Source organism: Neoarius graeffei, chromosome 1 (genome assembly GCF_027579695.1).
Source record: "Neoarius graeffei isolate fNeoGra1 chromosome 1, fNeoGra1.pri, whole genome shotgun sequence".
Classification (NCBI taxonomy): Eukaryota; Metazoa; Chordata; class Actinopteri; order Siluriformes; family Ariidae; genus Neoarius; species Neoarius graeffei.
Genome location: NC_083569.1, coordinates 107,678,549 through 107,822,727, shown reverse-complemented (window position 1 = coordinate 107,822,727; position 144,179 = coordinate 107,678,549). Strand labels below are relative to the sequence as shown.

Sequence of the window (144,179 nt, the reverse complement as noted above, 5' to 3'; positions counted from 1 at the left end):
AATTTGTTGACTTTTTGTATTATATAAAAGAGAAATGTGTGCTAATGTACAAAAGATCATTGGCTGAAGTTAATAGTTAGTGAAATTGACAAATACAGCACATGGACTTGAGATGTACCCCTAATTATAGAATGACTCGTATAAACACCCATGGGTGCATGTCTGTTAATGTCCGACAGCTAGTGAAGCTGTCCCACTGTTTTAAAGTTAGCCAAAAAGCTGTAGCATACTTGTTTTTGTTAAAAAGTGCTTCAATAAAGGAGAAGAACTGTATTTTACAGGTTTCTTTCTTTTTTAATAAGAATACACGACAAGTTCAGTACCTGCACCCTCTTCTTCTGCAGCCATGCCTTTGTAATGTGTGCACACAGTGTTTATGCTTTATCACGTTTAATCTATTAGGAGGACTCTTGAGAACACTTCATTGCATTTTATCTCCAAGCCCAAATCAGAAAAGCACGGAAGGTACAAAAAATGGGGGGGAGGGGGGTGGGGGTTCTGTGATTTCTAAATGTACTTTCACTTGTATTTCATTGCAGACAGAATGAACCCGAGATATTTCATGTTTTGTTGGTCAAATTCATTTAATTTGTTAATATACATCCATTCCTGCGTTTCAGACCTGCGACACATTCCAAAAAAGTTGGGACGGGGGAAATTAAGGGCTATTAATAAGGTAAAACAATTAAATAATGATGTCATTTGAAACAGGTGATGTCAACAGGTGACTGTAATCTCCAAGAAATATTGAACTGAGGTGGGAAAAAGGGCATAAATAAATAAATGCTATGAGATTAACTAAAAAAACCCCAAACCCTTTCATAAAGTTCACATGCGATAAATTATATCTTTTTAATTAAAGGCAGATAAGTTTCAGGGAGTTTCCTGCCACAGTCTCTGTTGGTTAGTGCATTGCTATCACTAGCAATCATCCATGCTTCAGCAAGTTTTCTCTTTAACCAATGGGCTTGAGAAATGAGTATACTGCTGTTATCTCATGCTACATCATGGTCCAGGCTGTTGGCATGGTCAGCTAAAGCCAAGGTCTCACATTTCATCAACCTTACACTTGCCTTATGTTCTTTTATTCTTGTATCAAGTGAACATCCAGTCTCACCAATATACTTAGCTTTACAGTCTTTACCAGAGTGTCAGCGATGCAGTAGCTCACACAGCCATACCATGAGAAACCAGACTCATTTATAATTAGCTAAGTTGTTCTTCATGAAAACATTCTGATCTTCTAAAAATAAAAAAAACAATCAGAATCGAAATCCATTGAAAACTTAGGGAGGAGTAGCGATTTTCCTCAAAGTTCGTTAACCGGCCTAATTAGCAACTTGTTAATGAGAAATCACAAAACCAAGGAGTAACTTATATGCAGACTGATCAGATCTTCCAAACAAAACAATCAGAATCAAAATCCACTGAAAACTCTGGGAGGAGTAGCAATTTTTGTGAATTGTGGACAAGCGGATGATGGACTCCACGTGATGGCAATAGCTCACCAGCCTATGGCCGTGTGAGCTAACAATGAATCTGGTACACGATGCCCGTGTTTTTCTCTTTTGGAATGCGGTCTTTTGATTTTGATAAGATCTGCTTCAGTATTTGGACTGGTTTAATATTGGATCTGATGAATTGCTGATTAATATGCCTTGGATTCTCTCAGTCACATCTTTAACATAGGGTAAAGTGGCAAATCCTTTCCGCTCTTGTGTTGGTGGTACTTTCTTGTATGTTTCCTTGTTACCTCGCCCGGGATAGAGTCCACCAGGGGGTGAGGTATTGTTTTTGGCGGGGTTTCTTTGTTTGTTTTTTGTTTGTTTGCAACGTTACGGCTGGACCAATCTTCATGAAACTTTCAGGATAGATGGGCATTGGTCTCAAATAGAACCTCCAACATTTTGAGGGTCATCTGGTCAAGGTCAAAGTCACCAAAAAGGTCAAAATCATTTTTTTCATGATATCTTCCTTCTGGTTCTGATTCTGATTCTCTTTCTCAAAAACACATGTGATTCTGGTTCTGACTGTAATGCGCTCTTTCACAAACATACAATTCTGATTCAAAATCTAAATCTGAGAGATGAGAGAAATTAGATATAAAATCGTTATCAACATATAGGTATCAGTGGCGGCTGGTAGTCTTTCAAACAGGGGAGGCTGGTCAGTTACGATATTTCCAGATTTTAAAAGAAAAAAGAAAAAACACATCAATTTTGTCCATACTCTTGCCTCTGATCTGGCTGATTGTTGGCAGCGTCACAAACTGTGAAATAACAGGTTCTTTTGGCCCATTAGCCTACTGTCCAATTGGAGGGGGGGTATATTTTAACATTTTATATTTTAAAATTGTGGCATGTTGTTTAAAAATTGATCATTATTGAAAGCAGCTCTTTGTCAGGAACCTCAGCAGTAACAGCAGAGTGTTCTGGAATAGGCACAAGCACTGACCTTGGGGAGCCAAACATAGAGCTGGGTGCCACACATTTCATTCAATGACACTTTCCCTATATTTTACTTATTTTGACTGAGAAATGTTTTATTGACAATTTTGATAACCCTTCACTTTTAATCCAGGTCTGTAGTGTGAAATGTTCTCGGCTGTGTTTTTGTTTAAAAATGTTTTCCAAATTGTAGCTGTGTTTAATTCATATCCAGAAAAATATATATTGCAATATAATATACTCAGCATAAACATTTTAAATAGATTCTATATTTTTGGTCCATCCATGACATATTACTAAAGTAGCCTATTTACTGTTGTTGATGTGGGTCACTTGCTGTTAGCCAATTCACTTTCTCGTACCAGGAGAGCTGAAAGGAACAAGTATTATTCCCTACCTTTTTCACCAAGTCAGTTTGAGGCGTTGGTCTACCCTGCGCTTTAATTTAAATTTTTTCCTCGAAAGGAAGACTGGCAAATGGCTTCACCAAAATTAAATCAGCAATGCTTGGCATCCGTGCGCAGCTTTCTTGCTAGCTGACTAGGCCCCTCAAGTTCAAGTTCAGTCACTCAAATAAACGAAATTTCTGGAACTAAGATAGCAAACTTGACAACACTATATTTACACTTTATTTACAATGAAAATATATACAAACTAAAAAAGCTGGTAGAAACCGTATGTAATGAATGAAATCGAAATGTAAGCTGATCTCTTACAATAAATACACCACACCACTTGCAAATCCGCATGGGACTGAACTGAGATTCACTGCTGCCTGTCTATATTTGAAACGAGCTGTCAATCAAAGAAAATATCTGGCCGCTTTCATCAATCACCAGTCTCCTCGCGGAAAGCTTTGCCATGTCCCTCCCACTGTGAGGCTGGGAGTCCGTGGGGCGGGCGTTTTCGCAGTATTTGTCCAATAACCGTCTTGCATTTTGATATTGAAAAGCGCATAGCTCCCAAATGCCATTGAAGTCCACTGAGGCTGGGAGTCCGTGGGGCGGGCGTTTTTGCAGTATTTGTCCAATAATCTCTTGCATTTTGAGATTGAAAGCGCATAGCTCCCAAATGCCATTGAAGTCCACTGAGGCTGGGCTGCATCGCATTGTCACGAGGGGGAAAAACTCACGCACACATTAGGCGAACTGGGGAAAATTATAACGGAATGATTTCGCACTGTAGTGGGGTTGAGCACATATATTTCTATGATTCTGGATCTGAAATAGCAATGTTATAAGGTCGGCTATAACATAAGCCTAGCGCAATTCATCCTACACGATGTTCATCATTTTTAGAGGAGGCTGAGCCTCCCTCGTTGTCTTAGAGCAATCGCCCATGAGAGGTATAAAATAAGTGCTGCCAGGTGAGGTTTGTTTTGCCTGGCAACACTTGTTATACTTGTTAAGGCCTCCATGCTGGCTGACCAACCCCTACGCCTATACTGGGTTTCATCTATATCAGTGTTTCTGGCTTCTGGGCTGTTAACCATGTGCCCAATCTCCCCTCCGGTAGACTGGGTTTTCTTTCTGGGTTGTCCTTCCCGTAGATCATTACATTTACCCTGCTAACGAGTTGCATCTACCCGGATTTTCTTCTGGGTGTTCTCCCAGAAGCCTTTGGCTAACCAAAGCCATTCACAAGGCAGTGGAGCTATTTGACCCATAGCTGGGGACTAGGTTTGCAGGCATCAGGGCATATCCACATGCCAGTAGGCTATGAGTGTTGTGCATCTAGGAACCTAGTCACCTCTGAGACCTTGTGCTTCTGCCTGGGTCCACAGGGTACCCAGTTATCATCTACCACCTCGGGAGGATCCCATATCTGGGGCACATAGGTCTTACTGTATGAGAGGCTATAACTGGCAGTGAAGGCTTACACACTCGGCTCCACAGTTCACAGTGTTGCTGCTACCCAGTGGCGTGGCTGAAAGCAAGAGTCACAAGCACAGACACTACAACACACACACTGTACACATCATACAGCCATTTGGTAGACTTTGATTCTATTCTATACAGTGATAATTATATTATAGTCTTTTGATTCTAAACAGAATATGTATGTATTCTGTTGTATTCTATTTTATACCATCATAATGCTTTTATCCTGTTCTATTCCATTCTATTCTGTCCTATTCCATTCTTTTTTCCCCTATAATGTATTGTTAGATTGTCATAACTGTCTAGTCTATATAGAATTTTGTCATATTCTTTTCTACGTCTTCAAAATGCTTTCTATTCGATCATATTCCCTTCTGTTCTCTTATAAGTAGGACTTTATTATATTGTCCTAATGTCAATCCTATTCTATTTTATTATTTTTTGTCATGCTCTCTTCTGTCCTGTGACCATGCATTCTATTCTCTATGTTCTATCTTAATGCATACTATTCTATTTCTATTCTCTCCTATGTTATCCTACTCTATCCTATTCTATCCTCTATTTCTCTCCATAATGCATTATACTGTCATTCCTGGTCCTGAGTATGACTTTAAACTGCAACTGGTGGTGAGTCTCAGGTCCAGGAGGACTTGAGTATTGAGGAAAGTGGAGTTACCCCTTAATCACCATTGCTCCCAGGTCCGCTCTGAGCCAGAGTGGTAGCACCTTCCTGAGTTCCAGCTATGCATTAGATAGTACATCACCAATAAGGTGCTGGCAACAGGGTGCTTTTCGGTGCAATGTGGCAAATGAACCCAACAGGGTCAATGGCACACCACCAGATGGCATCCAGAAGAGCCACTCAAATGGCCAACACAGCATCACTCGGTAAGTCAGTTGTCACTACGGGGCAACTTCCATGCCCGTCAGGTCTGTGGCATTTTTTGTGCACCACTTGGCATCAGGTCTGGAGGTCCAGAGAGACAACACAATGGGGGCACAACATCACTTGTCTTACATTACTGTGCAAGGCGCTTCTTTAGGAGAGGAGAAGAAAGCCCTGTGGTGCAACGGCAGCAGGTCTGAGAAGCTGGAAGTTGCTAGCAGGAACTTTACACACAGGTGACTCACATTTGATGGTTGCAGCCTAGCAAGCTGAGGCAGCATTGCAGGTGCCCAGGCAGTCCTATTTAGGGAGAGCACTGCCTGTCCTGGAAAGGGAAGCCCCTAGGAAAGGTGGGGTAAAGAAAGCTTACCCAGTCCTTACCTGGCTGGTTCACCACGGCCAGTGAGTCTCCATAATAGTGGTAGAAAGATGAAGAATATGAATTTGATAGTTGGGACTTGGAATGTCCTCGTCACGTTGGACAATGATAAGAGACCTGAGCATAGAACAGCTCTGATCGTGAAGGAACTAGATCGCTACAGCATCAACATTGCTGCACTCCAAGAGACAAGGCTTGAAAGCCAAGGACAAGTGCAAGAGAGCGAATACACCTTCTTCTGGAGTGGGAATACGGACAGAAGAAAAAATGCAGGAGTTGCTTTTGCCATTTTAAATAAGATAGCTGGCAAACTGCCATCATTACCAGTGGGAATATCTGAGCGAATCATAAGTTTACATGTATCCACAGGGAATGATCGCTACCTAAACCTAATCAATGTGTATGCACCTACCATGATGTATCCTGATGAAGAAAAAGAAGCCTTCTATTATGAATTAACTGATGTGGTAGACAGGGTACCTCAAGTAGAGAAGCTTCTGCTCCTGGGAGATTTCAAAGCAAGAGTAGAGAATTATCACGTAACATACGAAGGTACTATTGGGAAATCTGGCAAGGGAAATAGGAACACAAATGGTGAACTCATGCTCAACTTTTGTACTCAATGTGAATTATGCATCACTAATGCCTACTTTTGCCAATCACACAAAAATTACTTCAGCTCATGTACGACTCGATTTTGTGGAATTATTATTATTATTATTATTATTATTATTATTATTATTATTATTATTATTAAGCACTTATCTGTTGTACACATAAAAATATCACACAAGAACTGATGAATAATAATTTTTATTCAAACGTTTTAAACATAGAAAAATCTTTGTTGAACCTCTTGGCTCATTCATTCGGTATGATAAAGCTGTATTTACATTTCTTTCTCCTGCTGCCACTGCACTCTCTCTCTCTCTCTCTAAACCCAAGGAGGTATGAACATGCTTTTCATTGCTGCTCTCTCTTTTTCCCAGGTCTCTCTTTCTTCCACCTCTCTTTATCTTTCTCCAAGAGCTCTATCCTAATCTCTGCTATCTTCTTCTCATTCCTCAGTTTGTGAGATGTAATCCTGGAGCTCTCTGATGTATTGCAGAAGTGCAGCGTTCCTCTCCTCCAACTCTCACACCTTCAGGGTGCTTTGCTCCTCCACCTTTCCAGCCTGCGTTTCTGCATCCATCTTAGCATCCGACAGACTTTCCCTCTCATCTCTCACCTCTGCCTCGCTCTGCCCAGATTACAGCAATTCACCATAGCATGAGCATGTTATTCATCGCCCTTTGAAACTTTTCATGTTTCACAAGTTTTAAGATGTACTCCTGGAGCGCTTCGATGTATTGCAGAAGCACAACGTTCTTCTCCTCCAACTCTTGCACCTTCAGGGTGCCTCTCTGCATTTCTTCAAGCAGATTATTCAGCTCTGTCTGTCTGACATCTTCTTGTGTCTCCTTTTTCTTCTCAAGCTCTTGGAGCTTCTTGGTAATCTGTTCCTTTTCCTCTTGGATTTTAATTGCTCTTTCTTTCTCTCGCAGCTGCTCTAGCCACATCCTGGACTGATGTCTCCAGGAGGCCTCCAGCTCTTGTTTTTCTCTCTCTATTTCAACACGTTTCGTCCTCTCATTTTTCAGAGCCACCTCCATTCTCTCCTGCTGCTCTCTATTGACAGCCAATATGGCGTCCACATGCGCCAACTTCATCGCCAACTTGTCCATGTCATCTGATGTCTTTCTCTCTTTTGTGTCTCTTTCTTCATTGATCTGAACCAGGGCTTGTTCCAGATCATTAATCCTTCTCATTAAATCAAAGTACATCTGTTGATCTCTATCTTTCTTCTCCTGTTCCTTCTTCAAATTTCTCACCTTGGGCATCTCTTCATGTTCCTCTTGCATTTTTTTCATCCTATGACAGATGCACCAGGCCCCCGTCTCTGTTTTTCCACCCTCTAGTTCAGTGCATGTCGTCCCCTCGTTCTCTGACTCGGCCTGCTGCTGTTCCTCCTGTGAATCCAGCTGCACTGCTTTCACCATCATCTCACACCTGGCTTCCATTCTCTTTTGCTCGGACGTGTCAACCTCTTTCGTACGTTCCTTTCTCCATCTTGCTACATCATCCTCTGTGCTTTCGTGCTCATGCTGTCCAATAAAAAAAGAGGGAAATCTGTCTCCGTTGTTTTGCGGGAACCCTTTACTTGGCTCTCCATTTCCAATCTCAGCCATTTCTTCACGTGAGTGGTATAGATACAGGATAAGTAAACAAAAAGCACTGTGTACACAGCTGATGAAGTTTGGTCTGAAAAGTTCAGCTTCACTGAGGCTTGTTCCTTTTTGGCGTCATCGAACATTATGACGGAATAAAAGGGGGCGGGGCAGGCGTGTGGGCGTCACACTGGTCACGTGATCGCAGGCTTCTCCACTGGACTACAAGAGCTGCAGCTCCGAGTCTCAGCCACTAGGGGGCATCAGAGACTTGCGGCAATTTCTGTTCCCGAACGATCTCCTGAAGCTGTGACGTCAGAGCAAGAGGTCTATACACCGCCCACTGATCTCTACGTAAAATATCTGGAGAGCTCATTGGCCAGTCAGGGTGACGCAATCTGGCCGCCATATTACCACACCCATCGGATTGGAACAATCATATTTCTGCCTAGGAAGCTCCACAAAACTGGACATGTTATTTATCCGTGTGTGTGTGTGTGTGTGTGTGTGTGTGTGTGTGTGTGTGTGTGTGGTTGATTTTACTTACTTCTGCAGAAACTGCTGCGTTATGGCATAAGAGGTGTTACATTAAATTGGATAAGAAGTTATTTAAATATGTAAAAATTAATAATACTGTGTCACATCTTAGAAAAGTGACTTGTGGTGTTCCACAAGGTTCTGTATTGGGACCTAAGTTATTTATACTTTATTTGAATGATATTTGTACAGTATTTAATAAGTTGAAGTTTATTGCATTTGCGGATGATACAAATTTATTTTGTTTAGGACCAGATATTAAAGAATTGTTGACAACAGTAGAAAAGGAGTTGATCAGGTTAAAAGAATGGTTTGATATCAATAAGTTAGCATTAAATGAAAATAAAACAAAATTTATGGTGTTTGGTGGGGTTAGGGTAAATTGTGAAATTCAATTAATCCTAAATGGAGTCGAAATTGAAAGAGTATATGAAACTAAATTCTTGGGAGTAATTTTAGATCATAAATTAAGTTGGAAGCCACATATAGAATATATAAAACAAAAATTATCTAAAACTATTGGTATTATTTACAAAACAAGCTATTTTTTGAACAAGAAATGTCTGCATATATTGTATTTCTCACTTATAATGCCATACACTACCGTTCAAAAGTTTGGGGTCACTCTGAAATTTCCTTATTTTTGAAAGAAAAGCACTGTTCTTTTCAATGAAGATCACTTTAAACTAATCAGAAATACACTCTATACATTGCTAATGTGGTAAATGACTATTCTAGCTGCAAATGTCTGGTTTTTGGTGCAATATCTCCATAGGTGTATAGAGGCCCATTTCCAGCAACTCTCACTCCAGTGTTCTAATGGTACAATGTGTTTGCTCATTGCCTCAGAAGGCTAATGGATGATTAGAAAACCCTTGTACAATCATGTTAGCACAGCTGAAAACAGTTTAGCTCTTTAGAGAAGCTATAAAACTGACCTTCCTTTGAGCAGATTGAGTTTCTGGAGCATCACATTTGTGGGGTCGATTAAATGCTCAAAATGGCCAGAAAAATGTCTCGACTATATTTTCTATTCATTTTACAACTTATGGTGGGAAATAAAAGTGTGACTTTTCATGGAAAACACAAAATTGTCTGGGTGACCCCAAACTTTTGAACGGTAGTGTATATGTCATATTGTGTTGAGGTTTGGGGAAATCTCATCTCATCTCATTATCTCTAGCCGCTTTATCCTGTTCTACAGGGTCGCAGGCAAGCTGGAGCCTATCCCAGCTGACTACGGGCGAAAGGCGGGGTACACCCTGGACAAGTTACCAGGTCATCACAGGGCTGACACATATACAGACAACCATTCACACTCACACCTACGGTCAATTTAGAGTCACCAGTTAACCTAACCTGCATGTCTTTGGACTGTGGGGGAAACCGGAGCACCCGGAGGAAACCCACGCAGACACAGGGAGAACATGCAAACTCCACACAGAAAGGCCCTCGCCGGCCATGGGGCTCGAACCCGGACCTTCTTGCTGTGAGGCGACAGCACTAACCACTACACCACCGTGCCGCCCGGGAAAATACATATAAAACATATATAGACCCTATAATTAAACTCCAGAAAAGAGTTATCAGAATAATAAATAAAGTTTCCTATCGTGAAACCACTAATAAACTATTTATAGAGTCTTGTACCTTAAAATTCTTAGATATTGTATACTTAAAAACATTAGAAATACTATTTCGAGTAAAGAATAAAAGTATTCCCACCTGTATTCAAATATTATAATTTAAGATGGTTGGGTGTCTTTGAAAGAGGTAATGTGAGAACTAATGTTAAATATAGATGTGTTTCATTTTTGGGAGTTATATTGTGGAATGGACTTAGTGATGATTTGAAATTGTGTAGATCGCTGTTGAGTTTAAAAAAAAAACATTGAAAGGTAAAATAATTAAGCATTACAATGTAAAATGATTGACGTGAAATGATTAAGAAGAATAATTTAGAGTAATTTTTGTTATGTTTTTTTCCCCCTTGTATTACTGATATTCTGGGTTATTTTATGGATTGTTCAGGATGGGCAAAAATAAGTCTTGGCTTCAGCCTATTCCTTTTTCAGTTACAGAGTTTGTTAAATTTTTTTGTGAGAAAATGTTTAGTGCAAGCATGTATAATAATTCTTTGTCAGTTGAGTGCACAAAATTTAAGTTTTGTACTGTAGATTGTAACCAAAATAAACCATTCATTCATTCATTCATTCATTCATTCATTTTTGTGGGGGTGTTTGTGTTTTAATCATAATGCACAGTATTCAATACATTTTATCATCATGGATACATTCAGGAAGATTATTATTATTATTATTATTATTATTATTATTATTATTATTATACCAAATAGAAAATACATACACAATACATGTATAACAGAGAAGAAAACAAAGTGTATTACAACCTGACAGAACAATTCTGGTTTCCACAGAGATGGTGATACCATATGGGTCAGGGTCCACACAAATAACGTCATTTCCTGTTGCTCGGAGGGCTGTGAACCCTCATATACTGTTCCAAATCAACAATAATAGTATGATCAGTCAATCATCGAATAATAATAAAATTAAACAAGTCCTGGAGAAGGCATTAAGCAGACACCCTTATCCAGAGCGATGTACAACAAGCACACACACACCCAGTGCCAGGGGAGCAGGTAGGGGTTAGGTACCGTGCTCTAGGGTACTTCAGCCATGGATTTTCCTGCCAGTCTAGGGAATCGAACCAGAGACCCTTTGGGCCCAAGGCTGCTTCTCTAACCTTTAGGCCATAATTGCTTTTAATGTTTGTCAGGTCCTGTCTATTTAATTCTCTGGCTATGTTTAATCATAGTGGAAATGAAACCCCTAATTATTTCAGTTAATTATGGGAGGAAAGCTGTGTGGAAGCGAGTTGGGGAGAGTGAAGACTTGGGGCACTGTTTTACCACACACCTGATGAACATGTAGCTGAACAAAGGTGGATTTATCGACAAAATCAACACTTACTTATACAGTGGTGCTTGAAAGTTTGTGAACCCTTTAGAATTTTCTATATTTCTGCATAAATATGACCTAAAACATCATCAGATTTTCACACAAGTCCTAAAAGTAGATAAAGAGAACCCAGTTAAACAAATGAGACAAAAAATATTATACTTGGTCATTTATTAATTGAGGGAAATTATCCAATATTACATATCTGTTAGTGGCAAAAGTATGTGAACCTCTAGGATTATCAGTTAATTTGAAGATGAAATTAGAGTCAGGTGTTTTCAATCAATGGGATGACAATCAGGTGTGAGTGGGCACCCTGTTTTATTTAAAGAACAGGGATCTATCAAAGTCTGATCTTCACAACACATGTTTGTGGAAGTGTATCATGGCACGAACAAAGGAGATTTCTGAGGACCTCAGAAAAAGCGTTGTTGAAGCTCATCAGGCTGAAAAAAGTTACAAAACCATCTCTAAAGAGTTTGGACTCCACCAATCCACAGTCAGACAGATTGTGTACAAATGGAGGAAATTCAAGACCATTGTTACCCTCCCCAGGAGTGGTTGACCAACAAAGATCACTCCAAGAGCAAGGCGTGTAATAGTCAGCGAGGTCACAAAGGACCCCAGGGTAACTTCTAAGCAACTGAAGGCCTCTCTCACATTGGCTAATGTTAATGTTCATGAGTCCACCATCAGGAGAACACTGAACAACAATGGTGTGCATGGGAGGGTCGCAAGGAGAAAGCCACTGCTCTCCAAAAGGAACATTGCTGCTCGTCTGCAGTTTGCTAAAGATCACGTGGATAAGCCAGAAGGCTATTGGAAAAATGTTTTGTGGATAGATGAGACTAAAATAGAACTTTTTGGTTTAAATGAGAAGCGTTATGTTTGGAGAAAGGAAAACACTGCATTCCAGCATAAGAACCTTATCCCACCTGTGAAACATGGTGGTGGTAGTATCATGGTTTGGGCCTGTTTTGCTGCATCTTGGCCAGGACAGCTTGCCATCATTGATGGAACAATGAATTCTGAATTATACCAGCGAATTCTAAAGGAGAATGTCAGGACATCTGTCCATGAACTGAATCTCAAGAGAAGGTGGGTCATGCAGCAAGACAACGAACCTAAGCACACAAGTCGTTCTACCAAAGAATGGTTAAAGAAGAATAAAGTTAATGTTTTGGAATGGCCAAGTCAAAGTCCTGACCTTAATCCAGTCCAAATGTTGTGGAAGGACCTGAAGTGAGCAGTTCATGTGAGGAAACCCACCAACATCCCAGAGTTGAAGCTGTTCTGTACGGAGGAACGGGCTAAAATTCCTCCAAGCCGGTGTGCAGGACTGATCAACAGTTACCGGAAACGTTTAGTTGCAGTTATTGCTGCACAAGGGGGTCACACCAGATACTGAAAGCAAAGGTTCACATACTTTTGCCAGATATGTAATATTGGATCATTTTCCTCAATAAATAAATGACCAAGTGTAATATTTTTGTCTCATTTGTTTAACTGGGTTCTGTTTATCTACTTTTAGGACTTGAGTGCAAATCTGATGATGTTTTAGGTCCTATTTATGCAGAAATATCGGAAATTCTAAAGGGTTCACAAACTTTCAAGCACCATTGTATATAGTTTCTAATAGATGAGATTAGATTAGTTTCAACTTTGTCATTGCACATGTCACAGGTACAAGGCAATGAAATGCAGGATAATAAATAAAGTAATAATAAAGTATTTAGTATCTTTGTAATAAAGTTGAGGATCGTTTGACCTTTTATGAACCTCATTACTGTACTGAACCTCATTATTATAGTGCAGTTTGATACTGAATAACAGTTTTGCACAGTTGGCTAATTGCACTATAATGGAGCAAACCTTTATGAAGTGGCGACACGTTGTGGTAATTGTGACACTTGCTGTATTAGTCATTGGGATTCAGGAAGGTTAACATGCAGACATGCAAACGTGTAGTATTAACATGACAAAAACACACTATTTATGATTTCAAAACATTTATTATCATGAAATATTAACAATAAGATTGACAGAGTGATGAGCCCCTCCCCATCTTTACTTCTGAGAGACTCCGCCTCTCTGGGATGCTCTTTTTTTACCCAATCATTTTACTGACATGTTGACAATTAACCAAATTAGATTTTTTTTAGCATTGCTGACATTCAAAATGAGCATATATTTTTCAAAAAACAAAATTTCTCAGTTTCAACATTTGATACATTGTCTTTGTACTATTTTCAACGAAATATAGGTTTTCCATGATTTGCAAATTATCACATTCTGTTTTTATTTACAGTTTATACAGCGTCCCAACTTTTTTGGAATTGGGGTTGGAGAAAAGGGTTGTTGGGTCTGATGAGACCAAAATTGGACCTTTTGGCTTGGGCACAAATGTTTGTCAGAAGAGCAACACTGCTCATTCATTTTGACAACACCATCCTTACAGTGAAGCATGGTGGTGGTAGCATCATGTTGTGGGGATGCTTTTCATCACTATGGATTGGGAGACTGGTCAGGGTTGAGGGAAATATGGATGATGACAAATATAGGGCAAGCTTAGAAGAATGGGGGGGGGTATCAGCAAAACGATCAGTTTCAGGATGTGCAAAACTGAGAAAGACATGTCCCTGAGACTGGAATCACATGTTCCATTTCACCTTTAGGTTGTAGTGAATGTGGAAAGCAACTTGCACAAGTGAGGACCTGTGGTGGCTTCAGGAAGCACGGTTTCACCATTTAGTTGTCATTTTGACTTAAGAAGAAGAAACCTTTATTCATCACATGCACACTTCAAGCACAGTGAAATTCATCCTCTGCATTTAACCCATCTGAAGCAGTGAACACACGCACACACTCAGAGCAGTGGGCAGCCACACCAGAGCGCCCGGGGAGCAGTCAGGGGTTCAGTACCTTGCTCAAGGGCACCTCAGCCCAAGGCCACCCCATGTTAACCTAACTGCATGTCTTTGGATTGTGGGGGAAAACCCACACACCTGGAGGAAACCCACACAGACACGGGGAGAACATGCAAACTCCACACAGAAAGGCCCTCGCTGGCCACTGGGTTCGAACCCAGAACCTTCTTGCTGTGAGACGACCATGCTAACCACTACACCACCGTGCCGCCGTTTGCTGCTGTTTGTGAGCTTTGCTTTTTATAGTGTTGTCTGGGCGTGGCTAAATGTTTCATGAACATGCCTGGAAGTTTATGACTGATAGGTATTCATCTAGGGCGGCACGGTGGTGTAGTGGTTAGCGCTGTCGCCTCACAGCAAGAAGGTCCTGGGTTCGAGCCCCGGGGCCGGCCTTTCTGTGTGGAGTTTGCATGTTCTCCCCGTGTCCGCGTGGGTTTCCTCCGGGTGCTCCGGTTTCCCCCACAGTCCAAAGACATGCAGGTTAGGTTAACTGGTGACTCTAAATTGACCGTAGGTGTGAGTGTGAATGGTTGTCTGTGTCTATGTGTCAGCCCTGTGATGACCTGGCGACTTGTCCAGGGTGTACCCCGCCTTTCGCCCGTAGTCAGCTGGGATAGGCTCCAGCTTGCCTGTGACCCTGTAGAAGGATAAAGCGGCTAGAGATAATGAGAAGAGATGAGATGAGATGAGGTATTCATCTACTTAGACACAAGACTATGAAGAAAATCAGTGTTAGTGAAACTAGACTGGCTATTACATCAGAATGAGCTTACACTTCAAGGCTTGTGTGTGTGTGTCTATGAGAAACCTTCTTTGTTCCAGGCCTGGACCATGCTTTGTGAGTCTAGTTAAAAGTAAAGATCCCCTTGATGAACTGTTTATCATTAGAGTAATGCCCGTGTGTTTCTCAGCCTCTCTGAGTGACATGTTTCCCCAGTGCTGCGATCAGGACATCCTGCAGCCTCTCCACGGACAGCCAGCAGGTCTCCACCACACTGTAGTGACAGGAGCCCATGGCCAGAGCCAGGACCACACCACTGATGTTGTGCTGGCCGAGTAGAACCTGCGTCAGAGCCAGCAGAACCGTCCAGAACAGCACTACAAACCGCATGGGGAAATTGGACAGCAGGCAAGCGTGCAGGAAACGGGCGCACATGGCAACCCGCGTAGTGTGGCCTGATGGGAAGGAGAGAGGATGAGGAAACAAAGTGGTGAACCACTCACTCCAAGTGATGATACCTCACAGCACACTTCACTATTCTCACCAGGGTGTGGTCTAACAATAACACTGGAGGAAAAATAGAAAGAGAGAGAACAAGAGAAGAACAAGTTCAAATATTTGGGAAAATCCACCCTGAATGACCTATCAATTTTTACAATTAATGTGTTCAATTACATCCTCATAGCGGTGCACTAAGATTAATCCCTGGCCCTAAAGAGAGCGATGCAGCAGCTTTGCAGAGTGCTTTGCTCAGGAAAAGGAAAATACTTGTATACTTAGCTCATACATACAACATATGTAAACACTTACAACATGTTGTGATATTGTCCACTGTAAGTACTGTACAAACTAAATGTGTTGAGTTACAAAATGTTTGTGTGTGTGCACGCGTGCATGTGTGTGTGTGAAAGTGTCACACTGATGGAACACATGACATAGATGAGGTGTAGTGCATGAGTGGTGTGTGTGTGAGAGAGAGGGAAAGTATGTGCACTGCAGATATAGATGAGCTGTGGTATACGAATTGTAAGTGTGTGTGTGTGTGTGTGTGTGTGTGTGTGTGTGTGTGTGTGTGTGTGTGTGTGTGTGTGTGAAGATATGTTACATGTACCGTAAATACAAAAATGAAGTGCATAAGTTGTGTGTGTGAGAGAGTGTATGTTCAGAGTGCATGAGTGTTGCGTGTGTTATATGTGAATATAGAAATGTGGTGTGTGGGTGAGTGTGTGTTGAGAGTGCACGAGTGTTGTGTACCAGTGAGTGTGTTACATGTACCGGTAAATATAGAAATGTAGTGCATCATGCAAGAGAGGGTGTGTGTTGAGAGTGCATGAGTTGTATCTTATAGTGAGTGAGAGAAAGACATAGTGTGTGTTAAGAGAGTGAAGTATGTGTTCATATATGAGAGAGAGAGAGAGAGAGAGAGAGAGTTAAGACAGTGCATGAGTGTTACATTTAAGTATAAAAATTTAGTGCATGAGCTGTGTGTCTGTGTTGAGAGTGTATGAATGTTACATGTAAATATAGAAATGTAGGGCACAAATTGTGTGCGTGTGTGTGAGAGTGAGATAGACAGTGTGTTAAGAGAGCGCATAAGTGTTGTGTATGAGTGAGTGTGTTACATGTAAATATAGAAATGTGGTGCATGAGAGGGGTAGGGGGAGAGCGTGTGTTGAGAGAATGCATGAGTGTTGTGTATATATGAGTGTGACAATTGTTAATCAATGTGTACTCCCACCAGTAACACACAACATCTCTATATTTTCGTGTAACAGACAAACATTAACTTTAAAAGTTGTATTCTGCGGTTAGAGTGAGCAAAGCGATTCACAGACAGCTAACTTGCTGACGTAATTTTCTCTTTTGAGTTGTACAATCGAAAACCACAGACGTTTTCCTTTCTATCTATCTAGTATCTATCTATGTGTGCACACAGCACAAATCCCACTGTAGCCGGATATCTATAAAGATGCATATTTATCTATACGGTTGCATTTACATGTAAACGAAGGTTTCAGTCACTGAAAATGGATACTTTCGAAAACCCCGGGCAAAGTGGAGATTTCTGGATGCTCGGGAGATTTCTGGAAACTCTGAATTGTCTGAGGACAGAATTGTAACTGTATGTCTACAAAGTGAGAAACTTGAAGAGAGTATAAGAGATGAATAACTTGCATCCCAAATCAATCGCACGTTCATGTAGTTCGTAGGTTGTTGTGTTGTCGGACTAGAGCATGACTATCTGATACCACCTGCTGCTTGAACACGCGAAATGTTTATGTGCTACGGTAATATGCATCCCTGCAGAAACCAAATAGGCGGAACAAAAATCCAGCGAGCAGAACTAACATTTCGTGGGACATATCGGTTTTATACATTTTATTGTCCGGCCCTGGGGTGGCCAGGGCGGGGCCAAGGCATGCCCTGGGGTGGCCACCCCTTAGCTCCACTCCCGATGAGTGGGCCAAAATTCCTCCACAGCATTGTAAAAGACTCATTGCCAGTTATCGCAAACGCTTGATTGCAGTTTTTGAAGAAGAAAGAAGAAACCTTTATCACATGCACAGTGAAATTCATCCTCTCCATTTAACCCATCTGAAGCAGTGAACACACACACCCAGAGTAGTGGGCAGCCACACCAAAGTGCCCAGGAAGCAGTCAGGGGTCAGGTACCTTGCTCAAGGGCACCTCAGCCCAAGGCTGCCCTATGTCAACCCATGCAGACATCATGCAAACTCCACACAGAAAGGCCCCCTCCGACCCCTAGGTTCAAACCCAGAACTTTCTTGCTGTGAGGCGACCGTGCTAACCACTACACCACCGTGCCGCCCTTATTGCTCCTAAGGGTGGCCCAACCAGTTGTTAGGTTTAGGGGGCAATTACTTTTTCACACAGGGTCATGTAGGTTTGGATTATTTTTCCTCCCTGAATAATAAAAACCTTCATTTAAAAACTGCATTTTGTGTTATCTTTGTCTTCTTCTTTTGGCTGCTCCCAATTAGGGGTCACCACAGCGGATCTTTCGTCTCCATTGCTCCCTGTCTTCCGCATCCGTCTCTACCACACCTGCCATTTTCATGTCTTCTCTCACCACATCCATGTATCTCCTCTTTGGCCTTCCTCATTTTCGTTTGCCTGGCAGCTCCATCCTCAACATTCTCCTTCCCACATGCTCTGCATCTCTTCTCAGGATGTGCCCGTACCATCTCAGTCTCATCTCTCTTAGCTTCATTCCCAAGCTCTCCACATGTGCTGTCCCTCTGATGTGCTCGTTCCTTATCCTGTCCAACCTTAACATCCTCAACTCCGCCACCTCCAACTTTGCCTCCTGTCTCTTCGTTAAGGGTACGGTCTCCAATCCATATATCACAGCTGGTCTCACACTTTTGCTGGGACTTTCCTATCACAAATGACTCCCGAAATCCTTCTCCACCCTGCCTGCACTCTCTTTCACTATCACAGCCCCCATTTTCCTGCACAGTTGACCCCAGGTACTTGAATTCACCAACTTTCTTTACTTGTGTTAGCATTGTCTAATATTTAAATTCTTTGATGATCTGAAACATGGGGCGGCACGGTGGTGTAGTGGTTAGCGCTGTCGCCTCACAGCAAGAAGGTCCGGGTTTGATCCCCGTGGCCGGCGAGGGCCTTTCTGTGCGGGGTTTGCATGTTGTCCGCGTGGGTTTCGTCCAAAGGTTAGGTTAACTGATGACTCTAAATTGACCGTAGGTGCGAATGGTTGTCTATGTGTCAGCATAGAAAAAACGTACAATAAGCTGGTTGCACGGGCAGCACGGTGGTGTAGTGGTTAGCGCTGAAGGTCCGGGTTCGAACCCTGCGCCCGGCGAGGGCCTTTCTGTGCGGAGTTTGCATGTTGTCTGCGTGGGTTTCCTCCGGGTGCTCCGGTTTCGTCCAAAGGTTAGGTTAACTGGTGACTCTAAATCAGGGGTGTCAAACCTGATCCATAAAGGGCCTTGTGGCTGCAGGTTTTCATTCCAGCCATGCAGCAGCACACCTGACTTGGCTCATTCAATCAACTGAACTGTCTTCACACAGTCAAATACTTGCAGCCACACCTACCCTTGATTAAAGGGTGGGTGTGTCAGTTGATTGAATAAGCCAAATCAGGGTGCTGCTGCATGGCTGGAATGAAAACTTGCAGCCACACGGCCCTTTATGGATCAGGTTTGACACCCCTGCTCTAAATTGACTGTAGGTGTGAATGGTTGTCTGTGTCTATGTGTCAGCACAGAAAAAAACGTACAATAAGCTGGTTGTGGGGGCGGCACGGTGGCATAGTGGTTAGCGCTGAAGGTCCGTCACAGCAAGAAGGTCCGGGTTCGAGCCCCGTGGCCGGCGAGGGCCTTTCTGTGTGGAGTTTGCATGTTCTCCCCGTGTCCGCGTGGGTTTCCTCCGGGTGCTCCGGTTTCCCCCACAGTCCAAAGACATGCAGGTTAGGTTAACTGGTGACTCTAAATTGACCGTAGGTGTGAATGTGAGTGTGAATGGTTGTCTGTGTCTATGTGTCAGCCCTGTGATGACCTGGCGACTTGTCCAGGGTGTACCCCGCCTTTCGCCCGTAGTCAGCTGGGATAGGCTCCAGCTTGCCTGCGACCCTGTAGAACAGGATAAAGCGGCTAGAGATAATGAGATGAGATGAGATCTGCATGCAAAAAGAAATCAGGAAGGCAGCAAACACTTTTTCACACCACTGTATATGGATATGATGGTCGGGGGTGCATAAACTTTTGCCTGCATAGTGTATAAACAAATTAGAACGCGCATAGCTGAGTCTGGCATTTAGAATTGTTGTTTGCCTGGTTTTATGGCGCACACGTCAACTCCCGTGACGCGGGCACGAGGAGGCGTCTGTGGTGCGCGCTCCCGCGCTGCATCTCTTCCTCCTCCTCCTCAGCAGCAGCAGCAGCATCATGCCGGCTCCTCTACTCGGAGATGTGTTCCCTAACTTTGAAGTCGAGACCTCCATCGGCAAACTCAGACTCCATGACTACCTGGGAGACTCGTGAGTATCGGATTGAGATTGGACACTATAGGTTATGGGATTCCTGTATCAGGCATAGAGAGCTCAGAGTGAAAAATCTGAAATAATAGCTACTCTTGTCTTGAATTTTAATCTAATAAAAATGAAAGGGAAGTCTTCAATCAGATTTTTAGCTGAAAAATCTCATGCCTGAATATTGCACTGCAAAAAAAAAAAAAAAAATCTTATTTGTCTATTTTCAAGTCAAAACATCTAGGTCTTTGGCCGCCCTAGGCGAGATTGAGTTTAGGCGCCCCGCCCCAGGAAAAAAACCCTCTAATAACATTTAAATCTAATCACTCTATTCTATTACTATTAAACAATGTACGGTGCATGGACAATAAACAAGAAGTCATTTTTATCTTTTTCATTATTGTTATTATTATTAACATAAAGTGTCACAAAGTAAAATGACCACACAAATTCAATACACATCTCCATATAATGGGCAAAAACTCTTCCGCACCCTGTTCAAAGTGTAGTGCATGGACAATAAACAAGAAATTATTTTTAGTTTCTTTTTTGCTATTAAAAGTTAAGTCATCTCTGAAGAATTAACAAATTAAATGAATAAAAAATTCTACAGGGCGGCACGGTGGTGTAGTGGTTAGCGCTGTCGCCTCACAGCAAGAAGGTCCTGGGTTCGAGCCCCGTGGCCGGCGAGGGCCTTTCTGTGTGGAGTTTGCATGTTCTCCCCGTGTCCGCGTGGGTTTCCTCCGGGTGCTCCGGTTTCCCCCACAGTCCAAAGACATGCAGGTTAGGTTAACTGGTGACTCTAAATTGAGCGTAGGTGTGAATGTGAGTGTGAATGGTTGTCTGTGTCTATGTGTCAGCCCTGTGATGACCTGGCGACTTGTCCAGGGTGTACCCTGCCTTTCGCCCGTAGTCAGCTGGGATAGGCTCCAGCTTGCCTGTGACCCTGTAGAAGGATAAAGCGGCTAGAGATAATGAGATGAGATGAAAAAATTCTACAATTCTAAATTGTGCAAACTTAAGCACCCTGTTAGGACATCAATGGGCTGTATTTTCAAACAAAAGTGCTATTATGGGTACTTTGTTATTGAAGTAACATTACAATGGGACTCGTCTGGTCTTCCTAATGGCAAATTCCTTGATAATATCATCAAATGATATTTCTCTTGAGATCTCTTGGTCGATGCTCATCAGAGCAAGCCCGTTCAGACGTTCTTGACTCATTGTTGACCTTAAACTGTCATTTTAATGAGAACACAGATCAACAAAGCAACTTTGTTTTATTAAAAAAAAAAAAAAACGTTCCAGGCACCATTGGAATATCTCGCTGCGAAACGTGTTCGGTGCATAAAAGACCTTTACTTCAGCCCAGACTGCTCAATGACACCGACAGACTGCTCCAAGTGCAGCCATATTCAAAACAAGCAACAGATCTATGTCAGTTATCTACGTTATGCAAAAACACTCTTTAGCCAACAACACTTATGGCCCTTTTCCACTACTCTTTTTCAGCTCACTTCAGCCCGACACGGCTCGCGTTTCGACTATCTAAGAACAGCACGACTCAGCTTGCTTCAGCCCTGCTCAGCCCCCAAAACTCGCACGGTTTTGGAGTGGGGCTGAAGCGAGCCAAACCGACCCGAGTGGGGCTAGGGGCGTGAGGAGACACTCCCCTGTGCACTGATTGGTGAGGAGGAGTGTCCTCACACGCCCACACACGCCCCGCGAGCACGCTGGGATCTGTAAACACCGTAAACCCAGAAGAAGAATAATTACGAATTACGAGAATTTCTGAAGCCTTATGCGCCTCGCCTCATCTATACGCTCTTGCCAGTATCTGTTGGCGTTGTTGGTGACAACAAGCCACAGCACCAAGACCAGCAACACTAAAGACACCATGTCCTCCATGGTTATTGTTTACTCTCCGGGTTGTGAGACTACTGCTTAAAAGCTCACTGATGTCACTGTTTGCGCCGCATAACGACATCACGTGACGTCCACCCACTTTCGCTAACTCCACCCAATGTGTCCACCCACTTCCAGCCAGCACGGTTCAGCGCGGTTGTAGTCGAAATGCAACTCCAACAGCCCCGCTCAGCTCGACTCAGCCCAACTCAGCACGGCACGGCTCAGCCCGACTCAGCCGCGTTGGTAGTGGAAAAGCGGCATTAGGCTATTACATGGCCAAAACAGAGAATAGCCGCGGATGCGCACCTGAGCGCTTATTGTTTCATGATTAACAACCACCACCACACCCCACCCCGCTTTTTTTGAGAAATCGCACCCTGACTACATGCTTTGCTGTACAATTAAATTAGGCTAAGACATTATAATGCTGACTCGTTTTCAGAATAGTGGAAGTCATAATTTTCTCCCCCCGTTTCTGCGCCCCTGGATGGACGCAGCGCCCTTAGCATTTGCCTATATTGCCTATGCCACGGGCCGGCTCTGCATCTAGCCACCCTTATTATAAGACATAATTGCCCAACAAGCAAAACCTCATTTAGCTAGAAAGGCTAGTTTTTAGACAGCCCATCTTGAAAATCTTGTATAGACAAAATGTCTTGAAAAAGTCTTATTTGGAGCACCTTTGAAAATAAAAAGTTAAAAAAAAAAAAAACAAGTAAGTACATTTTGGACATTTGTCAAATGCGGTTCATCTTGTTTCAAGAAAAAAAAAACAAAGTATGCTTGTTTTGGGAATAAATGAACTTTACTGAAATCTTTGAATCTTTCATTACAATTCAACTCCACCTTACAGATCCTAAGTTTACTGCGACTGTTTTCTCAGTCATTCAGAGTGAGCTCCTTCTAGATGCTGTACAGACTCTAGACCAGACAAGTGCCTTCAAAAAGGCTATGAGTGAGTGGAGGGCGTTTTAGTGAGGGCTTTTTGGAATGCTGCGAGTTAAGTTCAATGTTTTTTTGTTTGTTTGTGCCTGATCTTGTAAACCCCTCGTACACATGAATAGTCAGTGCCCCCAAAATGCACTGTTGCTTTGGCTTTGTGTAAGCACTGTAAGTCAAAATGCGTAGACTTTTTTTTATTATTATTTTCTTTTTTTTTGGTGCCTGAGGTCCTGGGGAAGTGGAATCTTAAGAGATGTTTTAATGTTTGAATGTTGAAATGGGAAAAAATAAACTTGTTGCAATGCTACACGTGTCATCAACTTGATTCAAGATAGTCTCTGGTCTCATATCTAGAGTATTTTACTAATTACAGGTCACAAAAGGAGAATCTTTTAAGCTGGCAATGCTTAGTTGTAGAATTTAACAATCCTAATATTAGTATATTTATCTTAAATTCAGTTTTTACTGCTAAGACTTTGTCATGAATTTAAGTGAAATACCCTTAAAATGAAATAAATAAAAATGACTTGAATGGCTAAATGTAAGAAGTACGATCTTGTTATAAGAACTATTTTGATTATTTTGAGTTAATCAGATCTCGCATAATAAGTTCCCCAATCTTATTTTGGAATTATTTCTATCTAAAAACAGGTTAGATTTTTCATCTTACTTTAAGAAATCTTACCAAGTCAAATTTGACTAGTTCCATTGGCAGATTTTTTTTCACCTGATTCAAGCAAATATGCTTTGTTTTAATCTTTTATTTCTTATTTTTGAAAGGCCATTTTTTGCAGTGTGTATACATACAGAGACCCACAGAAAATAACACAAGTGACGCTTTAGAAAAATGTTTATCATTTCACTTGTAAACTTTCAAACATAAATTCAAAATAGCACTAAGACACTCCCACACTATTCAAATACACTCACCAAACGAATTCTCTGTCATGCAGCATTCCACTGAACACTTTCGAAGTTGTACAGTTTGTTTCTGAAATGATATCACTTTTGGCATCATTTTTCCCACCATGGCTGATGCTAAAATTTCTGCGACACAACTGCAAAAAGAAATTCTCAAGAGTTAAAAACATTTCAATATGATAAATATATTCCGTTTATACAGAGGTGCAGATCCTACTCATCTCATCTCATTATCTGTAACCGCTTTATCCTGTTCTACAGGGTCGCAGGCAAGCTGGAGCCTATCCCAGCTGACTACGGGCGAAAGGCGGGGTACACCCTGGACAAGTCGCCAGGTCATCACAGGGCTGACACATAGACACAGACAACCATTCACACTCACATTCACACCTACGGTCAATTTAGAGTCACCAGTTAACCTAACCTGCATGTCTTTGGACTGTGGGGGAAACCGGAGCACCTGGAGGAAACCCACGCGGACACGGGGAGAACATGCAAACTCCACACAGAAAGGGCCTCGCCAGCCACGGGGCTCGAACCCAGACCTTCTTGCTGTGAGGCAACAGCGCTAACCACTACACCACCATGCCGCCCTTACAAATGATCAACTATTTTTAATTAAAAAATAAGAACATTAAGAATTTACATCAAAGGGTGTGAATGACCTATTGTAGTTTCGAAGAATATGTAATTTACCTGCTTTTACCCCACCATAAGATTGGGATAACTGAATTGCAATTGAATAATTGGGATAAATGAATCACTTTGTAGTCTTACCTTGCAAAATGCGTTGGTCTGGCTGGTCGAACATTTGCTTATCAATGGAAATTCATCCTCCCATGCAACCTGGTATTTGCATTCATATTTTTGCTGTTTGGTATTGGGTTTAGTGGCCATGATGAATGACTGCTTGTAAAAAATGTTGGACAGCCTGGGTGAATCCTACATTACGGAAGTTGATCAGCTGACGTCAGCAGTGTTTCTCATATGATTCTGATTGGACATAATCGGGAGTATTTTTAACTTGGTGGTAGGGATTCCCCCAAACCGGGAGATTATCCAGTTTTTAACAAATACGATCGGGAGACGGAGGCTAAAATTGGGAGCCTCCCGCCGAAATCGGGAGGGTTGACACTGTGACAGAACTATAGACTCTTTAGAAGACTCATCAGACTCAGACTCATGGCACAGACTCATGCCAACAGTGTGAGAAAAATGGGCATTAAACTGTACTTTGTATTGTGCTACCTTTAACTTTTCTAAATTGGAAATTTGGCTATAAATAGATTTAAAAGTTCACATGGAGCTTTCTGGATGTAAATCATACTGTAAATATATAGAGGAGACTTGGGATGGGGAGACCTGGTACAGTTTGTATTCTCATAAATTAATTTCAACTAATCAGGTTTTAGATTAGATTAGATTAGAATTTTATTGATCCCTTTGGGAGGGTTCCCTCAGGGAAATTAAGATTCTAGCAGCATCATTACAGGATAAACAGAGAAAAGAAATAGAGAAAAAACTTCTAGATAAATTAAATGAAATTATTTACATATACAAATATAAAAAGAATAAGATATGGGGAAGAGAGGAGGGGGGAAGGGGGCAGCAGGAGAGATATTGCACTTTATATTGCACATTAAATTGCACAGTATTGCTCATTGTCAGGCTAGGCTACTGTTCCTTCCCGTCCTCTGTCCTCCTGTTACCCCTTCCCCCCCAGAGAGGAGTTGTACAGTCTGATGGCATGACGGACAAAGGAGTTTTTAAGTCTGTTCGTCCTGCACTTGGGAAGGAGCATTCTGTCACTGAAAGATTACATCAGAAGTTCAACTGTGGGTGGTAAAAGAGAGCAACTGGACTTACTTGAAGATTCTTGAAGACGTTTCACCTCTCATCCGAAAGGCTTCTTCAGTTCTGTTTGACTAATAGGGAGTATCAGGTATTTATCCTCTAATGGATGAAAAGCAATCCTAAGGTGTCATTGAATCATCCTGTTGGTGTGGGTCACTGGGGGCTGGGTGTGAACGGCCTAGAGAGTCGTTGGGATGATCACTGGATTGTTGGTTCTCTCTGTCCTCCTGTGAGTCACTGAAAACAGCTGGGTTTTGGTGTGCATTCAGTTGTCTGGGAAGTGTGCCAAGGACTGCAATGTAGGTGGCTGATAAATGATGTCTTAGACCACCACCTCTGTTCAGTGATGGCCGTTCCAGGTTGACAAAAATGGCTTCTTTAACTCCTCGCTCATACCAACGATCCTCAAAAAACAACCAAACACTCAAATTTGGTGCACAAATTTTAGTTTTCTTTGGGTTTTCTGAAATCAAAGAAATTATACATACAGGGTCAAATATTTGCATATACTCAGATTATTAATTCAGAGGTGCTGAAACTTCCAAAATGTCTCTTATCTTGCCAAGCCCGAGGTCTCTTAACTTAAGTGATCATGACTGACTACAGCTGGTAGCTTCTCTGTGCCTTCATAAAAAGGGTTTGTTTACAGCACTTATTGGATTGACCAACACACAGTAAAATGGGAAAGTCCAAGAAGTTTAGTGCAGATCTGAGAAAGAGGATTGCAGATGTACACAACTCCAGAATGTCTCTTGGAGCCATTTCTAAACAACTGCAAATTCCAAGATCAGTTCAAACAATTGTATCCAAGTTACTGTGAGGTGTAGTCACTTTGCCAAACCACTTTGCTTCAAGAAAACCCAAACTGTCACCCTCAGCTGAAAGGAAATTGGTTTGGATGGTCAGGAACAACCTGGGAACCACCATGGCACAGCCCTGCCATGAACTGGAAGCTGATGGATCACTGTCTACAGTTCAGATCACCATGGACTAAGAGGCTGCTCTCCAAGAAATAACCCCCTGCTCCAAAACTGACACCTTCAAGCTTAACTAAAGTTTGAAGCTGACCACATGGACAAAGAAAAAGCCTTCTGGAGGAAAGCTGTATGGTTAGATGAGACAAAGATTGAGTTGTTTGGCCACAATGACCACCATGTACAGAGGAACACTGTACCAACTGGTGGTGGTGGTAGGATCATCATGCTCTGGGGCTGTTTTGCTGCCAGTGGAACTGGTTCATTTCACAAAGTGGATGGAATAATGAAGAAGGAGGGCTACCTCAGAATTCTTCAGCATAAACCATCAGAAACTTGAACACGACTTGGGACTTGGGAGTTACAACAGGACAATGAACCCAAACACGCATCAGAGCTGGTTGTGGAGGATGAACTTCTAGGATTAGCAGTTAATTTGTAGGTGAAAATAGAGTCAGGTGTTTTCAATCAATGGGATGACAATCAGGTGTGATTGGGCACCCTGTTTTATTTAAAGAACAGGGATCTATCAAAGTCTGATCTTTACAACACATGTTTGTGGAAGTGTATCATGGCACAAGCAAAGGAGATTTCTGAGGACCTCAGACAAAGTGTTGTTGATGCTCATCAGACTGGAAAAGGTGACAAAACCATCACTAAAGTGTTTGGACTCCACCAATCCACAGTCAGACAGATTGTGTACAAATGGAGGAAATTCAAGGCCATTGTTACTCTCCCCAGGAGTGGTCAACCAACAAAAATCACTCCAAGAGCAAGGCGTGTAATAGTCAGCGAGGTCACAAAGGACCCCAGGGTAACTTCTAAGCAACTGAAGGCCTCTCTCACATTGGCTAATGTTAATGTTCATGAGTCCACCATCAGGAGAACACTGAACAATAATGGTGTGCATGGGAGGGTTGCAAGGAGAAAGCCATTGCTCTCCAAAAAGAACATTGCTGCTCATCTGCAGTTTGTTAAAGATCACTTGGACAAGCCAGAAGGCTATTGGAAGAATGTTTTGTGGACGGATGAGACCAAAATAGAACTTTTTGATTTAAATGAGAAGCGTTATGTTTGGAGATAGGAAAACACTCCATTCCAGCATAAGAACCTTATCCCATCTGTGGAACATGGTGGTGGTAGTTTGGGCCTGTTTTGCTGCATCTGGGCCAGGACGGTTTGCCATCATTGATGGAACAATAAATTCTGAATTATACCAGCGAATTCTAAAGGAAAATGTCAGGACATTTGTCCATGAACTGAATCTCAAGAGAAGGTGGGTCATGCAGCAAGACAACGACCCTAAGCACACAAGTTGTTCTACCAAAGAATGGTTAAAGAAGAATAAAGTTAATGTTTTGGAATGGCCAAGTCAAAGTCCTGACTTTAATCCAATTGAAATGTTGTGGAAGGACCTGAAGCGAGCAGTTCATGTGAGGAAACCCACCAACATCCCAGAGTTGAAGCTGTTCTGTACGGAGGAATGGGCTAAAATTCCTCCAAGCTCGTGTGCAGGACTGATCAGCAGTTACTGCAAATGTTTAGTTGCAGTTATTGCTGCAGAAGGGGGTCACACCAGATACTGAAAGCAAACGTTCACATACTTTTCCCAGATATGTAATATTGGATGCACTAATGTGTCTTAAACTAATACATTGTTGAAGCACCTTTTGATTTAATTACAGCATTCGGTCTTTTTGGGTCGGAGTCTATCAGCCTGCCACATTTAGACTTGGCAATATTTACCTACTCTTCCTTGCAAAAGCACTCCAAATCTGTCAGATTGCGAGGGCGTCTCTTGTGCACAGCCCTCTTCAGGTCACCCCACAGATTTTCAATTGGGTTTAGGTCTGGGCTCTGGATGGGCCATTCCAAAACTTTTTTTGGGTCATTGTCATGCTGAAAGATGAAATTCCTCTTCATCTTCAGCTTTCTAGCAGACACCTGAAGGTTTTGGGCCAAAATTGACTGGTATTTAGAACTGTTCATAATTCCCTCCACCTTAACTAAAGACCCTGTTCCAGCTGAAGAAAAACAACACCAAGACATGATGCCGCCACCACCATGCTTCACCGTGGGTATGCTGTTCTTTTGGTGATGTGCAGTGTTGTTTTTGCACCAAATATACCTTTTGGAATTGTGGCCAAAAAGTTCAACCTTGGTTTCATCAGACCATAACACATTTTCCCACATGCTTTTGGGAGAGTTTATATATTTTTTTGTTGTTGCGAAATTTAGCCGGGCCGGATGTTTTTCTTTGTAAGAAAAGCCTTCTGTCTTGTGACCCTACCTCATAGTCCAGACATATGGAGAATACGGGAGATTGTTGTCACGTGTAGTACACAACCAGTACTTGCCAGAAATTCCTGCAGCTCCTTCAGTGTTGCTGTCGGCCTCTTGGCAGCCTCCCTGACCAGTTTTCGTCTTGTCTTTTCATCAGTTTTGGAGGGACATCCAGTTCTCCATGGGTAAGAACTGGGCATTCTTACTTCTCCACTTCTTGATGACTGTCTTCACTGTGCTCCATGGTATATCTAATGACGTGGAAATGTTTTTGTCCCCTTCTCCTGACTGATACCTTTCAACAATGAGATCCCTTTGACGCTTTGTAAGCTCTCTGTGAACCCTGGCTTTTGCTGGAGGATGCAACTGAGTAAATGTCTGAACTTTATTTGGGGTTAATCAGAGTCATTTTCATTTTTTATGTTTTTCCCCCAAACAGATTTGTTTGTTTTTCAATTGAATTATACAGGTTATAGGTCACATTAAAAGAACAGTCCACCGTACTTCCATAATGAAATATGCTCTTATCTGAATTGAGACGAGCTGCTCCGTACCTCTCCGAGCTTTGCGCGACCTCCCAGTCAGTCAGACGCAGTCAGACGCGCTGTCACTCCTGTTAGCAATGTAGCTAGGCTCAGTATGGCCAATGGTATTTTTTGGGGCTGTAGTTAGATGCGACCAAACTCTTCCGCGTTTTTCCTGTTTACATAGGTTTATATGACCAGTGACATGAAACAAGTTCAGTTACACAAATTGAAATGTAGCGATTTTCTATGCTATGGAAAGTCCGCACTATAATGACAGGCGTACTAACACCTTCTGCGCGCTTCGGCAGCGCATTGATACGGAGCTCAGATATCAATGCGCTGCCGAAGTGCGCAGAAGGTGTTAGTACGCCTGTCATTATAGTGCGGACTTTCCATAGCATAGAAAATCGCTACGTTTCAATTTGTGTAACTGAACTTGTTTCATGTCACTGGTCATATAAACCTATGTAAACAGGAAAAACGCGGAAGAGTTTGGTCGCATCTAACTACAGCCCCAAAAAATACCATTGGCCATACTGAGCCTAGCTACATTGCTAACAGGAGTGACAGCGCGTCTGACTGCGTCTGACTGACTGGGAGGTCGCGCAAAGCTCGGAGAGGTACGGAGCAGCTCGTCTCAATTCAGATAAGAGCATACTTCATTATGGAAGTACGGTGGACTGTTCCTTTAAAGGTGGGAAAAGTTTTGAAATTATTTATCGTGGTCTCATTTTTTTACATCAGAAAAAACGATCATTTTAACAGAGTGTGTAGACTTTTTATATCCACTGTATTTTATTTTTGCTCCATGTCTCCCTTCAGTGTCTCGCAATGACAAAAAGTGAAGCCTGAAGGTTGGTATATGTGACAAGCTGAGAAACTCATGTTGTGGTAAGAGGGTACAGTAAATACTCTCTCATGCAATATGAATGCGATGCTACCTGCAAAGAATTTCACACAACCTACAACAGCTGAAAACTCGCCCCAAGTCTCGCCACCGTCCCCTACTGTACAGTGTCCAGCACTCCAGCCAGAAAGGAAAGGTTCACTTTAGTTTAGTACCCTTTATTTCTGAAAAAGAACCAGTTATAGATTAACTGAACATGAACTTGTTTTACTTCTCAGAGGTATGTGAAGCTTTGCTATGAATAATAACACTAATCTACCTGCTGTCTGAAGTGGGTTTTCGAGTTGTACCAATGTAGGTCATGGTATGAGAGAGGAAATCCAGACAGTGCTGTAAAAGTGTTTGTTCTCACAGGAAGGTTGAGTTAAATTCAACTCCTGACCACATGACATTATATGAGTTTACTGTCTGTCAGTGGAAACTTTCAGAGTTACACTGCGATGACAAGTACAAAAACAATCGAGGTGAAATTTAGCTCAAATTTTGCCCGTTTTCAGGGAAATCTACCATGAAGGCATTTTATTATTAATTTGCGCTAGCACCGCTGGCACAAATTGTTACTCTCACTTAGGATATTTCTACTTTCTTCTTCTAACTTTTTTTAGGACACTATTTCTACCTCAGTTTTCAACCAATCACCACCAAATTTCACATGAAGGATACCTCTGGGCTGAATTACGTTGCTATGACTTTTGGTACTGATCTGGATCACTGAACCAGAATGAGCCATGAAAAATGTGATTTTTTCCTCACTCAGTGTCATTCTCTGTCTCTTACCATTCCGGATCTATAGGGGACGGTGACCAGATCTCAGACGTTAGTCACAGTATCTATCTAGTTCTATTTATTATTATTATTATTATCCTAACGTTTTTTAGGACGCTATTTCTCCTTCAGTTTTCAACCAGTCATCACCAAATTTCACATGAAGAATACCTCTGGGCTGAATTATGTTGCTATGACTTTTGGTGCTGATCTGGATCACTGATCCGGAATGATCCATGAAAACAGGCTTTTTTTTTCAAGAACTGAAGTCATTTTTAAACTTGCTTTATTTCTTAATTAGCGTGTTGTTCAATTACATTTTCGGTTTTAGTAACCTTATATCATGACTCGTATTGGCAACTAATCGGAATTAAATATTATACTTATCGGCCTATTTGGTTTTTAGCCACGTTGAATTTAGTTCGTTTGGTCCATGGCAGGCGTCGCTTATCCGCGCGATCTTCACGAGACTTGTGTGAGACTTTGAAACGTAAAGTGTCAGCCAGGTGTCAGTGCTGCCATTTGGAAAACTGTTTTCCAAATGAAGTATTGCACAAAAACGAGTTTAAATGACGATTACTGCATACTTTTTTCCAAACTTTCTTGATTGCTATCAAAACAAACAAAACTTCTGGCTTGATTACGTCAGCATTCGAAAGAGGGCGCACGGGTCTTTTGACAACGTTGGCAGATGTTGGTCACTTTGATTTCTGCTGTACGTTTTACTTCCGTCCTATGATGTCTCACACAGGTCTCAACGAATCTTGTTTACGGCCATTGCTTTGACATATGGACTGATATATTACATAGCATATTTCAAACACTGATAACTTGCTACAGGAGTGACAAAATAGCGATCAAAAATGCATTCCGATATTTAATAAAATGAGAAATAGAATTTTGATAATAAAAAATTTGCCTTCAGTTCTCCTTTAATCACTTATAACTCTATTGTCGGCATAGTGGTGTAGTGGTTAGTGCTGTCGCCTCACAGCAAGAAGGTTCTGGGTTTGAGCCCCGTGGCCAGTGGGGGTCTTTCTGTGTGGAGTTTACATGTCCTCCCCGTGTCTGTGTGGGTTTCCTCTGGGTGCTCTGGTTTCCCCCACAATCCAAAGACATGCAGGTTAGGTTAATTGGTGGCTCTAAATTGACTGTAGGTAAGTGTGAATGGTTGAGAGGAGAAAACCTCTATAATAATCTGGTAGAAGGCAACGGGAAACTACTACTGTAATGTTCCCAGAGACTTTGATGGCTGAAGCCGTGAGAGCGGCCATGTCACTGTAGTGATATGCCAAAATGGATGGATAACTCTATCAATTTTCATGATTTTTTCAATCAGTTTTTTTATTTTTGTTCAGGGTGGCAGGGCACAACTTTTCCACACTAAGCATCATTCTCTATCTCTTACCATTCCGGATCTATAGGGTATGGTGACCAGACGTCCTGGTTTGTAACAGCTAGCGCAAATTACTGCGAACTTGGTCACAGTCTCTATCTAGTCATTATATATTTTTTTCACCTACAGCACTGTGCAAAAGTCTTCGACACCCGATTTTTTAAATACAAACTTTATTATAGATTTCTATTTGATGACTTCTACATTATCGGGTCAAAACATTCCAAAAATATTTTAGAGTTCCAAACGTTCATTTTTTTCCAGCACAAAATTAAATGTTACAGGAAAAAAAGTTTGTATCTGAGCAGCGTATTCCATAAGAGAGCACTTTTCAGATGGAAAAAGAAAACATAATGAAGGCTACTGGGTTTTGGTGCAAAATAAAGAAGCGAGTGTGACAGTCAAAGTGTCCAGAAGAACTGTGGCTGGTTCTGTAAGATATTCAGTAAAACCTACAGCTCATTTTCGCATAAAACTGCACTCATTGGACCTGAGACTACTGTGTTTTTTTTTTTTTTAAAGCAAAGTGTCGTCTCACACCGAATATTGACTTTGTTTCATTTATTATGGCTTACTCTTTACTGTTTATCGTATTTTTTTTAATGTTGAAAATTTCATTTAATTATTTTTAAGCCATTCTTGGTCGAAAGCATTTTTTACATGTGCCTAAGACTTTTGTATACTGTACACTTAGAAATTGTTGCACATTTCTAACTGCACTACTTTACTTTGTACCTTTATACCTTTAAACAATGTTCAGGTACATAATTAGATCTTAATGATAACCTGTACGCCTTTAAAGCTAGACAGCCTTTCGATTTCATGAAATCGGTGAAATTTAGTTCCCTCTGAAATTTAGCAATTGTGATATATGTTTATTTCTGTAATATCTCACAAAATATCAGGCCGTTCTGTGGCTGGGAAATTATTAAATTTGAGGGGATTAAAGCAAATAATGTGCATGAAATTGCTCGCTTGGCGCAGTCAAGCAGATAGAGGAAGTCTGTGTGCAGATGCACAGGTAAACCTTCATATTCTTCTTTTGGGTTTTACGGCAGCTGGCATCCAGAGTGTTACATTACCGCCATCTACAGGTTTACCTTTGACCGCGCACTGACAGTTCCATCATTCTGTCGCTAAACAAACAGCTGATCACACCGAGGTGCTCGCTGAGCGCCGATATTTATTAGTTTGGTCCTGCGTTTCCTTTCCTTCGTACGGTATATAACATAACGTCTTTTCTTCTGGCTTTCTTTCCGTTACTGTAGTCGGTCTTTCACGTTTCATTCGCACACTCACGTCCTCCGTTTTTCTCTCCTGTTTCAAATTTGTATCCCACAATGCCTTGCGCAAACGCGGAAAGCCAACCACGTGATGTGATGCATGACATAGTATCTTGAATTGGGTTATGGTGAAGCAGGAAAAAATAGCGGAGAGTTTAGGGCCACGTGGCCTTAAATTCATTAATTGTTCAATTTAAAAAAACTAATAAAAGTGGAAGTCTGTGATTTGAATTCGGTAGCTTTCGGTCCACCAAACAAAAATAATTGAGTGTCGGGGAAAATTCTTTTTATGACCTACACATGAAAAATCTGAAAGGCAGTCTATCTTTAAATCTTTACATTACAGTCCATTCACCTGAATGTGATGTGGCAACGTACCAACAAGGGAAAGTACAGTTTGGTACCTTTAGGACGTCTTCGTCAGTGGAAATGCTGATATTGAGGCAAAATGAATAAAGATGCAAAGAAACATATTGAGAATTGTATCCTGTTAATTATAGTACTTCATTCTTTGAAAATTGAATAGTGAATGAATGAGAATATTAAAAAAAAACACACACACACATCCACAAATCATCAACAAACAAAAACCCACATTTCACATTCACTACTTAAATGCAAAATGAATTTTGCAAACGTTGCTTTATGACAGCGAGGTCCCTGTGTGATATAATTCCTAAACTGATGAGCAGTATGTAAAATATGAAACCTCAATCCTGATCCAGTGGGTTAAAGTATCACCAGGATCGTTAGAGCCTCAACAGTTTAGCTGAATAACTGGTTTGTTTTAATATCTATCTATCTATCTTTATTGGCCCTTACTGACATTGTAAATTTGATGAATAGGTTTTCTCTGGCACGGCTCTAGCAGCACTGATGAATCAACTCTCAAATAAGCAATACATGACATTATTTATATACAACATAATAATATTCAGGGCGGCACGGTGGTGTAGTGGTTAGTGCTGTCGCCTCACAGCAAGAAGGTCCGGGTTCGAGCCCCGTGGCCGGCGAGGGCCTTTCTGTGCGGAGTTTGAATGTTCTCCCTGTGTCCGTGTGGGTTTCCTCCGGGTGCTCCGGTTTCCCCCACAGTCCAAAGACATGCAGGTTAGGTTAACTGGTGACTCTAAATTGACCGTACGTGTAGGTGTGAGTGTGAATGGTTGTCTGTGTCTATATGTCAGCCCTGTGATGACCTGGCGACTTGTCCAGGGTGTACCCCGCCTTTCACCCGTAGTCAGCTGGGATAGGCTCCAACTTGCCTGCGACCCTGTAGAACAGGATAAAGCAGCTAGAGATAATGAGATGAGATAAATGAAAATGCAGGTTTCAGTATCTGATAGACATCACGTGCACTTACTGTAAGAGCTTCTTTTCAGGCTGGAGTGCTGCGAGTAAAATTTGCATACAGTCAAAAGTTTGCACACCTCACTCTACTCATTCATAGGTCTTTCTTTTCTGCATTTTGACAATTTTCTACATTGTAGAACAATATTGAAGATATCAAAACTATGAAATAACATCTGGAACATGTATGGAACAAGATCAACTGTGAGCTACTGCTCACTTATGTATCTATGGAAGAATGCCAGCAATCGAAGGAATAGGATGTTTATTATGAATGTTGACTTCAACAAATAATTAACCCTGAAACAAGTAAGTAAAGAGCAGTGTCTCTCCCCAGGGATTTCAAACAGCATCCTGCTAAACTGTCATTTTGAAATAGCATTTTGCTTCTTGAAATAGCGTCAAAATCCACCCTATATGTTTCGTAAATACATTCAGTCGGTAAACAGGAAATCGATGTGCGACAGACCTGAAAATGATAAACACGGTATAGAACCCCAAGCTGAAGCTCGGTACCAAATATCAAGCAGTTGTGATTTATAGTTGCTGAGAAAAATGTTAAGAAACTTTTGTAAATCCACGCTATATGTTTCATAAATACATTCAGTCGGTAAGCAGGAAGTCAATGTGCGACAGACCTGAAAACAGTATACATAGTATAGAACCCCAAGCTGAAGCTCAGTACCAAATATCAAGCAGTTGTGATTTATAGTTGCTGAGAAATGTTATGAAAAGTTTGTAAATCCACGCAATATGTTTCATAAATACATTCAGTCGGTAAACAGGAAGTCGATGTGCGACAGACCTGAAAATGATAAACTCGGTATAGAACCCCAGGCTGAAGCTTGGTACCAAATTTCAAGCAGTTGTGATTTGTAGTTGCTGAAAAAAATGTTATGAAACTTTTGTAAATCCACACTATACGTTTCATAAATACATTCAGTTGGTAAACAGGAAGTTGATGTGCGACAGACCTGAAAAATGGTAGACATGGGAAAGAACCCCAAGCTGAAGCTCGGTACCAAATATCAATCAGTTGTGATTTGTGGTTGCTGAGAAAAATGTTAAGAAAATTTTGTAAATCCACCCTATGTTTCATAAATACATTCAGTTGGTAAACAGGAAGTTGATGTGTGACAGACCTGTAAATGGTACACATGGTATAGAACCCCAAGCTGAAGGTCGCTACCAAATATCAAGCAGTGGTGATTTGTAGTTGCTGAGAAAAATGTTACGAAAATTTTGGAAATCCACGCTATACAGCGCCCTCCACAATTATTGGCGCCCCTGGTTAAGGTGTGTTAAAAGCCTTAAAATAAATTTAATTTTGACTGCAGAAGCATAATCTCACACTGAAAATTGTAGAAAAATGTAACCCTTAACTCAAGTGAATTAAAAAAAGAAGAAAAAATCCCCAAACCCTTATGGATAAAAAAAAAAATCAAGGACCGTGATGTCGCCTGGTATGGCGCAGCCGGGGCCCCACCCTGAAGCCAGGCCCGGGGTTGGGGCTCGTATGCAAGCGCTTGGTGGCCGGGCCTTTGCCCACGGGGCCCGGCCGGGCTCAACCCGAAGCGGTGACGTGGGCCCGACCTCCTGTGGGTTCACCACCCACAGAGGTAGCCGTAGGGGGCTGGTGCAGTGTGGATTAGGCGGCAGTCGAAGGCAGGGGCCTCGACGACCTGATCCCTGAACACAGCGGCTAGCTGTTGGGACATGGAATGTCACTTCGCTGGGGGGGAAAGAACCTGAGCTTGTGCAGGAGGTTGAAAGGTACTGGCTAGAGATAGTCGGGCTCACCTCCATGCACAGCTTGGGCTCCGGAACCCAGCTTCTTGAGAGGGGCTGGACTCCCACTTCTCTGGAGTTGTCCATGGTGAGCGGCGGTGGGCTGGTGTGGGCTTGCTTATAGCTCCCCAGCTCAGCCGCCATGTGTTGGAGTTTACCTCAGTGAACGAGAGGGTTGCCTCCCTGCGCCTTCGGGTCGGGGAGAGGGCTCTTGCTGTTGTTTGTGCCTACGGGCCGAATAGCAGTATAGAGTATCTGGCCTTCTTGGAGTCCCTGGGAGAGGTACTGAGAGGTGCTCAGACTGGGGACTCCATTGTTCTACTGGGGGACTTCAACGCTCATGTGGGCGATGACAGTGACACCTGGAGGGGCGTGATTGGGAGGAACGGTCTCCCCGATCTGAAACCGAGTGGTGTTTTGTTATTGGACTTCTGTGCTAGTCACGGTTTGTCCATAACAAACACCATGTTCGAGCATGGGGTGTCCATAAGTGCACGTGGCACCAGGACACCTTAGGTCGGAGGTCGATGATCGACTTTGTTGTCGTTTCATCTGATCTCCGGCCCTATGTCTTGGACACTCGGGTGAAGAGAGAGGCTGAGCTGTCAACTGATCACCACCTGGTGGTGAGTTGGATCCGCTGGCGGAGGAGGAAGCTGGACAGACCTGGCAGGCCCAAACATATGGTGAGGGTCTGCTGGAAATGTCTGGCCGAGCACTCTGTCGGGGAGGTCTTTAACTCCCACCTCCGGGAGAGCTTCTCCCAGCTTCTGAGGAAGGCGGGGGACATTGAGTCCGAGTGGCCCATGTTCTCTACCTCCATTGTAGATGCAGCTGTTCGGAGCTGTGGCCGCAAGGTCTCCGGTGCCTGCCGTGGCGGGAATCCCCGAACCCAGTGGTGGACACCGGAAGTAAGGGATGCCGTCAAGCTGAAGAAGGAGTCCTATCGGGCCATGGTGGCCTCTGGGACTCCGGAGGCAGCTGACGGGTATCGGCAGGCCAGGCGTGCTGCAGCTCGGGCAGTTGCAGAGGCAAAAACTCGGAACTGGGAGGAGTTCAGTGAGGTCATGGAGGAGGACTATCAGTCGGCCTTGAAGAAATTTTGGCAAACCGTCCGGCACCTCAGGGGGGGAAGCAGTACTCTGCCAGCACTGTTTACAGTGCGGGTGGGGAGCTGTTGACCTCGACTGGCGACATTGCCGGGCGGTGGAAGGAATACTTCGAGGATCTCCTCAATCCCACCGTCATGTCTTCCATTGAGGAAGCGGAGGTTGATGACTCAGAGGTGGACTCGTTCATTACACAAGCCAAAGTCACTGAGGTGGTTTTCAAGCTCCTCGGTGGCAAGGCACCGGGGGTGGATGAGATCCGCCCTGAGTATCTCAAGTCTCTGGATGTTGTGGGGCTGTCTTGGCTGACATGCCTCTGCAGCATCGCGTGGTGGTCGGGGACAGTGCCTCTGGAGTGACAGACTGGGGTGGTGGTCCCTCTTTTTAAGAAAGGGGACCGGAGAGTGTGCTCCAATTATAGGGGAATCACACTTCTCAGCCTTCCCGGGAAGGTTTGCTCCAGGGTACTGGAGAGGAGAATTCAGCCAATAGTCGAACCTCGGATCCAGGAGGAACAATGCGGTTTTTGTCCTGGTCGTGGAACACTGGACCAGCTCTATACCCTTCATAGGGTGCTCGAGGGTTCATGGGAGTTTGCCCAACCAGTCCACATGTGCTTTGTGGATCTGGAGAAGGCATTTGACCGTGTCCCTCATGGTATTCTGTGGGGGGTGCTTCGGGAGTATGGGGTTCAGGGCTCTTTGCTAAGGGCTGTCCGGGCCCTGTACGAATGGAGCAGGAGTCTGGTTCGCATTGCTGGCAGTAAGTCAGACCTGTTACCAGTGCATGTTGGACTCTGGCAGGGCTGCCCTTTGTCACCGGTTCTGTTCATAATTTTTATGGACAGAATTTCTAGACGCAGCCAAGGGCTGGAAGGAATCCTGTTTGGGAACCACAGGATTTCATCTCTGCTTTTTGCGGATGATGTTGTCCTGTTGGCTTCTTCAAACCAGGACCTTCAGCATGCACTGGGACGGTTTGCAGTCGAGTGTGAAGCGGCTGGGATGAGAATCAGCACCTCCAAGTCCGAGGCCATGGTTCTCGACGGGAAAAGGGTGGCTTGCCCTCTCCAGGTTGGTGGAGAAGTCCTGCCTCAAGTGGAGGAGTTTAAGTATCTCCGGATCTTGTTCATGAGTCAGGGAAGGTTAGAGCGTGAGATCGACAGGTGGATCGTGCAGCCTCCGCAGTGATGCGGTCGCTTTACCAGTCCATCGTGGTGGAGAAGGAGCTGAGCCAAAAGGCGAAGCTCTCAATTTACCGGTCGATCTACGTTCCAACTATCACCTCTGGTCATGAGCTTTGGGTAATGACCGAAAGAACAAGATCGCGGATACAAGCGGCCGAAATGAGTTTCCTTCGCAGGGTGGCTGGGTGCTCCCTTAGAGATAGGGTGAGAAGCACAGTCACTCGGGAGGAGCTCGGAGTAGAGCTGCTGCTCCTCCACATCGAGAGGAATCAGCTGAGGTGGCTTGGGCATCTCTTTCGGATGCCTCCTGGACGCCTCCTTGGGGAGGTGTTCCAGGCATGTCCCCCGGGAGGAGGCCCCGGGGAAGACCCAGGACACGCTGGAGGGACTATGTCTCTCGGCTGGCCTGGGAATGCCTCGGTGTTCTTCCTGAGGAGCTGGCCGAGGTGTCTGGGGAAAGGGAAGTTTGGGCTTCCATGCTCAGACTGCTGCCTCCGTGACCCGGCCCCGGATAAAGCGGATGAAGATGAGACGAGACGAGACGATAAAAAATCCCTGACTAACAAACAATTATTTTTCATAAAAATCACCTGTTCCACAATTATTGGCACCTATAACAATTCCTAGAAAATAAATGTAATTGAAGCATTTCTGTCATTTCTACTGTAGTTTATAAAGTTGATCAGAGTATCTAGGAACCTTTAATTAGTACTGTAATTCATCACATCCTGTTTCCCTGGGGTATAAATATGATGTGACACAGAGGCCTATTTCTCTTATCCACTCTTCAACATGGGAAAGACAAGCGAACACACCATTCAAGTAAAGCAGATGTGTGTCGACCTTCATAAGTCAGGCAATGGCTACAAGAAAATAGCCACTTGCCTACACCTGCCCATATCTACAGTCAGAGGAATCATCAAGAAGTTTAAAACAACTGGAACAGTGGCAAACAAGCCTGGACGAGGATGCAAGTTTATCTTGCCACCACGCACAGTGAGGAGGATGGTAAGAGAAGTAAAAAGCTCTCCAAAGCTCACTGCTAGAGAATTGCATCAAAGAGTAGCATCTTGGAGTCACAAAGTCTCCATAACAACCATCAGGCACTATCTACATGCCAACAAGCTGTTTGGGAGGCATGCACGGAAAAAGCCTTTTCTCACTTACAAGCATAAGCGTAAACGTCTGGAGTTTGCTAAGCGGTACTGGGACTTCAACTGGGACCGTGTGCTTTGGTCAGGTGAGACCAAGATAGAGCTTTTTGGCAACAAACACTCTAATACATCACAAAAGATGAGTATGCGGAAAAGCACCTCATGCCCACTGTGAAGTATGGGGGAGGATCGGTGATGCTGTGAGCCTGTTTCTCTTCCAAAGGCCCTGGGAACCTTGTTAGGGTGCATGGCATCATGAACTCTTTGAAATACCAGGACATTTTAAATCAAAATCTGGTGGCCTCTGCCAGAAAGCTGAAGATGGGTCGTCACTGGGTCTTTCAGCAAGATAATGACCCGAAACGTGTGGCCAAATCGACACAAAAATGGTTCACCAGACACAAAATCAAGCTCCTCCCATAGCCATCTCAGTCCCCAGACCTCAACCCAATTGAAAACCTGTGGGGTGAGCTGAAGAGGAGAGTGCATCGGAGAGGACCCAGGATTCTGGACGATTTAGAGAGATTGTGCAAAGAGGAATGGTCGAATATCCCTCCCTCTGTATTCTCCCATCTTGTGAAATGTTATAGGAGAAGATTAAGTGCCGTCTTGTTGGCAAAAGGGGGTTGTACAAAGTATTAACATCAGAAGTGCCAATAATTGTGGCACACATGATTTCATGTAAAAGAATTATTTCTTAATGTGGGATTTTTTCCCACTGAATAAATGCACTTGAATTAAAGGTTGGATTTTTCTCTTTTTTTGCATTGTTGTCCTATATTATTTAAAAAATAATAATTTATTAGAAACCTAAGAATATATTTTAATGAGGGGTGCCAATAATTGTGAAGGGCGCTGTATGTTTTGTAAATACATTCAGTTGGTAAACAGGAAGTCGATGTGCGACACACCTGAAAATGGTATACACGGTATAGAACCGCAAGCTGAAGCTCGGTACCAAGTGGCTATGATTTGTGGTTGCTGAGAAAAAAGGTGTTTTGGACAGACAGAGATACGGACGGACGGACAGAGGTAAACCAGTATCCCCCCTCCTCAGAGTGGGGGTATAATAATAATAATAATAATAATAATAATAATAATAATGTGCTCAACAAAAAAAAGTGTTAAAAACCAAAATGTTTGATATTTTCAACTTTCATATAAAAGTGTCCAGCGTTTACCTTGATGATGCATTGCACACTATTGGCATTATCTTAACCAGCTTCATGAGGTAGTCACTGAATTTGGATTGACAGTGTTTGGATGCCATTTCATGAATTTAAAAACACTGAATTTGAGAGAAGGTGTGTCAAAACTGTTACCTTGGACCATACACACTTACTGCGCTAAATATCTCGAGGACTTTCAGCTCAGCATTTCCAATTTTCCTGTCCATTGTCCAGCTTCCTGCCCATGTGTTTTCTTTCCGATGGGGTTGAAGTTTGAACAGAGAACAAACATGAGTATTGTGTCCGTTAAGCTCTTGCTAATCTTTCCCTCAATAGCTGGGGTATCCTGTTCTCGCACCCGCAGGACTACACTCCGGTGTGCACCACCGAGCTCGGACGAGCAGCCGCGCTGAGTCCACAGTTTGCCAAGCGCAACGTGAAGATGATCGGCCTGTCCATCGATAGTGTTGAGTCGCACCACGGATGGAGCAAGGTAGACACCATCCACCTCCTATCCATCCACCCATCCATTGTAAACCCAATGATTACCATTTTATATTTATCAATGAATGAAACATCATACTTTTTATCCATTCCTGGTTACATTGTTCACCAAACAAGCAACCAGCCTTGAAGATGTTATGAAAGCTGTAATAATAATTACTACAAAGTGCTGACACTGGAGACTCCTTCCATAAATGTTAAATAAACATCTTCTTACAGTAAACGTCATCATATCAACGACTGAGTGGAACCATCAGGGCCTTCTAGGCCTTCAGAGAAGGTCCAAACATCAGCATTTCAAATGTTATATCTAATTTCTTTCATTTTTTCATAACTTCATTATAATTATTCTCTTCTAATTCGGCCTCATTTTCTATCAAATGTGCTTCAGAAACGAAAGGACAGAAATTCCTGTCCTGAAAGCATTAAAATCGAGTTATCCTCCACTGAGATTGTTTTGTTTGTTGTGTCTAGGCTGAGAAAAGTTTACAGCTGGCTCACTCATTGGCTAGGACTTCATTGCCAGGACAGAAGGCCATGGCAGTGTATGCTTATGTAGGAAGCGACAGATGACTGATTAACCAATCAGATTTTGATTTATAGTGGGAGGGAATAAAAATTTAATCGCCCTAGACCTTCTTGAAGGCCAGCATGAGCTTAATCGCGAGTCTGCGCCGTCAGCGCAGCAGTGAAGTCACCTTCCAGCCGGTATAGCATTCATCAGTAGCGTTAGCGAAGGCTAATAAAGCAGTCAAGCCAGTGCTATCTATCAAGAGCAAGTAGCACAGGTTAACGACTGAGAAACTAATATTTCTGTCTCCAGACTCTTCTTCCACACTACAGTATTTTTCACTCAGACTTAAGTATTCATTTCCCTGTGTAATTTACCGAGTTACTTTTAAAATCAACATCAACCAGCGGCACGCAATGGAGCGACCTGGCAGCCTGCCGGTAATCCCTTACAAAATCCTTTGCTTTTGCTGTTGCTTTTTCGGTGTCTGGCTAAGGTTTGGCTGAGTTCAAGTCCCAGCTCTAATAGTAACTCTTCGCCACTGATCAATTTTCAGAACGAGCTGTTAGTCGAGAAACGCTAATGTACTAGAAGGAGCGTGTTAATATAAACCTGTCAGAGCTGCTGTTATTGAAAATCAAATCAATCAGCACCTTCTAACCAAACATCCATGACATTTGAGGTAAGAGGGAAATTCCACAAACTGGATCTTTTGACAAAATCTCCTGACACTCACGAGTTCAAGTCTCCTTTCATTGGCTGCTATGCTATATTCTTTGTCATACACTTGATTTTTTATTTTATTTTTTTTAGGACATCCTGGCCTACAATAATGACGAGACCGTCTCCAAGTTCCCGTTTCCCATCATAGCAGATCCTAAGCGTGAGGTGGCTGTAGAGCTGGGCATGCTGGACCCGAATGAGAAAGATCAGAGCGGGATGCCGCTCACTGCCCGATGCGTGAGTATGACTCGACTCGATCTACCTTTAATGAAAGTTTTGTACGAATAAAACGTGCATGCATGCTGTGTGGCAGATTAAAGGAATTACAGTATATGGGTGACGGTAAAAAAAAAAAGAGATTGTGTGCATAAGCAAATAATTTAAACAGAAAATTTCCTAAGATCATTTGTTCTAATCTCTCTCTCTCTCGTTGTTGAAGGTGTTTGTGATTGGTCCTGATAAGAAGTTAAAGCTCTCACTCCTCTACCCGGCCACTACGGGGCGAAACTTTGACGAGATTCTCCGAGTGATTGATTCCTTGCAGCTAACAGCGTATCAGCGGGTGGCCACGCCCGTCGACTGGAAGGTGAGAAGGACAGCCTGTGGTGGTTTATTTCTGTGGAGAGTGTATGACTAAAAAATGTAAAGTATTGATTGAATATGATACCACGGCGCTGCCAAATTCTGGATTCTGATTAGTCGAGGGTGTTGATTAGTTTTCTAGAAAAGCAGCTCTGACAGTAGCACAGCTACAAATCACAGGTTTATATTTAACAATTATTCACTAAACCTGAGGTGGATAATTTTTTAGTATACAGTGCTCAGCGTAAATGAGTCCACCCCCTTTGAAAAGTAACATTTTAAACAATATCTCAATGAACACAAACAATTTCCAAAATGTTGACAAGACAAAGTTTAATATAACATCTGTTTAACTTATAACGGGAAAGTAAGGTTAATAATATAACTTAGATTACACATTTTTCAGTTTTACTCAAATTAGGGTGGTGCAAAAATGAGTACACCCCACAACAAAAACTACTACATCTAGTACTTTGTATGGCCTCCATGATTTTTAATGACAGCACCAAGTCTTCTAGGCATGGAATGAACAAGTTGGTGACATTTTGCAACATCAATCTTTTTCCATTCTTCAACAATGACCTCTTTTAGTGACTGGATGCTGGATGGAGAGTGATGCTCAACTTGTCTCTTCAGAATTCCCCATAGGTGTTCGATTGGGTTCAGATCAGGAGACATACTTGGCCACTGAATCATTTTCACCCTGTTCTTCAGAAATCCAAGAGTGGCCTTAGATGTGTGTTTAGTCATGTTGGAAAAGTGCACGACGACCAAGGGCACGGAGTGATGGTAGCATCTTCTCTTTCAGTATAGAGCAATACATCTGTGAATTCATGAAGCCATCAATGAAATGCAGCTCCCCGACACCAGCAGCACTCATGCAGCCCCACATAAGGACACTGCCACCACCATTTCAAAACATTTCACTGTAGGCACCATGCATTTTTCTTTGTATTCCTCACCTTTGCAACGCCATACAGTTCTGAAGCCATCAGTTCCAAAAACATTTATCTTGGTCTCATCACTCCAGAGTATAGAGTCCCAGTAGTCTTCATCTTTGTCACCATGGGCCCTGGCAAACTCTAGGTGGGCTTTTTTGTGCCTGGGCTTTAGGAGAGGCTTCTTTCGTGGACAGCATCCATGCATGCCATTCCTCTGCAGTGTACGCCGTATTGTGTCACGGGAAATAGTCACCCCAGTTTGGTTTTCTACTTCTTTAGATAACTGCAGTGAACTTGCATGCCGATTTTCTTCAACCCTTCTCATCAGAAGACGCTCCTGTCGAGGTGTTAACTTCCGTGGACGACCTGGACGTCTCTGTGAGATGGTTGCAGTTCCATCTTTCTTAAATTTTTGTACCACTTTTGCTACAGTATTCTGACTGATAAGTAAAGCTTTGCTGATCTTCTTGTAGCCTTCACCTTTGTGGTGTAAAGAAATTATTTTCTTTGGGGAATTCTGAAGAGACAAGTTGAGCATCACTCTCCATCCAGCATCCAGTCACTAAAAGAGGTCATTGTTGAAGAATGGAAAAAGATTGATGTTGCAAAATGTCGCCAACTTGTTCATTCCATGCCTAGAAGACTTGGTGCTGTCATTAAAAATCATGGAGGCCATACAAAGTACTAGATGTAGTAGTTTTTGTTGTGGGGTGTACTCATTTTTGCACCACCCTAATTTGAGTAAAACTGAAAAAACGTGTATTCTAAGTTTATATTATTAACCTTACTTTCCAGTTATAAGTTAAACAGATGTTATATTAAACTTTGTCTTGTCAACATTTTGGAAATTGTGTTAATTGAGATATTGTTTAAAATGTTACTTTTCAAAGGGGGTGGACTCATTTACGCTGAGCACCATAAATACACAGGTGATTATTTTTTAAAAAATCGTATTAAAAAATAATTTATTGCAAACTTCAAAAGCAGCATGTAAATGTAATAATGGTGCGATGAAGACTTGTGTCACATAAAAGACTTTGTTTTGAAATCACAATTCCACCTTACCTTTGAATAGTTTGAGACCAAACTTCGTAGCGTCTTTAGTGCTTTTACGAACAGCATTTTCTTTCATCATTTGTAATTCTTCCTCACTTACGGTAAAGCCATCGGCCGCCATTTTGCCGAGTCGCTTGAGGTGACTGTCGAGAAATAGACTGGATTTCTCGACCAAGCAGCGCACACGATTTCCTATAACCACCTCCGTATTTATACTAATAATATTTATATTAACATTAATATTAATGCGTGTGCTTGGATACGTTATTGTTTCTATAGTAACAGCTCATTCACAGGGACGTGTTGCTTGTTAAATTTCTCTAAGGAGACGTTTATTTTGTATCGATAGAGCAAGTCTCGGGTGTCAGTGCTTTGTAATAATCAGTGGAAAAGTTTTCCGGATAAGAGTTTGAAAATCTTTTTTTACATGAGAGATAAAATCAGTTTTTGAGAACTTGTCTTGCAGCTGTCCCATGTAATTTTTGTAACTATAAATAGATACAAAAAAATATTTTTGTCAGTGAATAAGCAGTTTTATTCTATCCACATTCACTATATATGAGCAATCGTGCGCTCTGATTGGCTACTCTACTACTAGGATATCAGCTCATATACCTACCGTGAGTAGAGAAAAACAAAATGGCGGAGCGCGTTGCTGAACCAACCAAGGACGAAATAAAAACTCTACTTGAAAACAAAACCACAAAAAATACACACAGACCCACATGAAATGAAAGTATTTGAGGGTAAGAACATATCTTTTGTTTTTATTTTTCAAGAATTATTATTATCATGTTTTTCACAAATTGCTCCTGTCATTTCGCCGGTTTGTTTACATTCTAAGCGGAAATGAATTTGCCGGACGTTTTAAAGTTTTCGTTTATTGAATTTGCAAAAAATAAAAAATAAAATAAAAATGCTCCGTTTCTTAAAATCCAGTGAATGTGGATAGAATAAAACAGTTATTCCACTCAATCTGGTCGTACATGGCTTATAGCGCCATCAGCTCCTGTATGACTTGATTTCGTGGAATAACTGTTAAATAGTTGACCAGTCAGCGCATGCGATTTTCTATAATTGCCTCCGTATTTATACTAATGATATTTGTACTAATATTAATGCGCTCGCTCGGATACATTATCGTTTCTATAGTATTCACAGGGACGCGTAGCTAGTTAAGTGTTACATTTCTGTAAGGAGACGTTTATTTAGTATCTGGAGAACGAGTCTCGGGTGTCAGTACTTTGTAATAATCAGTGGAAACGTTTTCCAGATAAGAGTTTGAACTTTGGGGGGGGGGGGGGGGGGGGGGGTTAATCTTTTTTATTTTTTTTACATGAGAGATAAGTTTTTGAGAACTAGTCTTGCAGATGTCCCACGTTACTTGTAATGATGAACTTTCAGGTAGGTGGTAATACAGTAGTAACTCCGCTATCAACATGACGCAGTGTTTTATTCCTTCCTTAAACACCAAGTGCCGTAACACTGCCTACCTTTCACTTTGTGACAGTTTCCTCATTCATTTGACACTCTACATGCTGCCTTGCTATGATGGACCAAAGTTGATCTCGTTTGTCATCTGAATTTTCCCATAGCCTGGGGATCGGGTCATGGTTCCTCCGAGTATCCCTGAGGAAGAAGCCAAGAGCCTGTTCCCTGCCGGAGTGTACACTAAAGAGCTTCCGTCAGGGAAGAAGTATCTGCGTTACACACCACAACCGTGAACCCAAACCAGCCCTCAGAAGACTAAACAACTGGACAAGACTGAGAAACCAAACGGAAACAATAAACAAACATGGATGAACCCGAGTGATTACAAAGCTGTATTCCTGACTTGTCACGTTAGTTTTTGGATTGAACTTGAGCTATTTAACTTGCGAACTAATGAACAATGACGACACAAACTACTGACCAATCACCAGCGAGATACAGTACGTACTGCATCTCAGCCTGATGAGTGAACCCGAAAACATATTGACTTGAGATATGACATTTATACAGTGGAGTGCAAAAGTTTGCACACCCTTAAGACAAAGCCAAATAAAATTAATGTTGATGTGAAGTACTACAAACTCACGTTCAGTTTGTTGCAGTGATGTTGTAGGACACACCCACTTTTCATGATTATGGTACTGGAATGTACAGTTAGGTCCATATATATTTGGACACTGACATAAATTTTGTTTTTTTACCTGTTTACTGAAACATATTCAAGTTATAGTTATATAATGGACATGGACATAAAGTCCAGACTTTCAGCTTTCATTTGAGGGTATCCACATTAAAATTGGATGAAGGGTTTAGGAGTTTCAGCTCCTTAACATGTGCCACCCTATTTTTAAAGGGACCAAAAGTAATTGGACAATTGACTCAAAGGCTATTTCATGGGCAGGTGTGGGCAATTCCTTCGTTATGTCATTCTCAATTAAGCAGATAAAAGGCCTGGAGTTGATTTGAGGTGTGGTGCTTGCATTTGGAAGATTTTGCTGTGAAGAAAACATGCGGTCAAAGGAGCTCTCCATGCAGGTGAAACAAGCCATCCTGAAGCTACAAAAACAGAAAAAACCCATCCGAGAAATTGCTACAATATTAGGAGTGGCAAAATCTACAGTTTGGTACATCCTGAGAAAGAAAGAAAGCACTGGTGAAATCATCAGTGCAAAAAGACCTGAACACCCACAGAAGACAACAGTGGTGGATGATCGCAGAATAATTTCCATGGTGAAGAGAAACCCCTTCACAACAGCCAACCAAGTGAACAACACTCTCCGGGAGGTAGGCGTATCAATATCCAAATCTACCATAAAGAGAAGACTGTGTGAAAGTAAATACAGAGGGTTCACTGCACGGTGCAAGCCACTCATAAGCCTCAAGAATAAAAAGGCTAGATTGGACTTTGCTAAAAAACATCTAAAAAAGCCAGCACAGTTCTGGAAGAACATTCTTTGGACAGATGAAACCAAGATCAACCTCTACCAGAATGATGGAAAGAAAAAGTATGGCGAAGGCGTGGTACAGCTCATGATCCAAAGCATACCACATCATCTGTAAAACACGGCGGAGGCAGTGTGATGGCTTGGGCATGCATGGCTGCCAGTGGCACTGGGTCACTAGTGTTTATTGATGTGACACAGGACAGAAGCAGCCGGATGAATTCTGAGGTATTCAGAGACATACTGTGTGCTCAAATCCAGCCAAATTGATTGGTCGGCATTTCATAATACAGATGGACAATGACCCAAAACATAAAGCCAAAGCAACCCAGGAGTTTATTAAAGCAAAGAAGTGGAATATTCTTGAATGGCTAAGTCAGTCACCTGATCTCAACCCAATTGAGCATGCATTTCACTTGTTAAAGACTAAACTTCAGACAGAAAGGCCCACAAACAAACAGCAACTGAAAACCGCTGCAGTAAAGGCCTGGCAGAGCATTAAAAAGGAGGAAACACAACGTCTGGTGATGTCCATGAGTTCAAGACTTCAGGCAGTCATTGCCAACAAAGGGTTTTCAACCAAGTATTAGAAATGAACATTTTATTTACAATTATTTAATTTGTCCAATTACTTTTGAGCCCCTGAAATGAAGGGATTGTGTTTAAAAAATGCTTTAGTTCCTCACATTTTTATGCAATCATTTTGTTCAACCCACTGAATTAAAGCTGAAAGTCTGAACTTCAACTGCATCTGAATTGTTTTGTTCAAAATTCATTGTGGTAATGTACAGAACCAAAATTAGAAAAATGTCGTCTCTGTCCAAATATTTATGGACCTAACTGTATCTGTATACACTGCCAGTTTACTCATAATTAGCTTGGAAGAAAATGATGACGAGTTCATTCAAACCGCTAAATCTTTGTATTTAAGGACGCCATCATCCACTCTCAGACTGTACCAGAACTCAAAATCAACTCCCAGACAAATACATTCTTGTGCATAATTAGAGACACCCAGATTGACCATCTCCATTATACACACAAACCGCTTCTCACTTCATCTAGACCTATTTTCTACCTACAAAAGATTAAATTTAATAAAAAATTACGCCACAGCTATCTATGACCCTGAGTCCAAGAAAGCAAAATTGTCCGTGCTTTCAGGGTAGGAGGGGCATACTGCCTCTGTCCTGTCAATCACACTGTCCTGTGAGCTCATGTATGTGGAAGAGGGTGGATAGCGCTTTCCTCCAAGTGCGTTTAGAAAGCGTTGAGAAACGATCTCAAGCTTCACCTGTCTCCGTGTTTCTAAGGAAGCCCTGGATTAGCATTAACCTTCTCTGGCTGGAGCTGTAGTATGCTAGAGCAGAGCTGACGAGTGGGCAGGAACTAGCTAAGACTAAATTAAAGAGAAAATGAGGTGGCGGGGGCCTAAAAGGGTGAATACAGGGTGTTCAGAAACTTTGTACTTGTAGTGTAGTTAATATATTTTATTTCTAAAATGCAACATACCTGTAGATATAGATGTACCTGTGCTTGATGCAAACTTTTGTCCTTAACTGTCTCCATGTGCACAGTGATGTAACAATAGTTTAGAGATGGGCAGAAGTAAATTTTCACGAAAGATAACACAAAAAAAAAACCCCTCCAAGAATTTTCACTTACAGTGATCTGCAAAAGTTTGGGCACCCCTGGTCAAAACTGCTGTTACTGTGAACAGTTAAGCAAGTTGAAGATGAAATGATCTCCAAAAGGCATAAAGTTAAAGATGACTCATTCCCTTTATATTTTAAGCAAAAACTATTTTTTTTTAGTTTTCATCTTTTACATTTTCAAAATGACAAAAAAGGAAAAGGGCCCGAAGCAAAAGTTCGGGCACTCTACATGGTTAGTACCTAGTAACACCCCCTTTGGCAAGTAATCACAGCTTGTAAGCACTTTTTGTAGCCAGCTAATAATCTTTCAGTTCTTACCTGGGGGATTTTCACACATTCGTCCTTGCAAAAGGCTTCCAGTTCTACAAGTTTCTTGGGCTGTCTTGCATGCACTGCTCTTTTGAGATTTATCCACAGATTTTCAATGATGTTTAGGTCAGGGGACTGTGAGGGCCCAGGCAAAACCTTCAGCTTGCACCTCTTGAGGTATTCCATTGTAGAGTTTGAGGTGTGTTTTGGATCATCGTCTTATTGTAGGACCCATCCTCTTTTTAATTTCAACTTTTTTACAGACGGTGTGATGTTTGCTTCCAGAATTTGCTGGTATTTATTTGAATCCATGCTTCCCTCAACCAATGAAATGTGCCCTGTGCCACTGGCTGCAACACAACCCCAAAGCATGATCGATCCACACCCTGCTTCAGAGTTGGAGAGGTGTTCTTTTCCTGGAATTTGGCACCCTTTTTTCTCCAAACATACCTTTGCACATTGTGGCCAAAAAGTTCTATTTTAATTTCATCAGTCCACAGGACTTGTTTCCAAAATGCATCAGGCTTATTTAGATGTTCATTTGCAAACTTCAGATGCTGAATTTTGTCGCTCAGACGCAGGAAAGGTTTTCTTCTGATGACTCTCCCATGAAGGTCATATTTGTTCAGGTGTCGCTGCATAGTAGAACAGTGCACCACCACTCCAGGGTCTGCTAAATCTTTCTGAAGGTCTTTTGCAGTCAAACAGGGTTTTTATTTGCCTTTCTAGCAATCCAACGAGCAGTTCTTTCAGAAAGTTTTCTTCATCTTCCAGACCTCACCTTGATCTCCACTGTTTCTGTTAACTGCCATTTCTTAATAACATTATGATCTGAGGAAACAGCTACCTGAAAACACTTTGCTATGTTCTTGTAGCCTTCTCCTGTTTTGTGAGCATCAATTATTTTATTATTCAGAACGCGAGGGAGTCGCTTAGAGGAGCCCATGGCTGTTGATTTTAGGGACAAGTTTGAGGAGTCAGAGAATTTATACAGCTTTGAAATCTGCATCATCTGACCTTTCCTAACGAAGAATTTGAACAAGCCACAGCTCAATAAGCTAATTAAGGTCTGGAACCTTGGTAAAAGTTACCTGAGAACTCAAATGTATTGGGATGCCCAAACTTTCGCATGGTGTTCCTTTTCTTTTTTCACTCTCCAATTATACAAAACAAAAATAATACACAAATCTTGCAGAAATTGCTGAAAAGAAATGTCTCATCTTTACCTTTATGCCTTTTGGTGATCAGTTCATCTTCTGCTCACTTAACTATTCACAGTAACAGACATTTTCAGCAAGGGTGCCCAAACTTTTGCATGCCACTGTATATATATATATATGGACATGAATGTTTTACTGGGAAATACGCCACTCATATTTTTCATCCGTGCTCCATCCGGGGCATGGAGAACCAAAACCGTGACATAAATCTCTATATGTCACTCGTGAGGAAATCGATGAATTGTTTTGATAAATTTGGGTACTTTTTGTTTGTGAATGTGTCGATATAATAAAAAGAAAATCACACGTTAACTTGAAGATATGAAGTTTATCTTATGTTGAAAAACTCGCATTTTTCATATGAAATACAGTACGGATATATTCCATTCAGCTAGCATGATACTGAACGAGTTGAAGACGAATAGCTGAATGGAATATATCTGATAGACCATGACAAAAAGCCAGCCAATATTATTATCCATACACATTCCTTTCAGGTGTTCAATGCGCCTTTCTCTTTCAAAATTCTCTCAAAATCTTCCGTGGTTAATGACACAAACCTGGTGGCCATGTTTGTTTACAAATTGTCACAGTCGCTCGCTAGCGCCGAAGTGTTATGCCTCCGAAGTGTGACGTCATGTCTTGACAACCATGCAATATCGTAAACCATATTCGACACTCATTCTTCACTGGGTAGAGTGATGTAATACACGTACAGTTGTGGTCAGAAGTTTACATACAGTGACATGAATGTTGTCTTGGATATGAATGTCACGGCAATATTTGGGCTTTCAATAATTTCTTTGAACTGTTCTTTTTCTGTGGCAGAATGATTGTACAGCATACAGCTTTAATTTTCTGGGTTTTCTGAAATCAACACAGGGTCAAAATTATACATACAGGGTCAAAAATATACATACAGCACACCTAATATTTGGGTAAAATGTCTCTTCAGAAGATTCACCTTGACCAGACATTTTTGTTTACCATGAACAAGCTTCTGGCAGAATTCTGGTTGGATATTTCACGACTCTTCATGGTAGAATTGATAGAGTTCAATTAAATTTGTTTTTGTTTTTTTTCTTGGCATGGACTTGACTTATAAGCACGGTCCATATATTTTCAATAGGGTTGAAGTCAGGACTTGTTTAAGCTTAATGTTCGCCTGCTTTATCCTCCACAACCAGCTCTGATGTGTGTTTAGGTTCATTGTCCTGTTGTAAGTCCCAATCATGTTCAAGTTTCCAATGGTTTATGGTTATTCTGAGGTAGTCCTCCTTCTTCATTATTCCATCCACTTTGTGAAATGAACCAGTTCCACTGGCAGCAAAACAGTCCCAGAGCATGATGATCCTACCACCACCACCAGCTGGTACAGTGTCCCTCTGTACCGTACATGGTGGTCATTGTGGCCAAACAACTCTATCTTTATCTCATCTGACCATACAGCTTTCCTCCAGAAGGATTTTTCTTTGTCCATGTGGTCAGCTTCAAACTTTAGTTAAGCTTATCCATCAGCTTCCAGTTCATGGCAGGGCTGTGCCATGGTCGTTCCCAGGTTGTTCCTGACCATCCAAACCAATTTCCTTTCAGCTGAGGGTGTCAGTTTGGGTTTTTTTGAAGCAAAGTGGCTTGGCAAAGTGACTACACCTCACAGTAACTTGGATACAATTGTTTGAACTGATCTTGGAATTTGCAGTTGTTTAGAAATGGCTCCAAGAGACATTCCGGAGTTGTGTATATCTGCGATCCTCTTTCTCAGATCCGCACTGAGCTCCTTGGACTTTCCCATTTTACTGTGTGTTGGTCAATCCAATGAGTGCTGTAAACAAACCCTTTTTATGAAGGCACAGAGAAGCTACCAGCTGTAGTCAATCATGATCACTAACAGGAAGTTAAGAGACCTCAGCCTTGGCAAGATAAAAGACATTTTGGAAGTTTCAGCACCTCGGAATTAATAATCTGTGAGCATTTGTAAATTTTTAACCCTGTATGTATAATTTTGGCCCTGTGTTGATTTCAGAAAACCCAAAGAAAATTAAAACTTGTGCCCCAAATTCGAGTTTGTTTTTTTTTTAATTAAAGATGTATGCTGTACAATCATTCTGCCACAGAAAAAAAGAACAGTCCAAGGAAATTACTGAAAGCCCAAATACTGCCATGAAATTCATATCCAAGATGACATTCATGTCACTGTATATAAACTTCTGACCCCAACTGTAGGATAAGCGATACGCTAACAATATTACATGCTATCAAACCAAATGAATGAAACCCGCTAGAAGGGAATAAAACACGTTTTTATTCCGTCAAAAAAGTGTCCTGTATGTATAACATTTCCTGATCTTTCATTCCGATGACGTCACTCCCAGTGTTTTCCCACTGACCAGGCTGACGTTGTCAAAATGGCGAACCGGTTCACAATTAAACTTCTTTTGATTAATTTATGTTGTTGTTTTTTTTTTTGTGGATGTGTCCCTATATTATAAAGAACATTACACGGTGGCATGAAGATATGAATTTTATCTTCTCGTGTTGAAAATATTTTCACTTGTTTGATGATATATACATTCACCACTTGAAGATAAACTTCATATCTTCGTGCAATATCTCTATATCTTACACATACACTAGCAGTCAAAAGTTTAGACGCACCTTTGAATTCAGTGATTTTTCTTTCATACCTCTACCCACTTTGTTGGAGGAGGTTATGTTTTCGCCTCTGTTTATTCCGAACGCAACTCAAAAAGTAGTGAACAGATATGGATGAAATTTGGAGGAAAGGTGAGCCATGAGTCACGGAACAATTGATTAGATTTTGATGCAAATCCAGATATGTATGTAGATCCAGGATCTTTTTGTCTGTTCCCAGCGTAACTCAAAAAGTAGTGAACGGATTTGGGTGAAATTTGGTGTACAGCTTTAGTATTACCCTAGGTTCAAGTGATTCAAGTTTGATGTTGATAATACAGTCTGTGACTTGGCAGAGGTATGAACTCTACTCTACCGAGTGCCCTTCTAGTTATTATTAACTAAAAGACCCTTCATGACTTAAAGTAATGATGTATTGTCATTTCTCTTTACTTAGTTGAGCGGTTTAATTAAGTAAAATTTCAAACTGATCAGAAATATGAAACTTTTTTTGGTTTTTGTTTGTTAACTTTTTTGTTTACCAAAAATAAACAATGTAGAAAATACAAAATACAGAAAAGAAAAACCGATGAATGACAAGTTGTGTGCAAACTTTTGACGAGTCCTGTGTGTGTATATATATATATATATATATATATATATATATATATATATATATATATAAAATGTTACTTTTAACTGATTACTGATGAGAATATAAACAGGAACATGAATTAACGAAGTTTTAAACGAAAACCTTTTCGATACCTTTAGAGTTGCCCTGCACTTACACCATGTAACGTGGGTTGCTTCTTTCTCAGAAAACCACCAACACAGGAAATAAACACACTACTACAGTTGTTACTTCCTATTGTGAGTTTGAACGTGTCCTTTAAACTTGCAGCGTTAATTAGCTTGTACTGTATTTAAAGAAAAACAAGACCATCACTGTTGATCTTACAGTGGACAGCTGTCCTGACATTTTCCTTTAGAATTCGCTGGTATTGTCACGAAACAGACAGGAGAGGAGATCAAATGCGCTCAAACCACAGTTTATTAATAATAGGGGAAAGGGGAGTTGGGAGAATGTGTGTAGGTGAAATCCAGAGGCAGGGATGGCTGGTGGTGACGTCTGAGGTCTCCCATCCAAGTACAGACCAGGCCCGACCCTGCTTAGCTTCTGAGACCTGATGGGATCTGGCGTAGTCAGAGAGCTGTGGCTGCAGGCTAGCAGCAGGGCTGAGCGAGCTGGAGAACAGGCGAAGGTGCAAGAGGCAGAGTCAACAGGACAGAAGGCAGATCAGGTTACTGGGGCTGGAGAGCAGACAGAGTCAAACAGAACAGCACAATATCAGGAGTCAGAGTAGTAGTTACACAGAGCAGGTTGTCAGGCTGAGAGTTGCAGACGATCTGACACTGAGGCTAGGGAGAACTGCAGCTTAAATACACCCAGGGGGAAGCAGGTGATCGGCAACAGCCAATGACAGTCACTGAAAGTTAATAAGAGGAAGTGAGTGCGGGCGTGGCCGGTAATGCTGAGTGGAGATGTTACCTGAAGAGAGAAGCCCACAGGTAGGACCATGACAGGTATAATTCAGAATTCATTGTTCCATCAGTGATGGCAAGCCGTCCTGGCCCAGATGCAGCAAAACAGGCCCAAACCATGATACTACCACCACCATGTTTCACAGATGGGATAAGGTTCTTATGCTGGAATGCAGTGTTTTCCTTTCTCCAAACATAACGCTTCTCATTTAAACCAAAAAGGTCTATTTTGGTCTCATCCATCCACAAAACATTTTTCCAATAGCCTTCTGGCTTGTCCAGTTGATCTTTAGCAAACTGCAGACGAGCAGCAATGTTCTTTTTGGACAGCAGTGGCTTTCTCCTTGCAACCCTGCCATGCACACCATTGTTGTTCAGTGTTCTCCTGATGGTAGACTCATGAACATTAACATTAGCCAATGTGAGAGAGGCCTTCAGTTGCTTAGAAGTTACCCTGGAGTCCTTTGTGACCTCGCCGACTATTACACACCTTGCTCTTGGAGTGATCTTTGTTGGTCGACCACTCCTGAGGAGGGTAACGATGGTCTTGAATTTCCTCCATTTGTACACAATTTGTCTGACTGTGGATTGGTGGAGTCCAAACACTTTAGAGATGGTTTTGTAACCTTTTCCAGCCTGATGAGCATCAACAACGCTTTTTCTGAGGTCCTCAGAAATCTCCTTTGTTTGTGCCATGATACACTTCCACAAACATGTGTTGTGAAGATCAGACTTTGATAGATCCCTGTTCTTTAAATAAAACAGGGTGCCCACTCACACCTGATTGTCATCCCATTGATTGAAAACCCCTGAGTCTAATTTCACCTTCAAATTAACTGCTAATCCTAGAGGTTCACATACTTTTGCCACTCACAGAGATATAATATTGGATCATTTTCCTCAATAAATAAATGACCAAGTGTAATATTTTAGTCTCATTTGTTTAACTGGGTTCTCTTTATCTACTTTTAGGATTTGTGTGAAAATCTGATGATGGTTTAGGTCATGTTTATGTAGAAATACAGAAAATTCTAAAGGGTTCACAAACTTTCAAGCACCACTGTGTGTCCTTGTTTGAATTATTCTCTGTGTTCATGTTTAAATTTACTATTAAAACACACTCATAGTCATTTTAATTATTGCAAATCTGAAATTCCGGTATTTTAATCTGAAATCGTGTGTCTAATGCAGTATACATGAGACTTTCTGTTTTTCAGGATGACTTCGGAAACAAACATAATTACAGAAATTACAACTCGTGTTGTTGTTGTGTCGATCAGAGGACGTTAAAATAAGCTCGCGAGAGGACGCGAGTGTGGATCAGCGCTGGTTGGGAAGTGAGTAGTGAAGATGTTGTCGTGTTTCCATCGCTGTGTTTGAAGCAGATCGCTTGCTCAGCTGTTGGAGGATTCGTGTTGGCCTCAAAAGATTTACAGAATACTGGATGGCTTTGTGGCTTTCAGCTTGTCAGTTTAAACACACACATTCTCACACATACACACCACACGCGCACCTCTCTGCTTCCGTCAGCATTCACCACGCTGAGAGCTGACCAAGCAGGAATTACTGAACTGAACATCTTCACTGATGATCAAACATCTTGATTAAGATATAAACACAGGCTGCTTGCTCAGACATAAACGGTTTGGGGTTCGAGATCAGCACCAGAAGCAGCTCAGGCTCGATGCCCACAGAGGAAACTGTAGGTGTGTGTTCACCAGGCCAAACTTTCACTTCCTGGGGTGGTCGCTCATCAGCGCTGCGTACTCTCTCTGATGGGCGAACAGACGCAGGAACACGGTGTACTTCTTCCTGTAGAAGCTGACACACACACACTTTCATCAGCTAGCTTTCAGAATGATACGAAGAAGAAATCTTTTTGTTAGTGATCTGTGTGGAGAATAAAACACTCGTCATGCTCGTCACGCTGCTACAGGAAAATAATCAACAGTGATGAAGCGGAGTAACAAGAAATGTGACAACAAAATGCTTTATTCCTCTTACGCCAATTTGTAACCCATTTCAAGTTAGGTTTAACGCTGGGGACGTTCCTGTTCACAGTCGTTCGTTCACGAGCCTGGCTTTTCTCTCTCTTGAAGCTAATAAAAGAAGTTTGTCCACTGTCCCCTGCACCAATGTCAGAGCTGCCATTAAAGCAAATTCATCCACACCCAATCAGAATGCAGAACACAACAGCACAGTGATGTCTTGGAAGACACTTTAGCGAAGGTTTGAATATTTGTCTCAGGTACGTCACGCCCAGATGATGGGTGTTTTCTTGAGAGGTGTGAAAACCACAGGCGTATTTTATCAGGGCTGGGTGTCCTACTAAACCATGACAATTTGTCACTTTTCATATCCAGTGACTGATGAGAAATAAACACGTCTTTAACTCGATGGAGTGAGAAAACAGATTTATCAAGCCATGATTTGGACTGGTGAATCTGTTTTCACGAGTTCGAATCCCAACAACGGCCTCAGCAACCTGTTTCCAGGAGCCAAGCGAGTAAAGGCCTCTGCATGCTCTTGCGACAAGGCTTTCGCAGATAGCTTTTCGCAGACAGATGTAATTTATTGTTGAGCGGGGAGTAATAGGCATGCGCGATGTTATTCACCGGCACAACGCAAGGGGGCGCGAAGTCGCTAGGAGTAGTTGGTGGGTGTGGTTAGTGGAGTGTTTATCCTCCGGTTACTTATAATGACTAGAACTATTTTTATTTTTTTTATAATGACTAGAACTGGAGTCGTATAGATGTCTGTACTTCCTCAATCAACCGCTCTTCATGCTGCTCCATCTTCGCTCGTGTTTTTAAAAATGCCAGTCGTGAAAACAAACCAAACCGGGAAAGTAGGGAAGCGGAAGTGCGTGTACAGCGGATGTAGAGTGGACCAATCAGAGCCCTCTTGTCTGCGATGCTGTCTGCGAGGCTTCTGCGGTGGTCACAATTTTTGGGAGGTGCGCGCAGAGCGTCTGCGAAGGTGGGGGGGGCTACGCAGACGCTATCTGCGACACCGTCTGCGAGGACTGGGTTGTCAGCATAAATTGGCCTTAAAACGTACTGTGCTCTCTGGGTGGGAGGGGCATACTCTCGCTCCTCTGTCAGTCAGAGCAACACTAACCAGGACTGGGTTTCTCAAAACGTTTGTAACGCCACCGACTTCATTATCATATTAGAATGTTCTTTAATGATCTCATTCATTAGACCAAATTTAAATTCATGAGTGTCCCAAAATTGTTCATAACTAACATAGTACACAAACTCATTTCGTAAATTAATGAGTAACCCGACCAATCCGTTATTCACTAAGTGCTTCGTTATCTCATTGGTTAGAACATTCTTTAATTAACGAGTGTTTCCTGAAACCCTTCGTAACTAACGTAGTACGCAAAGTTGTTCATAAATTAGCGAGTAACCTGATCCATTCATTGTTCACAAAGTACTTCCTAATCTACCATTCATTAGAATGTTCTTCAAAATTGTTCGTAACTAACATAGTACGCAAACTCATTTCGTAAGTTAGCGAGTAAACTGACCCATTTGTTAATCACTAAGTACTTAATTATCTCATTCATTAGAACATTCTTTAATTAACGAGTGTTTCCTGAAACCCTTCGTAACTAACATAGTACGCAAAGTTGTTCATAAATTAGCGAGTAACCTGATCCATTCATTGTTCACAAAGTACTTCCTAATCTACCATTCATTAGAATGTTCTTAAATTCATGAGTGTTTCCCCAAATTGTTTGTAACTAACATAGTACACAAACTCATTTCATAAGTTAGTGAGTAACCCGACCAATCCATTATTCACTAAGTGCTTCGTTATCTCATTGGTTAGAACATTCTTTAATTAACGAGTGTTTCCTGAAACCCTTCATAACTAACGTAGTACGTAAAGTTGTTCATAAATTAGCGAGTAATCTGATCCATTCATTGTTCACAAAGTACTTCCTAATCTATCATTCATTAGAATGTTCTTCAATTCATGTGTCCCAAAATCGTTCGTAACTAACATAGCACGCAAACTCATTTCGTAAGTTAGCGAGTAAACTGACCCATTCATTAATCACTAAGTACTTAATTATCTAATTCATTAGAACATTCTTTAATTAGCGTTTTGTGAAACCCTTCATAATTAACATAGGATGTAAACTTTTCGTAAATTAGCGAGTAACCTGATCCATTCATTGTTCATAAAGTACTTCCTAATCTATCATTCGTTAGAATGTTCTTAAATTCATAAGTGTCCCAAAATTGTTTGTAACTAGCATAGTACGCAAACTCATTTCATAAGTTAGTGAGTAACCCGACCAATCCGTTATTCACTAAGCGCTTCGTTATCTCATTTGTTAGAACATTCTTTAATTAACAAGTGTTTCCTGAAACCCTTCATAACTAACGTAGTACGCAAAGTTGTTCATAAATTAGCGAGTAACCTGATCCATTCATTGTTCACAAAGTACTTCCTAATCTACCATTCATTAGAATGTTCTTCAATTCATGAGTTTCCCAAAATCATTCGTAACTAACATCGTACGCAAACTCATTTCGTAAGTTAGTGAGCAAACTGACCCATTTGTTAATCACTAAGTACTTAATTATCTCATTCATTAGAACATTCTTTAATTAAAGAGTGTTCCATGAAACCCTTCATAACCAACGTAGTATGTAAACTCTTTGTAAATTAGCGAGTAACCTGATCCATTCATTGTTCATAAAGTACTTCCTAATCTATCATTCGTTAGAATGTTCTTAAATTCATAAGTGTCCCAAAATTGTTTGTAACTAGCATAGTACGCAAACTCATTTCATAAGTTAGTGAGTAACCCGACCAATCCGTTATTCACTAAGTGCTTCGTTATCTCATTCGTTAGAACATTCTTTAATCAACGAATGTTTCCTGAAACCCTTCGTAACTAATGGAGTACATAAACTTGTTCATAAATTAACAAGTAACCTGATCCATTTGTCATTCAGTAAGTACTTCCTCATCTATCATTGGTTAGAATGTTCTTAAATTCATGAGTTTCCCAAAATTGTTCGTAACTAACATAGTACGCAAACTTATTCATAAATTAACGAGTAATCTGACCCATCCCTTATTCACCAAGTACTTCATTATCTTGTTTGTTAGAAGGTTATTAAATTACCAAGTGTTTCCTGAAAACTTTCGTAACTAATGTAGTATGTCAACTTGTTTGTAACTTAACAAGTAACCTGACCCATTTGCTATTCGCTAAGTACTTCCTAATCTATCATTTGTTTAATGTTCTTAAATTCATAAGTTTTTCCTAAAATTTTTCGCAACTAACATAGTACGCAAACTCATTTCGTAAATTTGTGAATTACCTGACCCATTCCTTCTTCACCAAGTACTTCATCTTGTTTGTTAGAAGGTTATTAAATTAATGAGTGTTTCCTGAAAATTTTCGCAACTATCGTAGTATGTCAACTTGTTCGTAACTTAACAAGTAACCTGACTCGTTCATTATTCGCTAAGTACTTCCTAATCTATCATTCGTTATAATGTTCTTAAATTCATAAGTTTTTCCTAAACATTTTTTCACAAATAACATAGTATGCAAACTCATTTCATAAGTTATTGAGTAACCTAACTCATTCCTTATTCACTAAGTACTTCGTTATCTTTTTCATTACAACATTCTTAAATTTATAATAATTTCCCTGTGTTTTTTTGATGTGAATGAATTGATTTGCATTAACACTGACTACGTTTACATGCACATCCAAATCGAGCTGCTGTCGGTAATCGAGCTGAAGGTCCCAGCAGGGTGCCAGAGAAATCCAATCGTACATGCACACAACTGAAATCGGGCTATTGTGTGAGGTGCATTGTGCACCCGAGCCACAGGTGGCGCAACGCCCCATCGTGTTGGTACACTTCTGGTTGTCGTCATGAAGAAGAGCTATTCAAGAGTGTAAACAAAGTTATCAGTTCCGTGTTCTCCATTGCGCGTTTTTCTCCCGTCCATGAATTTTAATATATTCAACTCCTTAAGCTGAATGAGCATCAACTCTGTCTCCTCATTGCCACAGGCAAGCAGAAACGTGCACTTCTGGAGCAATGAGGAGACAGAGTTCATGCTCCAGAAGTGCACGTTTCTGCTTGCCTGTGGCAGTGGGAGCGTGGTCAAGCGCCGGTCTGTGACAGGAGGGCGGAGCCAGGGAAGGTGAGTGGCAGAATCACTACACCTGACGGTAATTAACCTGTGTTTGTGTGTCTTCCCAGTAACCGCGCCCTATTTAAGGAGGCAGAGGGAGAGCAGAGGGGAGAGCTCATCCCGGGACTAGAACACAGTGCGCGCGCGTGTGTGTGTGTGTGTGTGTGTGTGTGTTTTTCTCTCAAGAATAAAAGTAGGCTGTTAAACTGAAAAGTCTGACAATAAAAAGCCTATTAGTACCAGAAGCTTTGTCCTGCCGTCCTCTGTGCTCCACCCACACTTCAGAGAGCTCTACATCGCCATTTTCTCTTCTCCGTTTGTTCCTCCTGACCTCTTCTGCTGCTCGCTACTACTGTTGTCATGCCGACCGAGGCTGTTGTGTTTCCCGCTTGTGGTCTCGTCACTCGTCACTTCCAGAAGTAGCTCGACAACTAGCTCGATAGGGTATACATGCACTAAGTAGCTCGGCAGAAATCGCATAAACTAGGTCGTGTAGCTCGATTCCGAGAAATCAAGTTCGGTTCAATTTCAGCCGAATTAAGGTGTATACATGGCATTTTGAACTTCGATTTCAGTCGAGCAACGGCAGAAATTCGATTCTCTCTATGTGCATGTAAACGTAGTGACTGTTTTTGTTCGGCCAATGTGACTTGATCATGTTTAATTCAAATCTGTGGAATCGAATGAAACTCCACACAGTCACTGGAGCTCAAGCTCGAACCCAAGACCCTGAAGTACACAAATTAGACAAGTTAATTTAACACTCATCAGTGTCAACATATTCCCATCTTTTCAGTCTAGCTCTTCCAAACAAATGTCATTTCTGTTGTAAATTGTTAATTACGCTCACGTCAACTCTACTATATATCGCTATTTATAAATGTTGTCTATATGTGTCTGTTTCTGCCATATAAGTTGATAATTTATCTGTTAAATTTACCTCTGGACCATGAGTCAATTGTCTGATTATTGATTTCTGAGGTTTTTCCTCTCAACTCAGCCTGAGTGGAGCCAACAAAGAACTACTTACAACTCACTCGTTAAATCTCTGATAAGAAAGGTTTTGGGGAAACACTCTGAAAACAGGTTCATACTTAACGTACGTCCTTCTTTAATTACGCTGTTTGATATTCACTAAGGTTCATGGTTATCAGGAAACGCACCCTAATCTATGAGGCGGTATGTAGGAGACGGTAGATAGCATTTTCCTCTGAGTGCGTTAACGCCGCCCCGTGACACAACAGTTTGAAAAACGAGAAATAAAAAGATACAGTATACTGAAGTACATCTGAAGAAGAAGGTAATTTATGGTGTTTGTTTTAAGAGAGTCAGATTTTTTAACAAGCATAATCCAATCCGGGCGGCACGGTGGTGTAGTGGTTAGCGCTGTCGCCTCACAGCAAGAAGGTCTGGGTTCGAGCCCCGTGGCCGGCGAGGGGCTTTCTGTGCGGAGTTTGCATGTTCTCCCCGTGTCCGCGTGGGTTTCCTCCGGGTGCTCCGGTTTCCCCCACAGTCCAAAGACATGCAGGTTAGGTTAACTGGTGACTCTAAATTGACCGTAGGTGTGAGTGTGAATGGTTGTCTGTGTCTATGTGTCAGCCCTGTGATGACCTGGCGACTTGTCCAGGGTGTACCCCGCCTTTCGCCCGTAGTCAGCTGGGATAGGCTCCAGCTTGCCTGCGACCCTGTAGAACAGGATAAAGCGGCTAGAGATAATGAGATGAGAAGACCAAAAGTCCATAGATCGTCAAGTAATCCAATACGATATCTAGATTTTGTAGTAATAATCATAATCAAGAGCTGCCCTAGAATGAGAACAGAGGTCAGTATGATCTACAGTAAAAGCTCCTGAATGAATATTTGGAAACGTGAATAAATATTAAATATATACCCAATTTTTTATTTCTACATCTGTCAGTTTGGTGGGTTTATTTGCGAGATGAAAAGTGCCCTTGTGCAGTTTGAAATAAATAAACCAATTTTGCTAAGACGTAATGAAATGAAGATAAAGCTACACTACACTGCTGTTAAATTCTTGATTCTGATTGGTCAAAAATTTTGCATTAATTAAGCACCTAGGAATGACTGCTGTAACGCAAGTGATAACAGGAACTAATCTGTTGAACGAACGTTCCACAACGATGTTGGCAAATTGCTTCAGTGTAAGAGGAATAAAACACTGAGATGTCCTGAGTGTTTTATTCCTTACTTATGAACCTCGAAATGTTTTACTGAAGTACATGTAAGTTATAAACCTCCGGATCAGTGTAGGTTAGGATTTTGCATGAGCAAACAGTGCAACAGTTTAAGAATAACGTTCCTCAATGCAAAACTGCAAAGAATTTGAGGATCACATCATCTATGGTCCATAATATCATTAAAAGATTCAGAGAATCTGGAGAAATCTCTGTATGCAAGAGACAAGGCTGAAAACTGACATTGGATGCCTGTGATCTTCAGGCCCTCAGGAGACACTGCATTAAAAGCAGATACATGTCTGTAGTGGAAATCACTGTATGGGCTCAGGAACACTTCAGAAAACCATCGTCTGTGAAAACAGTTCATTAGTGCATCCACAAATGCAAGTTAAAACCAGATATAAACAATATCCAGAAACACCGCCACCTTCTCTGGGCCCGAGCTCTTTTACGTTGGACTGAGGTGAAGTGGAAAACTGTCCCGAGGTCTGACGAATCAAAAGTAGAAATTCTTTTTAGAAATCATGGACCCCACGTCCTCCAGGCTAAAGAGGAGAGGGACCATCTGGCTTGTTATCAGTGCACAGTTCAAAAGCAGCATCTGTGATGCTATGAGGGTGCATTAGTGCACATGACATGGGTAGCTTGTACATCTGGGAAGGCATCATTAATGCTGAATGATATCTACACGTTTCAGAGCAATACGCTGCCATCCAGACAAAATCTTTTTCAGGGAAGGCCTTCCTTCTTTCAGCAAGACAATGCCAAACCACTTTCTGCACATATTAAAACTGCATGGCTCTGTAGTAAAAGAGACCGGGTGCTAAACTGGCCTGCTGCAGTCCAGACCTGTCTCCCACTTGGAGCATTATGGAGCACAAAATACAACAAAGATATGAGACCCTGACCTGTTGAGCAACTGAAATTGTATATCAGGCAAGAATGGGACAACATTTATCTTTTAGAACTACAGCAACTAGTCTCCTCAGTTCCCAAACGTTTACAGAGTGTTGTTAAAACTCAAGGTGATGCAACACAGTAGTAAACACGCCCCTGTCCCAACATCAAATTCACAATGACTATATATTCTTTGTACTATTTTCAGTGAAACACAGTATTGGGTTTCCATGATTTGCAAATCACACATCTCTCACCTCTCGAGCTCAGGGTTAGGTCGAACCACTGTTCCTATTTTGGCCATTTTCTCCATGGCTTCCTGAAAAACACAGTGAGATGTCTGATTTAGCTGAGCAGGCATCACGTAACGCATGCTATGCACCTTTTTGTGCTTTTTTTTTTTCCATCGGTTGGTTTGCTGCTTGGTTGATCTTTATGTAGATTTAGGACGTTGACATCATTAAGGTTCTTGTGATGTGGGTTTGTGGTGTCTTAAGCACTAAGCGAGCATGTTTAATATTGCACGTCGGTTGAACACAGCTACCTCATTAATGCAAGTACATATCAAAGTCCACACACAACAGTCTCAACACAGGATGGCAATAAAAAAACAAAAAAACAAAAAAAAACATACAGTGCTCAACGTAAATGAGTACACCCCCTTTGAAAAGTAACATTTTAAACAATATCTCAATGAACACAAACAATTTCCAAAATGTTGACAAGACAAAGTTTAATATAACATCTGTTTAACTTATAACGGGAAAGTAAGGTTAATAATATAACTTAGATTACACATTTTTCAGTTTTACTCAAATTAGGGTGGTGCAAAAATGAGTGCACCCCACAACAAAAACTACTACATCTAGTACTTTGTATGGCCTCCATGATTTTTAATGACAGCACCAAGTCTTCTAGGCATGGAATGAACAAGTTGGCGACATTTTGTAACATCAATCTTTTTCCATTCTTCAACAATGACCTCTTTTAGTGACTGGATGCTGGATGGAGAGCGATGCTCAACTGGTCTCTCCAGAATTCCCCAAAGAAAATAATTTCTTTACACCACAAAGGTGAAGGCTACAAGAAGATCAGCAAAGCTTTACTTATCAGTCAGCAAGAGTGGTACAAAAATTTAAGAAAGATGGAACTGCAACTATCTCACAGAGACGTCCAGGTTGTCCACAGAAGTTAACACCTCGACAGGAGCGTCTTCTAATGAGAAGGGTTGAAGAAAATCGGCATGCAAGTTCACTGCAGTTATCTAAAGAAGTAGAAAGCCAAACTGGGGTGACTATTTCCCGTGACACGATACGGCGTACACTGCAGAGGAATGGCATGCATGGATGCCGTCCACGAAAGAAGCCTCTCCTAAAGCCCAGGCACAAAAAAGCCCACCTAGAGTTTGCCAGGGCCCATGCTGACAAAGATGAAGACTACTGGGACTCTATACTCTGGAGTGATGAGGCCAAGATAAGCGTTTTTGGAACTGATGGCTTCAAAACTGTATGGCGTAGCAAAGGTGAGGAATACAAAGAAAAATGCCTGGTGCCTACAGTGAAACATGGTGGTGGCAGTGTCCTTATGTGGGGCTGCATGAGTGCTGCTGGTGTCGGGGAGCTGCATTTCATTGACAGCATCATGAATTCACAGACGTATTGCTCTATACTGAAAGAGAAGGTGCTACCATCACTCCGTGCCCTTGGTTGTCGTGCACTTTTCCAACATGACTAAACACACATCTAAGGCCACTGTTGGATTTCTGAAGAAGAACAGGGTGAAAGTGATTCAGTGGCCAAATATGTCTCCTGATCTGAACCCAATCGAACACCTATGGGGAATTCTGAAGAGACAAGTTGAGCATCACTCTCCATCCAGCATCCAGTCACTAAAAGAGGTCGTTGTTGAAGAATGGAAAAAGATTGATGTTGCAAAATGTCGCCAACCTGTTCATTCCATGCCTAGAAGACTTGGTGCTGTCATTAAAAATCATGGAGGCCATACAAAGTAGTAGATGTAGTAGTTTTTGTTGTGGGGTGCACTCATTTTTGCACCACCCTAATTTGAGTAAAACTGAAAAACGTGTATTCTAAGTTATATTATTAACCTTACTTTCACGTTATAAGTTAAACAGATGTTATATTAAACTTTGTCTTGTCAACATTTTGGAAATTGTTTGTGTTCATTGAAATATTGTTTAAAATGTTACTTTTCAAAGGAGGTGTCCTCATTTACGCTGAGCACTGTACATGGCCACGCTGCTTCGAGCGAACAGGAAGGCAATGGTAACTCAAACACAGTAAACCACTCTTTACAGCAGTGGTGAGCAGAAAAGCATCTCACAACAAGTTAAATTTTGAGATGGATGTCCTACGACAGCGGAAGACCACACCGGGATGCACTCTTCTCAGCCGTGAACAGGAATTTTGATGTTCCATAGGGCACAGACTCACTCAACCTGGACAGCTGAAGGCTGACAGGTGGTGTTTGAGCTGCCCAGGTTTTGGTTTTGCACTGCTGCTATATCACTGGCTGATTGGAGAAATAAACAAATGTGCAGGTAGACAGTAAGCGTGTATTAGAAGTTATGACGACGATGATGATGATGTACTTTGGAGAAAAACAGGAAGTTCTTCATTGTAATGGCTGACTTGTACTCAAGATTAAATACGTATCCGGATAATGGAGGAGCCTTCGGTCTGTACTCTACGTTCATTTCGTCCGTACATTATTAGGACCCCTTCCGCCGTCACTATGTTTGTTGTTGTCTGAAATGTTTGGCTCTGAGCTGCCTTCTAGTGGATGTCTTAAAGGTCCCATGGCATGGTGGTTTGTTGATGCTTTAAACGGGCTCGTGGAGGCTTCCGGATGTTATATCTGCAGCCTTTCTCGAAATGAACCCTCGGCACGTAAATATAGCCTCCTGGGAGAAAGCCCCATTTCAGCGCTTTTCCCAGTGCGTCGTTTTGCTAATGAGAAGCAGGAGGCGGGGCTTGACCAAGCTGCGCGCACACATACTCGCTGCTATCAGCGCCTGTAGCCACGCTGCTAAGACAAAACCCCGTTCTCTCTCGGACTCCTTTCGTAAACTCAACGTGACACAGAGAACAGAGTGAGAGTGTTCGGAGTGGTAGTTTACGAACGTATAATACCCTAGGCTTGAACACGCACTCCATAACCAAAGAGGATAGAAGCAGCAACTACAGCAACATATCGCTTATCCAACAGAAGACATGCATTGCGGAGCAATAGTCAAACATAAGCTCATAAGTTACAGTCAATTTCCAGACTAAACTCAGTTTAACAGAGCATGCTGCATGCTCTTTAGTTTTGTAGCGCAGATTACCTGGCTAACTGCAGGAAGCGGTTAGCTGCACAGCTAATGTAGCCATTGCAAGGCTAACGCACCGATTTTAAAACACGGCAAAACGACTTAACAGTAATACACTTACTTGTTCGGTGTTTGTGGCTGATGCGGCAGGGATGCTTGGTACGGACCCAGGCTTCAGTGACAGTTGATGTGCAAAACCTGCCCTGTACTGTCCCAAGTTGTGGAAACATTCCTCAGGAAAATGCTTCCGACAAACATACACCGTCTTAGGTAGACTCGACGGCGTATTATTGAAGTAAATAAAATTAAGCCACTGCGTCTTCAGGGGCTCTCCCGTCGGCAGTAAAAACAGACTCCTTTCTGTGTTGTCACATCCATGTACAGCGCAATTTCCATGTTTCGCTCGCTTAGGTGATGCCATGTTGTTGTGTCCTCTATGGTCTCCTCACTACAACTGGGCGGGCAATCCATACAGTGGGTGGGAATCCAGAGGGGGGGCGTGGGGATCATCTCCCTTGCTGACGTAGTAAAGGGAAGAGCTTATCAACGCGCCGTTTTGACGCGCCATTCTCAAATGTTGGGCATAGTTTGGTTTACACATTATGAAATTTCTAGCCACTGGGGTGACTTAAGAAGGTCAGAGGAACTCATTTTAACGTTAAAAAACCTCAGAAAGTGAAAATTTCATGCCATGGGACCTTTAACATGCTTAACGTCCATGCCAACGTAAAGGACACACGGAAGTACACTCACCGGCCACTTTATTAGGAACACCCATCTACCTACTGTTTGATGCTGTTTTCTAATCAGCGGATCCCTTGATGCAGATACAAATCGAGAGCTTCAGTTAACGTTCGCTCACATTGAACATCAGAACGGGAAAAATTGTGAGACTTTCTTTCACTGTGGCATGGGTGTTGGTTTGAGCCAGATAGAGCATGACGGTTTGAGTATTTCAGAAACTGCTGATCTCCTGGGGTTTTCACACACACACACACACACACACACACACACACACACACACACACACACACACTATACACAGAATGGTGCGAAAAACAAAAAACACAGTCAGTGAGTGAGCGACAGTTCTGCGGGTGGAAACAAACGCCTTGTAGATAAGAGAGGTCAGAGAAAAACGGACAGATTGGTTCGAGATTTCTTTTCTGCCAGGCAGGAAGGATATAGTAACTCACAGAATCACTCTTTACAGCAGAAAAGCATCTCAGCATGCAACAGAAGAACTCACTGGGTTCTGCTCCTGCAGCCAAGAACAGGGATCTTAGAATCAAGGACAAGTTCCTATTAAAGTGGCCGGGGAGTGTATATGGGCAGTAACTATAAGTGAGCCTTAATTATACCTGAATGCAGGTATAGTCTCGTGATGCACAGGCCCCGAGAACAGCAGCGCCGACCAGCACGGCCTCTTTCTCTGCAGGAAGGACGATCGGCAAACCTGCACATTACACACACACACACACACACACACACACACACATAGAAAGAGAGGTGAAGGAAATGAGAAGTAACTTTTGGACCAATCAAAAATCAGAATATCTACAGCGCTGTGTGGTGTGAGGACGTGCTTACCCGTGATGTTGGCGTGCATCTGGACGAACAGAGGGTTCTTACTGAGCCCTCCACACAGGAATAAGGTCGTGATGTCATGTCCTGCTTCTCTCAGTGCATCCAGGATGTGTCTGGTGCCAAGCTGTGACAAGCAACGATCATAAATCGCGCACCAAAAATAGCAAAACGGAAACAAACAAATAAATAAACAAAGCGGTGGGCTGTGCTTGTGTTTAATGGGTTAGAGTAAAATATAATTTAAACTCACAGCAGTAGCTTGTAGAGTAGCGAGGTAAAGAAGAGCCAAGTCGTCCAGCTTCTGAGACAAAGACAGTCCGATAACCTGCACACACCATGAACTGAATGAATCAATAAAACAATACTTTAAAATTATTATTATTATCAGTAGTAGTTAAAAAAAAACAAAAAAAACCCATTAATCAAATCACAACCATAGATATCGATAATAATACTAATAATAATGAAAAGTCACCAGATTTTAAAGTCATAATAAAAAATATTCCTATTATTACATCAATAGTAATAAATTTTGGTTATATTATAAAATACGACCCTCATTTTCTTGCCCGCTACATTTCAGTCTGTCACCATGTTTGATTAAACGCCACGTGGAAGTGTTTTCGCGCCACAGTTTCGCACCATGCCCTTCAAGCTCTGGTCAGCGAGAGGCGATCGGTTGCCGTGGAAATCGGGCCACACGTGCAGGCCGGCGGTCAGTTCGTCGAGGTTCTTCAGGTCTTTGGCCATTTCCTCCAGGTAGCCGTTCAGGAAAGAGTAAATATGCAGTCCACTAAAAAGATCAAAATGTCAAAATGGAGACACTTTCAGTGAAATGCTGGATGGAGTCCTGGTGTTCATATATATATATATATATATATATATATATATATATATATATATATATTAGTGCTGTCAAGCGATTAAAATATTTAATCGCGATTAATGTCGCGACAGTCATAGTTAACTCGCGATTAATCGCAATTTAATCGCACATTTTTGTCACATAAAAAACCATTGTAATTCTCTTATCAGCATAAAAAAGTAAATGGGCTTGCTTTGTAACAATGTTTTTTTTTAATTGCAAAGCATAACACGTCTTGACACAGCCACTGCAAAGTGAAACCTAAGCCGAGCACCGGCGCAGGGCTAGCAAGAGAACCATGAGTGAAATGATCTACTGTTTGAGTTAGTCTACAACTCTAATCAGAGAGACAGGTTACACAGTGACGGTAGGCTTGACATGCTTGATTATAATATAAAGTACACTATTATATTAAGTTTAAGTTGTCCGTTGATAAATATTGCATTGAATCTGATCTTTACTGTTTCAGCTCACTTAACACATTTTGTACTTTTACACTTTCTGCCTGTTGATGCGTTGCGCTGTCCAATCAGAGGCGGCCAAATTTGCATATTACAGGAAGGATTTCTGGGATAGCATTGAGTTTACAGTTCAGAGGGATCTGGCTTCTTTAGACGCTGTCTTCTTAAAACTGAATAAATATTTAAAAAGAGCCAAATGAGCCAGTCTTTTGAACGGCTCTTTTCAAAGAATGGATCACAAAGATGCGGATCCCATCAAAGAGCCATAAATCCCATCTCTACTAGCGCGCCCTGCCCGCGCTGGTTCTTGGGGAGGGCAGAGGACTCTGGCTGTGCGGGGCGTGGCATTACAGTCTAGCTGCTATCAGTTTTCTAAGCAAAGTCTCTGTTCCAAGTTCCTGGCAGTTTCAAAAGCTTATGAAAAACCTACATCATGTCACAGAGCGTTAATCTCGCGATAAAAAAATTATCGCCGTTAAAATTGAGTCAAGTTAACGCGTTAATAACGCGACATTTTTGACAGCACTAATATATATATATATATATATATACACACATACTGTATAGATAGATAGATAGATAGATAGATAGATAGATAGATAGATAGATAGATAGATAGATAGATAGATAGATCGATCTTTATTGATCCCTTTGGGAGGGTTCCCTCAGGGAGATTAAAATTACAGCAGCATCATTACAGGATAAACAGAGAATAGAAAATAGAGAAAACTTCTAGATAAATTAACATATACAAATATAAAAAAAATTAAATATGAAAAAAGTCCAGCAGGAGAGGTATTGCACATTATATTGCACATTTATATTGCACATTGTCCAGTACTGCTTTTTGTCAGGCTAGGCTACTGCTCCTTCCCGTCCTCTGTGCTCCTGTTACCCCTCCTCCCCCCCAGAGAGGAGTTGTACAGTCTGATGGCGTGAGGGACAAAGGAGTTTTTAAGTCTGTTAGTCCTGCACTTGGGAAGGAGCATTCTGTCACTGAACAGGCTCCTCTGGTTGCTGATGACGGTGTGCAGAGGGTGACTGGCATCGTCCATGATGTTCAGTAATGTCCATAGTCCTCTTCTCTGCCACTGTCACCAGAGAGTCCAGCTTCATGCTGACCACAGAGCCGGCCCGCCTGATCAGTTTGTCCAGCCTGGATGTGTCCTTCTTGGATGTGCTGTCCCCCCCAGCACACCACGGTGTAAAACAGGACACTGGCCATCACAGACTGATAGAACATCCACAGGAGTTTCCTGCAGATGTTAAAGGACCGCAGCCTCCTCAGGAAGTACAGCCTGCTCTGTCCCTTCCTGTACAGGTGGTTGGTGTTGCAAGTCCAGTCCAGCTTGCTGTCCAGCCACAGCCCGAGGTACTTGTAGGAATCCACAGCCTCCACCTCGACTCCCTCGATCAGAACTGGTCGTGACCTTGGTCTGGACCTCCCAAAGTCAATGACCAGCTCCTTGGTCTTCGAGGTGTTGAGCTGCAGATGGTTCCTATTGCACCAAACGGCAAAGTCTCTCACCAGGCTCCTCTCTGTCGTCCCTGATACACCCCACGATGGCTGTGTCATCGGCGAACTTCTGAATGTGACACAGCTCCGAGTTGTAGCAGAAGTCCGCGGTGTACAGGGTGAAGAAAAGAGGGGCAAGCACCGTGCCCTGGGGTGCTCCGGTGCTGCTAATCACAGTGTCAGATGTGATGTCCTTCAGCCTGATGTACTGTGGCCTGTCGGTGAGGTAGCTGGAGATCCAGGTGACCAGGCAGGGGTCCACTCGCATCCTGTTCAGTTTGTCCTGAAGCATAAGGGGCTGTATGGTATTGAAGGCACTCGAGAAGTCTTAAAAGAGGATCCTCACTGTGCCATTTCCCTTATCCAGATGCAAGTGGGCTCGGTGTAGCAGGTAAAGGATAGCGTCTTCCACACCAACACCTGCCGGGTATGCAAACTGCAGACAGTCCTGGGCGTGTTGCACCTGGGGTCTGAGTAGGCTGAGGAAGAGCCGCTCCAACGTCTTCATCAAATGTGAAGTGAGTGCCACCGGTCGGAAGTCGTTCAGCTCTCTGGGCCGGTTCTTTTTGGGAACTGGAACGATGCATGGTGTCTTCCAGAGGGTGGGCATTCTCCCCAGCTGCAGGCTGAGGTTGAAGATACATTGGAGTGGTTCACCCAGTTCAGCAGCACAGGTCTTCAGTAGTCGGGGACACACCTTGTCCGGGCCTGCTGCTTTCCTGGGGTGAAGCTTCCTTAGTTGACCTCTATATATCTCTAAATATCTATATTATATATTTAGACCTCTAAATATCGATATTATATAGATATTTAGTCAGTGCGTAAAAGCAGAACTCCTGATGAGCGTTTAAGCAAAATATTTACAAGGGCACAAAATCAACCTGAATAGAATAATAACATTATAGCATTGTGAATGAACCACTGAATTGTGTAGTGTTGTGTATTTCACCTCAATAAATCACTGCATTGTCTTGTGATACCAATAATAAGATACGTATCACAGTTACGATACATATTTATTCCTTTCTTTGACGCTGCATGCCATGCGCCAGAAACAACACCACCGCATTTATTATGGTGTGACTCTGCTGGGTGCCTGGGGGACAGCAGTGAACAAGCGCTTTCACTTTACATCATTACTAGAGAGGTACCATCCAATATTATCGCACATAAGAACTTATTGATATTGATCCGCGGGATTAAGAAATCGTTCAGGTAGAAAAGCATACAATGTAAAGATGCGTTGCCTGCTATGAAAAAAGTAAACAGTATTTTTCCCCCCATCAATATTTTCCGTAATATGTGTTAGTAAACAAGATCGTCAACGATGGCGTAGCTCACTCTGACCCCGTCTAATCCAGAAGGAACGATCTAAAGTGGACCACCTTCCTTGCAAGCTATATACACTATATACAAGCTATATATAGAAGCGATATCCACCCTAGGAATACTGACCTGTTTGCCAGAAAGAATCCAAAACGGCGAGGACTGAGAAGAAGCGATTTTTGTTGCTCATTAAGGCTTAATTAGTCCATAACTTCATTAGTAATTGTAATGAAGCAAATCTGGGTAGAAGTTATATGCACCCTAGGTACCCCTACCTTCATGCCAGAAAGAATCAAAATCGGTGAAGAATTGAGGGAGAAGAAGCGATTTGTGTAGAAACTGCTCATTAGGGATTGATTAATTACTCCATATCTTCATTATTAATCGCAATTATGCAAATTTGAGTAGAAACTATCTACATGCACCCCAGGCAGACCTACCTTCCTGCCAAAAAGAATACAAATCAGTGAAGAATTGAGAGAGAAGAAGCGATTTTCGTGAAATGTAGATGACGCCGGATGGACGACAGACAACACATGATGGCATAAACTCATCGCCTGTCAGCTGGATGAGCTAAAAATCCATGTTATTTTTTTAAAAAAGCTAATTAAAAACTCCTCCACTGGAGGAGTTTAAGTATCTCGGGATCTTGTTCACGAGTGAGGGAAGGATAGAGCCTGTGATGCGGTCACTTTACCGGTCCGTCGTGGTGAAGAAGGAGCTGAGCCAAAAGGCGAAGCTCTCGATTTACCGGTCGATCTACGTTCCGACTCTCACCTGTGGTCATGAGCTTTGGGTAATGACCGAAAGAACAAGATCGAGGATACAAGTGGCCGAAATGAGTCTCCTTCGCAGGGTGGCTGGGAGCTCCCTTAGAGAGAGGGTGAGAAGCACAGTCACTTGGGAGGAGCTCGGAGTAAAGCCGCTGCTCCTCCACATCGAGAGGAATCAGCTGAGGTGGCTCGGGCATCTTTTTCAGATGCCTCCTGGACGCCTCCCTGGGGAGGTGTTCCAGGCATGTCCCCCCAGGAGGAGGCCCCGAGGAAGACCCAGGACACGCTGGAGGGACTATGTCTCTCGGCTGGCCTGGGAACGCCTCTGTGTTCTTCCTGAGGAGCTGGCCGAGGTGTCTGGGGAAAGGGAAGTTTGGGCTTCCATGCTCAGACTGCTGCCTCCGTGACCCGGCCCCGGATAAAGCGGATGAAGACGAGACGAGACGAGCTAATTAAAAATAAGCACCGGATAAAAACCCGTCTGTCTTATGTAAATAAAGATACAAATTTTGTTGTCCGGTGGTCAAGTGTTTATGAGATACGTTGTCCTGCATTTACGATCAGGTTCCCTGTGGTGGTGTTGGATGTCGTTCGTACGTCCGGCCGTCATGCGGCCGCAAAAGCCGTCAAAAATCAGGTCGATGCATTACTACGTTCTCTTAAGTATGGCACTCTGCTCAATGACAATTTGCTTTTCTAAGAAACTGAAGGTTTGGCTCTGCCTACATTTAAATCTAAACAGTCTGAAGTCGGGCTACAGTCAAGAGCGTAAAGTTAAAAAAACGTCAAATCCTTTCCTTCGGCTAGTTCGCTTCATATTCCTGCACCAATGATTACGCTGTTTTCTCAAAGGTCTTTCAAACTCTCAATCGAGACCAAGACTAACGCGCAAGATTGAGACAACCCCATGTCACATACCGGACCGGATGCGAGACTTACGTACCTTTTATTAAATAAAAATATTCAACAAATCAATGAATTAACTTCTGAACAGAAAAAAAACCTATACCTTTTTTCTGCCCGCTCTTTTAACTGACAGAAAGCAGCATGTCCTGTCACCACATGATCAATCTGCAGGGGGAAAAAACAGAAAAATATCCATAAGCCCTAAAGAAATGCTGCATGGCCAAAAGTATGTGAACACCTGACCACCACACCCATCTGTTGCTCTACCCCAAATTGTTACCAAAAGCTGGAAGCATGGAGTTACATAAGAAGCCTTTATATGCTGTAGCTTTACTTTTTCCCTTCACTGGAATTAAGAGGCCTGAACCTGTTCCAGCACGACAGTGCTCCTGTGCACAAAGTGCTCCATGAAGACTCCACGACCTCAACCCCACTGAACACTTTTGGGATGAACTACAACACTCACTGCACCCCAGACCTCTTGCTCTTGGAGCTGAATGAACACAAATCCCCTCAGCCACGCCCCAAAATCTAGCGTAAAGCCTTCCTAGACGAGTGGAGGCTATTCTAACAGGAAAGACGGACTAAATCTGGAATGGGATGTTCAACAAGTGGTAAACATTCGGCCATACTTTGTGTTTAATAAATAACACCTTGACCATACTACTATATTTTGCAGGATCATGGTGAACATTTTGACAGCTGAGACATATCTTTACTGTGCTGTGTTGGACTGACCAGTTTTCCCGTAGCGCTCTGACCGCCTTCGTTAAGCCACAGGTCTGGTACCATGGCGGACAGGTACGGACCCCACACACCTGGAACAAACAGGGGCTTCCGGCTCACCTGCAACACCCACACTTTAACCTTGGCGATCCAGAATATTTTTGGCTTATTAAGTGTTTTTAAAGGAGATACGCAGAACCATGGCCTCATTTTTTGTTTATAAATGCCTTGAGACCTCAAGAATGGCACAGGAATAGTTTTAAGCATTAACAATTTATCTAATATAGTAAATTTTATGATTAAAATGATTCATATAGGTAGCAGTCTGAGTGAATGACCTTGACATCCGTGACGTCACCGCAGGAAGGCCATTGGTCTCATCACCATTTCCGCTATACTAAAACACAGAGCTGACTACAACTCCAATCCTCCATTTTGAGCCAATTCATCGCCATGTCACGTAGATGTGTTGCTGGTGGGTGCACCAACACGACAGAAGGTGGATTTATGTTGCATTCATGGCCCAAGAATGTTCAAACTGCAAAGATTTGGACGCGTCTTGCTGGAAATTCATGGGCACGTTTTACTGATGACTCGTACAAAACCTCTGATCTGTTGAGGAGCGTTGGCTATAAGCCCGTATTGAAAGAGGGTGCAGTACCAACAATTAAAGGAAAAGAAAACTACAAGAAAATGAAAGCAAGTTCAGTTGTACCAGTTCTCCCAGAGTGTGAGCCGAGCAGTAATGGCGGAGTACTCAGTATGGAGAATATGGAGAATGAGTGGACCAGCTGTCTTATTTCTCCGCTGGATATGCTTTTTTCTTTTTTTCCGCTGGATATGCTCGCCTCAGCAGCAATATCTCGCCCTTACGTGGAAGAAGCAAATGAATGAAGAACTGAATGAACCACTGAAAGTCAGATTGTTTCAAAACAATCGGCCACAAGCTCGGCCTTCAAGAAGTGAGGACACAGATGGGTAAGATGCGACTCTCATTTGGTTACATAGCAACAACAACACTCATTGTTTACCTGCATTTAGATTAATACATGTAACTTGTATTGTGTTTAAGTTACCGGTATAAGATTATTTAATTTGCTTCAGAATGTGATTGTCTCAGTTCATCTGATTATTTAATTAGCCTTTTATGTTTTATCAGTGAAAATGCATGCATGTACATGTTGCAGAAGTTATAACACCTATCCTGTTTTAATGAGAGTCACATGAGACTGTCAGTTCAATTCCATCCAATTCTCTAGACGGCTTTGTTCTCTGGCTTTATTTTGTAAGGTCGGGGCCTCTGTGGCCGACGGGTTACTATCGGATTCACTTTCCGATGGTTTGAACTGATACAGTTCTACGTGTATAGCAGTAGCATGTACACACACTCCAATTTCAGGACTATCACAGTCAGATGTACTACTATCTGAGAAATCCGAAGAATCACCAATAAATCCGAACGAAGAGGCCATTGCAACCGCTCTAGCCTGCCGAGTCTGACTTTGGTCTATAGCACCGGTTCCCGCCGTGACGTCACGCACTCAGGGCTGGCTGGCTCAGCGGGGCAGCTCGAATGCCAACTTTGCGGTTGATTTTAACTCTCAAAAATACATTTTTTTATTCTTGTTAATGCAGCATACAAGAGTCAGGGATGGAGATACTATCCACTCAGAAATGTATTTAAAAATAAAGGTTCTGCGTATCTCCTTTAACCTACATTTAAAGCAAAGCATTTTATGAGGACATTCAAAGAAACACATTAAGAATATAACTATTACTATTAACTACAAACTCACAGCCATGTGACAGGAGGATGTTCCACAGATCAGAGCAATGCGCGATGTGATTGGCTGATTTTCACATGGCAAGTGATGGCCACTTACATCCGCTCCAATAACACCTAGAAAATGGAGGACAAACCAAAAAAAGATTCATAATCCAGCTGCATTTCATTACATGGTCTATACATTTCCCATGATGCCTCGCTGACCCAGTCCTCCTGCGTGGGCATCGATCAGAGACCCTCCCACAGCTGTTCCTGGCTCTAGACCCAAATCTGCAGCTGCCTCTGGAGTCAGTCCTCCTCCGACCGGGCTACCGGGATAACACGTCCGCTCTCCTAGACACAACGCAGAGCACATAAAGCATACAGGAATACAGAAACGCCTTCGCCGTATTTCAACTTGTATTTGAACAACATTGGGCGGGGGAGCAAAACTGGCCATACTATACCAGTCAGGGGCATCTGTGAGCTCAGGTATGCGTAAGAGGGCAGAGCGCACTGGCTCGTGGGTGGGGCTAAACAGTGATAATGTCAGCACGCTGTCGCTGATTGTTTTCCAATAATAGCATGCCTCAAAGTTTATTCCTTACGTACATATATAGGTAGTTCCTGTCCATGACTTGCTTTGCTATAGGAACATTTCCATGTTTTTGTTGCTTCTGTTCAATATTTGGAAAGTAGTGGTTCGATTTTGTAGGCTCTGATGTAATAATTGTGGATCCGATTGAAGGCCATTTGTATTGTATGGTTTATACTCGAACACAATTTTTATTAACTTACCGATTTTTGAATGATTGTTCTCAATCAAGTCCTCAAGACCAATGGTGGCCCAGAAACTGTCGTCCCAGCCGTCCAGGGGAGAATAAGTCCACTTACACACCACAGTACACAGTGATCTAGAACACAGCAGAGAGATGTGATGACCGAGATACTCAAGAGTCAGGCCATGGTTTCACTCATTTACTCAGAACACAACTGAACACATAATAAAGCAGTAACCTGTCCAAGACCTTAAAGCAGCGGTTTGTAATTTGCAGCCATGTGTGTGAACAATGCTGCCTGCATTGCTGCTGCATCTGCACATGTGCTCAAAGTCATGTGCTAAATAGAAACCAGCTTCAAGAGCTCTTCTCTTCGTCCAACAAGGCTATGTTCACAAACCAAACGTGACACAGATCTGATTTTTTTTCAGGACTTAGTGGACACAAAAATCTGATCTGACAAAAATCTAATCTAATCTGAATGTTCATATGTAAATATTAATGTTTTTTTTTCTCAAGGAACTCCTTCAAAACAAAATCATCGATTAAGCGAGCTTGTTCAGAAAATGGGCACTGGGTTAATTCATTGGATTTGAAATTGGCCACCTGGTAACCAATGGTATGCTGCCAAAACTCATTTGGCCTCAGGCTTGACTTGGACTGGGTCATGAATGAGAATGGTGAGATAGGAATTCATGGGGCTTTTTCCCAGAGCTGTAGTACTCGAGTCCGGTCTCATCTCAAGACGTTTTTTCTATTGTCTTGGACTTGCCTTGGACTCATTGGTACTGTATTTGAACTTGGACTTGGTCAAATATTCCAGTTGGAGTCCAGCTGCCTTTTAATTAATGTTTTTTTTTTTCTCAAGGAACTCCTTCAAAACAAAATCATCGATTAAGCGAGCTTGTTCAGAAAATGGGCACTGGGTTGATTCATTGGATTTGAAATTGGCCACCTGGTAACCAATGGTATGCTGCCAAAACTCATTTGGCCTCAGGCTTGACTTGGACTCGGTTTTGACTTGGACTCAAAACTGTTTGGACTCGGTCTTGACTCTTCAAATAGTTTTGAAAAAGATTTGGTTTTCCTATCTTGGTCTTAACTCTGTTTCTCATTTTGACTTGGTCTTGACTTGGACTCAAACTTTTTTGGACTTGGTCTTGACTCTTCAAATGGTCTTGAAAAAGATTCATATTTTCTGTCTTGGTCTTGACTCTGTTTTTCATTTTGACTTGGTCTTGACTTGGACTTGAAACTTTTTGGACTCAGTCTTGACTTGGACTCGAAACTCTTTGGACTTGGTCTTGACTTAGGCTCAAACTTCTTTGGTCTTGACTCTTCAAGTGGTTTTGAAAAAGATTTGTTTTTCTTTGTCTTGGTCTTGACTCTATCTCTCATATTAACTCAGTTTTGACTTGGACTCGAACCTCTTTGGACTCGGTCTTGACTTGGATTCGAACTTCTTTGGACTCAGTCTTGACTCTTCAAGTGGTCCTGAAAAAGATTCCTTTTTTCCTGCCTTGGTCTTGACTCTGTTTATCATTTTGACTCGGTCTTGCCTTGGACTCAAAACTGTTTGGACTCGTTCTTGACTTGGACTCAAACTTTTTTGGACTTGGTCTTGACTCTTCAAATTGTCTTGAAGAAGATTCATATTTTCTGTCTTGGTCTTGACTCTGTTTCTCATTTTGACTTGGTCTTGACTTGGACTTGAAACTTTTTGGACTCAGTCTTGATTTGGACTCAAAACTCTTTGGACTTGGTCTTGGCTTAGGCTCAAACTTCTTTGGTCTTGACTCTTCAAGTGGTCTTGAAAAAGATTTGTTTTTCTTTGTCTTGGTCTTGACTCTATCTCTCATATTGACTCAGTTTTGACTTCGACTCGAACCTCTTTGGACTCGGTCTTGGCTTGGACTTGGTTTCGACTTGGACTCATAAAAAAAAGACCGTCATAAAAAAATGGTACCTACTGCCGTCTGGCAAGGCACACTGCAATACAGAGTGGGGAGTCAAACTTTCGTGGTTACCAGAGGACTAGCCCCCCACTGTAACCCTAGCTATGTAATAGGCAAGAGAACAATGGCTACAGAAACAGAGATCGGCGCTGCCCTATGTGCCACATGGCGTGGGAAGGGACTTTGTCTTGGGCTTGACTCTGTTTCTCATCTTGACTCGATCTCAAATAGCCCTGGTCTAGGACTTGACAAAGGTGGTCTTGACGACAGCTCTGCTCCCCCCCCCCAGTGCTCTTATAACAAATAAAAAAAACCACAGCATATTCTGTGCAAAGACCGAGAAATTGGTGATTTTCTTGATATTTCAGAAATCAATTTTGGCAAAACTGAAAAGAACCTACAGAAACTGAACACAAGAAGCCAATGTGTACATGTGGGGTGTTTCAGGAGACAGCTACATTCATGATACAGATATTAAAGACATCATTTCTGGTTACAAACATGAACTGTTAAAGACAAACAGATCCAGTCTGAGCAAAAACCTCGAAGAGATGTCATTAACAATATCCAGTTCTGAAAGACAAAAAAACACACCCATACACACTGCAGCTCTCAAGAGGTTCGGTTGAATACAGTATCTGTGCGCGTGAAGAAAAACGTACCTTACTAATGAACCTGTTGCCTTCCAGGACAAAAAGTCTGGCAGGTCGAAGAAGTGTGCGGCTTCCTTCCAGCAGCTTGTCCTCAGATTCTAATGAAAATATGAAATCCGCTAAACCCGAACCCTTCTACATGCTGCTCTTTTTAAAGGTCATGGTGTTGTATAAAGGGAAATTTAGAAAAGAAAAGCTGTTATGTCAAGAAAATGGATGTTTAAACAGATTTACTCTTAGTGTTTTGATTACCAACATCTATAATCACCACGACATTTTAGACATGATGTTTCTCCATTTTTGGAAATAAGCACCATTAATGAATGAAAATTCACCTTTTTTGAAATACTTCTGATGTGTTTAGCATTTCTCGAGCTAACTTGTCGCTTGGTGCTGCATGTTCGTGAGAACTCAGTGGTTGTGTGTCGCTCTGATGTCACACTGGTGTCTTTGCTAGAACAGTCACAAGGGTGGATAAACATGAACCGAGATCACCTCTTTCAGCCACAGTAACTTGGGCGGCTGCATTTCTGGAGACATCACGCCGCCTACAGCGCTCAGGACTCTGTGAGCCGTGGCTGTGATACGGGACGCTTGTTCCATCGCTCGGTGGTCCATCCACATCACAACGTTCCTCTCGGTGTCACCTGATGAAGAAGGTGGAAGTGACGTAGATGAGAATATACTCTAGCTCCACTTGAATTAGTAATCATTACCTGTGCCAAGTTTTCGGTGTGGTTTGTTCGGATTACGCAAAACCTACTGACCCAATTTCTATGAAACTTGGTGGTAGGGTGGAACAAGGGCCAAGGAAGAACCCTTGAAATTTTAGAGTGGATTCGAGTCATAGGTCGGATCTATGAATAAACGGCAGTAAAGTTCAATAGCGGAAAAAAAACATAGCCAATGTAGGAAGACGATGTCGCCGTATCATAAAATAGACATGAATTTTTTTTTTATTCCTAAAACTATCCTCATTAAATATCTAGAATATGCAGTAAAATTCTCAACCCAAAATTACCATGCTGTAATTTTTTTTTTCATTAAATATAATCGGGCACAGTGTCAGCCCTGTGATGACCTGGCGACTTGTCCAGGGTGTACCCCGCCTTTCGCCCGTAGTCAGCTGGGATAGGCTCCAGCTTGCCTGTGACCCTGTAGAAGGATAAAGCGGCTAGAGATGATGAGATGAGATAGTCGGGTACAGAATTATTGCCACCCTTGGTAAAGACGGTCTGAGTGCTTACTCAGTATTCTGATCTCCTCAAGCATTACAGGAGTAGTTATAGAGTTCTATTTAATGATTTCTACATTATCCAGTCAAAACATTACGGAAACATTTTAGAGTTCCAAATGTTCGCCTGGGCGGCACGGTGGTGTAGTGGTTAGTGCTGCTGCCTCACAGCAAGAAGGTCCTGGGTTCGAGCCCCATGGCTGGCGAGGGCCTTTCTGTGTGGAGTTTGCATGTTCTCCCCGTGTTCACGTGGGTTTCCTCCGGGTGCTCCGGTTTCCCCCACAGTTCAAAAACATGCAGGTTAGGTTAACTGGTGACTCTAAATTGACCGTAGGTGTGAATGTGAGTGTGAATGGTTGTCTGTGTCTATGTGTCAGCCCTGTGATGACCTGGCGACTTGTCCAGGGTGTACCCCGCCTTTCGCCCGTAGTCAGCTGGGATAGGCTCCAGCTTGCCTGCGACCCTGTAAAACAGGATAAAGCGGCTAGAGATAATGAGATGAGATGTTCGCCTTTTTTCCCCCCCCCAGCACAAAATTAACTTTTTGTATCTGAGTAGCGTATTCCATAAGAGAGCAATTTTCAGATTAAAAAAAGAAAACATAATGAAGGCGACTGGGTTTTGGTGCAAAATGAAGACGTGAGTGTGACAGTCAAAGTGTCCAGAAGAACTGTGGCTGGTTCTGTAAGATGCTCAGTAAAACCTACAGCTCATTTCCTTATAAAACTGCACTCACTGGACCGGAGACTAAAGCAAAGCGTCGTGTTTCATTTATTAAGGCTTATTGATTACTGTTTATAGTATTTTTTTTAATGTTGAACCGCTTCGTTTCATGATTTTTAAGCCATTTTTGCTCGACAGCATTTTTTTTACATGTGCAATGACATCATCTCCTTAAATCTGAAATGAAGGCAAGGCTTGTTATCCTGTTTATACACACACCTGTGACAAGACCGTCGATTACAATCTTACTTCACGTTAAAAACGTAACATGTCTTTCGCACTTTTGGTGTGAGAGCTTTCCTATACATTTTTTTACCATTTATACTTCTGGATCTACAGTGGTGCTTGAAAGTTTGTGAACCCTTTAGATTTTTCTATATTTCTGCATAAATATGACCTAAAACATCATCAGATTTTCACACAAGTCCTAAAAGTAGATAAAGAGAACCCAGTTAAACAAATGAGACAAAAATATTATACTTGGTCATTTATTTATTGAGGAAAATGATCCAATATTACATATCTGTGAGTGGCAAAAGTGTGTGAACCTTTGCTTTCAGTATCTGGTGTGACCCCCTTGTGCAGCAATAACTGCAACTAAACGTTTGCGGTAACTGTTGATCAGTCCTGCACACCAGCTTGGAGGAATTTTAGCCCGTTCCTCCGTACAGAACAGCTTCAACTCTGGGATGTTGGTGGGTTTCCTCACATAAACTGCTCGCTTCAGGTCCTTCCACAACATTTCGAATGAATTAAGGTCAGGACTTTGACTTGGCCATTCCAAAACATTCACTTTATTCTTCTTTAACCATTCTTTGGTAGAACGACTTGTGTGCTTAGGGTCGTTGTCTTGCTGCATGACCCACCTTCTCTTGAGATTCAGTTCATGGACAGATGTCCTGACATTTTCCTTTAGAATTCGCTGGTATAATTCAGAATTCATTGTTCCATCAATGATGGCAAGCCGTCCTGGCCCAGATGCAGCAAAACAGGCCCAAACCATGACACTACCACCACCATGTTTCACAGATGGGATAAGGCTCTTATGCTGGAATGCAGTGTTTTCCTTTCTCCAAACATAACACTTTTCATTTAAACCAAAAAGTTCTATTTTTGTCTCATCTGTCCACAAAACATTTTTCCAATAGCCTTCTGGCTTGTCCACATGATCTTTAGCAAACTGCAGATGAGCAGCAATGTTCTTTTTGGAGAGCAGTGGCTTTCTCCTTGCAATCCTGCCATGCACACCATTGTTGCTCAGTGTTCTCCTGATGGTGGACTCATGAACATTAACATTAGCCAATGTGAGAGAGGCCTTCAGTTGCTTAGAAGTTACCCTGGGGTACTTTGTGACCTCGCTGACTATTACATGTCTTGCTCTTGGAGTGATCTTTGCTGGTCGACCACTCCTGGGGAGGGTAACAATGGTCTTGAATTTCCTTCATTTGGACACAATCTGTCTGACTGCGGATTGGTGGAGTCCAAACTCTTTAGAGACGGTTTTGTAACCTTTTCCAGCCTGATGAGCAACAACAACGCTTTTCCTGAGGTCCTCAGAAATCTCCTTTGTTCGTCCCATGATCCACTTCCACAAACGTGTTGTGAAGCTCAGACGTTGATAGATCCCTGTTCTTTAAATAAAACAGGGTGCCCACTCACACCTGACTGTCATCCCACTGGTTGAAAACACCTGACTCTAATTTCACCTTCAAATTAACTGCTAATCCTAGAGGTTCACATACTTTTGCCACTCACAGATATGTAATATTGGATCGTTTTCCTCAATAAATAAATGGCCAAGTATAATATTTTTGTCTCGTTTGTTTAACTGGGTTCTCTTTATCTACTTTTAGGACTAGTGTGAAAATCTGATGATGTTTTAGGTCATATTTATGCAGAAATATAGAAAATTCTAAAGGGTTCACAAACTTTTAACCACCACTGTATACCGAGATCTTCGTAGAACTTTTTTTGGGCCATGCCTCCAGGTGTAGCTCTTTTCAACAGCAATAAATGTAAGTATTTTCAGAAACTATGTCATTCTTTTTGGACGTGAACGTTTCTGGATGAAGTACTCGGGTGGACACGGACATCCTAAGCTACTCACCGTCTTTATTAACCGCTACAGGCTGAAAGTTCTGGTCCAGGACCACCAAGGAGCATGTGGCATCAAACCCGATCCCTCTGACGTGCTCCTTCATGATGCCTTCGGTCACTTTCTACAATGAGAGCGAGTCATTACACACGCTCACTCACAATCAGACACTTAATCTAGACCACATGAATGAACTGTAAACAGGAAATAAATCACTTGGGGGCGGAGTTACACAGGAGACACCCATGCCCCCTGTCTTTTCTGTCTTTTTACCTTCACAGTGCTGCAGCATTTCCTCCAGATGTCCTCCGAAGATTGTTCGTAATAGTCTGTCTGAGGCTGCCAGATGTGTATGGGCTCCTCCGCTGTGGCTGTAACACGGCCGTTACGGGAAACCAGTGCGGCCCGAACGCTGCCGCTGCCCACATCCACGCCCACGTAACACCAATCGTCCATGGACGAAGGCCTTGTCATTGAACTCTCTGCACGGAAAGAGACGTGTATGTTATCAAATAGACACATGTCGAGGTTTTATTTCACTGTCCTCCAAAATCTCAGCCTAATGGTTCCTAATGGTCTGAATCTGTATCCAGTGCTCCGTATTAATACTTTATACTTTCTTGGAATGACTTTCTTGATTTTGATTGGTCAGAATAGGAGGTGTTGATTCGCTGTCGCTCCTATTACTCAGGCACTCATAACTGTGTAACCTGAGACTAGAAACACTGTACACAGTGTCAGTGTTTTATAAGAGTCAGAACAGAGCAGTTTACGCTTTACAGGGTCTCAATAACATGACAAGGTCTGTTTTTGATCTCAAGACAGAGAAAAAAGACGGGGCTGGTGAGGGAAAAACTCTTTAGAACTGCTATCACGGAAATGAGAACTTGTTTCGTCAGACTTCCACAACTTTAAATATAACTATAAATGGATAAAATAAAAAAGTATGCTGTGTCGTTCTGTAATAAATCGAAATAAAAAAGATCTTCTTCTGGCTGCTCCTGTTAGGGATCACCACAGCTAATCCTCATTCCCAATTTTATGTTCTGCATATTTGATTTAGTGTAGATTTTTGTACCGGATGCACTTCCTGACGCAACCCTCCGCAATCTATCCGGGACTAAGTATGCACTGGCTTGTGGCTGGGTATTTTACCTAACCTGCATGTCTTTGGACTGTAGAGGAAACCAACGCACACACAGGGAGAACATGCAAACTCCACACAGAAAGGCCCCCATTGGCCGTAAGGTTCGATCCTGGAACCTTCTTGCTGTGAGGTGACAGTGCTAACCACTACACCACCATGCCAGAAAGAGTTTCTGAAACACTGTCCTTCTTTCTTTCTTTGGACCTTTCAAATATTTTTTTTCAAGCTGTTTCAGTGATCTAGCCTTAAACATCCTGATATACAGTGCCTTGCAAAAGTATTCATCCCCTTTGGTGTTTGTCCTGTTTTGTCGCATTACAAGCTGGAACTAGATTGCATTTCCTCTGCAGAAACTGTTGGAGTGTGCTTGCTCAAATGAAGCCACATTCTCTGCTTCTCTCTCTCTCTCCCTCTCTGTGTCTCTCTCTCTTTCTCTACATCTCTCTCTCACCCAATCACTATCCCCACCAATACACATTGTCACACAGTGTCATGTTTTAAAAGAAGGATTTCAGAGTGCTTCGGGCTCTGAAATCCTTGTTTTAAATGGTTATGGTCAACAGCTCTCACTCCTTCTCTGGCTCATAGTCTCTTTCACATCATTTTGAAGGGAGATTTCACTGAGCTTCGCACAGTGAAATCTCCTCTCCACCCTTTTATATGTTTTTCAATTTAATTCAGAGGTTTTACAGGGTTTAAAACATGGATTTTGGCTGTAAAATCGCAGTTTTATTTTTTTTTTCTGCTGCTCCTGCTCTAACGTCTAGAGTGGAGGAGCTCCTTATGACATCATCACTCCAAAGTTCTACCCATTTATTTCAATGGCACGGAATTTTGCTGAAAAATGGGAATACCGAATGAACAACAAGGGGTAGGGCAACCATTTTAACAAGCACGCCATTCCAGATCGGGCCCTACGTTTCAGCGTTGGAACGCTGTCTCTATCTCGAAAGCCCTAGGAGTAGTAGTGGATCCAAAAAACGGGTGAAATGTAATAATAATAATAATAATAATAATAATAATAAAACTTAAGAAGAACAATAGTGTGCTTTTGCAAGCACACTAATTAAAATGGATTTTTGGAGGGTCAGCACCATTTGATTTACACAACATGCCTACCACTTTAAAGGTGCGCATTGTTTTTTTTATTGTGACACAAACAATAATTAGATGAAAAAACAGAAATCTGGACTATGCATAAGTATTCACCCCCTTTCATATGAAACCCCTAAATAAGAGCTGGTTCAACCAGTTCACTTCAAAAGTCACATAATTAGTTGATTAAGATCCACCTGTGTGCAATCAAAGTGTCACATGATCTGTCACATGATGTCTGTCTATATAAATCAACCTGTTCTGGAAGGACCCTGACTGTGCAACACTACTAAGCAAGCAACATGAGAACCAAGGAGCCTCCAAACAGGTCAGAGACAAAGTTGTGGAGAAGTACAGATCAGGGTTGGGTTATAAAAAATATCCCAAACTTTGAATATCCCACAGAGCACCATTAAATCCATTATAGCAAAATGGAAAGAATATGGCACCACTACAAACCTGACAAGAGAAGGCTGCCCACTAAAACTCACAGACCGGGCAAGGAGGGCATTAATCAGAGATACAACAAAGACACCAAAGATAACACTGAAGGAGCTGCAAAGACCCACAGTGGAGATGGGAGTATCTGTCCATAAGACCACTTTAAGCCGTACACTCCACAGAGTGGACGGGGCTTTATGGAAGAGTGGCCAGAAAAAAGCCATTGCTAAAGAAAACACGTTTGGAGTTTGCGCAACAGCATATGGCAGACTCCCCAAACACATGGAAGAAGATTCTCTCGTCAGATGAGACTAAAATTTAACTTTTTGGCCATCATGGGAAATGCCATGTGTGGCACAAACCCAACACCCTAAGAGTGCCATTCCTACAGTGAAGCATGGTGGTGGTAGCATCATGCTGTGGGGATGTTTTTCATCTGCAGGGACAGGAAAGCTGGTCAGAACTTAAGGAAAGATGAATGGCACTAAATACAGGGCAATTCTAGAGGAAAACCTGCTTGAGTCAGCCAGTGGTTTGAGACTGGGATGAAGGTTCACAGTCGAGCAAGACAATGACCATAAACATACTGCTAAAGCTACACTGGAGTGGTTTATAGGGAAAGATTTAAATGTCTTGGAATGGCCTAGTCAAAGCCCAGACCTCAATCCAATTGAGAATCTGTGGCATAACTTGAAGATTGCTGTACACCAATGCAACCCATCTAACTTGAAGGAGTTGGAGCAGTTTTGCCTTGAGGAATGGGTAAAAATCCCAGTGGCTAGATGTGCTAAGCTAATAGAGACATACCAAGAGATTTGCAGCCGTAATTGCAGCAAAAGGTGGCTCTACAAAGTATTGACTATGAGGGGGTAAATACTTATGTACAGTCCAGATTTCTGTTTTTTAATCCTAATTATTGTTTGTGTCATAATAAAAAACAATTTGCACCTTTAAAGTGGTAGGCATATTGTGCAAATCAAATGGTGCTAACCCTCCAAAAATCCATTTTGATTCCAGCTTGTCTCATCTCGTTTCGTCTTCTTCCGCTTATCCGGGGCCGGGTCACGGAGGCAGCAGTCTGAGCATGGAAGCCCAAACTTCCCTTTCCCCAGACACCTCAGCCAGCTCCTCGGGAAGAACACCGAGGCATTCCCAGGCCAGCCGAGAGACATAGTCCCTCCAGCGTGTCCTGGGTCTTCCCCGGGGCCTCCTCCCGGGGGTACATGCCTGGAACACCTCCCCAGGGAGGCGTCCAGGAGGCATCCGAAAGAGATGCCCGAGCCACCTCAGCTGATTCCTCTCGATGTGGAGGTGCAGCGGCTCTACTCCGAGCTCCTCCCGAGTGACTGTGCTTCTCACCCTAAGGGAGCGCCCAGCCACCCTGCGAAGGAAACTCATTTCGGTCGCTTGTATCCACGATCTTGTTCTTTCGGTCATTACCCAAAGCTCATGACCACAGGTGAGAGTCAGAACATAGATCGACCGGTAAATCGAGAGCTTCACCTTTTGGTTCAGCTCCTTCTTCACCATGATGGACCGGTAAAGTGACCGCATCACTGTGGAAGCCGCACCGATCCGCCTGTCGATCTCACGCTCTATCCTTCCCTCACTCGTTAACAAGATCCCAAGATACTTAAACTCCTCCACTTGAGGCAGGACTTCTCCACCAACCTGGAGAGGGCAAGCCACCCTTTTCCGGTCGAGAATCATGGCCTCGGACTCAGAGGTGCTGATTCTCATCCCAGCTGCTTCACATTTGACTGCAAACCACCTCAGTGCATGCTGAAGGTCCTGGTTTGAAGAAGCCAACAGGACAATATCATCCGCAAAATGCAGAGATGAAATCCTGTGGTTCCCAAACAGGATACCTTCCGGCCCCTAGCTGCGCCTAGAAATTCTGTCCATAAAAATTATGAACAGAACCGGTGACAAAGGGCAGCCCTGCCGAAGTCCAACATGCACTGAGAACAGGTCTGACTTACTGCCGGCAATGCGAACCAGACTCCTGCTCCGTTTGTACAGGGACCGGACAGCCCTTAGCAAAGAGCCCTGAACCCCATACTCCCAAAGCACCCCCCACAGAATACCACGAGGGACATGGTCGAATGCCTTCTCCAGATCCACAAAGCACATGTGGACTGGTTGGGCAAACTCCCATGAACCCTCGAGCACCCTATGAAGGGTATAGAGCTGGTCCAGTGGTCCGCGACCAGGACGAAAACCGCATTGTTCCTCCTGGATCCGAGGTTCGACTATTGGCTGAATTCTCCTCTCCAGTACCTAAGGTATTAGGCAGAGACCCGTCCACCCGTAAATTTGACGGGCAATTGCCGATTTCAACGGGCAAGTATACACACAGACGGATACTGAAACGGACGATAATGCCGAAAATTTTCGCACATGAATACTCCCACGTCATCCGATAAATCCAGTTATGTTCCGCCCACACACGGACTGGCCATCGGGAGTAGCGGGAGTTTTCCCGGTGGGCTGGTGGTTCAGCGTGGGCCGGCGGAGAAAAAAAAAAAAAAAAAAACAGTTGCGCGCTGGCCTTTAATATGATAAGCAATGTTAACAGTTTGTTAAAGAAACTGTTAACATTGCTTATCATATTAAAGGCCAGCGCGCAACTGTTTTTTTTTTTTTTTTTTTTTTTCTCCGCTGGCCCACACTGAACCACCGGCCCACTGGGAAAACTCCCGCTACTCCCGATGGCCAGTCCGTGTGTGGTTCCGCCATCATTTACAAATCGTAAGAAACACAGTTTAATACGAAAAATACTGAAAACTTGAAATGAAAAATCAGAATATTTCATCGTTTCCGCCATTTTGGCCCGCACTGAATCTTGTAACATGCGGACTGAATAAATCGCGAATTCTGATTGGTCGAAAATTGCCAAACACCCTGCGTTGTAGTTTCCTCTTTCTTGGCGGGAGAACCGCATTTTTTTTTGCTGACTCACTCTTCTGGATCAAGATGAATCCCAACAAACGCCCCAAATTGAATGTGACAAAAACTGATTCGTTTTTCCACAAAAAGACAGAAAAGGTATGTGTGATACATTGATTAACAAGGGGGTTTCATTGGGGTATGGTAAAATAGAATACTGTTGGGTTTTTTTTTTTATTAAATACTGTAACTAGATCAAAAGATTATATACAATTCATTGTTGTTTATTTTCTTTTCACTTTTGTTACCAAATCAAACACCATACATACATCTGATACATTCAGGAGTGAAACTGAAAAAAATACAAAGTAAAAATATGCAATATTTCTGATCAAAAATTACACGCCATTTCACCCTGAAAATGTCCTAGAATGCAGGAAATGAAGTCTAAATTTCAAAAATTTTCTGGGGGGGCATGCCCCCAGACCCCCCTAGAGGGACTTCGCGCCTGCGGCGCTCGTCTTCGCACCTGCGGCGCTTATCAGGATTATATAAAATATTATTTTTGACTGGTAAATTTCTTTTTCTGCCTAATACCCTACCAGTACCCTGGAGTAAACCTTCCCTGGGAGGCTGAGAAGTGTGATTGGAGCACACTCTCCGGTCCCCTTTCTTAAAAAGAGGAACCACCACCCCAGTCTGCCACTCCAGAGGCTCTGTCCCCGACCGCCACGCGATGTTGCAGAGGTGTGTCAGCCAAAACAGCCCCACAACATCCAGAGACTTGAGACACTCAGGGCGCATCTCATCCACCCTTGGTGCCTTGCTCCCGAGGAGCTTGCTAGCCACCTCAGTGACTTCAACTTGGGTAATGGACGAGTCCACCCCTCAGTCATCAGTCTCCACTTCCTCAATGGAAGATGTGATGGTGGGATTGAGGAGATCCTTGAAGTATTCCTTCCACCGCCCGACAACGTCCCCAGTCGAGGTCAACAGCTCCCCACCCACACTGTAAACAGTGTTGGCAGAGTACTGCTTCCCCCTCCTGAGGCGCCGGACGGTTTGCCAAAATTTCTTCAAGGCCGACCGATAGTCCTCCTCCATGGCCTCACCGAACTCCTCCCAGTTCCGAGTTTTTGCCTCCACAACTGCCCGAGCTGCGGCACGCCTGGCCTGCAGATACCCGTCAGCTGCCTCAGGAGTTCCGGAGGCCTACATGGCCTGATAGGACTCCTTCAGCTTGACGGCATCCCTTACTTCCGGTGTCCACCACAGGGTTCAGGGATCGCCGCCACGACAGGCACCAGAGAACTTGCGGCCACAGCTCCGAACAGCCGCGTCGACAATGGAGGCAGAGAACATGGTCCACTCAGACTCAATGTCCCCCGCCTCCCTCGGAAGCTGGGAGAAGCTCTCCCGGAAGTGGGAGTTAAAGACCTCCCCAACAGAGTGCTCGGCCAGACGTTCCCAGCAGACCCTCACCATACGTTTGGGCCTGCCAGGTCTGTCCGGCTTCCTCCTCCGACAGCAGATCCAACTCACCAGGTGGTGATCAGTTGACAGCTCAGCCCCTCTCTTCACCCGAGTGTCCAAGACATAGGGCCGGAGGTCCGATGAAATGACAACAAAGTCAATCATCGACCTCCAACCTAAGGTGTCCTGGTGCCACGTGCACTTATGGACACCCCTATGCTCGAACATGGTGTTCGTTATGGACAAACCGTGACTAGCACAGAAGTCCAATAACAAAACACCACTCGGGTTCAGATCGGGGAGGCCGTTCCTCCCAATCACTCCCCTCCAGGTGTCACTGTCGTCGCCCACGTGAGCGTTGAAGGTCCCCAGTAGAACAATGGAGTCCCCAGTCTGAGCACCTCTCAGTACCTCTCCCAGGGACTCCAAGAAGGCCGAATACTCTATACTGCTATTCGGCCCGTAGGCACAAATAACAGCAAGAGCCCTCTCCCCGATCCAAAGGCGCAGAAAGGTGACCCTCTCGTTCACTGGGGTAAACTCCAACACATGGCGGCTGAGCTGGGGAGCTATAAGCAAGCCCACACCAGCCCGCCGCCGCTCACCATGGGCGACTCCAGAGAAGTGGCGAGTCCAGCCCCTCTCGAGGAGCTGGGTTCCGGAGCCCAAGCTGTGCGTGGAGGTGAGCCCGACTATCTCTAGCCGGTACATCTCAACCTCCCACACAAGCTCAGGCTCTTCCCCCAGCGAAGTGACATTCCATGTCCCAACAGCTAGCCGCTGTGTTCGGGGATCAGGTCGTCGAGGCCCCTGCCTTCAACTGCCACCCAATCCACACTGCACCAGCCCCCTACGGCTACCTCTGTGGGTGGTGAACCCACAGGAGGTCAGGCCCACGTCACCGCTTCGGGCTGAGCCCGGCCGGGCCCTGTGGGCAAAGGCCCGGCTACCAAGCGCTCGCATACGAGCCCCAACCCCAGGCCTGGCTCCAGGGTGGGGCCCCGGCTGCGCCATACCGGGCGACGTCACGGTCCTTGATTGAATGTTATCCATAAGGGGTTTTGGTGAACTGCTCTTGGTCTGGCCTGTCACCTAGGACCTGTCTGCCTTGGGAGACCCTAACAGGGGCGTAATGCCCCCGACAACATAGCTCCAAGGATCATTCAAGCACACAAACCCCTCCACCACAATAAGGTGGCAGTTCTAGGAGGGGATTCCAGCTTGTAATGCAACAAAACAGGACAAACACCAAGGGGGATGAATACTTTTGCAAGGCACAGCATAAAAACAAACAAACAAACAAACAAACAAACAAACAATACAACTATACAGTCCTGTGCAAAAGTCTTAGGCACATGTAAAGAAATGCTGTTGACCAAAAACAGCTTCAAAAATAATGAAATGAAATGTTTCAACATTAAAAAAATTCTGTAAAGAGCAGTAAGGCATAATAAATCAATATAACAAAGTCAGTATTTGGTGTGAGACGACCCTTTGCTTTAAAAAAAACAACAACAAAACAGGAGTCTCAGGTACAATGAGTGCAGTTTTATGCGGAAATGAGCTGTAGGTTTTACTGAATATCTTACAGAACCAGCCACAGTTCTTCTGGACACTTTGTCACACTCGCATCTTCATTTTGCACCAAAACCCAGTAGCCTTCATTATGTTTTCTTTTTTCATCTGAAAAGTGGGCTCTTGTGGAATATACTGCTTAGATACAAACTTTTTTTTTCTGTAACATTTAATTTTGTGCTGGAAAACAAAGAGTTTGGACTCTAAAATGTTTTTGTACTGACTCGATAATGTAGAAGTCATAAAATAGAAATCTATAACAAAGTTTGTATTAAAAAAAAAAGAAAACAGGGTGCCAAAACTTTTGCAGAATACTGTATGTTTTCATATATTATTGATTCTCTTTGATTAGTTTATGATGCTTCATATTATAACTGAACAAACCAAGCCAGATTACAGACTGTAAAGCACATACAGTTAGGCCCAAAAATATTTGGACAGTGACAAGTTTTGTTATTTTAGCTGTTTACGAAAACATATTCAGGATACAATTATATAATCAATATGGGCTTAAAGTGCAGACTCTCAGCTGTAATTTGAGAGTATTCACATCCAATTTGGAACAAGGGTTTAGGAATTACAGCTCTTTAATACGTAGCCGCCTCTTTTTCAAGGGACCAAAACTAATTGGACAATTGACTCAGAAGGCTGCAAATAAAATAACAAGGCTGCATGGGCTCTTCCCTCGTTAACCTGTCATCAATTAAGCAGTTAAAAGGTCTGGAGTTGATTCCAGGTGTGGCGTTTGCATTTGGAAGCTGTTGCTGTGAACACACAACATGCGGTCAAAGGAGCTCTTAATGGAGGTGAAACAGACCATCCTGAGGCTGAAAAAAAAAGAAGAAATCCATCAGAGAGATAGCAGAAATGTTAGGAGTGGCCAAATCAACAGTTTGGTACATTCTGAGAAAAAAAAAAAGAGTGCACTGGTGAGCTTGGGAACTCAAAAAGGCCTGGACGTCCACGGAAGACAACAGTGGTGGATGATCGCAGAATCCTTTCCATGGTGAAGAAAAACCCCTTCACAACATCCACTCAAGTGAAGAACACTCTCCAGGAAGTAGGTGTATCAGTATCTAAGTCTACCATAAAGAGAAGACTTCATGAGAGTAAATACAAAGGATTCACCACAAGGTGCAAACCATTAATCAGCCTCAAAAACAGAAAGGCCAGAATTGACTTTGCCAAAAAACATCTGAAGAAGCCAGCCCAGTTCTGGAACAGCATTTTTTGGACAGATGAAACAAATGGCTCTTTTCCACTACCCTTTCTCAGCTCACTTCAGCCTGACACGGCTCGTGTTTCGACTACCTTAGAGCAGCACGACTCAGCTCGCTTCAGCCCTGTTTAGCACCCAAAATTCGCACGGTTTTGGAGTAGGGCTGAAGCGAGCCAAACCGAGCCGAGTGGGGCTAGGGGCGTGAGCAGACACTCCCCTGTGCACTGATTGGTGAGGAGGAGTGTCCTCACACGCCCACACACGCCCCGCGAGCACACTGGGATCTGTAAACACCATAAACCCGGAAGAAGAATAATTACGAATTACGAGAATTTCTGAAGCCTTATGCGCCTCGCCTCATCTATACGCTCTTGCCAGTATCTGTTGGCGTTCTCGGTGACAACAAGCCACAGCACCAAGACCAGCAACACTAACGACTCCATGTCCTCCATGTTTATTGTTTACTATCCGGGTCGTGAGACTACCGCTTAAAAGGTCACTGATGTCACTGTTTGCGCCGCCTAACGACATCACGTGACGTCCACCCACTTTCGCTAACTCCACCCAATGTGTCCACCCACTTCCAGCCAGCACGGTTCAGCGCGGTTGTAGTCGAAATGCAACTCCAACAGCCCCGCTCAGCTCGACTCAGCCCAACTCAGCACGGCACGGCTCAGCCCAACTCAGCCGCGTTGGTAGTGGAAAAGCGGCATAAGATCAACCTGTACCAGAATGATGGGAAGAAGAAAGTTTGGAGAAGAATTGGAACAGCCCATGATCCAAAGCACACCACATCTTCTGTAAAACATGGTGGAGGCAGTGTGATGGCATGGGCATGCACGGCTTCCAATGGCACTGGGTCACTTGTGTTTATTGATGATGTGACAAAAGACAGAAGCAGCCGGATAAATTCTGAAGTGTATAGGGATATACTTTCTGCTCAGATTCAGCCAAATGCAGCAAAGCTGATTGGACGGTGCTTCACAGTACAGATGGATAATGATCCAAAACATACTGCAAAAGCAACCCAGGAGTTTTTTAAAGCAATGAAGTGGAATATTCTGCAATGGCTGAGTCAATCACCAGATCTCAACCCAATCGAGCATGCATTTCACTTGCTCAAGACAAAACTTAAGGCAGAAAGACCCACAAACAAGCAACAACTGAAGACAGCTGCAGTAAAGGCCTGGCAAAGCATCAAAAAGGAGGAAACCCAGCGTTTGGTGATGTCCATGGGTTCCAGACTTCAGGGAGTCATTGCCTGCAAAGGATTCTCAACAAAATATTGAAAAGTAACATTTTACTTAGGGTTCTGTTTATTTGTCCAATTACTTTTGAGCCCCTGAAATGAGGAGCGTTTGTATAAAAATAGCTACAGTTCCGACATGTTTAATCATATATTTTTGTTCAACCCCTTGAATTAAACCTTAAAGTCTGCACTTCAATTCTGTTGTAGTTGTTTCATTTCAAATCCAATGTGGTGGCATGCAGAGCCCAAATCATAAAGATTGTGTCACTGTCCAAATATTTCTGGGCCTAACTGTGTGTGTATATATATATATATATATATATATATATATACACACATACAGAGTGGTGCTTGAAAGTTTGTGAATCCTTTAGAATTTTCTATATTTCTGCATAAATATGACCAAAAACATCAGGTTTTCACACAAGTCCTAAAAGTAGATAAAGAGAACCCAGTTAAACAAATGAGACAAAAATATTATACTTGGTCATTTATTTATTGAGGGAAATGATCCAACATTACATATCTGTGAGTGGCAAAAGTATGTGAACCTCTAGGATTAGCAGTTAATGGGATGACAATCAGGTGTGAGTGGGCACCCTGTTTTATTTAAAGAACAGGGATCTATCAAAGTCTGATCTTCACAACACGTTTGTGAAAGTGTATCATGACACGAACAAAGGAGATTTCCGAGGACCTCAGAAAAAGCGTTGTTGATGCTCATCAGGCTGGAAAAGGTTACAAAACCATCTCTAAAGAGTTTTGACTCCACCAACCCACAGTCAGACAGATTGTGTACAAACGTAGGAAATTCAAGACCATTGTTACCCTCCCCAGGAGTGGTCGACCAACAAAGATCACTCCAAGAGCAAGGTGTGTAATAGTCAGCGAGGTCACAAAGGACCCCAGGGTAACTTCTAAGCAACTGAAGGCCTCTCTCACATTGGCTAATGTTAATGTTCATGAGTCCACCATCAGGAGAACACTGAACAACAATGGTGTGCATGGCAGGGTTGCAAGGAGAAAGCCACTGCTCTCCAAAAAGAACATTGCTGCTCATCTGCAGTTTGCTAAAGATCACGTGGACAAGCCAGAAGGCTATTGGAAAAATGCTTTGTGGATAGATGAGACCAAAATAGAACTTTTTGGTTTAAATGAGAAGCGTTCTGTTTGGAGAAAGGAAAACACTGAATTCCAGCATAAGAACCTTATCCCATCTGTGAAACATGGTGGTGGTAGTATCATGGTTTGGGCCTGTTTTGCTGCATCTGGGCCAGGACGGCTTGCCATCATTGATGGAACAATGAATTATGAATTATACCAGCGAATTCTAAAGGAAAATGTCAGGACAGCTGTCCATGAACTGAATCTCAAGAGAAGGTGGGTCATGCAGCAAGACAACGACCCTAAGCACACAAGTCGCTCTACCAAAGAATGGTTAAAGAAGAATAAAGTTAATGTTTTGGGATGGCCAAGTCAAAGTCCTGACCTTAATCCAATGGAAATGTTGTGGAAGGACCTGAAGCGAGCAGTTCATGTGAGGAAACCCACCAACATCCCAGAGTTGAAGCTGTTCTGTACGGAGGAATGGGCTAAAATTCCTCCAAGCCGGTGTGCAGGACTGATCAACAGTTACCGGAAATGTTTAGTTGCAGTTATTGCTGCACAAGGGGGTCACACCAGATACTGATAGCAAAGGTTCACATACTTTTGCCACTCACAGATATGTAATATTGGATCATTTTCCTCAATAAATAAATGACCGGGGGTGGCACGGTGGTGTAGTGGTTAGTGCTGTCGCCTCACAGCAAGAAGGTCCGGGTTCGAACCCCGTGGCCAGCGAGGGCCTTTCTGTGTGGAGTTTGCATGTTCTCCCTGTGTCCGCGTGGGTTTCCTCCGGGTGCTCCGGTTTCCCCCACAGTCCAAAGACATGCAGGTTAGGTTAACTGGTGACTCTAAATTGAGCGTAGGTGTGAATGTGAGTGTGAATGGTTGTCTGTGTCAGCCCTGTGATGACCTGGCGACTTGTCCAGGGTGTACCCCGCCTTTCGCCCGTAGTCAGCTGGGATAGGCTCCAGCTCGCCTGCGACCCTGTAGAACAGGATAAAGCGGCTAGAGATAATGAGATGAGATAAATGACCAAGTATAATATTTTTGTCTCATTTGTTTAACTGGGTTCTCTTTATCTACTTTTAGGACTTGTGTGAAAATCTGATGATGTTTTTGGTCATATTTATGCAGAAATATAGAAAATTCTAAAGGGTTCACAAACTTTCAAGCACCATGAATAAAAAATACAGTTTGTTTTAATTTAACATGAAAGCATATTTTCAGTAGGGGGCCCAGCAGGTCACGTGACCCAAGTTATCGACTTGAATATGACCAAAATAAACCAGAAACAAACGTGTTGAGTTATTTTCTTTTCAGATTCACTACAACTCTATACATTTCATTTACAAGTTTAAAAATCCCAGCAATCTCACTAATTCGAGTTAAAATAACGGATTTTTTTTCTATCGATGTGAAAAACAAAATAAAGCTGTTATAATGCTTACAAATTTTATAAATATGCTTTAATAATATAATATGTAACCTATCACAGGGTTATATCATATCAATTCATTAAAAGTTATTATTTTTTTTACCCGGAAATGACGCGCTGTTCTTAAAGCACAAAACTCAAACAGTATCGAGGAAGTTCACAGACTTCGGACTACGGCGAGAGAGCAGGAACAAACCGCGAAGGGAAAAATACCGCGCTGACGTCATTGATGTGCGACGCGAGGAAATAAGCAAATAAATTTAACAAATGTTTGGGTTTTTACTGAACAAACCAACGAATAAAATTAACGAGTGACCTAACAAGAACAAGTGTGCATTATTAGTATTACTGTTGTTTGAAAAAATAGGAAATAAAAACAATTGTACATAATACTATTACTTGGTCTACTACTACTTTTTTAACATCTTTATTTCAATCAATAAACATTAACAAATACAGACATGGGCGGCACGGTGGTGTAGTGGTTAGCGCTGTCGCCTCACAGCAAGAAGGTCCGGGTTCGAGCCCCGGGGCCGGCGAGGGCCTTTCTGTGTGGAGTTTGCATGTTCTCCCCGTGTCCGCGTGGGTTTCCTCCGGGTGCTCCGGTTTCCCCCACAGTCCAAAGACATGCAGGTTAGGTTAACTGGTGACTCTAAATTGACCGTAGGTGTGAATGTGAGTGTGAATGGTTGTCTGTGTCTATGTGTCAGCCCTGTGATGACCTGGCGACTTGTCCAGGGTGTACCCCGCCTTTCGCCCATAGTCAGCTGGGATAGGCTCCAGCTTGCCTGCGACCCTGTAGAACAGGATAAAGCGGCTAGAGATAATGAGATGAGATGAGAAATACAGACATGAAATCGTTTACATTCAAAGGCAAAAGTTAAAAATCATTCACAAAAAAGACAAAAGAGACAAATTAAATGAAATAAAAAGATAAATTCATCATAATCATCATCATAATAATCATATCCATCCATCTCATTATCTGTAGCTGCTTTATCCTGTTCTACAGGGTCGCAGGCAAGCTGGAGCCTATCCCAGCTGACTACGGGCGAAAGGCGGGGTACACCCTGGACAAGTCGCCAGGTCATCACAGGGCTGACACATAGACACAGACAACCATTCACACTCACATTCACACCTACGCTCAATTTAGAGTCACCAGTTAACCTAACCTGCATGTCTTTGGACTGTGGGGGAAACCAGAGCACCCGGAGGAAACCCACGCAGACACGGGGAGAACATGCAAACTCCGCACAGAAAGGCCCTCGCCGGCCACGGGGTTCGAACCTGGACCTTCTTGCTGTGAGGCGACAGTGCTAACCACTACAGTGCCACCCATAGTGCATATATTAATTATTTTAGCTGCCTTTTGTTTTGTTTTGTACAGGGGAAATTGCTGCAATGTTCTGCTCCATTTTAAAAAGAAGAAGTAGAAACCTTTATTTGTCACATGCACACTTCAAGCACAGTGAAATTCATCCTCTGCATTTAACCCATCTGAAGCAGTGAACACACACACAGCAGTGGGCAGCCACACCAGAGCACCTGGGGAGCAGTCAGGGGTTAGGTACCAAAATAAATGAGAGACAGTTTCAGGGTGCAGTTCGCAAAAAGAACAATTCACGTCAATGTCACACTTGAAACACTTTTGTGGGGTAAAATCTATGGAACAACTTGAATGAAACCTCTTTAGTTTTATTTGTTCGAAAGAACTTTTGAGGTAAGGACCAGACTTTTTTCCAGTCTATATTGTTGACAAACTTACTACAGTACAATGTTGCCAGAGGGGATAGAGACTAAACCAACCTGAAACAAAGACCTAATTTTTGAGTTTGAACCTTTATTGAAGGAGAAACAAATTTTACCTAAAGGAAGTGGAGTTAGATCTGGGGGCGACACTGCCAAAGGCACAGAGACATCAACCGTCCCGAATAACATGCAAAGGCCAGACGGAACAGAATCAAAGATGACAGAAAATTCTTTTGGACTTATTGGTATCTTGTACCTTGCGAGAAATTCTGAATAGCTGTATAGTAGCCCTTCTTTATTAAAGAGCTGACTAACAAGTATAATACCATTGTTGAACCATTTATCATAAAATAATGACTTGTCCTTATATACAATACTGGAGTTGTTTTAGATATAACATCTCCGTGGAGAGAAGTTGTGCTTGTAAAGCAGGGCCCATCCCAAAAGAACCTGTTGATGGAAGTTGGAATGTTTGATTGGGATTTTTTGAATGTTATAGTTACAGAGCAGAATGAATCTTAGACCACCACCTACTACTACTACGAATAATAATAATACAACCCCGATTCCAAAAAAGTTGGGACAAAGTGCAAATTGTAAATAAAAACGGAATGCAATGATGTGGAAGTTTCAAAATTCCATATTTTATTCAGAATAGAACATAGATGACATATCAAATGTTTAAACTGAGAAAATGTATCATTTAAAGAGAAAAATTAGGTGATTTTAAATTTCATGACAACAACACATCTCAAAAAAGTTGGGACAAGGCCATGTTTCCCACTGTGAGACATCCCCTTTTCTCTTTACAACAGTCTGTAAACGTCTGGGGACTGAGGAGACAAGTTGCTCAAGTTTAGGGATAGGAATGTTAACCCATTCTTGTCTAATGTAGGATTCTAGTTGCTCAACTGTCTTAGGTCTTTTTGTTGTATCTTCCGTTTTATGATGCGCCAAATGTTTTCTACGGGTGAAAGATCTGGACTGCACGCTGGCCAGTTCAGTACCCGGACCCTTCTTCTACGCAGCCATGATGCTGTAATTGATGCAGTGTGTGGTTTGGCATTGTCATGTTGGAAAATGCAAGGTCTTCCCTGAAAGAGACGTCATCTGGATGGGAGCATATGTTGCTCTAGAACCTGGATATACCTTTCAGCATTGATGGTGTCTTTCCAGATGTGTAAGCTGCCCATGCCACACGGACTAATGCAACCCCATACCATCAGAGATGCAGGCTTCTGAACTGAGCGCTGATAACAACTTGGGTCGTCCTTCTCCTCTTTAGTCTGAATGACACGGCGTCCATGATTTCCATAAAGAACTTCAAATTTTGATTCGTCTGACCACAGAACAGTTTTCCACTTTGCCACAGTCCATTTTAAATGAGCCTTGGCCCAGAGAAGACGTCTACGCTTCTGGATCATGTTTAGATACGGCTTCTTCTTTGAACTATAGAGTTTTAGCTGGCAACGGTGGATGGCATGGTGAATTGTGTTCACAGATAATGTTCTCTGGAAATATTCCTGAGCCCATTTTGTGATTTCCAATACAGAAGCATGCCTGTATGTGATGCAGTGCTGTCTAAGGGCCCAAAGATCACGGGCACCCAGTATGGTTTTCCGGCCTTGACCCTTACGCACAGAGATTCTTCCAGATTCTCTGAATCTTTTGATGATATTATGCTGTAGATGATGATATGTTCAAACTCTTTGCAATTTTACACTGTCGAACTCCTTTCTGATATTGCTCCACTATTTGTCGGCACAGAATTAGGGGGATTGGTGATCCTCTTCCCATCTTTACTTCTGAGAGCCGCTGCCATTCCAAGATGCTCTTTTTATACCCAGTCATGTTAATGACCTATTGCCAATTGACCTAATGAGTTGCAATTTGGTCCTCCAGCTGTTCCTTTTTTGTATCTTTAACTTTTCCAGCCTCTTATTGCCCCTGTCCCAACTTTTTTGAGATGTGTTGCTGGCATGAAATTTCAAATGAGCCAATATTTGGCATGAAATTTCAAAATGTCTCACTTTCAACATTTGATATGTTGTCTATGTTCTATTGTGAATACAATATCAGTTTTTGAGATTTGTAAATTATTGCATTCCGTTTTTATTTACAATTTGTACTTTGTCCCAACTTTTTTGGAATCGGGGTTGTAATTTTATATACAGTGGTGCTTGAAAGTTTGTGAACACTTTAGAATTTTCTATATTTCTGCATAAATATGACCAAAAACATCATCAGATTTTCACACAAGTCCTAAAAGTAGATAAAGAGAACCCAGTTAAACACATGAGACAAAAATATTATACTTGGTCATTTATTTATTGAGGAAAATGATCCAATATTACATATCTGTGAGTGGCAAAAGTATGTGAACCTTTGCTTTCAGTATCTGGTGTGACCCCCTTGTGCAGCAATAACTGCAACTAAACATTTGCGGTAACTGTTGATCAGTCCTGCACACCGGCTTGGAGGAATTTTAGCCCATTCCTCTGTACAGAGCAGCTTCAACTCTGGGAGGTTGGTGGGTTTCTTCATATGAACTGAACGCTTCAGGTCCTTCCACAACATTTCCATTGGATTAAGGTCAGGACTTTGACTTGGCCATTCCAAAACATTAACTTTATTCTTCTTTAACCATTCTTTGGTAGAACAACTTGTGTGCTTAGGGTCGTTGTCTTGCTGCATGACCCACCTTCTCTTGAGATTCAGTTCATGGACAGATTTCCTGACATTTTCCTTTAGAATTCGCTGGTATAATTCAGACTTCATTGCTCCATCAATGATGGCAAGCCGTCCTGGCCCAGATGCAGCAAAACAGGCCCAAACCATGATACTACCACCACCATGTTTCACAGATGGGATAAGGTTCTTATGCTGGAATGCAGTGTTTTCCTTTTTCCAAACATAACGCTTCTCATTTAAACCAAAAGTTCTATTTTGGTCTCCTCCGTCCACAAAACATTTTTCCAATAGCCTTCTGGCTTGTCCACGTGCTCTTTAGCAAACTGCAGATGAGCAGCAATGTTCTTTTTGGAGAGCAGTGGCTTTCCCCTTGCAACCCTGCCATGCACACCATTGTTGTTCAGTGTTCTCCTGATGGTGGACTCATGAACATTAACATTAGCCAATGTGAGAGAGGCCTTCAGTTGCTTAGAAGTTACCCCGGGGTCCTTTGTGACTTCGCTGACTATTACACACCTTACTCTTGGAGTGATCTTTGTTGGTCGACCACTCCTGGGAAGGGTAACAATGGTCTTGAATTTCCTCCATTTGTACACAATCTGTCTGACTGTGGATTGGTGGAGTCCAAACTCTTTAGAGATGGTTTTGTAACCTTTTCCAGCCTGATGAGCATCAACAATGCTTTTTCTGAGGTCCTCAGAAATCTCCTTTGTTCGTGCCATGATACACTTCCACAAACGTGTGTTGTGAAGATCAGACTTTGATAGATCCCTGTTCTTTAAATAAAACAGGGCGCCCACTCACACCTGATTGTCATCCCATTGATTGAAAACACCTGACTCTAATTTCACCTTCAAATTAACTGCTAATCCGAGAGGTTCACATACTTTTGCCACTCACAGATATGTAATATTGGATCATTTTCCTCAATAAATAAATGACCAAGTATAATATTTTGTGTCTCATTTGTTTAACTGGGTTCTCTTTATCTACTTTCAGGACTTGTGTGAAAATCTGATGATGTTTTAGGTAATATTTATGCAGAAATATAGAAAATTCTAAAGGGTTCACAAACTTTCAAGCACCACTGTATGCAATAGTTATATAAGTTTATATCTCATCTCATTATCTCTAGCCGCTTTATCCTTCTACAGGGTCGCAGGCAAGCTGGAGCCTATCCCAGCTGACTACGGGCGAAAGGCGGGGTACACCCTGGACAAGTCACCAGGTCATCACAGGGCTGACACATAGACACAGACAACCATTCACACTCACATTCACACCTACGCTCAATTTAGAGTCACCAGTTAACCTAACCTGCATGTCTTTGGACTGTGGGGGAAACCAGAGCACCCGGAGGAAACCCACGCGGATACGGGGAGAACATGCAAACTCCGCACAGAAAGGCCCTCGCCGGCCCCGGGGCTCGAACCCAGGACCTTCTTGCTGTGAGGCGACAGCGCTAACCACTACACCACCGTGCCGCCATAAGTTTATATATAAAATGTAAAATAACAAAATAGTAAATGCGAGCAAAATTTAATTGAAATACAATGAACAATTTTTGAAAATTATTAAATAAAAAAATGTCTTTAAGCTATACTACACCAATAACATTCACACAAATCGCTCTTGTTTATCTGCAACGTGTTATAAGGACATTATAATTATAATATAATTGTGTTATAATGTTATAAGGACGTCACTTACACTACTATTTACACTTACTTTCTAAATATTATTTTTATTCCATTTACACTTTCATTTAATAAAGATGTGTTTATTTATTTATTTTTATATGAAGCATTGCTTCATGTTATAGTGTATGATCGACCCTGTATAGCTCCAGTCCATCAATGCAGTATAATTAATACCAAAAATCATCCACTGAGTCGGAGGCACGGTGGTGTAGTGGTTAGCGCTGTCGCCTCACAGCAAGAAGGTCCGGCTTCGAGCCCCGGGGCCGGCGAGGGCCTTTCTGTGCGGAGTTTGCATGTTCTCCCCGTGTCCGCGTGGGTTTCCTCCGGGTGCTCCGGTTTCCCCCACAGTCCAAAGACATGCAGGTTAGGTTAACTGGTGACTCTAAATTGACCGTAGGTGTGAATGTGAGTGTGAATGGTTGTCTGTGTCTATGTGTCAGCCCTGTGATGACCTGGCGACTTGTCCAGGGTGTACCCCGCCTTTCGCCCGTAGTCAGCTGGGATAGACTCCAGCTTGCCTGTGACCCTGTAGAAGGATAAAGCGGCTAGAGATAATGAGATGAGATGAGATCCACTGAGTCACTTTTAAACTGAATCACAAGACCATTATGATGATCCAATTACCAACTAACAGACAGATTTTATGCTGAATTGTTGAAGTACATGTTTTACATATGAAGGAGACATGTTCTTTCATCATTTTAATCATTTTCCAGACGCTCTGATCAACAGAATCTCATAAAACCTGCCAGTACATGAAGTCATAGGTGTTTATAAACCAAACCGAGTCGTCTTGGTGATTCATCACAGTGATTCATCAGAGTGATTCATCCCAGATGTGCAGTCAGATAGGACACTTTTAGTCGCTGGAGCAGACTGAAACTTAAGGAGTGTGAGCAGTGAGAAAGTGTGTGTATCTCCTTGTGTATCTCTATGTGTATCTTTGTATGTATCTGTGTGTATCTCTGCGTGTATCTCTATGTGTATCTTTGTATGTAACTCGTATCTGTATGTGTATCTCTTTGTGTATCTCTGTATGTATCTCTATGTGTATCTCTATATGTATCTCTGTGTGTATCTCTGTGTGTATCTCCTCACGTATCTCCTCGTCTATCTCTATGTGTATCTCTGTATGTACCTCTACGTGTATCTCGTATCTCTATGTGTGTCTTTGTGTGTATCTCCTCGTGTATCTCTGTGTGTATCTCTATGTGTATCTCCTCGTGTATCTCTGTATGTATCTCTATGTGTATCTCTGTGTTTATCTCTATGTGTATCTTTGTATGTATCTCTGTGTGTATCTCTGCGTGTATCTCTATGTGTATCTTTGTATGTATCTCGTATCTCTATGTGTATCTCTGTTTGTATCTCGTATCTGTATGTGTATCTCTATGTGTATCTATATATGTATCTCTGTGTGTATCTCGTATCTCCTCGTCTATCTCTGTGTATCTCGTATCTCTGTGTGTATCTCCATGTGTATCTCTGTGTGTATCTCCATGTGTATCTCTGTGTGTATCTCTATGTGTACCTCTATGTGTATCTCGTATCTCTATGTGTGTCTCTGTGTGTATCTCCATGTGTATCTCTGTATGTATCTCTATGTGTATCTCCTCGTGTATCTCGTATCTCCTCGTGTACCTCTATGTGTATCTCGTATCTCCATGTGTATCTCGTATCTCTATGTGTATCTCTGTGTGTATCTCTATGTCTATCTCTGTATGTATCTCTATGTCTATCTCTGTGTGTATATTTGTGTGTATCTCTGTATGTATCTCTATGTGTGTATCTGTATGTATCTGTGTGTATCTCTGTATGTATCTCTATGTGTATCTGTGTGTATCTCCTTGTGTATCTCTGTATGTATCTCTATGTGTATCTCTATGTGTATCTTTGTATGTATATTTGTATGTATCTCTATGTGTATCTCTGTGTACATCTTTGTATGTATCTCTGTGTGTATCTCTTCGTGTATCTTTGTATGTATCTCTTTGCGTACAGTGGCTTTTTTTTTACGTTTCATTAAAATTATTTATTTTTAAGCCATGCAATTTCACAATGAGTTTAATGGGTTCATTTATTTATTTTCACCCATTTTAATGTCCTTATTTTCAAGTGTGATTCTTCCAGAAGTGATTGTATTGCACAGTTTCATTTTGCAGATGTGATTTCCTCTCCTGCACTTGCACATGGGCACACTTTATTCACATGATGTTTGTTTCCTTGAGTTTACACGCCCAGTTTCGGGGAGCAACATAATGAAATGCAGCTTTCCATGTTTTTCTTTTATGTGATTACATTCATCATTGATCATCCATTCATCATCAGTAAGAGCTTTATCCTGGTTCAGGCTCATGGTGTATCTGAAGTGTATCCTGGAAAACCTGAGCGCACTCTGGATGTGGCATCATTCGCACACTAATTCAGGGGCAATTTAGATTGTGCGTCTACAGTCTAAAAGTTTTCGGAGGCTGGAGGAAACCGGAGATCCTGGAGGAAACTCAGACAGTACAGACCTGTAGGGCTTTGATCAGAAAACCAGCCACAGGATGATTATGTGAGAGGAGTCAGGCTGGGTAAAATGGTTTGAGCTGAGATTTCATGTCGATGTGCCAAATACCTCGATGTGTTTGTTGACATGCAGCCGAGGCAACTGCTGAAGTGTTCATGCCTCATGGCGGGTTAGAGGAGCTCAGAGAACGTAGAAACGCACGATTTTTGGATAATTCTCTCGTCCGGACATGAGGGTAAGAAATGTTTGTGTGGTGTCTGCTTTAACCACGTGTTTGGGCTGCGATTTAACTTGTTCCAGTCAGTACCAGTCTCTCTGTGCTGGTCCTCAGACTACACCACTATCACCATCTTCCACTAACATGTCCGACTTTTTACTTCTCAGTGGAAGCACAGGGACCGTCTCCTGTTTCTCTTATAATAATAATAATAATTGTATTATTCATTAATTAATTTATACCACGTCTGGTACACACACACACACACACACACACACACTGCCTCTTGAACTCCGTAGTAATCAGATCCTCCAGTCCAGTGCAATACGTAATCCCAGTGTGCACCGCTCAGTGAATAAGAGCATTACCTAATCCCATGATGCATTGCGATGGGCGGGTGGGGTTTTTTGAGTGCTGGAGCCACGCCCACCAAGCTCGTGTGGACCAGTGAGCTCTGCTTGACATGACATCATCTTTATTTTCAGTGTGCGAGCTGCGCCGTGCCTCCAGGAGAGACAGGAGAGAGAGAGAAAGGAAAAAAAAAAAACCACACCAAGAAACTTTGTTTCCACGTCGGAAGAGAGGATGTTTCAGGATTTTAAAGGACAACTTTCCTGGAAAAGTTGTTTTTGTTTTAATGAACGGATGCAACAGTGATCAGGTTTGAAGGTTGAACTTTTGATTTGAACTTTGGTTTGGTTTTACGCACACATCCTCCTCTCTTCCCACGCCTCCTACTTTTTTATTTACTAAAAAAAATGGATGGATTGTTTTATAATGAAGCTCTGGATGGTGTTTTAAACCATCACCACCACCACCACCACCATCATCGTGGAGAACCTGGAGAGAACGGATACCAAACCCTGACGCGCAACCTGAGCCTGAACCTCTCCGACGCGCCTGATGCGCTCATGCTCACATCCCCCGACCTCCACTTACTCAAACTGAGCTCGCCCGAGCTGGAGAGACTCATCATCCAGTCCTGCAACGGCTCAGCTCCTGCATCCGGTCCGGCGCGCGCTCCAAAACACACCACGGACCAGCAGGATGCGTTCGATGCCCTGGCTGAGTTTCAGCACCACCACCACAGGATCTCCAGTAACCCTGATGATGTCCCACCACTTACAGGATCTACAGGACCGTCTCATGCCTGCACCGGATTCGCAGAACATCTCGACACCACGTGGGTGGACGCCGTGTACACCGCCGACCCGTGCGCGCCCCCTCATCATCCTCCTCCGCAGTTCGGCTGCGCGCCGGCGCTCAAGGACGAGTCGCAGAAAGTCCCCGAGACGCCGCCGCTGTCTCCGATCGACATGGAGGATCAGGAGAGGATCAAAGCCGAGAGGAAGCGCATGAGAAACCGCGTGGCTGCCTCCAAGTGCCGGAAGCGGAAGCTGGAGCGGCTCGCGCGGCTGGAGGAGAGAGTGAGCCGGTTAACGGGGGAGAACGGAGAGCTGCGCGGCGCCGCCGACACCCTCCGGGACCAGGTGGCGCAGCTCCGACAGCAGCTCCTGGAGCACATCAAGAGCGGCTGCAAACTCCTCAGCCAGCAGCTGCAGACTGTCAAAGAGTTTTAAAGCCGCGATCCGGGACTTTTTTTTTTTTTGGAGAGATCTCTACTTCAACACTTCATCAGTGAGTTCAGAAAGACAGTACCTTAGAAACCCTAACATGCGAGGTGTTTTTTTCCCTTTCACTTCAGACTTCTGTTTACGTTATTTTTGTTCCATTTATTTCTGGCCCAGAAATGAGTTCCACCCCCAGCTGGATCAGAGACTTCTTTCATGCTTTTTTCATTCTCTCTTTTGCTTTTCTTGCCTTGCTTTTCACACCTTTTTCTTTTTCACAACTAACTTTCGCTTCTTTCTCTTGCACCTTTTTCTTTCTCTTGCTTTTTTCACACCTTTCTTTTGCTTCTTTCTTGCCTTGCTTTTCACACCCTTCTCTTTTTTCGCACCTTTTTCTTTCACAACTAACTTTTGCTTCTTTCACAACTTTCTCTTGTGCCTTTCTCTCTTTTTCGCACCTTTTTCTTAACTAACTTTCGCTTTTCTCTTGCTTCTTTCACAACTTTCTTTTGCACCCTTTTCTTTCTCTTGCTTCTTTCTTTCACACCTTTCACTTTCTTTCACAGCTTACTTTCTTTCACTTCTTTCTTACGCCTTTTTTCTTTCTCGCCTTGCTTTTCACACCTTTTTTCTCTTGCTTCTTTCACACCTTTCTTTTGCACCTTTTTCTTTTGCTTCTTTCTTGCCTTGCTTTTCACACCCTTCTTTTTCACACCTTTTTCTTTCACAACTAACTTTTGCTTCTTTCACAACTTTCTCTTGTGCCTTTCTCTTTTTTTCACACCTTTTTCTTTTTCACAACTAACTTTCGCTTTTCTCTTGCTTCTTTCACAACTTTCTTTTGCACCTTTTTCTCTTGCTTCTTTCTTTCACAGCTTACTTTCTTTCACTTCTTACGCCTTTTTTCTTTCTCGCCTTGCTTTTCACACCTTTCTTTTGCACCCTTTTCTTTCTCTTGCTTCTTTCTTACACCTTTTTCTTTTGTGCCTTGGTTTTCACACCTTTTCTTTCCAAAAACGCACCTTACTTTGCACACGTACTGTAGTTTCTCGGGTTATTTTAGACTTCACTCTTGTTTCACTCTCAGATATCAGAGGTGTCTAAAATGACATATAGCTCCTTTAATCCATAAATCAAACTACACTGTGGGTTTTTTATGATTATTTAAACCTTTGTCTTCCAATCTCTGAAAGATGTTTCGTAGACATTTTCACAGGTGGTACAGTGGGTATCGTTACCTCCTGACAAGTTCCAGGGTCGGGTCCGATCCGATCCGGAGCTCGGGTTTCCTCTGGGTTCCTCACACAAATATGCAGGTGACTCTAAATTACCACGAGGTGTACGTGTATGTCTGTCCGTCTCCATTCCGGTGTGTTTTCCTGCCTCAGGCCTGGTTTTCCTGGGATAGACTCCGGATCCACAAGAACCCTAACCTCTTTAAAGCACTTCCTGAAGATGAATGAATGAATTTCAGATGAACATGTCTTTTTCCCCCTAATTTTTTTTAACTAATTGCACTCTTTAGGTTTTCTACAAACTTTGTTCTACTTTTTTTTTGAATAATAAGTTTTATACTCTAAATCCACTGTTCCATGGGGGTGTTTTTGCCCTGCTCACCTCCTGGATGATGATTAAACAGGGACGTGATGCTCCATGTACAAAAGCAACTGTTACACACTTTCAGGGCAGATTAAATAAATAGAGCTTCTTATAATAAATGAAACCATTCATTCTGTATATAACAGGTAAAATAATTGCAAGTATTGAAATGCTGTAGAATTTTAAAAGGACCAGTTTATAAATCAGACACGTGACTCCTGAGTTTTTTTTTTTTCTTTCCTTTTTTTTGGGGGGGGGGGGTTTGTGCATTCAGACATTTTGAAGTTGTTCGACGTTGTTCGGTTTGAAAGTGGATTAAATGACACTTTGGGAACTGTTAAACGAGTGTTCTTAACTTTTAACGATACACGATTGTGACGTAAAGTCAGAATGTTGATTTTTTTTTTTCATCCATCACATGTACATTATCTATGGGACGTTCAGGTCACAAACACAATCACAAGTGTAAAAGAAAATAAATCTATCATAGATCTGTCATTAAACAAGCACTTAAGAAATTATGTATATATTTTCTGACTGGTGATTCGCTGGAAATGCGACACGTACCAAAATATACTCCACAGGAAGAAGGAAACACCAAAACAAATTACGCACAATAAACATGAATCTATCTTTTGCAGACAAGAGTGTAGTAGCTCAACTGGCCTGCCATTAAAACAGCCATGACGACCAAAACATCAAACGTGACAACGAGAGACAGGACCAACCTCCACAACAAATTGTTTACAGCAGGAAAGTCAACAAAGGACTCAATTTAGTTCCCTGAAAAATCATGAAGTTGACTTAAATAGCAGTTCGTTATCAACAAAACCCCCCAAAACAACCTGAGAATACAATGACCAAACTGTGTGTAGGTCAAATTCTTTCAAACAAAACAATCAGAACTGAAATACACTGAGAATGGATGGAGACATGATTTAAAGAACTGAAAGCAAATTTATCATCAAAATCCTCTCACTTTATTAAACAGCGGAATGCGTTTTTGATCACTATTTTGTCGCTGCTATAGCAAGTTCAGTGTTTGAAATATGCTATGTAAATATCAGTCCATATGTCAAAGCAACAGCCGTAAATGAGATTTGTTGAGACCTGTGCGAGACATCGTAGGATGGAAGTAAAACGTACAGTGGAAATCAAAGTGACCAACATCTGCCAACGTTGCCAAAAGACGCACATGCCTAGCCTGGGCCCGCCCATCCTAAGCGTGACGCAACACGAGGGCCTGTTGCGAGCTTAGTCTGGCCAGGCAAGCTATCTACAGCTCTTCCAAGCTCCCGAAAAATCGGGAACCAATCAACTTTGAGCATCTCCAACGGCCCTGGGTAGAGGCGTGTTCAAGGCACTGACGTAGTAGAACTGCGACCGGAAGCCATAGATTGTTTACAGAATCTATGCCGGAAGCGCTTCATTCACGCTTCCGCATCTATTACGCATAGATGCTGTATTGAAAGCATTCAATGGGAAGTTCTCATTGAAAACGGAGCAAAGAGCAGCCCTGGAGGTATTTATTGAAAGGAAGGACGTTTTCGCCTTGCTCCCGACCGGCTTCGGTAAGAGTTTAATCTACCAGTTAGCCCCGTCGCGTCGCATACGTCAGAGGAAAGAGTGATGTGATTGGTTTAAGCTTCGTTACAGCCTTTTCTGGCTTCAACCAGTAGCAAACTGAGGCATTTCAAGGAGGCGGGTCAACCACGGGCTCTGGGAAACGGTTGGGCTTAATATCTTGGCCAGACCAATAGCTCGTAGAGCTTTGTCGCGTTAGCTAGACTAGCACATGCCCTCTTTCAAATGCTGATGTAATCAAGCCGGAAGTTGTGTTTGTTTTGATTGCGATTAGGAAAGTTTGAAAAAAGTCGGCAGTAATCGTCATTTAAACTCATTTTTGTGCAATACTTCGTTTGGAAAACAGTTTTCAAAATGGCAGCACTGACACCTGGCTGACACTTGACGTTTCGAAGTCTCGTGAAGATCGCGTGGATAAGCGACGCCTACTGTGGACCAAACGAACTAAATTTAACATGGCTAAAAACCGAATAGGCCGATAAGTGGAATATTTAATTGCCAATACGAGTCACGATATAAGGTTACTGAAACCGAAAACGTAATTGGATAACACGTTAATTAAGAAATAAAGCAAGTTTAAAAATGACTTCAGTTCTCCTTTAACTGAAAATTGTTTACAAAAGGGAAAAAAAACAAAAACCAACTAAGTTTTGTTCCTTGAGGGAAGATCTACCCAAAACATCAATCAGAACTGAAATCTGATGAGAAATCAGAGAGGAGATACAATGAGTGAGATGCCTTCGTTAATTTGGGCTAATTAGTAACTTGTTTGCAAAAAAAAAAAAAAAAGACAAAACAACGACTGAGTTTGTGCGGAGTGATGAGTTCTTTCAAACAAAACAGTCGGAACGGAAATCTGTACAGACCCGACGGAGGAGATATGATTTAACTGAATTGTGCACGACAGACGCCACGCCGTATAGACAGATGAGCTAAAAACTCAGGAAGGAGTAGCGATTCTCCTGAAACCGGCCTAATTAGCAACTTGTTAATGAGAAAATCACAAAACCAAGGAGTAACTATGGTGTAGACTGATTAGATCTTCCAAACAAATCAGTCAGAATCAAAAGCCATTGGAAACTCAGGGAAGAGGAGCAGCCATTTTTGTGAATTGTGGATGGAACCTCATGGCCAGATGAGCTGATCATAAAGGCTCGGAAGTGGTGCGACAGAAACGCACTTGTCCTCTACGTTACTCCCTTCCCTGTTAACTTCAGCAGTCAATCTGGAGGGCCTGTATGTAGAAGACGGCGGATAGCGCTTTCCTCAGAGTGTGTTAAGGCCAATTTATGCTGACAACCCAGTCCTCGCAGATAGCGTCGCAGACAGTGTCTGCGTAGCCCCCCCCCACCTTCGCAGACGCTCTGCGCGCACCTCCCAAAAATTGACCACCACCGCAGAAGCCTCGCAGACAAGAGGGCTCCGATTGGTCCACTCTACATCCGCTGTACACGCACTTCCGCTTCCCTACTTTCCCGGTTTGTTTTGTTTTCACGACTGGCATTTTTAAAAACACGAGCGAAGATGCAGCAGCATGAAGAGCGGTTGATTAAGGAAGTACGTACATCTATACGACTCCAGTTCTAGTCATTATAAAAAAAAAGTTCTAGTCATAAGTAACCGGAGGATAAACACTCCACTAACCACACCCACCAACTACTCCTAGCGACTTCGCGCCCCCTTGCGTTGTGCCGGTGAATAACATCGCGCACGCCTATTACTCCCCGCTCAACGATAAATTACAACTGTCTGCGAAAAGCTATCTGCGAAAGCCTTGTCGCAAGAGCATGCAGAGGCCTTTACGCTGCACTGGATGGTTCTCTAGCAGGAAGTGCGTCGCGTCTCAGCCTTCACCCCTTTCATGTTGGTTGCTGTCGTGTAATAGGTGAGAACTGACCAGAGGGCGGGGCTAAATAAGGAAAAGGAGAAGGAATGACCACAAGAGGGGGTTTATTTCCTGGATTTGCGAACCTTTACAATGAAAAGGTACATGTGTAGGAACAAATATTTACAAAAGTAGGCTACACCAAAATACAGCTGGAGATTATACCCTGTCCAGAACGTTAGCATGGACCCTGAGCTATGTAAAACCATAACTGGTCCGAATCTTTCTGAACACCTGGACTGTGATCGGATTCGTTTAATTCAACGGTCTATAAAAAGTAACGTACATACTTAAATCACAAGACAATTCACATTTCTCCAAGTGGTAGTATTTCCTCCAGAAGCTCCAGGCTGTCCATAATACCGCTCGTACACGGTCCAGGTTTCCTCCAGGAACCAGCAGAAGGTGGAGCTGAAGAACCCGGGTGGTGCCTCAGCAGAGTGAGAGCCCCTCCTTGAGGGCCAGGCGCTGCCTGTGGATGTGATCTTGCTCCAACTCCTCGTGGCTCGGGTGCCAGAGGCGGGCGAGGATGCGCTCCATGTTCAGAGCGTACACCGTGTGAGACGGCATCACGCTGCGCTGCACCTGACCCACACACACACAAGGTTTGGGTGAAAATCATTTCAGTTCTCGACTACCAAAATTTCCACAATGTTCTGTAGCTTCTCCAACAGACTGGAGCTTTGAATGCAATCTACCTAAAATTTGCAAAAAATGTGAACATTAAGCAAATAAACCCACTTTGTTTAGACGTTTGAGACGAGACGGGGGTTCAAAATGACTCGCGACAAAACCGAATCGCTCTTTACATCATACGCTGAAGTGCTTCGTTTTCAGTTGACGATAAACCGTACCTAAACACTTTCACGCACACTATTAATAGATAAGTGCCTCAGGTTGCGGAGAGAAGTCGCTAGTCCGGTTCATGACTCGGATTGAGTGGGTGAGATTATGATAAGTAAGAAATAACATGACAAGGCACAATCGGGGTGGTGTGATATGCGCAAGTGGAGTGCCATTACCCTGCTAGACGCTGTTTTATTCTATCCACGTTCATGGCTACTCTACTACTATGATATCAGCTCATATACCGTGAGTAGAGGGAAGAAAAAAAAAACGGCGGAGGGTGTCGGTGAACCAACCGAGGATGAAATAAAAACTCTACACTCCAAAATATCAAGTATTTAAAAAGAAACAGAAATGGCTAAAAGAATATAGTCGAGTCTGTTCCCCCCAACAATATCGCCTGTTCCACACTCCAGCCCAGTCGGTGGCAGTAATGCACCTTTAAGTTGGTTTACCAACCACCAGAACACCCTAAAGAGGCAGAAGAAAACCTTAAAAAAAAAGGCACAAAATACAGAATAAAAGTAGCTGATGGTAAGAACGTATCTTTATTTTTCAAGAATTATCGCATATTTCACAAATTGCTCCCGTCATTTCACCATTTTAAACGGAAAGGATTGTCAGACGTTTTGTCTAGTGTTTTTTTTATTGAATTTGGGCAAAAAAACAAAAAACACGTTTCTCAAAATCCAGTGAATGTGGATAGAATAAAACAGTTATTCCACTCAATCTGGCCGTACATGGATTGTAGTGCGGTCAGCTCCTGTATTTAATAACTTAAATTATTTTTTTTCGCCATCCAGTTTCCATCAAATCCTGCGCTCTGATTGGTTCGCAAGTTATGGACCTCTGGCGACTCGCTCGTTCACAACAACAAACATAGTAGCAATTTATGTCAACATTTTTCACATTTCTCAGAATAGCATTCATTTTATAGCACGGACAGCGATAACGACAGTGTTCACAGCGAAAGCGAGTTTTACTACCCCGAGGAAGAAGAAATAAAAAAAACATTTCAGGAGAAAGCTAAAAACCTCTAACTGTTGCTAACGGCGAGCAAAAACATGGCTGAATCCTGAATGACTCCTATTTGTATAAATAGGGCACTACATAGGCGGCAACATGTAGGTTTTTTCCTGCCATGGAAGTGCACTTGTATACCGAGGAGGAAGCCATTTGCATTACAGCCATGAACGAGGATTCAAAATGGCGGCTTGGCTCGGTTTTCCTTTTCGGGTGCTCTCGTTTTCTGTTAGAATTTGGTAAAGGAAAAAAAATATATATATTATTTTAAGCTTAAGGTCGGTCCGTATGGTGAAATACCGTGACCTCGGCCCAGAGGGCCTCGCTCAGTACTTTCAAGACCTCAGTCACCGTATTTCACCATATGGACCTCCCAGCTGGTAAATAACATATATAATTTTTACTTATTAAAATATTTAATCATGATTAAAATCGCATTATTGTCCACAGTTAACTCACGATTAATTGCAAATTGATCACTTAAAAAAAGTTCTAAATGTATACTAAAGGGATATTTTTCAAGTTGCGGCAAGTGAGAGCAGACAAATCCGCTCGCTTTATGCAAATGCATGTGGCCAGGTCAGGAAGGATAAGGCTGAACACAGCAAAAATTATTTTTGTGGGTAATAATAATAATAATAATAAATTATAATACAACTTCTCCAGTGCCTCTCACATCCAAGGTTGCTTTACAATTATTAAAAAAAAAAAATTCCCCTATGGTATTTAAAAATTAAGCAGTATTAACTTTATATTTTAAAGCTTTAGCACCATTCAGTGTAAACAAAACTAAACTCAACGCCCTTGCTGATGTGGACTCTGGACAACAGTAGTGGCCATTTTGAAATAAAGAAAATAAAAATACAAAACCCAAATAAATCCATTTGTTAAGGCACACGGCTCAGAAACATGCTTTCCAGTAAAATGCAAAAAAACAACCCCTAACACGTGGACCTGAACACATTTTTTCTCCCTTCTGGACCATCAAGATCATAGAAAAAAAAAAAAAATTACGCACAGTCAGAATGCAACAGTCTACAACCCTGATTCCAAAAAAGTTGGGACAAAGTACAAATTGTAAATAAAAACGGAATGCAATGATGTGGAAGTTTCAAAATTCCATATTTTATTCAGAATAGAACATAGATGACATATCAAATGTTTAAACTGAGAAAATGTATCATTTAAAGAGAAAAATTAGGTGATTTTAAATTTCATGACAACAACATCTCAAAAAAGTTGGGACAAGGCCATGTTTCCCACTGTGAGACATCCCCTTTTCTCTTTACAACAGTCTGTAAACGTCTGGGGACTGAGGAGACAAGTTGCTCAAGTTTAGGGATAGGAATGTTAACCCATTCTTGTCTAATGTAGGATTCTAGTTGCTCAACTGTCTTAGGTCTTTTTTGTCGTATCTTCCGTTTTATGATGCGCCAAATGTTTTCTATGGGTGAAAGATCTGGACTGCAGGCTGGCCAGTTCAGTACCCGGACCCTTCTTCTACGCAGCCATGATGCTGTAATTGATGCAGTATGTGGTTTGGCATTGTCATGTTGGAAAATGCAAGGTCTTCCCTGAAAGAGACGTCGTCTGGATGGGAGCATATGTTGCTCTAGAACCTGGATATACCTTTCAGCATTGATGGTGTCTTTCCAGATGTGTAAGCTGCCCATGCCACACGCACTAATGCAACCCCATACCATCAGAGATGCAGGCTTCTGAACTGAGCGCTGAGAACTTGGGTCATCCTTCTCCTCTTTAGTCCGAATGACACGGCGTCCCTGATTTCCATAAAGAACTTCACATTTTGATTCGTCTGACCACAGAACAGTTTTCCACTTTGCCACAGTCCATTTTAAATGAGCCTTGGCCCAGAGAAGACGTCTGCGCTTCTGGATCATGTTTAGATACGGCTTCGTCTTTGAACTATAGAATTTTAGTGGGCAACAGCAGATGGCATGGTGAATTGTGCTCACAGATAATGTTCTCTGGAAATATTCCTGAGCCCATTTTGTGATTTCCAATACAGAAGCATGCCTGTATGTGATGCAGTGCCGTCTAAGGGCCCGAAGATCACGGGCACCCAGTATGGTTTTCCGGCCTTGACCCTTACGCACAGAGATTCTTCCAGATTCTCTGAATCTTTTGATGATATTATGCACTGTAGATGATGATATGTTCAAACTCTTTGCAATTTTACACTGTCGAACTCCTTTCTGATATTGCTCCACTATTTGTCGGCGCAGAATTAGGGGGATTGGTGATCCTCTTCCCATCTTTACTTCTGAGAGCCGCTGCCACTCTAAGATGCTCTTTTTATACCCAGTCATGTTAATGACCTATTGCCAATTGACCTAATGAGTTGCAATTTGGTCCTCCAGCTGTTCCTTTTTTGTACCTTTAACTTTTCCAGCCTCTTATTGCCCCGTCCCAACTTTTTTGAGATGTGTTGCTGTCATGAAAATTCAAATGAGCCAATATTTGGCATGAAATTTCAAAATCTCACTTTCGACATTTGATATGTTGTCTATGTTCTATTGTGAATATGATATCAGTTTGAGATTTGTAAATTATTGCATTACATTTTTATTCACAATTTGTACTTTGTCCCAACTTTTTTGGAATTGGGGTTGTAAGTCGATTCTGTACAGAAGTGCACTTTATCACAACTTGCGCTGACCAGCTGCTCGCTACATCACTTCCTGTTTTCCCCAAACTACAGGGGAGGGGCATGGAACGTGCATGCGTTAATGGCGCGTCAAAAGCATTAATGTGCTCTCACGTTAACTTCGACAGCTCTAATTTTCATACAACACAACAGCACAGTGCGGAGCATGTTATTCCGCAGTGATTTGCAAACAATGTTTAATTTATTATTAATAATGTGGAACGTCCAAGAAACAAGTTACTTCCTGTTCTCAACTACATTACCATGGTGATAAACAGCCATTCTCTCACCAGCCTCTCTCTTCAGATCAGATCTCTCTCTCAAAGCATGACGCAGCTTGTCATTTTACCGAGAAACCGAAAAGCGTAAACCCCTCTGTCCTGAAGACTTCCTGAGCAGATAAACTTTATAAAGCACCGTGACTGTTAAAAAACGACATCTGAGACTCCTTCCACAAATGTTGCATAAACGTCTAAGAAAAAAAAAGCCAACATCAACGCAGTAATGGCATTGTTTAACAGAAAAGTTATGGTTTTAAATCCGTTTATCAGCCCTGGATCATGTGGCGCGTCTGCTTTAGAAGTCCCTGTGCATGAGCTGTTATACAGCAAGCATGTTAAAGAAAACAGCTCAAAATAAACTGAGCTACAAGTCCGTCTTTATTTAAAAAACAAAAAAAACCCATGTTGAATTTGTTCTTAACGAGGCCGCCATCATTCCATTGTGCGTGGCATGATGTTTTCCGCGAACACGTTGGAAGAGTACGAGTGCATTCGAAACTCGTGTCAGCACGGCGAAGGATTCTGTCAGGGACTGATGTAAGTGCAGAAGATCTTTATGATAAAAGTGCAAACGGTCCAAATCCGCAGGCAGAGATCGTGAACGGTAAAACGGGTAAAAAGGTCGCGCGAGGCACAAACGGAAGATCGTCGACAGAAGCAGGGTCAAAAACGAGGAACAGGAATCAGAAACCAGGAAAATATCAGTCAGGAAACAAGGCTCGGTAATGGGTCACAAGAACGCAATACTTCGCAAAGCAAGTCTGCATTTGGAGTCCTTATTTAGGTGCGCTGATCGCGCCTTAATCCCGTGCAGGTGCGGGTCATTCGCGGTGAGTCAGTTCCGAGTGCGCCCGAGTGTCCTGTTGTGACAACTCGACTATTTTATAGAATATGGTCTCGCGTGACTTCTTGGTCAATTTGTTTGCATTTCTCCACAAAAATTATGGCAATGCAGTCTGAGAAAAGGAATCAAAATAAAAGTAGTGGCTAGTCTTTTGACTGTTTATTTAAAAAAAAAAAAAAGTTACCTGCTCATCTTCCATCCGTTCAATGCGCGACACGGTTTGCTATCGTGCGGAATCCTACGTCACGCAGCGCCAGCCTTGTTTTCGTCTCCTAATACATCCATGTACCTGACTAATCCAGTACAGCTGCGCCCGGGGAAACGGCCCAACGGACTGATGTTATAACTTGATTTATTTTTTTCAGTGAGAAAGTCCATTTAATTCTTTTCATCTAGAACATCTGGCATGAATGTAAAATGACATTTCATAACTCCGTAATTACAAAATTCCCTGGTTAAATCGCTTTAACGCTAACTGATAGTTCAGGTTACACCTGGAACTACCCGAACTGTTACATGACAATAATGCACACCTTCTGAGCAATCAGAATCGAGCATTCAACTATAACCCGTTACAGTTGTGGTCAGAAGTTTACATACAGTGAGACATGAATGTCATCTTGGATACATGAATGTCATGGCAATATTTGGGTTTTCAATTATTTCTTTGAACTGTTCTTTTTTTCTGTGGTAGAATGATTGGACAGCATACATATTAAAAAAAACAAAACTAGAATTCAGTGCACAATTTTCTTTGGGTTTTCTGAAATCAACACAGGGTCAAAAGTATACATACACTCACTTTGATTATTAATTCAGAGGGGCTGAAACTTCCAAAACGTCTTATCTTGCCAAGGCCGAGGTCTCTTAACTTCCTGTTAGTGATCATGATGGACTACAGCTGGTAGCTTCTCTGTGCCTTCATAAAAAGGGTTTGTTTACAGCACTCATTGGATTGACCAACACACAAGAAAATGGGAAAGTCCAAGGAGCTTAGTGCAGATCTGAGAAAGAGGATTGCAGATGTACACAACTCCGGAACGTCTCTTGGAGTCATTTCTAAACAACTGCAAATTCCAAGATTAGTTCAAACAATTGTATCCAAGTTATTGTAAGGTGTAGTCACTTTGCCAAGTGCTTCAAGAAAACCCAAACTGCCACCCTCAGCTGAAAGGAAATTGGTTTGGATGGTCAGGAACAACCTGGGACCCACCATGGCACAGCCCTGCCATGAACTGGAAGCTGATGGATCACTGTCTACAGTTCAGATGACCATGGACTAAGAGGCCTTCAAGCTTAACTAAAGTTTGAAGCTGACCACACGGACAAAGAAAAAGCCTTCTGGAGGAGCTGTATGGTCAGATGACCAAGATTGAGTTGTTTGGCCACAATGAGCACCGTGTACAGAGGGACACTGTACCAGCTGGTGGTGGTGGTAGGATCATCATGCTCTGGGGCTGTTTTGCTGCCAGTGGAACTGGTTCATTGCACAAAGTGGATGGAATAATGAAGGAGGACGACCTCAGAATAACCTTAAACCATTGGAAACTTGAACATGATTGGGACTTACAACAGGACAATGAACCTAAACATGCATCAGAGCTGGTTGTGGAGGATAAAGCAGGCTAATATGAAGCTTAAAACAAGTCCTGACTTCAACCTTGTTGAAAATATATGGACCGTGCTTACAAGTTGAGTCCATGCCAAGAAAAAAATTCAATTGAACTCTACCAATTCTACCATGAGTCGTTAAATATCCAACTAGGATTCTGCCAGAAGCTTGTTCATGGTAAACAAAAATGTCTGGTCAAGGTGAATCTTGCGAAGAGACATTTTACCCAAACATTAGGTGTGCTGTATGTATTTTTTTGCCCCTCTATGTATACTTTTGACTCTGTGTTGATTTCAGAAAACCCAGAAAATTGTGCACCAAATTCTAGTTTTTTTTTTTTAAAGATGTACAATTGTGCTTGAAAGTTTGTGAACCCTTTAGAATTTATGTTTCTGCATAAATATGACCTAAAACATCATCAGATTTTCACACAAGTCCTAAAAGTAGATAAAGAGAACCCAGTTAAACAAATGAGCAAAAATATTATACTCAGTCATTTATTTATTGGGGAAAATGATCCAATATTACATATCTGTGAGTGGCAAAAGTATGTGAACCTTTGCTTTCAGTATCTGGTGTGACCCCCTTGTGCAGCAATAACTGCAACTAAACATTTGCGGTAACTGCTGATCAGTCCTGCACACCGGCTTGGAGGAATTTTAGCCCATTCCTCCGTACAGAACAGCTTCAACTCTGGGATGTTGGTGGGTTTCCTCACATGAACTGCTCGCTTCAGGTCCTTCCACAACATTTTGATTGGATTAAGGTCAGGACTTTGACTTGGCCATTCCAAAACATTAACTTTATTCTTCTTTAACCATTCTTTGGTAGAACGACTTGTGTGCTTCGGTCGTTGTCTTGCTGCATGACCCACCTTCTCTTGAGATTCAGCTCATGGACAGATGTTCTGACATTGTCCTTTAGAATTCGCTGGTATAATTCAGAATTCATTGTTCCATCAATGATGGCAAGCCTTCCTGGCCCAGATGCAACAAAACAGGCCCAAACCATGATACTACCACCACCATGTTTCACAGTTGGGATAAGGTTCTTATGCTGGAATGCAGTGTTTTCCTTTCTCCAAACATAACGCTTCTCATTTCAACCAAAAAGTTCTATTTTGGTCTCATCCGTCCACAAAACATTTTTCCAATAGCCTTCTGGCTTGTCCACATGATCTTTAGCAAACTGCAGACAAGCAGCAATGTTCTTTTTGTAGAGCAGTGGCTTTCTCCTTGCAACCCTGCCATGCACACCATTGTTGTTCAGTGTTCTCCTGATGGTGGACTCATGAACATTAGCCAATGTGAGAGAGGCCTTCAGTTGCTTAGAAGTTACCCTGGGGTCCTTTGTGACCTCGCTGACTATTACACACTTTGCTCTTGGAGTGATCTTTGTTGGTCAACCACTCCTGGGGAGGGTAACAATGGTCTTGAATTTTCTCCATTTGTACACAATCTGTCTGACTGTGGACTGGTGGAGTCCAAACTCTTTAGAGACGGTTTTGTAACCTTTTCCAGCCTGATGAACATCAACAACGCTTTTTCCGAGGTCCTCAGAAATCTCCTTTGTTTGTGCCATGATACACTCCCACAAGTGTGTAGATTAGATAGAACTTTATTGATCCCTTTGGGAGGGTTCCCTCAGGGAAATTAAAATTCCAGCAGCGTCATTACAGGATAAACATCTTCACAAACGTGTTGTGAAGATCAGACTTTGATAGATCCCTGTTCTTTAAATAAAACAGGGTGCCCACTCACACCTGATTGTCATCCCATTGATTGAAAACACCTGACTCTAATTTCACCTTCAAATTAACTGCTAATCCTAGAGGTTCACATACTTTTGCCACTCACAGATATGTAATGTTGGATCATTTTCCTCAATAAATAAATGACCAAGTATTATATTTTTGTCTCATTTGTTTAACTGGGTTCTCTTTATCTACTTTTAGGACTTGTGTGAAAATCTGATGTTTTAGGTCATATTTATGCAGAAATATAGAAAATTCTAAAGGGTTCACAAACTTTCAAGCACCACTGTATAATCATTCTGGCACAGAAAAAAAAAGTTCAGAGAAAATCACTGAAAGCCCAAATATTGCCATGTATGTAAACTTCTGACCACAACTGTCTATGAAAATTGCATTACGAGAAGCAACAGGGAACTTTCGCCGATTATGTTTTGTTACTCGTTACAGAATGGCGTGCGCTAGTTTTAACCGTTTGTAGTTACACTGAACGCTGTGGAACGTCAACTTGACAAGTTCCGGTCATCACTTCTGTTATCGCAGCTACAATAAACAGTCTTTTCCCCTCGCTCTCTTTGTGTTGAAGGAAAAAAAGTAAACAATTCCTCTGTCCTGAAGATGTCCGAACGCTTATCGCTTTACCTGCGACACTTTGCGCTTTCGACTCCTTCATAAAACAAACATTTCGTGTATATTTCTGTGATTAGACATTCAGTCGAGATATTCCTCCCTGAATAAACTGATCATGTGGGCTATAGAGATTGACATGTCACCTGTAGAGCCTCCAGTAGATCGTACATGCTGATGGGAGGCAGAGGGGCGGGGGCACTGGAGCCGGAGCAGGCCAATAGGAAAGCAGCCTGCTGTTCTGCATCGTCTGGAGACACTTGAGAGGGCGGAGCAGCCGGCAGCGAGGCACTGGGAGGGGGGCTGTGGGGAAACGGATACACCGCTATCAACTCACTGCACAACTGAGTCCCGTCTCTCAGAGCTGATTCTATTTATCGTGCACAATTTTATCTTGGTTCATCTTAATTCATCATCATCACACGTTAGACAGAGAGAACTCTCCGCTGTATAGCTCCGTTTGCTGTGCTGTGAAAATTCTTCATGCAGACGCTCGTCTAAGTTTCCAAATCTGTCATTGCTTAACTCTTAAATATTTTCGATCTTTAAAAAGCTTATAAATTTCTTTGGAAAGCAGAAATGTTATCTAATTAAGATCTGTTCAGTACTTTGGGAGTAATGGCAGGTTGAAGTTGGTACAGCAGAGTAAAAACTCTGCTCGCGTGACGTCGGGAAACCGCCGGTGCTTTTCTTTCTGAGTCACGGGAAAGCGTTCAGGCTCTCTCTCTCTCTCTCTACAAGTTTCCCACTGGACGACTCGTCAATATCAATCAGATCACTTTTATAGTGATGTTCTCTCGCTCTCATGGTTTCTGATGAAGGATTCAGCAACATTTTCCATCTGATAGTTCTGATTCACGGGAGACTTTGAAGTGAGTTTTCGTAGCTTTACCTACTTATTTTTTCAAAATCAAACTGATTCATGTAAATAAATAACTATTTTAGAACAGAACTGGAGTTGTTTCAATGAAAAATAGAGATCTTCGTGGTCGGAATGATATTTGTAAAGACCGGAAGTCAGAAATGCGAGTGTCGATTTCAGTTCAGTTCACGTGAATTGCTTATTGGACATGGATCAGGGAGGTTTTTTTCGAGGTCCGCCTTCAAAGCTGTGAATAATAATCGAAATAATCATTTGGTTTTTTCGTGGTCCGGTTTCCATCAAATCCTGCGCTCTGATTGGCTGGCGACCTCTGGCGACTCGCTCGTTCACAACACACACAGTTGCAATTTTTTTGTCAACATTCATTTTCGCATTTCTCAGAATAGCAGCATTAATTTTACAGCATGGATCGCGATAACGACAGTGTTCACAGCGAAAGCGAGTTTTACTACCCTGAGGAAGAAGAAATAAAAGAAAACATTTCAGGAGAAAGCTAAAAACCTGTAACTGTTGCTAACGCCGAGCAAAAACACGGTTGAATCCTGAATGACTCAATTTTGTATAAATAGGGGACTACATAGGCGGCAAAATGTAGTTTTTTTTCCTGCCATGGAAGTGCACTTGTATACCGAGGAGGAAGCCATTTGCATTACAGCCGTGAATGAGGATTCAAAATGGCGGCTCGGCTTTCCCTTTTGGGCGCTCTCGTTTTCTGTTAGAATTTGGTAAATAAAAAAAATATTATTTACCAGCTTAAGGTCGGTCCGTATGGTGAAATACTGTGACCTCGGCCTTGAATACTGACCTTGGCCCAGAGGGCCTCGCTCAGTACTTTCAAGACCTCGGTCACGGTATTTCACCATACGGACCTCCCAGTTGCTAAATAACATATACACATACGTGTGTGTGTGTCATATATATATATATATATATATATATATATATATATATATATATATATATACACACACACACACACACTTTCACATACACTAGTAGGCCCTACTTTTGAGAAATACAAAAGGCCTACAGAGCACAAAGACGGGATTAGAAATAGTCTTCGATTACTTTTTTATTGAGTGTACTGATTTAACTTTATTTAACCTAATTATCATAATTAATGCTACTTTACATGATTGTTTTTTTACTAATTTTTTCAAACTTCCTATTCAGTCTACAACTAATCGATGTGCTGCCAATTTCCATGTAAATATCTTGGGGGAAAAAGAACAGTTATAAAGGAAAAAACATTTGATCTCACTGGTTAATGAGGCCCATTTTGGACCATGTGACCCTCAGACAGATGATTACGGCAGGTTTCTAAAAATTAAGCCTTTTTTTTTTTCAATCTTTGATTTGTAATATCTCAAGAACGGATAAACATTTTAATTCTGTGTAAAGGATGTTGTTCTGTTCTGTTGTTCGCAATGACAGCAGTGTGGATTGAATTTTCACCTGATATGCTTACGGTTTATAACCCGGGCCCTAGTTTATTTACTTACCTATTTATTTATTCCTTCCTTCCTTCTAATCCTGACACTTCTGTCCAGCTTTTATATTCACTCATCACAATTCTTGTTTTTAGTACTATTAATACACATTCACCTCTGTATTTTTATCTTTATATTGTAAAATTATAATATATTATAAAGCATACACTACCGTTCAAAAGTTTGGGGTCACCCAGACAATTGTGTGTGTTCCATGAAGAGAGTCACACTTTTACTTCCCACCATAAGTTGTAAAATGAATAGAAAATATAGTCAAGACATTTTTCTGGCCATTTTGAGCATTTAATCGACCCCACAAATGTGATGCTCCAGAAACTCAATCTGCTCAAAGGAAGGTCAGTTTTATAGCTTCTCTAAAGAGCTAAACTGTTTTCAGCTGTGCTAACATGATTGTACAAGGGTTTTCTAATCATCCATTAGCCTTCTGAGGCAATGAGCAAACACATTGTACCATTAGAACACTGGAGTGAGAGTTGCTGGAAATAGGCCTCTCTGGAGCACTTGCATGTGACGTCACAGCCGATCCAGATTGTGACAGACGCCATCTTGTCGGTCAAACGCCATATTTCTGCCTTCTACTTCTGGTTCTACTTCCGCCTTTTCTTCTGGAAAACCCTACTATATACAATTCTACTACAACGGCTGCGGCTACAAGCTCTCCCTACCTGTGCACATTTTTTGTGTTGCGTATTTTTGCATGTTGTTCGTCTGTACCGGACTTCAATATCCACTACAACCGTATGGAATTACTGGACATTGGTTTCCAGCAGAAAATGACGGTTTGTAGCGATTTCCATCGCATGCACAACATTCCGGACAAGATAGCGAGACCAGCGGGGTCTCCGTGGATTGTTATCGGAAGCAAAGCGAAGGAGGCGGCGTTGGGAGCGGAAGCAAAAGCTAGGCTGCAGGCAGAGCCGGCCTGTTGACTAAGCTCAGAAAACAGCCACTCAAACCTCCACTGCTAAGCCTCTACCTCTCCAACGCCAGATCCATGGTAAACAAGACGGACGATTTGGAATTACAGCTGGAATTACCTTATTCTATTATCGGCTGGTCAGTGCTATACTCAATACTTAAGTGACTTACCCATCCAATGAGGATTATTTTCTTGTTTACAAGATGCCACATCTGAGTCGCTGACAAATCCTGAATTTCTGTAAAGATAACTGTCCAGAGATTTATAAGCACGCAGTGTTTCACCACTGAACAGCGAGGGAAAAGTTAATGAGGTAATTATACACGTCTGGGTATTCCGCCTCTGGCAGTTCAATATCCACTGACACGGTCGTGAAAACTACGTCCGGTAAGCCATAAGGGTCACTAATCTGTAGGTCGTTTATTTTAGACATATATCTAGTTATCTGTTCATTAGAAAAATGAGCCGTGTAGTCCGTCGGTTGAAATTAATCCATTCTGTACACGAGTGCAGCAGTATTCAGCGGTGTTTTTTACCGACAAGATGGCGGCTGTGTACTTTCTGGTCACATGACTGCAAGATCTCTATACACCTATGTAGATATTGCACCAAAAACCAGACATTTGCAGCTAGAATAGTCATTTACCACATTAGCAATGTATAGAGTGGATTTCTGATTAGTTTAAAGTGATCTTCATTGAAAAGAACAGTGCTTTTCTTTCAAAAATAAGGACATTTCAAAGTGACCCCAAACTTTTGAACGGTAGTGTATCTATCTATCTCTATCTAACCTGTTTAATGAACATACTCTCCCCCAGTCTGGGTTTCTTCTCACACGTTGATGCAAATGGATGCGCATCCTGTAACCATGACAACAACACTAAAAATACAAGCACATGGCTTTGCATCCCAGGCAATCGCGACTAAAAAGCCAGAAGTATGTGGACACCAGTGCATTTTACCGCGTTTGTGACTGTGAATATGGAGAATATGAGCATCCTCAGGACGCTAAGAGCTAAACGCAGTGCCGCGACTCACTACTCTGTGACGGCGTGGTACGCAGCCAGGCTGTTCTTGAGGTACGGCTGCGGCGCGACGTCACTGCCGAAGGCGTACCGGAAGTGTCCCTCTCTCAGACGGTAGGCTTTTCTCCGCGACACCACTGCAGTGATGAGGTCCTTTAAATGCACCTGAACAACAATTATAATAGCTGCTGGATCATTATTCTCAAAAACACACTGACTATGATAAGTAAGGAATGAAACACTGCTGTTACAGGCAAACTCTCTCTCTCACACACACCTCGAGAGCGGACACGACAGTGCTCACGGCGTCCTCGGTGACGTTATCGAGGCCCATCTCAAAGGCGGTCACCATCATGCGGGCCTCCAGCTGCCCCCGCGTGGGCAGTAAGTGTGTGTGAGCACTGAGCTTCATCATTTCCTCTTCCTCGGCTCCGGACTCGCGTGGGCTGAACGTCTGAGCCCCACTCAGCGGGTTCTGGGGCTGGAAGCGATGCTGGACAGAGACAAAGTGAGAAGATCAGTGGATACAACAGACAAGCTCGCAAAAAAAAAAGCCCGCTCATGGCACTTGACTTACATCGAATTTCTGCCGCACGGAGGAAAATTTCTTTTTGCCTTTCGGCTTGGCGGGCTTCGAGGCAGAACCCCCAGACCACTGCAGTGAGCCGGGACCCTCTGCTGGACAAAAAAAAAAATTTTTTTGGCACAAAGCTCATTTGAAAAGTAACGTCTCTAAATGCTGCATTTACTTTATAAGAGCTTTTATCGGATGTGCAGTAAATCCTACCTGGTGTCGATACGATGATCTGGCAGCGTGTGAGAATGGCCAGCAGGAAGTCATTGTGGGCGTGAACTGCAAAAGTGAAGAAGAAAAAGTGTCCGAAACACACCTCTAAAAATAAAAAAAATTTAACGCATCCTTATAACTATTGTCCATTTTACAACCCCAGTTCCAAAAAAAAAAAAAAGTTGGAACGCTGTGTAAACTGTAAATAAAAACAGAACGTATCAAATGTTGAAACTGAAAATTTTACTGTTTTTTGAAGAAATATATACTCATTCTGAATGTCAGTAACACATTTAAAAAAAAAAAAGTTGGGACAGGGGCATGTTTACCGCTGTGTTGCATCACCTCTACTTTTAACAACACTCTGTAAACATCTGGGAACTGAGGAGCCCAATTGCTGTAGTTCTAGAAGAGAAACGCTGTCCCATTCTTGCCTGATATACAAGTTCAGTTGCTCAACAGTTCAGGGTCTCTTTACTCTTTGTTGTATTTTGTACTTCATAATGCACCAAGCGTCTTACATGGGAGACAGGTCTGAACTGCAGCAGGCCAGTTTAGCACCCAGACTCTTACTACAGAGCCATGCAGTTTTTAATATGTGCAGAAAGCGGTTTGGTATTGTCTTGCTGAAAGAAGGAAGGCCTTCCCTGAAAAAGATTTTGTCTGGATGGCAGCATATTGCTCTGAAACGTGTTTATATCATTCAGCATTAATGATGTACAAGCTACCCATGTCATGTGCACTAATGCACCCTCATAGATGCTGGCTTTTACAAATCACATGGTCCCTCTGCTCTTTAGCCTGAAGGATGTTGTGCCCATGATTTCTAAAAAGAATTTCTACTTTTGATTTGTCAGACGTCGGGACAGTTTTCCACTTCGCCTCAGTCCATCGTAAAAGAGCTCAGGTCCAGAGAAGGTGGCGGTGTTTCTGGATATTGTTTATATCTGGTTTTAACTTGCATTTGTGGATGCAGTAATGAAGTGTTTTCACAGACGATGGTTTTCTGAAGTGTTCCTGAGCCCATACAGTGATTTCCACTACAGACACGTGTCTGCTTTTAATGCAGTGTCACCTGAGGGCCTGAAGATCACAGGCATCCAATGTCAGTTTTCAGCCTTGTCTCTTGCATACAGAGATTTCTCCAGATTCTCTGACTCTTTTAATATTATGGACCACAGATAATGTGATCCTCAAATTCTTTGCAGCTTTACACTGAGGAACGTTATTCTTAAATCGTTGCACCATTTGTCTTCCACAGAGCAGTGAACCCATCCCCATCTTTACTTCTGAGAGACTCCGCCTATCTGGGATGCTCTTTTTATACCTAATCATCTTACTGACCTGTTGCCAATTAACCATTACACTTTTTTTTTTTTTTTTCAGTCTTTTGTTGCCCCGTCCTAACTTCTTTGAAACGTGTTGCTGACATCAAATTAAAATGAAAGAGACAGAGTGAGAGAGAGATGTCAACATGTTTCTGTGAAGGAGAAAAGGATCTTGAATGTTCCGTTACAACTAGAAATGGATAAAAAGTCCCACGTCATTTCAAGAGTTGTTGGAAAAATGCCACTCTGCGCCATGATAAATCACCCAGCTGTTGATTAACTTCCTAGAACAGCATGACACTCACTGAGTGTTTTATTTCTTACTGTTGGTACCTGGGCACCCAGTGCATTCCCTCAAAGTCTCTATGAAAACAGTGTCCTTATGTGCGCGTGCTGATCGCACTCAAATCAGCATCGGGTGTTTCCCATAATAGCTGGGTTCCAAGCGCGCGCGCGCCAAAGCATCCCTGAATGCCAATGCACTTTTTAAGTCTCGGTGAAGGTGAAACGATGTCTCGAGGCCCCTGCATTTGTCTCGAATTCATCTCAAGAAGCTCAGCGAAGGTTCCCTGAACTTCAGGAAGCATTCCCAAACCCATCTCCGAGTCTTCGCTGCTTAGTTCACCGACGAAAACATCACCACCAAATATCAGTGAAATCTTCTGCAACGTTTTGGATCACTCACGAGGTGGAGACACACCGGAAACAACTCGCGAAGCTCGGAGAACATTCGTGGGAATGCTACGGATTTTTCATCGCCGAGTATTCACAAACTGTAGCATGATTTTCTGAAAATATGTCCGAGTAGATCCTTACGTATATACACTCCTGCTTATTGGTCACCTTGTACAGCAGAAATATACATTTTCAAAGTAGTGTGTGTGTACACACCAAGTACCAGTCAGTAATTGTATCTAAAGTGAGCTTAGAGAATAAAAAAATCTCACCATTATCGTGTCCCAGAAGGCGGCGAGCCTCAACATCAAACTCCTCTTTACTGATTTTCTGTTTGAACCACAGCTTCAAATTCGCCCAGTAACTAATAAACACAAAAACAATTATTGGTATAAATGGTACATTTGAGATGAAGGAAATAAAACTCAGAAATCATAATACCATGTAGCGTGTGTGTGGGTGTATAATGACAAATGTATACTCGTTTTAAAAAGCTATTTCAAAACACACTTGTTCGTTCATTTAAATTAGCCAGAGAACTAGCCAGCTCACCTAACGCGCGCGCACAACTGCTAGTTAGCTCACCTAACACACAACTGCTAGTTAATTAGCTCGCCTAACACACACAACTGCTAGTTAGTTAGCTTATAGCTAGTTAGCTTATAGCTAGTTAGCTCATGTAACACACACAACTGCTAGTTAGTTAGCTTACAACTAGTTAACTCACCTAACACACACAACTGCTAGTTAGTTAGCTCACCTAACACACACACACACACACACTAGTTAGTTAGCTCACCTAACGCACACAACTGCTAGTTAGCTTATAGCTAGTTAGCTCATGTAACACACAACTGCTAGTTAGTTAGCTCACCTAACACACACAACTGCTAGTTAGTTAGGTCAAAACTAGTTAGTTAGCTCACCTAACACACACACCTGCTAGTTAGTTAGCTTATAGCTAGTTAGCTCATGTAACACACAACTGCTAGTTAGTTAGCTTACAGCTAGTTAACTCACCTAACACACACAACTGCTAGTTAGTTAGCTCACCTAACGCACACACAACTGCTAGTTAGTTAGCTCAAAGCTAGTTAGTTAGCTCACCTAACACACACAACTGCTAGTTAATTAGCTCGCCTAACACACAACTGCTAGTTAGTTAGCTTATAGCTAGTTAGCTCACCTAACGCGCGCGCGCACAACTGCTAGTTAGTTAGCTCACCTAACGCGCGCGCGCACAACTGCTAGTTAGTTAGCTCACCTAACGCGCGCGCGCACAACTGCTAGTTAGTTAGCTCACCTAACGCGCGCGCGCACAACTGCTAGTTAGTTAGCTCACCTAACGCGCGCGCACAACTGCTAGTTAGTTAGCTCACCTAACGCGCGCGCACAACTGCTAGTTAGTTAGCTCACCTAACGCGCGCGCACAACTGCTAGTTAGTTAGCTCACCTAACGCGCGCGCACAACTGCTAGTTAGTTAGCTCACCTAACGCGCAAAACTGCTAGTTAGTTAGCTCATAGCTAGCTCACCGAACACGCACAACTGCTAGTTAATTAGCTCATAGCTAGTTAGCTCACTTTACACACACAAACACACAAAACTGCTAGTTAGTTACCTCACCTAACTCGTGCGCATACAACTGCTAGTTAGTTAGCTTATAGCTAGTTACCTCATGTAACACACACAACTGCTAGTTAGTTAGCTTACAGCTAGTTAACTCACCTAACACACACACACACACACACACTCACACAACTGCTAGTTAGTTAGCTCACCTAACGCACACACAACTGCTAGTTAGCTAATTAGTTAGCTCACCTAACACACACAACTGCTAGTTAATTAGCTCGCCTAACACACAACTGCTAGTTAGTTAGCTTATAGCTAGTTAGCTTATAGCTAGTTAGCTCATGTAACACACACAACTGCTAGTTAGTTAGCTTACAACTAGTTAACTCACCTAACACATACAACTGCTAGTTAGTTAGCTCACCTAACACACACAACTGCTAGTTAGTTAGCTCATAGTTAGCTCACCTAACACACACACACACTAGTTAGTTAGCTCACCTAACACACACAACTGCTAGTTAGCTTATAGCTAGTTAGCTCATGTAACACACACAACTGCTAGTTAGTTAGCTCACCTAACACACACACAACTGCTAGTTAGTTAGGTCAAAGCTAGTTAGTTAGCTCACCTAACACACAACTGCTAGTTAGTTAGCTTATAGCTAGTTAGCTCGCCTAACACACACAACTACTAGTTAGTTAGCTCACCTAACACACACAACTGCTAGTTAGTTAGCTCACCTAACACACACAACTACTAGTTAGTTAGATCACCTAACACACAACTGCTAGTTAGTTAGCTTATAGCTAGTTAGCTCGCCTAACACACACAACTACTGGTTAGTTAGCTTATAGCTAGTTAGCTCGCCTAACACACACACAACTGCTAGTTAGTTAGCTTATAGCTAGTTAGCTCATGTAACACAACTATTAGTTAGTTAGCTTATAGCTAGTTAATTAGCTCACCTAACACACAACTGCTAGTTAGTTAGCTCACCTAACACCCACCCCTGTCCCCTGAATAAAGCCCCTCTAATAAAAGGTTCGGGTGAATAAAGGCGCTTTAATAAAAGGTTCGGGTGAATAAAGGCGCTTTAATAAAAGGTTCGGGTGAATAAAGGCGCTTTAATAAAAGGTTCGGGTGAATAAAGGCGCTTTAATAAAAGGTTCGGGTGAATAAAGCCCCTCACTGTTTGATATTGTCCCCGATGGCGTCCGTCAGGTTCTTCTTCGCCAGCTCCAGTTCACTCGCGTGAGCCGCCATAGCGACATCAGCGGCGCCGACCATCGGCCTCAGCAAAGGGGGAGGAAGCGGGACATTAACGCTGATCTTCACACAATACCAGCGTCCCGGAAATCCGCATGCAGGCTGATGATATGGAGATCGCAAAAATTCCAAACATGGCACCGCTCATAGTGTTGTCTCGCCACGCGAGGAGAATGAAGCTTCCGTTACAAACTGGGGAAAGCGCAGCGCCCCCTGCTGTTCAGGAGTGGCACAGCGCAGCACCTTTTTATTTATTTATTTATCTCATCTCATTATCTCTAGCCGCTTTATCCTGTTCTACAGGGTCGCAGGCAAGCTGGAGCCTATCCCAGCTGACTACGGGCGAAAGGCGGGGTACACCCTGGACAAGTCGCCAGGTCATCACAGGGCTGACACACAGACACAGACAACCATTCACACTCACATTCACACCTACGGTCAATTTAGTCACCAGTTAACCTAACCTGCATGTCTTTGGACTGTGGGGGAAACCGGAGCACCCGGAGGAAACCCACGCGGACACGGGGAGAACATGCAAACTCCACACAGAAAGGCCCTCGCCGGCCACGGGGCTCGAACCCAGGACCTTCTTGCTGTGAGGCGACAGCGCTAACCTTTTTGAATGTTTTGTTGTTGTTGTTTTGATTTATTAGGTTAAAATGCAGTACATACAAAATATGGCATAAAAACCAGTATTACACAAAAAGGTGTGAACACTTGTTTCCATTGTGGTCCCAGAGACTTATCACAGACAGCCATGGTTACTATACTAAGTAAAACCCAAACTATAAATAATAATAAAGTAATACAAAAAAATAACAATAATAAATAATAATAATACTGGGCGGCACGGTGGTGTAGTGGTTAGCGCTGTCGCCTCACAGCAAGAAGGTCCTGGGTTCGAGCCCCGTGGCCGGCGAGGGCCTTTCTGTGCGGAGTTTGCATGTTCTCCCCGTGTCCACGTGGGTTTCCTCCGGGTGCTCCGGTTTCCCCCACAGTCCAAAGACATGCAGGTTAGGTTAACTGGTGACTCTAAATTGACCGTAGGTGTGAATGTGAGTGTGAATGGTTGTCTGTGTCTATGTGTCAGCCCTGTGATGACCTGGCGACTTGTCCAGGGTGTACCCCGCCTTTCGCCTGTAGTCAGCTGGGATAGGCTCCAGCTTGCCTGCGACCCTGGAGGACAGGATAAAGCGGCTACAGATAATGGATGGATGGAATGATAATACAAACAAAAAGGACATAGCACCAGAGTAAAAAACTCAAATACATTTCCAAGAAGAAAACATGACTAGTGAACATTAACACAGACCAAAATGGAAGCAAACAAAAGTGTTTCTCTCCTGGTGTGATATCTGATTAAAATACTGACTTTTTACAGCTTTCTTAAAATTAGACAGATCTTGTATGTAGTGTAACTCTAAAGGAAGACTGTTCCATGCCCGAATACCAGTGTAAAGGAAACTAGATTTACCAAAAGACTTGACCAGAGTTATCTGCAAGGATGATGCACTAGATCTTGTATTGATTGAATGGAGTTCCGTTGTATAGTTGAAGCCTTATAAATGAAGGTTTTGGACATGTTATGAATATGTTATTTTCCTAAATGATCAATAAATTATATATATATATATATACACAGTGACATGCAAAAGTTTGGGCACCCTTGCTGAAAACGTCTGTTACTGTGAATAGTTAAGTGAGCAGAAGATGAACTGATCACCAAAAGGCATAAAGGTAAAGACGAGACATTTCTTTTCAGCGTTTTCTGCAGGATTTGTGTATTATTTTTGTTTTGCACAATTGGAGAGTGAAAAAAGAAAAGGAACACCATGTGAAAGTTTGGGCACCCATTTGAGTTCTCAGGTAACTTTTACCAAGGTTCCAGACCTTAATTAGCTTATTGAGCTGCGGCTTGTTCAAATTCTTCATTAGCAAAGGTCAGATGATGCAGATTTCAAAGCTGTATAAATTCTCTGACTCCTCAAACTTGTCCCTAAAATCAACAGCCATGGGCTCCTCTAAGCAACTCCGTCGCATTCTGAATAATAAAATAATTGATGCTCACAAAGCAGGAGAAGGCTACAAGAACGTAGCAAAGTGTTTTCAGGTAGCTGTTTCCTCAGATCGTAATGTTATTAAGAAATGGCAGTTAACAGAAACAGTGGAGATCAAGGTGAGGTCTGGAAGATGAAGAAAACTTTCTGAAAGAACTGCTCGTTGGATTGCTAGAAAGGCAAATAAAAACCCTGTTTGACTGCAAAAGACCTTCAGAAAGATTGAGCAGACCCTGGAGTGGTGGTGCACTGTTCTACTATGCAGCGACACCTGAACAAATATGACCTTCATGGAAGAGTCATCAGAAGAAAACCTTTCCTGTGTCCTAGCCACAAAATTCAGCATCTGAAGTTTGCAAATGAACATCTAAATACGCCTGATGCATTTTGGAAACAAGTCCTGTGGACTGATGAAATCAAAATAGAACTTTTTGGCCACAATGTGCAAAGGTATGTTTGGAGAGAAAAGGGTGCCAAATTCCAGGAAAAGAACACCTCTCCGACTCTGAAGCATGGGTGTGGATCGATCATGCTTTGGGGTTGTGTTGCAGCCAGTGGCACAGGGCACATTTCACTGGTCGAGGGAAGCATGGATTCGAATAAATACCAGCAAATTCTGGAAGCAAACATCACACCATCTGTAAAAAAGTTGAAGTTAAAAAGAGGACGGGTCCGACAATAAGACGATGATCCAAAACACACCTCAAAATCTACAATGGAATACCTCAAGAGGCCCAAGCTGAAGGTTTTGCCCGGGCCCTCACAGTCCCCTGACCTAAACATCATTGAAAATCTGTGGATAGATCTCAAAAGAGCAGCGCATGCAAGACAGCCCAAGAAAATTGTAGAACTGGAAGCCTTTTGCAAGGACGAATGTGTGAAAATCCCCCAGGTAAGAACTGAAAGATTATTATCTGGCTACAAAAAGTGTTTACAAGCTGTGATACTTGCCAAAGGGGGTGTTACTAGGTACTAACCATGCAGGGTGCCCAAACTTTTGCTTCAGGCCCTTTTCCTTTTTTTGTCATTTTGAAAATATAAAAGATGAAAATAAAAAATAGTTTTTGCTTAAAATATAAAGGGAATGGGTCATCTTTAACTTTATGCCTTTTGGAGATCATTTCATCTTCAACTTGCTTAACTGTTCACAGCAACAGCAATTTTGACCAGGGGTGCACAAACTTTTGCAGACCACTGTGTCTCATCTCATCTCATTATCTCTAGCCGCTTTATCCTTCTACAGGGTCGCAGGCAAGCTGGAGCCTATCCCAGCTGACTACGGGCGAAAGGCGGGGTACACCCTGGACAAGTCGCCAGGTCATCACAGGGCTGACACATAGACACAGACAACCATTCACACTCACATTCACACCTACGCTCAATTTAGAGTCACCAGTTAACCTAACCTGCATGTCTTTGGACTGTGGGGGAAACCGGAGCACCCGGAGGAAACCCACGCGGACACGGGGAGAACATGCAAACTCCGCACAGAAAGGCCCTCGCCGGCCCTGGGGCTCGAACCCAGGACCTTCTTGCTGTGAGGCGACAGCGCTAACCACTACACCACCGTGCCGCCCAGACCACTGTATATATATATATATATATATATATATATATAAATTCTTTCTGGTTTTTTTTGCTGTTATGGAAACCAAACAGTACATATTTCCAACACAGAGAAAAATCAGAGTCCAGCTTGGCTGTAATGTACGGGGTTATTTCTGTCCAGAACATGATGGTAAAGGGACATTGCCTGAACAGGTGCATTATTGTTTCTGGGTCCATCTCACACAATGAACAGTCCACACAAATGTCTCATAACAACAGACTTTTTCACAGAATGCATCTTGTTTTCCCGAATAAAATTGAACAGTAACTTATCAATGGCATTACAGAGCTGCTTCTCGACAGACAGGGGGATAGCTGTATACGTAAGACGGGATAATCCTTCTGCCTTTGCCAGTAATATTACAGCTCAGCACTTCTCACAGCGGTTAGCACTGTCGCCTCACAGCAAGAAGGTTCCGGGTTCGAACCCAGCGGCCGACGAGGGCCTTTCTGTGTGGAGTTTGCATGTTCTTCCTGTGTCTGCGTGGGTTTCCTCCCACAGTCCAATGCAGGTTAGGTTAATTAGTGGCTGTAAATCGCCCGTGAGTGTGAATGGTTGTCTGTGTCTATGTGTCAGCCCTGCGATGAGCTGGCGACTTGTCCAGGGTGTACCCTGCCTCTCGCCTATGGTCAGCTGGGATAGGCTCCAGCTTGCCTCCTGCAACCCTGCACGGGATAAGCAGTTACAGATAAAACAAACAAACTTCTCACAGCAGCAAGGAGGAAAGCTGATCAAACTGGGGGGGGGGGCACGGTCGCCTCACAGCAAGAAGGTTTTGAGTTCAACGACCGGCAGGGGCCTTTCTGTGCGGAGTTTGCATGTTCTCCCCGTGTCCGCGTGGGTTTCCTCCGGGTGCTCCGGTTTCCCCCACAGTCCAAAGACATGCAGGTTAGGTTAACTGGTGACTCTAAATTGACCGTAGGTGTGAATGTGAGTGTGAATGGTTGTCTGTGTCTATGTGTCAGCCCTGTGATGACCTGGCGACTTGTCCAGGGTGTACCCCGCCTTTCACCCGTAGTCAGCTGGGATAGGCTCCAGCTTGCCTGCGACCCTGTAGAAGGATAAAGCGGCTAGAGATAATGAGATGAGATGAGATTCGTTGTTGTTTGTATTAATTTCTAGTTTTGTAGTTTACCAATAAATGTCAACAAGAAATTGACGTTGTAACCACATGAAAATCCAGATCAAAGGTCGCATGCCATTCCTCCAACCAAAATATAAAATGTCGACTGATATTGTAATATGTGGTCGATATTTACAACAAACTGCAAAAAATATTTTCTGAATGGACTAGAAAAATCAGAATATTTCAAGCATGTAATTTTTTATATGCGAGGAATTTAATTCTGGTCTAATTCTATTTATTGCAATCAGATTCCAAATACTTTATAAACATTCCATTCTGTTATGAATCAGAAAAAAAAATATCACAGCACTTTTATTTTTTTTAAAGTACTTCATCTACTTCAACAATGTTACACAAAGATCGATCCATAACAGTTGTAACTGTCCCTTAGGCCAAGTTTACATTAGACCGTATCTGTCTCGTTTTCTTCGCGGATGCACTGTCCGTTTACATTAAAACGCCTGGAAACGCCGGGAAACGGGAATCCGCCAGGGTCCACGTATTCAATCCAGATCGTGTCTGGTCCGGTGCTGTGTAAACATTGAGAATACGCGGATACGCTGTGCTGAGCTCTAGCTGGCGTCGTCATTGGACAACGTCACTGTGACATCCACCTTCCTGATTCGCTGGCGTTGGTCATGTGACACGACTGCTGAAAAACGGCGCGGACTTCCGCCTTGTATCACCTTTCATTAAAGAGTATAAAAGTATGAAAATACTGCAAATACTGATGCAAATACTGCCCATTGTGTAGTTATGATTGTCTTTAGGCTTGCCATCCTTCCACTTGCAAGTGGTAAGTGATATGCGCTGGGATCTCACACACAGCGGCTCAGTCCCGAATCACTGCTCGTGCACTACACTGTGAGCTGTGCAGGGCCGGAGTGCGCACCCTCCAGAGGGCACTCGCTGTTCAGGGCGGAGTGATTTGGAGCGCAGGATGCCTGCAGAGCCGAGCGTATCCGTGTATTGGCGTTGCTGTGTGCACGTTAATCGTGTATTGGCGTTGCTGTGTGCACACTAATCGTTTTAAAAACGTTAATCTGATGATCCGCTGATACGGTCTAATGTAAACCCCACCTTAATCCCACAGGGTGTCGATAATGGTGGACACTGGTGAAAGTGATCACTATTATCGACACCTCACGCATGTGACTTCTCAAACGCGCGTTTAGATACAAATGGCGGCTGTCAAATGAAAGAGTAAGAAACAAAGTAGGTTTCGACGAGGAGATCATGAAATATCGGTGAATTTGATCAGTAAAAACATGTCCGTGATCTTTCCACCATGTTTCTCTTCGATGATAACGTCCGCGTGTTCTGAAAAATTGCTGATCGTGCGAAAATAATTCCATCTCAAGTAACGAGCTGTGTCATCAGATGACAAGATCAAAGGGTGAGGCGGGTCTTCCGGTTGATAAATTAACCAACAATAATAACTGGTGGAACTGAAACTCACCTTTGTAAAATTGTTTTTTATTGATAAATCTGAAAAGGTGTCAATAATTATGGACTATCAATAATTGTAGCCGCCGCTCTACTACTACTACTTTATAGTGCTATCCATGTATTTTAATGTGCACTATACTTGTATTTTGGACATTATTTTACTAAACAAACTCATCATCATCATCATCATCATCGTACGACTACTACTAGTCTACTATAATTATTTTTATGGAGATTATTTCAGTTTTTCTCTTGTACAGTGTATCTTTCCATTTCATTCATTCATTCATTCATTCATTCATTCATTTTACCAACACAAAGGCGGTACAAAACTTCCTTTCTATTTAGGACAGTTGTTGAAACAGGATTATTTTCTCATGTTATTTGCCATTTTCACTTCATTCTTTCAGTCACGTCTAAACAGTATTTATTGGTCACATAATTCACTGTCATTTTAGACACAAACGATTCAATTTTCATGCTTTTTTTTCTTTTTAAGACCACACAGTCTTTAGCCAATGAGGTAACCTTTAATGTGGTCAACAAATACAATGAGAAATACAGTGTTCGACAGTATGGATGCACCATCTTGCCGAACGTTTCAATGAGAAGATGACTGGACTGGACCCACACTCCACAAGCAGTTAACAAAACTCATCTTGCCTAGGCATGAACTGTTTCATTTTCCAGTACATACAGTGGTGCTTGAAAGTTTGTGAGCCCTTTAGAATTTTCTATATTTCTGCATAAATATGACCTAAAACATCATCAGATTTTCACACAAGTCCTAAAAGTAGATAAAGAGAACCCAGTTAAACAAATGAGACAAAAATATTATACTTGGTCATTTATTTATTGAGGAAAATGATCCAATATTACATATCTGTGAGTGGCAAAAGTATGTGAACCTCTAGGATTAGCAGTTAATGGGATGACAATCAGGTGTGAGTGGGCACCCTGTTTTATTTAAAGAACAGGGATCTATCAAAGTCTGATCTTCACAACACATGTTTGTGGAAGTGTATCATGGTACGAACAAAGGAGATTTCTGAGGACCTCGGAAAAAGCGTTGCTGATGCTCATCAGGCTGGAAAAGGTTACAAAACCATCTCTAAAGAGTTTGGACTCCACCAGTCCACAGTCAGACAGATTGTGTACAAATGGAGGAAATTCAAGACCATTGTTACCCTCCCCAGGAGTGGTCGACCAACAAAGATCACTCCAAGAACAAGGTGTGTCATAGTCAGCGAGGTCACAAAGGACTCCAGGGTAACTTCTAAGCAACTGAAGGCCTCTCTCACATTGGCTAATGTTAATGTTCATGAGTCCACCATCAGGAGAACACTGAACAACAATGGTGTGCATGGTAGGGTTGCAAGGAGAAAGCCACTGCTCTACAAAAAGAACATTGCTGCTTGTCTGCAGTTTGCTAAAGATCACATGGACAAGCCAGAAGGCTACTGGAACAATGTTTTGTGGACAGATGAGACCAAAATAGAACTTTTTGGTTTAAATGAGGAGTGTTATGTTTGGAAAAAGGAAAATACTGCATTCCAGCACAAGAACCTTATCCCATCTGTGAAACATGGTGGTGGTAGTATCATGGTTTGGGCCTGTTTTGCTGCATCTGGGCCAGGACGGCTTGCCATCATTGATGGAACAATGAATTCTGAATTATACCAGCGAATTCTAAAGGAAAATGTCAGGACATCTGTCCATGAACTGAATCTCAAGAGAAGGTGGGTCATGCAGCAAGACAACAACCCTAAGCACACAAGTCGTTCTACCAAAGAATGGTTAAAGAAGAATAAAGTTAATGTTTTGGAATGGCCAAGTCAAAGTCCTGACCTTAACCTTCATCCTACCAAGTGGGGTCCATCTGGACCCCGCACCTATATGTTTGTTTGCCATTTTAAAAATATGTGACATACTGCCTCACCGTTTTATGAATTTGTCAGAATTTATGTCTTAATTAAAACACTAAAGCACTGGAAGATCAGCTTTTTGCATTGTGAAGGTATAATTAATTTGTTACTGGGGTCCAACCGGACCCCAGAGTAAAGTTTATCTGTCTTTCATTTTATAATTGAATAGCACACTGAAAGTTACCTTCTTTTATTTCTTTTATGTTCCATAATGAAACTACCAAGGCATTCCTTCTTGGGGTCCGTGTGGACCCCACTGCTGCAATAAGCACAGGCAGCAAAACAAAAGCCCTAAATTATTTTACAATTACTTTTTTGTTTTAAATTCTGTAAGAAAAGACCTAAGTTGTAATCCAGAATGTTTTACAGCTGCATGAGCTGCAAAAATCATGTATATAATGCCAATTTTTTTTGTGGCGCTATAATTTGCTACATGTATGCTAGTTATTGCAATATTATTGCAATGTTATTGCATTTATAATACATCATTGATATTCAGCCATAGTAGATTTTGTTCTTCAATAAAGTTATGTCTGTTTGCTGCATTGAATTGGTTCTTACTGCATTGATTTCAAGGTATTCCCTCCTGGGGTCCATACGGACCCCGCCTGGTAGTTTGTGTATGTAAAATTGGCTGGTAGGATGAAGGTTAAGTGTGTTCTTTATGCCTTGGGCCCTTTAGTGTATTGCTGTTATTAATACAAGATGTTCTGAACAAAACTTATCTGGTGATTTTGTCTTTATAAGCATTAATTTTAAAGAAAAGTATTGGGGTCCAAACGGACCCCACATGGTCCCAGCTGACTACGGGTGAAAGGCAGGGTACACCCTGGACAAGTCGCCAGGTCATCACAGGGCTGACACATAGACACAGACAACCATTCACACTCACATTCACACCTACGGTCAATTTAGAGTCACCAGTTAACCTAACCTGCATGTCTTTGGACTGTGGGGGAAACCGGAGCACCCGGAGGAAACCCACGCGGACACGGGGAGAACATGCAAACTCCGCACAGAAAGGCCCTCGCCGGCCACAGGGCTCGAACCCGGACCTTCTTGCTGTGAGGCGACAGCGCTAACCACTACATCACCGTGCCGCCCCTACATCATTATTATTATTATTATTATTATTATTATTTTTATTCGTTGTAGTAGTGCTCTTACTAACAT

The 144,179-nt window shown here is 42.5% G+C and overlaps 4 protein-coding genes across 11 annotated transcripts; 2 read left to right on the top strand and 2 right to left on the bottom strand.

Moving 5' to 3' along the window:
• The first annotated feature begins 19,884 nt into the window (after positions 1 to 19,884).
• Positions 19,885 to 48,584, top strand: LOC132881582 (peroxiredoxin-6-like). Of its 2 annotated transcripts, none has more exons than XM_060914210.1 (5): positions 19,885 to 19,988; positions 41,829 to 41,985; positions 43,321 to 43,467; positions 43,670 to 43,816; positions 47,405 to 48,584. In XM_060914210.1, exons 1-5 carry the CDS (start codon positions 19,897 to 19,899, stop codon positions 47,531 to 47,533), a joined length of 672 nt encoding a protein of 223 aa, XP_060770193.1. In that variant the 5' UTR covers positions 19,885 to 19,896; the 3' UTR covers positions 47,534 to 48,584. The 2 variants fall into 2 exon arrangements, with proteins under 2 accessions (XP_060770193.1, XP_060770201.1); XM_060914218.1 differs by lacking the exon at positions 47,405 to 48,584 and adding an exon at positions 45,033 to 45,283.
• A 7,009-nt stretch (positions 48,585 to 55,593) lies between these two features.
• On the bottom strand, positions 55,594 to 99,884 carry fggy (FGGY carbohydrate kinase domain containing). 6 transcript variants are annotated; one of them, XM_060914150.1, is made up of 17 exons: positions 99,810 to 99,884; positions 86,350 to 86,558; positions 86,089 to 86,200; positions 82,520 to 82,671; positions 82,034 to 82,122; positions 79,436 to 79,551; positions 78,863 to 78,991; positions 78,669 to 78,772; positions 76,885 to 76,992; positions 76,250 to 76,311; positions 70,942 to 71,092; positions 70,550 to 70,624; positions 70,303 to 70,423; positions 70,074 to 70,168; positions 65,639 to 65,700; positions 64,725 to 64,834; positions 57,769 to 57,923 (listed from the first exon to the last, which is right to left on the bottom strand). In XM_060914150.1, the coding sequence occupies exons 2-17, from the start codon at positions 86,548 to 86,550 to the stop codon at positions 57,856 to 57,858; spliced, it is 1,755 nt and encodes a 584-aa protein (XP_060770133.1). In that variant the 5' UTR covers positions 86,551 to 86,558; positions 99,810 to 99,884; the 3' UTR covers positions 57,769 to 57,855. The 6 variants fall into 6 exon arrangements, with proteins under 6 accessions (XP_060770160.1, XP_060770142.1, XP_060770179.1 ...); XM_060914177.1 differs by lacking the exons at positions 57,769 to 57,923; positions 64,725 to 64,834 and adding an exon at positions 55,594 to 55,871; XM_060914167.1 differs by lacking the exon at positions 64,725 to 64,834 and having other exon boundaries at positions 57,748 to 57,923.
• Positions 99,885 to 108,917: 9,033 nt separating this feature from the next.
• Positions 108,918 to 110,628, top strand: LOC132889455 (transcription factor Jun-like). The gene has a single exon (XM_060925969.1). It carries the CDS (start codon positions 109,337 to 109,339, stop codon positions 110,156 to 110,158), a length of 822 nt encoding a protein of 273 aa, XP_060781952.1. The 5' UTR covers positions 108,918 to 109,336; the 3' UTR covers positions 110,159 to 110,628.
• A 4,637-nt stretch (positions 110,629 to 115,265) lies between these two features.
• tada1 (transcriptional adaptor 1) lies at positions 115,266 to 134,924 on the bottom strand. 2 transcript variants are annotated; one of them, XM_060914135.1, is made up of 8 exons: positions 134,764 to 134,924; positions 132,269 to 132,360; positions 129,994 to 130,059; positions 129,784 to 129,881; positions 129,484 to 129,699; positions 129,220 to 129,371; positions 125,015 to 125,171; positions 115,266 to 115,802 (listed from the first exon to the last, which is right to left on the bottom strand). In XM_060914135.1, exons 1-8 carry the CDS (start codon positions 134,859 to 134,861, stop codon positions 115,650 to 115,652), a joined length of 1,032 nt encoding a protein of 343 aa, XP_060770118.1. In that variant the 5' UTR covers positions 134,862 to 134,924; the 3' UTR covers positions 115,266 to 115,649. The 2 variants fall into 2 exon arrangements, with proteins under 2 accessions (XP_060770118.1, XP_060770110.1); XM_060914127.1 differs by having other exon boundaries at positions 129,784 to 129,884; positions 134,764 to 134,923.
• Positions 134,925 to 144,179: the final 9,255 nt, after the last annotated feature.

Bases quoted from the DNA above. Each gene is read 5' to 3' on its own strand.
- tada1 (XM_060914127.1), bottom strand. From the start codon at position 134,861: ATGGTCGGCGCCGCTGATGTCGCTATGGCGGCTCACGCGAGTGAACTG. The intron at 132,361-134,763 runs GTGAGGGGCTTT...TGTGTTTATTAG, and splicing joins ATCGGGGACAATATCAAACA to TTACTGGGCGAATTTGAAGC. The intron at 129,700-129,783 runs GTAAGTCAAGTG...GTCTCTGTCCAG, and splicing joins CCGTGCGGCAGAAATTCGAT to CATCGCTTCCAGCCCCAGAA.
- LOC132889455 (XM_060925969.1), top strand. From the start codon at position 109,337: ATGGATGGATTGTTTTATAATGAAGCTCTGGATGGTGTTTTAAACCAT.
- LOC132881582 (XM_060914210.1), top strand. From the start codon at position 19,897: ATGCCGGCTCCTCTACTCGGAGATGTGTTCCCTAACTTTGAAGTCGAG. The intron at 19,989-41,828 runs GTGAGTATCGGA...TTCCCTCAATAG, and splicing joins CATGACTACCTGGGAGACTC to CTGGGGTATCCTGTTCTCGC. The intron at 43,468-43,669 runs GTGAGTATGACT...TCGTTGTTGAAG, and splicing joins TGCCGCTCACTGCCCGATGC to GTGTTTGTGATTGGTCCTGA.
- fggy (XM_060914159.1), bottom strand. From the start codon at position 86,550: ATGACAAGGCCTTCGTCCATGGACGATTGGTGTTACGTGGGCGTGGAT. The intron at 79,552-82,033 runs GTACGTTTTTCT...GCTGTGTTCTAG, and splicing joins GCAACAGGTTCATTAGTAAG to ATCACTGTGTACTGTGGTGT. The intron at 78,992-79,435 runs GTAAGTTAATAA...CGTTGTGTCTAG, and splicing joins GAACAATCATTCAAAAATCG to GAGAGCGGACGTGTTATCCC.